Consider the following 144,179-nt stretch of genomic DNA (forward strand, 5'->3'; position numbering starts at 1 on the left):
GGTGAGTGACTTGGAGGGGAACCTCCAGATGGTGGTGTTCCTAGGTATCTACTACCCTTGTCCTTTGAGGTAGAAGTAGTTATCGGTTTGGAACATTCTAGCTATGGACCCTTGGTGAATTCCTGCAGTGCATCTTGTAGATGGTACACTGTTACTATGCCCTGGTTGTGGAGAGAGTGAGTGAATGTTTCTGGGAGGAGTGCCAATCAAATGTTCTGCTTTATCCTTGATGGTGTTGGAGATGCACTCATCCAGACAACTGGAGAGTACTCCATCGCACTCCCGACTTGCGCCTTAGAGATGGTAGAAAGGCTTTGGGGAGTCGGGCGATGAGTTACTCGCTGTAAGAATCTGAGCTTCTGGCCTGCTGCTGCAGCTACAGTTTTTTTATGGCTTGTTTAGTTTCTGGTCAATGGTAACCACAGGATATTGATAATGGGAGTTTCAGTGATGGTAATGACATTGAATGTAAAGGGACAAAGTTTAGACTCTTTCTTATTGGAGATTTTCCTTGCCTGGCACTTCTGTGGCACAAAGTTACTTTCCACTTGTCAGCCAAAGCCTGGATATTGTCCAGGTCTTGCTGCATTTGAACATGGACTGCTTCAGTATCTGAGTAGTCATGACTGGCAATGAACTTTTATCATCAGTCGCAAACATCCCCACTTTTGATCTTACGATGAATGAGCTGAAGATGGTTGGGACTATACTCTGCGGAGTTTAGAAGAATCAGAGATGAACTATTTGAAATGTATATTCTATGATTCTATATGTTCATGAAGGGACTTGACAGGGTACATATGGAAAGCTCAGGAATCTAGAACCAGTGTCCTAATGTCAGGATAAGGGGGTCGATCAATTAGGGCCAAGATGAGGAGAAATTCCTTCAACAATTGTGAATCTTTTGAATGGTCTGCTCCCAGGGGCTGTGGGTGATCCATCATTGAGTATATTTAAGGCCAAGGTAGATCTTTAGTATCTCAGTGAATCAGGAAATATGGAGAGTGGGTGGGAAAGTGAAGTTGAGATAGAAGATCAGCCACAATAGTATTGAATGGTAGAGCGGTCTCAAGGCAGCATATATGATCTACTTCTGTTCTTATAAGGACTGGAAGGGCAGCCAAATGACTAGTCAAGTCTGGAAGCAGCAAAAATCAGGTATCGTGGCTTCAGCTAAAGATGGACTGGAACAAGGGCAAATATGTGATGTTGACAGGGTTGCTAACTCTGCATGGGGAGGCATTCATGGAGGCTTGATCACAGAAACTTCTGCTTGTCTTACAAAATGTTTGGGTTCCCCGTGCCAGAGTGACTTTACACCAGCAACTCTTGCACAATGTATACCAACAACAAGGAAGGCACCAGTGAACAGTGGAAGAGAGGATAATCAAGGACACCCTCCCCTGATTGCTGACTCTCCAGCTTCTCCTGAATGTATTGCACAGAGGCACAGCTCTTGTGAGTGACATCAATGAGGCAGAGGGCTTCTTCTCCAATTGCTGAGAGTGAATTCACTGACCTAGGCCACCACAAAATAAACACTAATTTCCTTGGCCTGCTGAAGGCAGCGCTTGGGTGAGGATCCCCCAATTGCAAGAAATTCACTACCATTTTGGGAAGTTGGGAGAAACATAATTCTCAGTGATATGGTTCAGAAGCTCCTCTCAGGGCCTATAATGTCAAGGTTACAAATTGAGCCTCAGACCGTCAGTCAGTGCACTGTGTTTCCATATCTATTTAATTTCTAACTCCATATCCAATCTAACTTTGAATGTTGTCCGGTTCTACTTCAAATCAAAGAATATATTTTTTTAAATTTGTAGGCCTTTTAACTTGCCCTGTCATGCAATTAGATCAACTTTGAACTTTGATCTTAACCAAACTTTCCGACCTGACCCCCATACCTCTTGATTTTCCTAGAGTCCAAAAGTCTCTTGATCTCAGCCTTAAATCTATCCAATGGCCAAGCAGTCCTCTTGGAAGTAGAGAATTCCAAATATTCACAACTTCACCTATTCACTCAGTTTCTTTCACAGGACTAGAACTCGCTAAAAGAACTAAAAACAAAAAAAAAGCTGGAAATACTCAGGTCAGGCAGCATCCGTGGAGAGAAATGGAGTTAACGTTTCAGCTCAAGATAACCTATCGACAGACGTAAGGTCTGTCGAAAGGTCACCTCAAGCTTCAACGCTAACTTTGCTTTTCTCTACAGAAGGCCTGCTGAATATTTTCAGCATTTTCTTGTTTTCAGTTTTGATTTCCAGCATCCACAGTATTTCGCTTTTGTCTCTAACAGAATTTGCTCACGGCTTTGGTTAAAACATTGAACGTAACTAATCTTGTAGCTATAGCTTATCTTCACATTTGAAATAAAAATTAATTAGCTAAAGTAATCACCCTACCTTGCATCATTTACTCATTCCCTCTTGGCTATTTGTGCACTATTCCCTCACCAGTCAAGCACTGACATGCTCAATGGGCTGCTGCTAATGCTGTTATATACTACCAGATGACCTCAGCTCAGGATGACATGACACCAAAATGTTCACTTCCCCCCCATGGAAAATCACGTCCCTTGAAAACAGTTGAAGGGAAAGGGTTAATGTTTTTTTTACTCAATGTATTTTGTACCTAAAGGATTAAGTACCTAGAATGTATCACAAACATAACCCTTCATTATGGCTAATCTCCCCTTGTTTATACTGCTCCTGGCATCAATATAAGTTATTTATTCATGGTTTACTTTTATTTTTATAAAGACAGACTGTTGTTGTTTGCAGACTTGCAAGTCTTACCTTTTCTACAGACTTGTGTGTTCAATGTAAACTGAAGAAGCAGCTATAGTTGATAGAATGTGATACGGCCGTTTGACAGGAAGACTCCCCACTGGGACAGCTGCAATTGCGCCGGTAACTTCAAAGGGAAAGCCGCGGAAGAGCAGGAAACCAAAGACTACATTGTGACTACAGCTGCCAGAGACTGGTGCTTCGTGACCTGAGAATGCCAGATACACTCTGGTTTATGGTCAGATGCATCATGCTTCATGATCAAGGACTGTCAATTGGACTTTAATTCATGACCAGACCAGTGTTGCGTCATGACTGGTGCTGGGAGCCATAATGTATAAGTGTCCATTCTTCTTGTGTTCAGTGAGAAGTCTGGTGAATCGCTGTTAAGGTTGCCAGATCTCTCCCAAAAGCTTTTGAGAATAAAGCCTTACTGTATTTTGACTCAGACTAGTCTCAGCGGTATTTTTTACCGACAACACAGTTGAGTCTCCGCACTGACTCACCTGCCAGCACTCTCTCTTTGGCAGAAGGTTATGGTTTCAAGTAACACTCCTGGATGTGAGTGTCACAACCTGTGCAGTACTGAAGGAGCGTTGCACCATCAGAGGGATTGCTTTTGTCTGGTCAAGAAAGAGCATGGGAGTTTTGCCCAGTGTCCTCAATATTACTCTCTCAATTATCAGAATAAACAATTATTGGGTCATTTTGGAACACATGAATGGAGTACAGGAGTGGATATACATCGGCACCTGTCTGTAAAATAGCACCTGGCACATCATCGATTCTTGTGCCATTTGTGTTCTTAAGCAAATGAGAATGGCAACAGTGACTACACTTCAAGGAAGTACTTTACTGGCTGTGGACGTAATCTGTAGACATAAAAAGGCATGGTGTAAATGCAAGTCTCTCTTTTTAAAAGAAAACAAATTTCACTTTGGAACCTATGGAGGGAGTACAGGAGTGGATACATGTTCACATCACACCTGTCTTTAAAATGATCCTTGGCACATCATCAATTCCTACACCATTCCTCTTCTTATGCAAGCGAAATATGAATAATCAAATCATTCAACAAATAATGGTTCAAACCCACTAAACAAACTAATCATTCAGATTCCAGTATGAAGCACTTGCTATTTTCATGAGTATTAAAATATTTCCTTGTTTGAGTTCAAAGAACTGTTTTGGTTTTTATTAATTTATGTTCTCAGAAAATAAATATTGCCTGAGAAATTTAGCTGTGACATAGAACATCACATGTATGAAACACAGAAACTATTCAAGCATATGGCTCCACAATCCTCAATATTATGACAGGGAAGAGAGCGGTGGATTTCCCAGCATCTGTCAGCTGCTCAAATGTTTCCAATGGGGTTCTGTAGGGCTTAGTGCTGGGGTCCTTGCTATTTGTGGTGTACATTAATGATTTGGACTTAAATGTGGAGGGTACAACCAAGAGGTTTCCAGTCGACACAAATATTGGTAGGTGGTAAATAGTGAGGAGGATAGCAATGGACTGGTCAGGTGGGTAGAGTGGTAAAAGGAATTCAACCTGGAACAGTGTGAGGTAATGCACTTGGAGAGGGTTAACAAGGCAAAGTATTACACTATGAATGGTAGGACTCCGGGGAAAGTACTGAAGTGCATATCCCCAAATCCCTGAAGGTGGCAGGGCAGATAGCTAAGAAGGCATATGGGATACTTGCCTTTAGTAACCGAAGCATTGAAAACAAGAGCAGGGAGGTCATGCTGGAACTGTATAAAACGCCGGTTATGCCAGAATTGGAGCAAGGAGTTCTGGGCAGCACATTACAGGACGGATGTGATTGCACTGGAGAGGGTGTAGAGGAGACTTACCAGGATGCTGCCTGCACTGTAGGGTCTGAGGTATGAGGAAAGATTGGATAGGCTCGGGCTATTTTCCTTGGAGCAGCGAAGGTTGAGAGGGGACCTGATAGAGGCGTATATGATAAAGATGGGCATATATAGGGTGGATAGAAAGGCACTTTTTCTAGTAGTAGAGGGATAAATAACCAGGAGGCATAGTTTTCTACCTCTAAATCTAAGAAGGGAGTTGAGGAGAAACTTTTTTACCAAGAGGATGGTGGGACAATGAAACTCACTGCCAGAAACGATGGTAGAGTCAAGTCATAAACTCTCGTAACATTTAAGAAGTATTTGGACATTCTTTTGTGTTACCATAACCTCCATGGCAATGGGCCAAGCACTGGAAAAAGGGATTAGTGTAGTCAGATCTTGTTGATTGGCGTGACCACAATGGACTGAATGGCCTCCTACTGTGCTGTAATCATCTATGAATGAATCATCAGGTTTGATGCTTCAATTTGAAAGCTGGAGTTTTCCCCCCACTGGAAGAACATTTTCTCTGCAATGACAATGAAAAACTACTCCAGTGACAACATGAATGAAGGGTGCAGCCCGCCAGCCTCTGACACAAAGGAATACAAACATCACAATGATTGAGAAATAAGTGCTAATCTCTATTTTGGGTCTCTTGGGCAATTCAAATGATTCTATTCCGACAGTATTCCCAACAAATTAACAGTGAATGAGCCAAACCACATTGAGCAGTTCATCTGCCCTGGTTGTGCTGAGTTAGCAGATATTACTCAGTTTGGATGTGGCACTGAGTTAATTGGCCTCAGTGCCCATGCATTGAAGAGAGAAATGCCAAGATTCGCTCTCCTCATTGTTTTCCAGCAATTCATGTGCACATGTAATATCAGACAACGATCATGCTTACTGCGCTGTCTCCCTCAATTAAACAAGACAACCTGCTCATATTTACTTGTCCAGTCTCATATGGATCAATGGTCATTTAGAAAAGATAAGGGAGATCAGTTGGTGCTTCTACAGTTTCAATTCTGCGAGAAATCAAAAACCTGCCTGGGGAGGTAAAGAACCAAAGAAATTGGTAGAAAAATATTCTCATGTAATGTCCCATTAACAGCCACTTGCATTGAAATCAAGATTAAAAGTGTTTCATCGTTATAAAATGTAATTAGCCAATATAGGGCATCACATCATGGACCAATTTTTTTTGTTTGCAAAGCAGCTTTGCAACAATGCCACATAAAAATTAACAGCTTGGATTTCCAATGTTGCACAATTCATAAATTTTAAACAGAAACTTAAATGAGAATAGATAAACAACTCAATTTATAGCCTCAGCCGCTCTGTCTCTGTTGACATGCTAACATAATGGCAATAAAAGTTTGGGGAATAAGATCAATACTAGTAAATACAAAGACAGTAATAACAATTTTAATATGCTCACTCCATTATGGATTTATGGTGTCCATTTATTAGCTTTGGGTAGAATGCTGGCAGAGTGATTATCACTGCTGCCTCACAGCGCCAGGGAGCCAGGTTTGATTCCCGGCTTGGGTCACTGTCTGTGTGGAGTTTGCACATTTTCCCCCGTGTCCGCATGGGTTTCCTCTGGGTCCTCCAGTTTCCTCCCACAGTCCAAAGATGTGCGGGTTAGGTGGATTGGCTATGCTAAATTGCCCCTTAGTGTCAGGGGGACGAGCTAGGGTAAATGCATGGGGACAGGGCCTGGGTGGAATTGTGGTTGGTGCAGATTCGATGGGCCGAATGGTCTCCTTCTGCACTGGAGGATTCTATGAAATCAGAAACCTTGTTTTTCAAATAGCTTGAGAAGCAAAGACTGATTGACAATGGATTAAAATACTCCTACTGTGCAAGGGATTGCCACTCATGAGACGGCCTCTATGGCCACAAGAAATGACGTTCAATCCAAAAGTGACATACACTCCAGGTGCAAGTCCATTGTCCCAAGTGGACAGATGCCTACTATGTTACACATACCTTGAGAAGCCAAGACCTATTAACTCAGGTTTGATAATTCCCTGGGCCTCTACACATCTTGGATCAGTTCTAAATTTGTCATTTTGTCTTCTAACATCATCCTTCCTGCAGTTCCCACACCACCCCCCCCTCCCCATCTCCCACCACCCCCACCCTTGACATCAAACAAATATCAATGCCATTACCTGTTCCCTCAAGCTTCCCGGAGAAGGCACAATTAATGAAACGGTCTTACTCGAAGTCCGATCAAACTAAAATAGAATGCAAAATTAATTTGGGATCTTGCTTTTGTGGCCAACTAGCATTTGCACAGCCTAATGATCACCCCAGTTCTTCCCCTTCTTGAATTTCCCCAAACTTGTGCTCTAGCTGCTCACATGAAGTTAATGCTGTATAAAAAAGTAGACTGCATTGGGATACCTTTGAACTTGTATAATGTTTGAAATGATACGGAAACTTGTACATCTGATGTGCTAAGTGTAATTTGACAAGATGTAAATTTTAAATTTGAAAGCAGTTATTGTGTTGTTCAACCACTTCACTTGCATCAGACCACCATTAATCGACAGCCCTACCTCCTTCTACATAACTTTTCCTATGCCAGCCCTAATGAATCATAGAAATCATAGGAACCCTACAGTGCAGGAAGAGGCCATTCGGCCCATCGAGTCTGCACCGACCACAATCCCACCCAGGCCCTACCCCCATATCCCTACATATTTTACCCACTAATCCCTCGAACTTACACCTCTCAGGACACTAAGGGGCAATTTTAGCATAATCAACCTAACCCGCACATCTTTGGACTGTGGGAGGAAACCGGAGCACCCGGGAGGAAACCCACGCAGACACAAGGAGAATGTGCAAACTCCACACAGACAGTGACCCGAGCCGGGAATCGAACCCAGGTCCCTGGAGCTGTGAAGTAGCAGTGCTAACCACTGTGCTACCGTGCCGCCCAATTTTCTACTGCTATTACATTTCCTCTAACAAGCTTTTTTTTTTGAGACACCTTTTGAAAATAATGGAATTTGAACAGTTCAATACCATTAAGCCATGGTGGTAATCAGAGAAAGCCAAGGACAAACAGCAAAAGCATAGGCACAACATGCCTTCCAGGCAAGTTCTAACATTTGTTTCTGGAACCATGAGATATTTGTGTTCATGCTCAAAGTTGGAGAATTGTTGTGTTTCTCAGTAAGAAAAATACAAGTCAGAAACACACTAAAATCAACTTGTCAACCATCACTATCGATCCCATTCTCATCGCCCTCTGCAATTAAATATCTGGACCTAGTTGCAGGTTTACATTTGCAAATTGGGTAAATAGCTGGCTTTGGAGAACAAATACTGTTCCATCGATTTTTATCAACTTGCAAATATATACCTGCTGAAAGAACACAGCTCCAATACCTGGACAATAAGGGGTTTAATGATAAGCTGAAGGACATGTAAATCAACCCTCTCTCTGATGGTTACATTTTTCATGGCTGAACTTAGTCAGTGGATACAAATTTAATTTTATTTGCAGGCAGCAAATTTTAGATAAACTTCTGAACGTTTATGAATGTGAAAGGTTAAATCAAAGAAGCTCACATTTGTTAAACACAAGTTGGATTTGTCAAATTCATTCCAGTTTTTAAAAAATAAAAGGCAGCTGTCGATACATAAAAGGATTGTTGTGGATGTTGTGTATAGGATTTTCAAAAGGCGTCTCAAAAAAAAAAGCTTGTTAGAAGAAAAAATGTGTTAGAGGAAATGTAATAGCAGTAGAAAATTGGCCAATGGGTTGGAACCAAATATACCAGGGGTCAATATACCAGGTCTACCAAGTAATTTGGACACCGGAAGTGCTCTCTCAAAATTTGCTGACACTCCCAAAATAAACGTTTTGACAAACAGCAGAGAGAACAGAGTAGTCAGAGTTAAAAAAGCAACCATACAAATTGTACAAAACATAGGTTAGGTCACAGGGCTGAGTGTGGAAAAATTTGACAAACATTGTAAGGGATGAGAATGCAGATTCACCAGAATTATGACAGATGTGAAACTATGGGTGTAAGTAGAGTTAAGATCATAAATTATTTGTACTGCAACAGATTACACCAAGAGACGCAGTGGTTAAAATAACATTTTTTCCCCCGCATAGAGGAATGGAGTGACCACAAAGAACAATTCCCTCAGGTTCTGCAAAAGCAGGTGATCAATTTAGGATTGTCATGAAAAAAAAATTCAAACAAATTAGGAAAATTGTTTTCTTGCAGAGGGTTTTGCTTTTGGAAATGTTTATAGAAGATGCAACACTACGGAAAGGGATTAATTTGGCTTTAGGCTGCTCCCACAAGTCTGCGCTAATAATTTAGGCCAAATAGCTTCCTGCTATGTTGTTAATATCAATGGTTTATAGTATAGATGTTTGGGGCCTGGATCAGAATCCCAAATTACATTAGGAAGCCTGACTATTTCTCTAAACATGAGGATAGGATGCTTTACTCCAGGAGTAATTCCATTAACAAATTAAGGATTTTTAATCGCAAAAACAAACTTCATTTTAATAACAGTTTAAAAACAACGAAATGAAACACTTTAATTTCCAACTTATCATTGTTTCAGTTCCAAATTAGCAACCCTCGCTTACAGACTTAAAATTTCACTTCAAATATAGTTAGTGACAAGTATAAGGGTCAATTAGCTAGATGGCTGGTTTGTGATGCAGAACAATGCAAACAGCGTGGGTTAAATTCTTGTACCAGCTGAGGTTGGTCACGAAGGCTTGCCTTCTCAACCTTCCCCCTTGCCCGAGTGGTGATCCTCAGGTCAAATCACCACCAATCAGCTCTCCCCCTCAAAAAAGGGGAGAGCAGCCTTGGGTCATCTGGGACTATGGTGATTTTACCTTGCTTCAAGGGTGTGATCAGTCTTGAACTTTCAGAGGGAGATATTGAGTTTTGGAGCAGCTTGTAGACCTCTTGCTTTTAAACAAACCCAGCCAGGACTGGAAGCTGTTTTTCACTGCTACATACCTAGCTCCACATTATCACATGACCCTGCCAATCAACCTAATCAAATACTCCAGGAGAAATCTTCATCTAAAAACAAAAGAAAATTACGTCCCCTAAGTAAACACTACATGGATAAAATGAATAATTATCCTGTTCTTCCAGCATTTGGGCTGCATTCCTTCTAGAAATAATGGAGGGATATAGTGGGGGGGGGGGGGGGGGGGGGGGGAGAAATCAGGATATTGAATTTGATGATCAGCCATGATCAAAGGGCAGAGTACGCTCGAAGTGCCGAATGGCCTACTCCTGTTTCTAGTTTCATATCGAATGCTTGTAGAAAAACTGAATTTTAAAACATTCCCCCTAAACATAAAAACAATATTTTATATTAAGAGAGCAATAGTACAATACAATTACTTCCTTTAAACAATGGCTCCATTTAAATTAAGACTATAAAGTATTTGATTTGTCACATGTATTACACAGTGAAAAATATTGTTTCTTGCATGCCATACAGATAAGCATACCATTCATAGAGAAAGAAAGGAGTGCAGAATGTAATATTAGTCATAACTAGGGTGTAGAGAAAGATCAACTTAGTGTGAGGTAGGTCCATTCAAAAGTCTGATGGCAGCAGGGAAGAAGCTGTTTTAGAGTTGGTTGGTACATGTCCTCAGCCTTTTGTATCTTTTACCTGCTTCTCAGCCTTTTGACTAAGATCAAGCGTAGTTTTGGCATCCTGCACTTGATTGAAGTCATGAGGTTACACTGAGGTTTCATTTGAAGTATTTTTTTAAAGCCGTATCGAGGCCTTTTGGCCAAGATGCAAATGAGATCAAGCCTTGGAGAAGATGTAATGCCTGCTCCAACCTGCTTGGATCATGTAGGTCAAGCCCAAGACAGGAAGTGGGAAGCCTGTCTTGTCAGCTTGGATCTGGAATGTCTGACTTGCTGAGACTTTGATTGAATTGAATAGGATATAAACAACAAAAAAAATCTTTTACCCAATGGAAGAGAGTATGTCTGGGGTGTGTGGGATCCTTGCATGATGGACTGGGTTTTGTTCATGACCCTTTGTAGTTTTGCGGCCTTGGGCAGAGTGCATTTATGATGGAATCAGCAGCCACCAAACTGTATTTATTAAGTGCCTTTAATGTAGGAAAACATCTTGAAAGTGCTTCACAGGAGCACAAATCAGACAAACAATAGACTCCAAGCTAAAGGAGACAGTAAACACTTGAACAGAGAATAGTCAGGTTAAGCAATACACGATCAGCTTAACACCACAATAAATTTATATCCCAGACAACAATTTCAAAGTCAAACAGCAGATTTTAATCTCCCGTAAGGATTTTTCATACCGCTACATTAGATTAAGAGCTGTTTCCGTATGTAACTGCACCTTGGAATTTTAAAAATATCAACTTTCTGACAAGAGGGACACAAAAACATTAATTCTGAATAGGTTAAGCTTTAAGCAGGCATAGGAAAAATGAGATCAAAACATTTAATCAAAACCATTTCACAAACAGATCCAAGCTATATAACAAAGCAGCAGCATGGAATTTTGAGCTACAACTATTGTTGCCTTTACTGCCAACGGACTCACATTGATAGAATAAATCCCTGAACGTTCTATAGCGTGTATTTTTGGCGGATTTGTTCCCTTTTTAAAAAAAAAAATCACATGCCACAACATCGGACAGGCCATGGACAATGTCCCATGGTGTTATACATAAGATAATGGCCAATTCCATACCTTTCCATTTGGGAGAAAATGGTAAACTATTCAATAAGTGTTATAAAAGCTCTTTATTACAGTCACAGCGGCTGTGCAGCAACCAGATTTCCCCCCCACTCATTTTGCTTGTTAGGCTAATGGAAGGTCCGTGCAGTTCAACGTGAAAGTGTAGCAAGTTGTGTGCTGCCTCTGGTAATGGTGGTGACTGACAGATTGTTATTTTGGCAATCTTTGGTCAATATCTTGCAACCAATGATCAGACAGAAAGCTCGCCGGAAAGAATGGTTGAAGAAAGCGTATAGCAAAGGATTAAAAGCTGAATTAATGTAACCCAGCCACACAAATACTTCAAGAAGAAGATGGTGCATTGGATATCCAAACAAAGGATTAATTATATTCGTAGTGAAGAAGGGCAGCCAACAGATGAGGAAACACCCAATGATGATGCCAAGGGTTTTTGCCGCTTTCCACTCCTTCGTGGAAGATCTTTGGCGTGTCCACACAGAGCTTCCTTCATGGAAACCATTTCCAGTGCTGTATATCTGTCTAGCTTGAATTCTGGCTACCTGGAAAATTTTCCCATATGCCGCCAGCATTACAAACATGGGAAGGTAGAAGCAGACCAGGGAAGCAGAGACAGCATAAGGCACATTGACGATAAACACACAGTCATGTGGGTCATAAATTAAAAGGATGGCTTCCAATCCCTGCAGATGGACATTCAACAGCAAGGGCACAATGGACACCAGAGCGGGCAGAATCCAACAGATCAGGAGGAGGACTGTCACCCTTTTCTGAGACATCCGGAATCGATACTTCAGAGGGTAGCACACGGCATACAATCGATCGAAGGCGATGCAGCTGAGGTTCATGATGGACGATGTGCAGAGCAGCACATCCGTGATGGTGTGGATTTTACAGAAAGTCGCCCCAAAGTGCCACCCAAACAGCACGTTGGCCAAGCTGAAGGGCATGACAGTGATGCCAACCAGGAAATCGGAGGTAGCCAGGGACAGCATGAAGGCGTTGGTTGGAGTCCGCAGTTTGGTGAAGTAAGCGACTGACACAATGATCAAGAGGTTGCCAACGATTGTCCCGACTATGATTATGCCGAGAATACTGAAGACAGTAACCTTCTGTATGACTTGCCATACTGTTGGCGGGGTCTTTCCTGAAAAGTTAGCCTGGGTGCTCCAATTATGAAGAAGTGTGCCGTTCATCTCGTGATGATATGCTAACAGGATAAACTCATGTGGTAACGACTATTTATTCCACACATTACGCCGCACCTCCCCTTCACTTCTTTCAAATACTTTTTCGTGATTTATTCTTCCTTGCTCGTTTTCTGAGCTCTTCTTTATCCGCTCAACACGGCATCTAGGAAACGCCAAAAAGGCAAGCTAGTTTTGAAATAGTCAGCCTTACCCGGAGCACTCTTTTACCAAGGATTGCTGATGTTTTTGCTCCTCTTCTATCATCGCCTATTTAGCAGATGAAGCTAGGTTGTAAATCATTAACCTTAGTGGCAATTAGTTATCTCTCCCAGTCTGCAGCCGTTCTGAAGATAATAAATGACCGGTTGATGTTATCCTCGTGATATAAATGGAACACCTGGAGTTAGCAGTGCCCACCAAACTAATCCGTATTGATCATACAGGTCCCTTGAACAATTCGTACTCGAACAGAACGCAAATCAATGATGTTGGGGAAATACTTAAAACGGAAATTTGAAGTGGCAGCTGGGTGAAATCAGTAGGGAAGCTAAAGTTAATATTTATAAAGTTGTCGTTTATTCAGATGCATACTAAAACGTATGCACAAACTCAAAATCAGCCACATTGCAGTCAATTTAATAAGATTTAAAAGAGAAACATTTTTCAACCACTTTTGAGGGGATTGGCAACCACTGTTCATGGTTTCTAAAGAAAACATGATTGTCCCAGTCTCATCAACTAAATACTAAATACAGAAATGGCCCTCTTTTTAAAGGGACAGTTTGCTTTGTACCTTATTTTGGGTGTCTTTTTCTTGCTCATCGTCTGCCATGTATCTTTCTTTTCCAAAGATCTTAATTACCTGCCTCTTTACACTTCTGGTTAGTTTTACAGACCCCCAGGATGCTGGACAAAATTGCAAATGAGATAGTGCACCAACAGTACAAGTTATTTAAATAGGAGTTAAGTAAGGTACAGGTATATACAAAAACAGAAAATGCTGGAAAATACAAAGTTGTACTGAAGGGGCAGTGCAAAGGTTCAGGCATCATGAATAAACAGAAAGATCAGTCGGAAGGTTAAATCATCTGTCAAAGCCATTCCTAGCCTTTATCATCACTATTTACATTCCCTTTGGGCGGCATGGTGACACAGTGGTTAACACTGCTGCCTCACAGCTCCAGGGACCCGGGTTCAATTCCATCCTTGGGTCCCTGTCTGTGTGGAGTTTGCACATCCTCCTTGTGTCTGTGTGGGTTTCCTCCGGGTGCTCTGGTTTCCTCCCAAGTTCCAAAGATGTGTGGGTTAGGTTGATAGGCCATGCTAAATTGACCCTAGTATCAGAGGATTAGCAGGATAAATATGTGGGGTTACAGGAATAGGGCCTGGGTGGGATTGTGGGTGGTGCAAACTTGATGGGCCGAATGGCCTCCTCCTTCAGTGTAGGGATTCTATGATTCTTTATCTTTTGTCTATGCTATCCCTATCAATTACAGTCCCCTCACCCTCACAGTATAAATCTTTGTTCTATTTTCTTTGTCTTCAGCTCTGACAAAGGTTCATCCTGACTTGAAATGTTGGCTCTGTTCTCTCTCCACAGATGCTGTCAGACCTGCTGAGATTTTCCAGCATTTTTTGTTTTTGTTATCAAGCATAAATGTAGTTGGAATAATACAAAGTAAAAGCATCAAATATGTGAAAACGAATGGAAAACTAAGATTTGATTGAAGTTCGGAAATCAACAAACAGGGAAATTGCAGTTTTTTAAATAAACGCATGAAAATTAAATTGTGTGTGTATAGGAGGGGGCATCTTGAGAATGAGGCAAGTCTGGATATATTTAATTCCTATTATGTCTTATTTTATGAAGGGATGTGATACTGGATGTGATACTGGATACCTGAAGGAGATAAAAAAGAGAAACTATTAAAAAAGTTAATGGATTCAAAATTAAATTCAGGACCAACTGACTAGCATCACAAAATATGAAAGGATGTTGGATAGACAATGCTGGGAATGTAAACTGTAATGGTCCAAAACTTTTGAAAAGGGGAATCATGGAGCTGGGGATTGGAAAATAATCCTTACTTGATCAAGAAAGCAAGTGAGAATTTCTAAGCCAGTTGGTTTTACCCCTGCTGCAGGTAGAAAGAAACCTTGCTAAATCCTGGCTTGTCATTGTCATTCTAAAAGAGTGTCAAACTCAATTTATTTAAATTTTATGACGAAATCATAATGTGTAGAACTGTGGATAATGGAAATGTTGTGGAAGTTGCCAATATAAATTTATTTAAGTGTACTTGATGCAGCACCATATAAAAGAAGAGCTACAGAAATTCAGAACTCATGGTTAATTTCACCGATACTGCCTGCCTGGTAATCTGGTAGAACAGATTACTCAGCCATGTAAAATCTGCCTGATCTTCATCTTACTGGTTTTGCATGAGTCTGATTCTCTGGCCTAATCCCTCTGCTAACACTGCAGCAGGCAGGTGATCCATCTAAACTAACTTGGGAATCTGATTGAATCTGTCCCCTGACCTAGAAGAAAAAGACGGAGAAAGAAAGGATCACCCACATGCCTTCTAATCTCTGACGTGAAAACACCAATCAAGTGTTTTCAACTCATCAGGAACAACACCACAGGATCATATTTGTATATTAGAAACACCTTAGGTGTATCAAACAAATGCACATTTCTATTTTGCAACACTAGATCCATAATATCTGCACCTTCTTAATTGACCTTCCCACACTGTGGTATGGTTCTACTCTGCAGCTGGACCTGCATCTCAGTCAAAGATTTACTTCAAGAATGCCAAGTAAGTGCCTCTATGAAACAGACACAGGGCTTCAGATGTGTTCTGCATCTCAATTGTGATGGTTGCATACATTTGCATGGCCTATTAGAACTCCTGACATAGGCTTACCCTGGTTTAGCTGTGCACCTAAAAATCCCCTCTTATTTTTAAAAGTTTCTTCCCTTCCCTTTATCTTTTTTTTTCTATGCTTAATTTCACATTTAATTAACCTGCCTTTTCAGTCCTGCCTTTCTTTATTTCCCCAATCCTTTAGTCCTAGTGGTTAAAGGATATATTGTTTGTCCCGTTCTTCACCCAGGTCCCCAGTGCTCTCCTGCCTTTGCAGTGTGGTTACACACAGGCAAAATTTTCAAAAACCTAAACATGGATGAATAAGACTAACCAACAGCCCCTGTTCTCCCAGCCTTTGCAGCCATTTGTTTAGGACCAATCCCAATCGCCTTTCTGCTGTTGGCCCGGTCACTTAACTACTATTGCTTGTTGGTTCCCCTGCCCCCATTTCTTAAGCCTGGTTCTAATGCACCTAACCTTTCTATCCTGGTTCCCCAACTAGTCCCCTTGAAGCCTCACCTTGATTTGATTTGATTTATTATTGTCACGTGTATTAGTATACAGTGAAAAGTATTGTTTCTTGCACGCTATACAGACAAATCATACTATTCATGGAGAAGGAAAGGAGAGAGTGCAGAATGTAGTGTTACAGTCATAGCTGTGGTGTAGAGAAAGATCAAATCAGTGCGAGGTAGGTCCATTCAAAAGTCTGATGGCAACAGGGAAGAAGCTGTTCTTGAGTCGGTTGATACGTGACCTCAGACTTTTGTATCTTTTTCCCGACAGAAGAAGGTGGAAGAGAGGATGTCTGGGGTGCGGGAAGTGTAGGCAGAGTCAATGGATGAGAGGCTTGACTATGACCTCTCTAGGTCCTTGATCCATTGTTTTAGACTCAATCTTGATCCTTCTTTGCTCTTTCAACTGTTTATTTATTTAAACCTGTCTCACAATCTTCATCCCACTCAGATTCAAGCCTGCCTCATTGTATCCTCCTTCCAACCATTCCAGTTGCTGCCTGCCCAACTATTGTTCTGGTCCCTGTCTCAATACCATCACCCTATGAGGAAGCTTCGATGATACAAGTTGAGTTACAGCATTTAATGTTACTTGGCAGTGTATCCTCCTGTTATTCAATGAGCAAAGGCATGGAAAATTTCTGCATAATACAATTGGAATAGTACGACTGACAGCATGGCCCATTAGTGATATTTACGCTCATCATTCAACTCACACCATGCTTACAACATCATTTACTGGTTATGATGATGTGATAGTGGGATCATGTGTATCAGGGAGCTTTTTTTCACCATGGAGCCAATGGTTTCAACTGAAGGTTAATCACAGGGCACACAAGCTGGAAGCAGATGCCATAATTCAGAAAGAAGCATTACATAGATGTGTAAATGTGCCACAGCTTCTGAAATTCACTTAAATAACTTCAAAAAGTTACAGTCACAGCTAGGGTGTAGAGAAAGATCAACTTAATGCAAGGCAAGTCCATTCAAAAGTCTGACAGCAGCAGGGAAGAAGCTGTTCTTGAGTCGGTTGGTACATGACCTCAGACTTTTGTATCTTTTTCCTGACGGAAGAAGGTGGAAGAGAGAATGTCCGGGGTGCGTGTGGTCCTTGATTATGCTGGCTGCTTTTCCGAGGCAGTGGGAAGTGTAATCAGTGTAACTGGAGTAAATCACACTTTTTTTCAGCAGGTGTTTAAAAATAAATCTCCCACACTCTGTGCACTGTTGAGTGCACTAGCGTGAATCACAAGAAGCAGTGGGCAGGACCTATTCCTGCTGGAGAGATGAGCAGCCTGGCGCTGAGTGGGCCACTGCGCATGCATTGCTCAGTCAGAGTGGAGATCAGCGCATGCACAGTGGCCCCATCTGCCATCCTCCCGATCGTTGGCCGGCTCAATCACTGGCCAGCCCTGTGACCCTGCAATGCCAGCCTTCTCACCCCCCCACGGCCTGATCGTTGGTCTCCCGGACATGTCCGGGCCAACCTCAACCTCCCCACATCCCGGCCCACCTCAATCTCCCGCCATTCCTCCCCCCACCTCAATCACCCCCTCCCCCTCTCCTCACTGGCAGTCCCAAAACCCTCCCCTGCCCTCAGTGCCAAACCACCCCTACAGCCCTGACCCCCTCTAGCGGGCTGCCCCCACCGCCACCCTGTGACCAGCCCCAATTGCTGGCCTCCCTCCCACCCCACCGATCCCGACTGCAGAGTGGAAATGGGACCCTCCAACCCCACAGATCATCCCCTAGAGGTCCTGCCCCCCCCATCAGGCCCTGGCCCTATTAGGCCCTGCCCCCCTTGGCACTGCCTGATGCCCAGTGGGCAGTGCCAATGTGTCCCCTGGGCATGGGCCCTTTGCCCCTTGGGCAGTTCCAGGAGGCCCAGGCTGACATTGCCAAGGTGCTAATGCCCAGGGGGCACCCTCCGGTGCCTGACCTGTGGGGGGCCTCGATTGCCCCCATTTCACTCCAGTGGCATCCAGCCGCTAGCTCCCTGTCAGTAAGGAGCTACTGTAAACACCGCTGGAGTGAAATACTCCTGGCGGAGGGGGAGAGGCTAGCAGGCCCGGAGGCGTCAGTCCCGGGCCCGCTAATTATATTTAAATTGTATTAAGATCAGTGTCTGCACATATAATGCAGCTCTGCACCGATTTCCGGCCTGGAGTTGATGGAACCGGAAATCCAACGCTGGGAGACGTGTCCAGGGCCGGACGCCCAATACAAATTGTGCAAACCGGCACATTGTGCTAAAAAAAGCAGCACAGTGGGATGGGAGAATCATCCCGTTACCTTTTATTGCCTGTGATTGAATAGATTTGCACATGGATGTGTGCATTTAATTACCCTCTGAGTGATTGGATCAATTTAAATACCACAGCAGCAATTTTTTGTGTTTCAAAAAATTAAAAAGGTTAATTCATTCCTCATACACTTGCACTGGAGGTTAATGAGAGGTCTACCCATCCACACTATCATACACACAAAAACTAGATACAGTTAAAGGTAAAACAATAATTAGAAAAATGGAATTTAATTCAAGTCTCTGATGTTTCGTAGTTGAGTTGTTACTTTAACTGAAGTGATGAATTCAAACATACAGAGATTTCTCAGTGGTTGTACTGGTTCTTAGAGTTGATATGCTCAGAGGTTGTTTTCACAGGTAGGCTTGAAGATGGAACAGGATAGAAGAGAGAAATAAGTTTAATTTCTCTTCAAAATATTGTAGGTATTTGTTTTGCTGCTTCACTGTTTGCAGCAGTCAATGGCTTTGTCTGTCCGATGCTTTCTGCTTTTCTCATTTTAAAACAAAATTTACTCCATTCTTAAAGTTACAAACCAATGTGCAGAGTGGACCAGGGAGCCAGGGTGGACACAGCATCATGTGACCTCACATCAGTGTCAAGTCATGGTCTTAAATAAGGGATTGTGGTTATTTAATTAAAATTCTGAAGTCTTCTTCCACCTGTGGTTTTCTTGAGGTAGCCGAAGTCTTTAGATTTGACAAGACAAATTTCCTTTTTAACAATGAAAGTGTCGATAGAGTTTCATTTAACACCCAGCCAAAATCTCAATGAATCTATATCAGAAAAAGTATCTTTGTCCTCTTTGTCCCCTTCAGAGATAAAATGGTTTAATCCACACAAGGTGCCTGGTAACTCTGAAGAGTCATCTTAAGTTGCAGTTTTATTTATTTCCGCATGGGAGGGGGTACATGCCTATAGCCACCTTGCTCACACTTAATAACTTAATAGGCAGCATAGTGGTTAGCTGGGTTCAATTCCTGGCTTGGGTCACTGTGTGGAGTTTGCACATTCTCCCCGTGTCTGCGTGGCTTTCCTCCGGGTGCACAGTCCAAAGATGTGCAAATTAGATGGATTTGACCATGCTAAATTGCTCCTTAGTGTCAGGGGGACTAGCTAGGGTAAATATATGGGGTTATGGCCTGGGTGAGATTGTGGTCGGTGCAGACTCAATGGGTCGAATGGCCTCCTTCTGCACTGTAGGATTCTATGATTCTAACTCTGCTACTTGCCTACTCCCAGACCCTTCCAGTATTCACAAGATGCTTCTACCTCCCCTCTTGAATGAAGCTGCAGCATCCTCCCTGGGTCCTGTAAGTGGTGGGTCCCATGAACAAAATCAAGCAACTAAGAAATATAAGCGGATAACCAAGGAAGTCCTGGAGCTGAGTGGATTACAAAGAATGTTTAAGACGAGCATAAAAGTATATCACAAAATTAAGGCTAATATATGAGGCTAATCATAGAAATGAAACTGAAACTGGATAAACAACCAATGCAACAAAACAGAATATTACACCAAAAGAAAACAAAGTGATTGCATTAGAAGGTAAGAGAACTAAGTGAATCTTAACAAGTATAAAATGGCTAGAGTGAAAGACCATAACAGTCAGATAATTGAGAATGAATGGACAAGTAGCAAGTGGTGGAAAGAAATTATTTTCAATATAAGATGTATGGTGCTGAATCAATTTGCTCTTTACAAATCCAGGGGATTTGATGCTAGATTTCTCAGAAGACAAAGATTTGTATTGCTAGTTTGTAAAAGAACATGACTATTGATATCAATAACATAACTGCAGAGGTGTCACAGAGGGTGAGGCATATATTGTGAAAGTGATGGAAAGGCTGTTGGTATAAAATTCACAAAGAAGATCAAGTTGGAGAAAGGGCAATAATATCAATCTTCAAAATAAGAGACCCGAGGGAATCCAAGAAGAAGGAATCAGTTCACTTTCGAAAGCAGAAATGTATTTATGAAGATTCTGCTTAGGAGAATGAAAATATGCAGAGAACTGATACTGCCTGAAGATGCTAGTTATATGTTAGGAAAATGTGCATTAAGTTAGGATCAATTTCAGAGAAATTGACAGAACACACCTATTGTTACAGCTGCTTCATAGATTTTAAGCCAAGGAAACACTGGATAAACAATGTCAACAGGTGCCTAGAAAAGGATACAGGTGACTAACGCAGTTAAGCTAGTTCAGAATCACTAATAGTGAAGCGAATTTATTTGGCTCCATTAACACTGCTAAGTTGATGGATCAGAATTTCAGCAATAGCAGCAGTGACACCATTACTGTGTAACTGATCTCATGGCATGCCTAATTGGAACATTGGAGTACCTCAGCTTAAAAGGGATAGATGAGGTTGAAACACAGCAGCTCAGTAACATGAACATGTACCAGACCCTGAGTAGGTACGAACAATAACAAGAGAGATCAACTAGTGTTGAGGAGTATTATAATCATATTTTAAGAAAATCTATTCTTATGACCCAAAAACACTATGATATTATAATTCTTCTCTCCTCCTTATTGGAAGATGGCGATTCATGCTAACTGCCCTTCCACAGTCCTGCAGTACTTAGCTAAGTCAGAATTTTTTATTTGTAAAATTTGATAAAAATTCCAAGAAGCTATTTGACTGCATTGTGCATCACAGCTGAGCCAGATCCTGCCCTCAAATGATTTCCAGATGTGTGCACATTTCAGCAGTAGTCAATGAACATCAATCAGGAACAGGAACTCTGGATTATGTTTTCTGTTTTTCCTAGCTTGTGGGGAGGGAAAGGGTGTGAGGGGCAGTGGAGGAATGCATTCGGGGGTGTATAACGGCAATGAAGTCTTGTGGTGCAGGTTTGAGCCCCATTCCACAGCTTGATGGTCACAGAAGCATTCATGTGGCTGAGGAGGTTGATTGTCAATTTGTAAGTCCTTCCAGTACACCTCCGGCAGGAGGTAAGAGTGGAGGACGCTCCTGGTCAGCCATGTTTGATGAGGAGTGGTGACCCTCATACTCTGGTTTGAGGTCCCTAATTAATGATGACTCCCTCAGATTTGTATTATTCACTAGCTTGCGGTTAATGAGAAACAGTCTGATTTGATGTCCACCTTTGCTCATTTTTATATTGCATGGCAGAAATCTCTTATCATTTAGAAAACCAAATCAATCCACTTGTCATTTAGTGATACAATACAAGGTCTGTCAATAACCTACAATCGCTATTGTACAGGATGAGATTGATTGAGCTTGCCATGGAGAATTTGACATAGGGTCGGATTTGTTTAAACCACACCTATTGTTGAGATTACATTTACCGTGGTCTCGATCCAGTTTATGGTCTAGTCCAACTGAGTAATTGTCTGACTTGCAATATGTCTGCATTGGTTTGTCTCCAATTGTTTCCAGCACATAGTTCAATCTTGAAATCAAGAACAGTTCAAAGTATGCCCTGCACTTGCACTGTTTGTGCTGATTGAGAACACACCAGTACTTCACATTGTCTAAGTTGATTACTCTGTACCACATGCATAGTCTCAACACTGATGTTCAGTGAACTACATTGAAAGATGGAACTAACACTGGTGGTATTGCATGCTTCTGGGGTGACTACGATTACAGAGGTCCAGAAAATGGATGTAGAATATTCCTTCTAAGAAATTGTGTAGGGCATGGTCCTGAGAGTTCCATGACCAAGCATGCTAGTGGGTTGGTGCTGGATTTTGTCATGCAACCCGGCTTTAACAAGGTTTCACAGCTTTTCCATGCATAAGATGCCTGTCTCAAATGAACATATAATAGATGATAATGAGTAATATATCTTATACACCTTGCTTTTCACATTTAATCCCAATGCATGGCTGGATTTTAAGGATGAAATAAAAACAGAACATTCTGGATAAACTCATCAGGTCTGGCAGCATCTGTGGAGAGAAACAGAGTTAACATTTTGAGTCCAAATGACTCTTCTGCAGAACTGAAGTGATGCAGAAATGTAAAGAATTATACAGTTAGAACTGGAGGAGGTGGGGCAGAGTAGAGGACCAGGGATCGGGGCAAAGGGGATGTTGACAAATTTGTCGTGGACATAAGGCAAAAGGGAGTGTTAATGGCATCATTAAGGAATGAAGCATGCTAATAGTGGCATAGGGTGAGGTGGCAGAATTTGTTACTGGGAGCAACAGAACAGCAAGGGACATATGGCCAAGTGCGGAGGGGTGGGGTTCTGCTGGGGCAAGCCAGGGAACTGAAAAACAATTAACAGCAAACTAGTGTGGGAGGGTGGGGCGGGGGGGGGGGGGGGGGGATGTTTACTGTCTAAAGTTGTTGCTGTAGGATGCCTAATCATATGATTAGTGTTGTTCTTCCAGTTTACGTTGAGCATCACTGGAGAATTGCAGCAGGCCCAGAACAGATGGATCTTGGGGATGATTAGGAGGTTCCAGCATTCATGATATCTGTGACCATCCCTCTATCAAAACCTCTGAATTTCAGCAGGCAAAAACTGTTGAGCTGAACACCACCACCAATTCCATCTGTCCCCCTGACTTTCCTGTGCAAATCCCTGACTGTCTGCACTATTTAAAAATCAGCAGCAGAAAACCCATTCACAATCTGTGAAAAACATGAAATATCACATAAGTTCTGATGGCTGTCTTGATGGATATGGTGTCCGAGTGGTTATGTCACTGGCTCAGCAAGGATGAGCTCCATGCCCTTGCCCTGGTAATTTTGTGAGCAAGCAAAAGAAAAGGAACACCACTGGACTGCTGTAAAAACCCAAATGATTCATGACATATTTCATTGCAGGGAACCAGTAAACTTGAACACTGCATTCCAGTGAATCCAGTCCCACACTGCATGGTTGACACAAAAGTAACTTTAACCCCAAGAATGGGGGTAAGAAGTAATTTAAAAATAAAAATCAGACCTGATTCCCCCCAACCCACCTCTGGTTTTAATGGAGATGGAAGAAGGATAGTGTATTGGTTGACCAATCACACTCAGGAGACATGTTAGTTGGTAACAGCTTTTCAGGAGGCTGCATGCCTTCAGTTTTTACAGACCTTTTTTATTTGTTACCTGCATTGCATCCTGGTTTCTCAAGCCTTGAAGAAGAAGGCGAGAAGACTCAGATCCATAAGGTGAGGGGCTTTCCACCTCTGCTCGGTCAGGAGGAGTAGACATGTTTCCCACTAACTCTTTCTGATCTCCCACAACCTCCAAATTCTCCCCCTCCCTTCCATTTCTGCCCCCACTCCCTCCAATCTCACCCCTGCTGCAATTTCTGATGCTCCGACCATAGAGCCTTCCCCAATCCCGTCCTTATTAACCAGGCTGGCAGAAAACAAGCAGAGAAAGAAAATAGAAGGCCTTCTGCAGTTAATAACCATACCTGTTCCCTCCAACCCCACCCCCCTCACTCCAAGCATGCCTCCTTGTGAATATCAGAGCTTCAATGTGCTCAAGGTATCTAGGGATGCACAATCAATACTGCCCTGCATATTCCTTGCTTTATTTTTACCAGTTTATGTTTTCAGTATCAGTAAGGATTGCTTTTTATATTAGTTCAGAACATTAAACAGTTGAATTGCTGAACTTCTATCATTTTTATGACTTTCTAAATTTTCACTTTTATACTTTTAGCAAGTATAAATTGTCTTTATTATCTGCAGTACAAAGAGACCATTAGTGAAATGGTTATGAATTTGTGGAGCTGCTGTTAACATAACAATACTACAAATATGAAATTTTGAGCTATAACCATGTTGTCTGTCGTAATTGTCAGGTTTATTTTCAAATAGAAAGACATTCTTTTATATTGCACTTTCCCCAGTTTCAGCTTGTCTTAAAGTGCTTTATAGTCAATTAAATACCTTTTGAAGTGTAGTCATTGTTCCAATGTTAGAAACATAGCAGCCAATTTGCAAACAGTAAGGGTCCACAAGCTCTTGCATCGTGCTTCTGTGCTGACTTTAAACATCTTCATTTGCGTCATGTAGATAAAGAAAGTTCCAATAGCACTATAGACTCAGGAATGGCAGATAAAGAATTTTATCTTTCAATTAATATTTTTATCTTTCAATTAAAGTTTTCCATATCATTTAGTTTTTAAATATGTTTTTCCTGACCTGAGACTGTAACCGGACTTTAGAACTACAAAAAAATCAGATTCGATGCCATGCAGTCATCTATATTGTTTCATGACTCCATTGACTGCTGGCTTGCATCTTATAGCCCATATATAGCTAATGGCTTCTCGTATCCCTTAACACACTCGATTCTTTTTATTAATTATCCAGCTCGTAAATGTTGCAGCTAAAGTCAGTGTAAAATCATTCAGCCATGCGAAGCTTTTCACACGAGATTAGTCTGGTACTTCAATGCAATTCAGAGATATTTGACTACTATCCAAAACCAGTTCCAGTAACATCCTGTAATTTATCAGTGAAACTATCGCTGGAATTCTACCGCCCCACACGCCACGGAATCGAAGCGAGCAATTTGCGAACAATTGCAATGTCCGTTGACCTCGGGCAGGACTTTCTGGTGTCGCTCGAGCAAGGCCGTGAATGTAAAGCTTTGGGTTCCTTGTCTTCACAAGGACATTGACATATTGAAATCAACCTATTCTGCTGTCAAAAGGTCCTTATTATTGCTCCCAGCCCAACTATTCACTCAAACCAATGTTGGTGGCACGCTGTTCGACCTGAGCTGAAATTCAAATCTTATTCAAAACTTATCCATCACCTTATATACCATTTCCACAGCATTGCCTGCCTTCAGCCACAGTAACCTTCAAAATATATCACCTCCATATACCTATACTGGCCCAAATTTCACACAGATTAATTATAAATCCAAACCCCTGCTGCCTGCATTCTGCATTGCACTAGTCCCATTTCAGCTCATGCTGACCTCTATTAGCTCCCTGTCCCCAACATAATTCATTTAATATCCTTATCCTCTATCACAAATCCCTCCAAAATGTCACCTGCACTGTCCCTGCAATCTTGCACGGATTCTGCTCTTTTGATTCTGGCTTCTTTAGCATTTCTGCTCCTGCCTGTCGCTCACCCCCAACTGTCAGTGGCACAGCTCCCAATTACCTTAGCCCCTACAATGTTCTCCACAGATCTTTTGTCTTACCTCTCGTCTCTCCTCCATTAAAAGTGCTGTTTGAATGCCATTTGTTTCATGCAACGTTATTCAGAGAATAGCTGTATGATGGACGGATCCCAGGGCTCAAGTTACTCATGGATTGTACTTACTGTCAAAGGAAGAAGAAAATTGTGAAGAGATATTATCGGGGTCTTGCAAACTAAAACGCTGTATAAAACATAGATGTAGGTTAGCTGTTTACAAAAGAGAATCCTGGGATTTTACCCCAATCCTGGATGGCAGAATAGGAGGCGGCAGTGCTGTAAAACGTGGGGGCCCTACATATGAAGTGCTCTCCCCAGGCATTCTCTTCACTAGGCCATTTTATCAGCAGTGGGGAAGGGCAGTGCCTCGGCTGCAGATAGTCAATTAAGACAATTCATAGAATCATAGAATCCTTACAGTGCAGAAGGAAGCCATTCAGCCCATCGAGCCTGCACTGACAACAATCCCACACGGTTTTTTCTGTAACCCCAAGTATTTACCCTGCTAGTCCCCCCTGGCACTGAGGGGCAATTTAGCATGGCAAATCAACCTAACCCGCACATCTTTCGACTATGGGAGGAAACCAGAGCACCCGGAGGAAACCCATGCAGACACGGGGAGAATGTGCAGACTCCAAACAGACAGTCACTCGAGGCTGGAATTGAACCCGGATCCCTGGCAGCAGTACTAACCACTGTGCCACCGTGCTGCCCAATTAAAGGCACATTTAAGGGCTACACCAGACCGTAAAATGCTGGCGGCAGAGTGACCCACACTGCATGAGGAGGTCACCAGCTGCAAGGAGGCAGCCTTCCAATTGCTTCCCAGGGAGTGAGGAAAGGTGGAACCTTGTTTCCTGGGAAAGGGCTCTCGGAAGTGGCCCCTGGTTGTAAAGGCTGGCCATGTGGCCTTGATGCCACTGCTGAAGGGATTTCACCTCCAATTTCCAGGCCAGCCTGCCTGGCTGCTCAATATGGGTACACCATTTCTTTCCCCTTGCAGCCTCACTGGTGGCTGCTTCTAATTATGGCACTGTCAAGGCTGCAGAACTGCTGCCTCACTTACTGGGTCAGTAACATGGAGAGTCAGCCCTCCATCCTTAATTAGATGACAGGCCTGGTGACACTTATTTGACATTGGACCTGCATTGGGTTCCAAAGTCGGGATCAATCTCGTGCTGAGAACATCCCAGCCTAGAATTGTAGAAGAGGACAAAAGCAAATCCAAAGTGAATGTCTCAAGTGAAATTGAGATTAAAATTATCATAAAAGTATTAAATATTGGAAATAGTTACAGGGGAGGCAGCCAATGGCAAGTCAGTTAGCTCCTTGATAAAATAACTGGACAAATAAGTAACTCATCTTCTGACTCCCCAAAGCCAGTTCACCATCCACAAAGCCCAAGTTAGGTGTGTAATGGATTACTCTCCACTTACCTGGATGTACACAGCCCCAACAATACTCAAGCAACTCAACACCATCCAGGACAAAACAGTCCCTCTGATCAATGTCCCATCTACCATCTTAAGCATTCATTCCTTTCATTACTGGTGCAGCTTGGCTGGAATGTACTACTTACAAGATGCACTGCAGCAACTCGTCAAGTCTCCTTAGACAGCACCTTTCAAGCACACACCCTCTACCACCTAAAAAGAAAAAGAGCAGCAGGCACATGGAAACACCAGCAGCTGCAAGTTCCACTCCAAACCACACACCATCCCGACTTAGAATTGTATTGCCATTCTTTCATTGTCACTGGGTCAAAATCTTGGAACTACCTTCCTAACAGAACTATGGATGCACTGGAACCAGCTGGATTGCAGTCGACAAAAACAGAAAAATGCTGGAAAATCTCAGCAGGTCTGACAGCATCTGTGGAGAGAGAATAGAGCCAATGTTACGAGTCTGGATGACTTACATCAGAGTTGAGAGGAGAGTCAGCAGAGATTTATACTATGAGGATAGGGATAGGGAATAATCACATTACTACAGAAAATGGTGTGTTGGCGCTAGGAGAATTCATATCAGTTCATGGAAATGGCAGAGAGAGATTGCCACTTTGGACAAAGGGAATGTAAATGAGCATGCGGATTGCAGTAGACTTTCTCATGGGGAACTGGGGATAGGAAACAAACTTTGATCTTGCCAGCATCTTACATCCCATGAAAAAATAATAATTAAAAAAAAAACCATTTTTCCAAATGGTTTACGTTCTTTGGGCTGCTTTCCACAACTAAGAGATCAAAAATCATTGTTAATTTATACATGAAAATACAAATTTCTAGGAAAAGAATGTCATTTGAAGGGTAAAATGGGCTGCTGATTCACTGTTAGCCATTTTGCTCCATTACCAGGACAAAATTTACTCTTTCAGAGTTTGCTGACTGGCTTTCTGTGTGTTTCCAGTGTTTTCTGCTGTTGTCCCTGGCACCCTTCAGTTTAATTAGTAGAAAAATATCCAAAAATAGAAGCCATAAATAAATATTATGCTACCCTATATTTTGACGTAAATAAGGGGATTAATTTAACTGATAATAATGTAAGAAAGGTCTTGATGGCCATGTTTGGCACTTTATAGTTAATGGTCTGGATTTGGTACAATCTCAGTTTAAAAGAAGTAGTGTGGAACAAATGATATGAAAAGCAGAGCCACATGTAACAGTGCACCGTTTATGACTTGATTGACCTTTGAATTCGCTTGCATCTCAGCCGAGAGCATTCGAGTGATTGAGCACACTGTGACTAAGAAGGACATTTTTCATGTAAAACTACTCCCAAATATACTCATACTATATAATAGAGCTACAAATGAAAATCCTTTCGCTTTTGCAAGTTATATCTGGATTTTTCAAACATACTATGAATTATTTTACAAGTTCCTTGTTAATGTATCTCTTTCTCCATTTCTTGTTATCCTGATAACTAGATAGTAACAACTGACAGTGCAAGTCCAATGAAAATAACGTAAATAAGGTGATAAAATCATTTTGGAGGAATAGTACTTTTTGATATGTTTATTCAAAGATTTTCACAGACAAAAAGTGATGCATGATAAGCACAGCTTGCCATATTTTATGATGAACAGCATCCTGTAAAATTAATGGTTAAAAAACTTTATTTGTTATAGTTTTCAGCTTTTAAAACAATTTTGAATCATCCCTCTTTTTGGTTCTCGGCTCCCTGATCCTAAGGATGGGACAGATAATCTGTCTCCTCGCCCGCCTCTGCCATTAACAATCAGTAGCCAACTACTGGGAACTGTTGTTCAAGGTGATCTAATGCCTTTCCATCCTTTCTGCTACAATGCACAACATAGCTGCTTGAGAAATTCAAACTGATTTGCTGAAAGGAAGGATCGTGTAAATGAATCGTTATGGTCCAATACCATCCTGTTGTACAGGAGGATGTTTTTTAAAGTAAACCACTTTTTGGTCATCCTCTCTGGAAAAGTCTTTGTTTCATCCCAATTCTACAAAAGCATTTTTTTTCCTTTATTCAAAAGAAACATGGGTGTTGCTGGCTAGCCAGCGTTTATTGCCCATCCCTAGTTGCCCTTGGAGGGCAGTTGAGGGTCAACCACCTTGCTGTGGCTCTGGAGTCACATGTAGGCCAGACCAGGTAAGGATGGCAGATTTCCTTCCCTAAAGGATATTAGTGAACCAGATGGGTTTTTCTGACAATCGACAATAGTTTCATGGTCATCAGTACATTCTTAATTCCAGATACTTTTTATTGAATTCAAATTCCACCAACTGCTGTGGCAGGATTCAAACCTGGGTCCCCAGAACATTAGCTGAGTTTTTGGATTAATGGTCTGGTGATAATGCCACTAGGCCATTGCCTCCCCTAGGCCAGCTAATCCCAATGGCAAGGTGACACTGTTGTATTTAACAAGGACTGAAACAGTTCTTAATCACTAACCTTTAAATGCAAACAAAATACTTTAGCTGAAATGCAAACATTGTAGGCAGTAAACATCTTCCTGAGGATATGAGGTTTTTCATCGTAACATAATATACATCTGAAACAATAAATTATAACATACAGAAATTAGGGTAAAACATTTATGTAGCAAGTATAATATTACGTGCACTTATACCTTTGTAAACAATATAACATACAGCAACACAGCATTTTCACAACAAGTTGTTACAAATGGAAGTCTTGGTTCCTGTTTAAATATTTGTTTCAGGTACATTCGGGGCGGTTTTACTTGGAACATTCTGCTGAAATTCCCCCAATATTGCTTGATGTTCAAAAGTTGTGGTTCTTTGTGTAAGGATAGTTGAATCAGTACAGGCTCCGCACTCTCCATTGATTGTCTTTCTGGGAAACTTGCATTTTTCTTTTGGTCCATTGGTGGGAAAAGAAGTACGGCGAAAGGAAGGGAACAGCCTCCAGCCCTGAAGGCTGCACATTTCCATGCTCTGCGTCCTGTTCTTGTCACTGAAATAGGGACTGGGGCTCACCGACAATCTCCTGCTGTTGCCATTGAAAATAACAGAGCCACCATCCTCCGAATCTTTTCTCTGTTGATCGAGAGAATTCATCTTCCAGTTGCAATTGTAAACCCGCCAGACTGGTCGTCGTCTGCGATGACACTGGCCTTTCAGGATTCGGATAAAAGCTCGTTTAAATTCTTTACTGGAGCAAGAGTAAATAATGGGGTTCACACAACTGTTAGAGTAACCCAGCCAAAATACTACTTTGAAGACAAGTTCTGTTGGTCTCAAGGAGGGAAAGAGTGAACCTACAAAGAAAAAGAGTTCATAGAAGTTACATTGCCATAATTGTAAATAAACAGATTAATAACAAATGTAATTTATTCAACTTTTAATGTTTGGAATAGAATGCTACAGCTGCTGCTTTACAACCTGAAATCATTACATATTTTTAATATTGCATTCCCTTTGAGCTTAATTTTCTTTTTAAAATGAGGTGCATTTTGTTGGTGAAATTTATTAATTGCATTCACTTTTGGTGCTCATTTGCTGAAAGAGTCAAATATTTTCCACTATTTTTTGTGTTTTCTTGAGGTGGGACTTGTAGATTTCTTTATACATGTATCCCAACTTAAAATGCACTGGCTATTCCTATATCTGACTTTTTTCAAGGTGAGAGCATCATTTTAAAATTGTTAACATGTACCTGCAGCATCTGTATGTGGCATTGCGGTGGGCAGTCACAATGTTAAGTACTCGTCATTGTAATGAACAGGCCGTCACGTTTTGGACCTGAGAATTAATCTTGTAATTACACCTTAGAGCCACTGGATGTCAGCACATAAATATGATTGTGATAATCACAGGCCAGCAACATATGACTGAAAGAATATGCAAAATATGTCCCCTAAATATGTGTTACTGAAACAAGTCTCAATTCTGTTTGAATTAATCACAAACTGATCTATCTATCAATCAGATTAATGAAAAATTCACCCTTATGCCACATTCTCCACAGTCACTTACTATTCCAGTCTCCACGGCCAAATGTGCTTAGCTGGCTGATTAATTTTCCCACAGCCGTTTGCTCTGATCACCCTTAATTGAAGTTCCTTCTTTTGTACCCATTAGAATGTTTTGGGACATGATTTTCCTTCACCATAACAGTTTGGAGTTTCCTTCCCCACCCCCACAAACGCACCAACCTACTCTCCAACCTTGCTTTTGCCCTTTTAGCAGTTGCTATACAATTTGAATTATCCATTTTCAACGTTGCATTCACTGGAAAACGTAACCTTGGAGCCTAAGAATCGCATGCTTCCTGACTATGACCACCACACCTCCTCATGGATTTTGTTTCCATGAACCCCTCCCATCTCCAATATCACACTGCCAACATCTCCCCTCCCCGATCACAATCTTGAAACAAACATTGAGGTCTGTTACCTGAAAGGTAGTTGAAAGGAGATTTCCCAACTGCTAAACAGGGAACACTGTGACACAATGGTATTGTCACTGGACTAGAAATTTTGAGACCCAGGGTAAAGCTCTCATGAGCCAGGTTTGAATCCTATCACGGCAGATGGTGAAATTTGAAAAAAAATCTGGAATTAAGAGTTTAATGATGACTGGGAAAGGATTGTCATAAAAATCCATCTGGTTCACTAATAATGTCTTTTAGAGAAGGAACGGCACGATAGTACAGTGGTTAGCACTGCTGCTTCACAGCTCCAGGGACCTGGGTTCGAATCCTAGCTCGGGTCGCTGTCTGGGTGGGTTCTCCCTGTGTCTGCGTGGGTTTCCTCCGGGTGCTCCGGTTTCCTCCCACAGTCCAAAGATGTGCAGGCTAGGTTGATTGGCCATTCTAAATTGCCCCTTAGTGTCCCGGGATGCATGGGTTAGTGGATAAATATGTAGGGATATGTGGATAGGGCCTGGGTGGGATTGTGGTTGGTGCAGACTCGATGGGCCGAATGGCCTCTTTCTGCACTGTAGGATTCTATGATTCTAAATCTGCCATCTTTATCTGGTCCAGATCCACAGCAATGTGGTTGACTCTTAAATGCCCCCTCAAGGGCAACCAGGGATGGGCAATAAATGCTGGTCCTGCTGTTAATTCTGTCCTGGAAGAAGAAAGGGTTACTTTCCAAAATGTCCATCTCACTCCCCCCATTAACTCACTGACAGGGTTTGTTGACTCCACGTCCACCACTGATGTAGCTTCCTTGCCTTTTATACTCCCATCTTATCCACATTTCTTAAGTGTCCTGCAGCTCTCCTTCCTTATTGTCTCCTAACTCTTTTTCCATTCTGTCTCTCCCTTTTCCTTCTCTGCATCTACTTTCCTTCACTATAACTTCCCTACTCTCCCAATTTTCCCTTTCTCTTCCCCTCCTATCCTTTCCACTCTATCTCTCTCCCATCCCTCCTGCCTCCTTGTCCTCCTTGATCACTTGGTTCCGGTTACATTCTTGATCTCTAACCTTGTCTGACCTGAATATTTCATTCAGTAGATAGTGTTATAACTGTGTTTGTTGTAACAGGTCAAAATCAGATCTTGGTAACCAATGCTAGCATATCACTAGGGCTGGGAAAAATTAAAGGTAAACCCTGCAGAGTTTCCTGTTAAAATTATTTCAGATAGTCTAGGCATTTTCCATATGGCAACACGTGAATATAACCAATAGATAGTCTCAAGCTATTTATATAAATTTATAAAATCTATTATGAACAGTCTATCAGAATACAGGGGGGCAATCTTACCATTGTGCTCCGCTGGCCAATGGACCGGGAGAGCCGGTAAGATCGTGAGAGGGCCGAGAAATCAATTCTTGCCTCTCACAATTTTACTGGCACCGAATATCCAGCGGGATCAGCGTTGCGCCCATTTCCTTGGCACTTTCTGGTGCTCAGTGGACAGTGCCAGGGCAGCATAGGGCACAGCGGTTAGCACTACTGCCTCCCAGCATCAGGGACCTGAGTTTGATTCCCAGCTTGGGTCACTGTCTGTGCGGAGTCTGCATGTTCCCCCTGTGTCTGCATGGGTTCCTCCGGGTGCTCTGGTTTCCTCCCACAGTCCAAAAAGACATGCTACTTAGGTGACTTGGCCGTGCTAAATTAGTGTACCCGAACAGGTGCCGGAGTGTGGCAACTAGAGGATTTTCCAGTAACTTCATTGCATGTTGATGTAAGCACACTTATGATGAATAAATAAACTTTTAAAACTTTAAAATATTTCCAGCGCAAGGCTGAATAAATTATTTTAATTACAGTTTAATATATTGTACATGTGATTCGCGAGCCCGGGACTCAACTGTCTGGGCTCACTTGCCTCTGTGGCCTTGCTGGGTGAGGTTCTCTCTGGTAAAAATCACAATTGGTCCCCACGTGATGGCCTCGCAGGTAGAACTGAAGGCCATTGAGGCACCCCCCCCCCCCCCCCCCCAGGGAGACTGGGGGCAAGGGAGGATGCCCCTTGGGCACTGCCAGCCTGGCACTGCCCACTGGACATCCTGACACTGCCTGCTGGGCACCCTGGCACTGCTCATTGGGCACCAGATAGTGTCAAGGGAGCAGAGTAGAGGGATATGTGCAATAGCGCACTCTCCTGCTCTTAGCCAGCTTTCTGGTGATTTAAGCTCCACCCCCTCTCCTGCAGGCAGGAAATGGATTTTTAGTTTTTTTCTGCTCTGAATGCATAAAATTGTAAATTTGGACTCGCCCAAAAAATGGATCAGAAACTCTCCTGTTTTCACGCTCGTTCTGGACATTGCCCTCCCCCAGATGTCACACACAGCCAAATGCAAATTGCTGTATCACAGTTAATACTTATACCAGAATGCGTACAATTCTTAATTGGTCTCCCATGAGCAGAGTGATGGTTCCAGTTTTCAGACTGATCTGTAATTGGCCTCAGCATTCATCTCAAGATCATAGAGCAATTCTACTTTGTGGATTTAATAAGCCAAGAGTCTACCTATGATCAGCAGAATTATACATTATTGTACATTACGGTTTCCTCGGGTGTAATGTTCCTGCTCTTATGATATATTGCAAATTCTGACTTACCATAAGCAACTTAACGGGATGAATGAACCTTTGACTTAACAGTAGCAGCGCTGCCTCCTGAATCAGGAGTCAAAGAATTTCAGACCGTATTCAGACAACACTCATAACGGGAGACTAGAATATGTTTTCTAAATACTAGGGTGACATCCAGGAGATAATCAGATCTGGTCAGTGGAATCAATGGCTCAGTGTCAAAATCTCTCCTTTGTTTTAGGAGGCTGGGGTTGGACCTTACTGCAGTGAAGTGGATTGGAACATTAGACTGGTGTTCAGCCAAAATACTTGTGTCCACCATTGTCCAGCACCTCAATTAGGCACATGTCTGTTTGTGGGTGGGAGGGGGTGGGGGGGGGGGGGGGGGGTGGTTTCCATTGGGCACGATGTGAAGGAACTCTACAGGGGAGGGGAGGGGCGATTGGGGAGGGAGGGAACTCTGCAAGGGGGGCAACTGGGGAGGGAGGGAACTGTACAGGACGGGCAATCAATGATTGGGGAGGGAAGGAGGCAACTCTGCAGGGGGGTGATCAGCGATCGGAGAGGGAGGTAATTCTGCAGGGGTGGGGAGTGGGGGTGATCAGCAATCGGGGAGGGAGAGAACTCTGCAGGGTGGCAATTGGGAGAAAGGGAGGGTGATCAGTGATGGAGGGGTGGCGATGTCTGTAGGGGGTGTGGTGGGAGATCGGGGTGCATGCGCAATGGTGCCCCTGGAGCTCAGCAGCCGGCTTCCCCGGTGAGCTGAGGCTTCACCCCACCCCCTGCTGATGAGAATCGCATCCTGGCTCTTTTTTTTTGCAATAAGTGCCACAAGATCACATTTTCAAACTCGCCCAAAGATGAGTCTGAAGCTCTCCCATTTTCTCGCTCGTTTTGTTTGTAAAATTCTACCCATTGCATTTCACATCCAGTTACATGCAAAGTAACTTTTAGATCTAGAGCAGAGGTTGCAGCCTAATACTGAAATCAAAGAGTTTCCATTGAGTAATATTGGTGCTTGATATAGGAAGTCATGTGATGGCATCAGTGATAATATAACCCACTGACTTTCATGCTGCACATGCGACACTAAAACAGGATGTAACAAGATATGTAGTGCTTCTCATGACCTGTTCTTCTGCCTTCTGCTTGTGTCTAGAATGGCAAGTAGGTCTGCTTGCTGCTTGTGCGTGCAATGCAGGAAGAGCAAAACACACCACAATTCAAAGCTGACGTTTATCCTGAACATTGATTTTTGAAGAAATATGCTGAGGCATGTTAGCCTTGGTGTGGAGCCCACTGATTTGTCCTTGAGTTTACAGATAAGGGGTTTGTGTTATGCCAGCGGCTGGATGCAGTGTCCTGTTGGAATGTGGAGCAGCTGTTTACAGTAACAACATATCAAAATAATACCATAGACAGCAGTACAAAGACACGTAGACAACCCACCGTCAGTGAACAATGGAAATTGTTGAACAATGCAATGACAATCTCCGCTTCACACCCGATTTTAATGCAGGTAGAACGTCGGATATTGAGGACAATACATCCAAAATTAGAGGGGGGAAAATCTAATCTTCTATAATGATTAATTAGTGGGCAAGCATACTTTGCAGTTCTGCCTCTGCATGGCTTAATACACAAGCACTTCTAATATTGCAGTAATAAATTAATATACGTGATCATCTGTGGATAGACTATATGGTGTCATGTACTCAATTACAGCATTTGTTCAAAGCAAAAATTGATTCAGTCAAGTCACGTATATGTTAAACATATTGATTTCCAGTGGAGGGTGCTGTTGCTTTAAGAGCTACAGCTGCATGAAAACTGCCTACTGCTCTGTACCCTGTGCCACCTTCATCATGATGTGGAGATGCTGGCGTTGGACTGGGGTAAGCACAGTAAGAAGTCTCACAACACAAGGTTAAAGTCCAACAGGTTTATTTGGTAGCACAAGCCACAAGCTTTCGGAGCGCTGCCCCTTCATCAGGTGAGTGGGAGTTCTGTTCACAAACAGGGCATAAAGACACAAACTCAATTTTCAAAATAATGGTTTGGAATGCGAGTCTTTACAGGTAATCAAGTCTTAAAGGTACAGACAATGTGAGTGGAGAGAGGGTTAAGCACAGGTTAAAGAGATGTGTATTGTCTCCAGCCAGGACAGTTAGTGAGATTTTGCAGTCGTCCAGTACTTCCCCGGAGCATAGCAGCTACGACACCTTCTCCGGAGCTTTCAACATGTCATTAATGAAGACGAACAACTCGCCAAGGCCATCTCCACACCCCCACTTCTTGCCTTCAAACAACCGCACAACCTCAAACAGACTATTGTCCGCAGCAAACTACCCAGCCTTCAGGAGAACAGTGACCACGACACCACACAACCCTGCCACAGCAACCTCTGCAAGACGTGCCGGATCATCGACACGGATGCCATCAACTCACGTGAGAACACCATCCACCAAGTACACGGTACATACACTTGCAACTCGGCCAATGTTGTCTACCTGATACGCTGCAGGAAAGGATGTCCCGAGGCATGGGTACATTGGGGAGACCATGCAGACTCTACGACAATGGATGAATGAACACCGCTCGACAATCACCAGGCAAGAGTGTTCTCTTCCTGTTGGGGAACACTTCAGCGGTCACAGGCATTCGGCCTCTGATCTTCAGGTAAGCGTTCTCCAAGGCGGCCTTCACAACACATGACAGCGCAGAGTCGCTGAGCAGAGACTGATAGCCAAGTCCTGCACACATGAGGACGGCCTCAACCGGGATATTGGGTTCATGTCACACTATCTGTAACCCCCACAACTTGCCTGGGCTTGCAAAATCTCACTAACTGTCCTGGCTGGAGACAGTACACATTAACCTGTGCTTAACCCTCTCTCCATTCACATTGCCTGTACCTTTAAGACTTGATTCCCTGTAAAGACTCGCATTCCAACCATTATTTTATAAATTTAGTTTGTGTCTTTATATGCCCTGTTTGTAAACAGAACTCCCACTCACCTGATGAAGGGGCAGTGCTCCGAAAGCTTGTGGCTTGTGCTACCAAATAAACCTGTTGGACTTTAACATGGTGTTGTGAGACTTCTTACCACCTACATCAACATGGCAAAGTAAAGCATTACCATTTAAAGCCATATACAAATGCTATAAATAGAGCCAGAATATATTTTTCAATGAGCATATTTCATACTAAGAGAAGTTAAATTAACATAGATGTCAACATATGAGCTGACCTTTGAAGTCAGAAAAATATTCCCTCCAAAATGGGGGTCGACTTATACACTGAGTATCAAAGTCAGCCGCCAATGTAGGTGTGGGTGGTCATCATCTTTGTCATTTGCCAAGCAGGGTCTGCTCTGTGTTTTAAACTCCTCTGCATCTTTGCAATGCAGCTGTTTCATCCACTTGACACCTTCTACCCAGTTATAGACCGAATGGGCTACTCCAGTTTTCATGCAGCTGCAGCTCTTAAAGCAATAGCACCCTCCACTGGAAATCAATAAGGAACCTGCACATAAAACACCCATTTGTAGTGTGAAAAATTGACTCTTAGGGCCCGATTTTACAATTGCGTCACGCCCGAAATGTGGTAAAGTCAGGCGTGAGGCCATTAACGCGGTCTGAGCCCACGTCTGCATAGATGGCCACTTTACCGAGGCCCGGGAATGTCCGTGATCCAATTCGCGCCCGAAACGGGCGCAACGGCAATTTAAATGCAACTTTATCAGCATTTCCCCCTTTACCATCGCATTCGCCAATCCGGAATCGGGCCGAAATGGACATGCTAAATAAGTCTACTTCGGGCGCTCCTCAGCTGAAGAGGTGAGTTCAGAGCTTCCAACGGCTCTCTGACTCAGATCGGTGGTGGGGGGGCGGGTGGGGGAGGCGGGTCAGATCATTCTCTGGTGAGGGTGGAGGAGGGAGGAGGGAGGCCTGATCATTCTTTGATGAGGGGGTGGGGAGGGTGGAGGAGGTGGGTCAGATGTACCTCGGGGGCAGGGGAGGGGAAGGGAGGCCAGGTCGTTCTCTGTGGGTGGGAGAGGAGGGAGGTGGGTAAGATGTATCTCTGGAGGCGGGGGGGTGGAGGGGAGGCCAGATGGATCTCTGGTGGGGGGGGGACTGGGGGGGTCAGGGAGTCACGATCGGTCTGGGTAGTTGAGGCGGGGGGGGGGGGGGGGTTGGTGGATAAGGGGGACAGTGATGTCTGTGGGGGCCATTGCTCCCGCTTTTCGCTCCCGGGCCGCTTTATCCGCTTTTTGCGGCTCGGGAGCGATCTGACACGGGCGTGCTTTTTCAAACTTTTTTCTAACTGCACATGCACAATTAGGAGCTCGAATCGTTTGGGAGTTGAAAAATGGGTTGTCTTATACACTGGGTTGACTTATATTCCATGATCTACGGTATTTGTAATTTATGCATTTGAAGCTATAAAAAAAAGTTAAAACCATTTATTTTTATAGCTTAATAAATAGGGAATATATGCAACCTTATGGAAGGTAGTAAGTAGAAAGACTCTTTAGGGCAACTATCTCGCTCTGGGGTGGGAGAGGGGAAAGGGAAATACTTCACATTTTCATCAGTGGGGAAAGAAATAGATTCTGATTGGAGCCATATCAATCTTTTCTCTCATACTCTATGTTAGAATTTGTTAAATAATATAGGGAGAATTGGTGGGTATCACAGAACTGGCAAAACAATACACTTCAGACACAAATGGACTGTGTGTGAGATGTGTTGGGAACGCATCTTCATTCAACAAGGGCACACTAAATGTGCTCAGCCATGAAATAATGGGATTGTTTTTCTCCTTTCTGATTTAATTAGTTTAGATATAAAGTTAGCATTGATTTTGCAGTTAAGGTACTTAAAATATGAGACTCTGCTTATTTTAAGTTGCGGTAACCTGTACCATAGGCAGTGTGGAGCTATTTATATTCCTGCCTCATGTACTTACTTAATGTCTTAACAACTTGAGATTCTTCAATAAAACTTAAAAATGCTTGTGTTTGAATTAGGGTTGATCTCAGCTATTGATTTTAAACTTGTTCTATTAGCATGTGCTTTGATGAAAGATTAAAACTGCAGTACCCATTTGCCACAAATTTATGTGGCATTTTCAGGTCTAATTTATTGTCACAACGTGAATCAAACATACGACTATTGGAGGAATAATCATCAACTTATTGAATTATTCAGCACAGAAGGAGATTATTCAGCCCACCATGCTTATCTCTTCACGTTTCTTTCCAGGTCACTGGACAGAATCTTGTTGAGGCATCAGGGTCTTGTCTGCTGGCTGGGGAGCTGGGAGGAGATCCATGCTGCCAGTATTCGGGAATGCCTGCTGAACCATACATCAATCAGGCAGTGGCCTTCCCATTGGGTGCAGGGGAGGGGTTTGGGGGAAAGTCTCACCTACAGAGAGCTGCTGGCCAGCAAGGACAGGAAGAGTGACTCTTGGCAGGCCACCCTCTTCTCGATGTCCAGTCCCTCCATCAGGCACTGAGTGCCATTGGTCAAGGAACCCCATCCCATCCTGGAGGTGGCAAGCTGGCCACACAGTTTTATGCGCATGGCTACAAGTCCACCCTCAAGCTGGGTTAGCACCAAGCAGCGGCAAAATGAGGCCCTTAAGTGGTCATTAATTGGCGACTTAAGTGCCTCAATTGATGGCGAAGCAAGAGGGTTGACCATGGCAGAGAACGGAAACTGGCGTTGTTCTGATACACCACCAACTTGCCGAATTAAATGCTCTTCCTACCTCCAAACTTGCCACCAGCACGAGCACGGGATTCCAGTTACTGTGTCAAAAAGATCACCTCACCTTACCTCTTCTTTTACCAACCATTTTAAATCTGTGTCTTCTAGTTGTTGGCTGGAACTTTCCGGCTGTTTGCCCTGGCAGGATCTGCTGATTCCATTGACATCGCCCCCCCACGATGGAGTTCCCGGGATGTAGTCAATAGGAAATCCCATTGACAGCGGTGGGACCAGAAGATCCAGTTGCCGTTGGTGAACGGTGTGCCACCCCCCACAATGAGAATCACGCTGTGTGAAAGCCAGAAAGTCCTTCCCATTGTTTCTCCTGCCAATGCAAACAGTTCCTCCCTATCTATTCCATCAAAACAATTCATAATTTTATAATGTTGAACACTTCTATTAAATCTCTTCCTAATTCTTTAACTAAGGAGAATAATCCCAGCTCTTCTGGTCTCTCCATATAATTCTAGCATCACTCAGCTTTAGTATCCTCCTAATAAATTTTGGCCCAACCCTCTATAAGGTCTTGATGTTGAACTTTGCAAGATTATTAATAAAAGGAATTCCCAATTTCATTATGAACCAAGTTTCATTATTGTTCACAGAATCACTGAACACAGGATACTACAGTGCAGAAGAGGCCCTTCGGCCCATTGAGTCTGTACTGACGCATGAAATGCCTTGACCTGCTCACCTGATCCCACTTACCAGTACTTTGCCCATAGTCTTGAATGTTATGGCGTGTCAAATACTAGCCCAGGTACTTTTTAAAGGATGTGAGGCATCCCACCTTCATTACCCTCCCAGGCAGTGCATTCCAGACCGTCACCACCCTCTGAATAAAAACATTTTCCCTCAAATCCCTTCTAAACTTCCCACCGCTCACTTTTAACTTGTGTCCCCTCATAACTAACTCTTCAACTAAGGGGAACAGCTGCTTCCTATCCACCCTGTCCATGCCCCTCGTAATCTTGAACACCTCAATCAGGTCACCTCTCAGTCTTCTCTGCACCACCGAAAACAACCCAAGCCTATCCGAACCTCTCTTTATAACTTAAATGTTCCATCCCAGGCAATATCCTGGTGAATCTCCTTTGCACTCCCTCCAGTGCGTTCACGTCCTTCCTATAATGTGGCAACCAGAACTGCACACAGTACTCCAGCTGTGGCCTCACCAAAGTTCTATTCAACTCCATCATGACCTCTCTGCTTTTGTAATCTATACCCTGATTGATAAAGGCGAGTGTGTCATATGTCTTTTTCACCACCCTATTTGCCTCCCTTTCTGCCGTCAGAGATCTATGGACAAACACATCAAGGCCCCTTTGTTCTTCGGAACTTCCCAGTATCAGACCTTTCATAGTATATTTCCCTGTCAAATTACTCCTTGCAAAGTGCATCACCTCACACTTTTGTATGGAGTTTGCACGTTTTCCCCGTGCCTGCGTGGGTTTCCTCCAGGTGCTCTGGTTTCCTCTCACAGTCCAAAGATGTGTGGGTAAGGTGCATTGGCCATGCTAAATTGCCCCTTAGTGTCCCGGGATGTGTAGGTTAGAGGGATTAGTGGGGTAAATATGTAGGGTTATGGGGATAAGGCCTGGATGGGATTGTTGTCGGTGCAGACTCGATGGGCTGAATGGCCTCCCTCTGCACTGAAGGGTTTCTGTGATTCTAAAAACCCAATGGTTTTTCCAATTTGAAAAACTTTTATTTACCCTTATGCTTGGTCTGCATAGGCTGGTTGCATGTGGCTTGAAAGACTGCAATCCAGGGAATTATAGATCATGGGTGTGATAAGAGGTAATAATAATAATTATAATAATAATGAGGTAATCTATCCTCTGCTTGTACACTCTTTGCACAGGGTAAACTCTCCTCCTTTGGCTGCTGTTGGTCTCAGTGTTCTACCCCTTGCATAACACAGGGCTTCTCATGCATCTTCTCACACACCTTCCCCTGGCCATCTCTTCTCCTGAACCACATTCTCCTGATTTGCTCAAGACTGGAGGAGCATCCTCCAGTGCTCCTATTTCCAGCCCCCTGCCCTCTCACTCTCATCTGCATACAGTATAGCCTGTGGCACATCAGAAAAGAATCGCCAAATAACACTCTCGCCTTCAGCAGCAGACTCAGCTGATACATCCACCCTCTGAGATTTGCCCTGTTTTCAGACCTTTTCAACCAGCTTTGTGCCACTCTCACATTGCTGCTGGAAAATGCTACTCCTGCTTGGCCAATGTGCATTCTGTAAAATAGAGCTGGGCCCATTAATCTACAGCGTGACATAGATAGGATGCAACTGGGCGGAGAAGTGGCAGATGGACTTCAACCTGGATAAATGTATAGTGGTCCATTTTGGCAGGTCAAATGGGATGAAGGAGTATAATATCAAGGGTAAGACTCTTAGCAGTGTAGAGGATCAGAAGGACCTTGGGGTCTGGGTCCATAGGACTCTTAAATTGGCCTCGCAGGTAGAGGAGGTGGTTAAGAAGGCGTATGGTGTGCTGGCCTTCATCAATCGAGGGATTGAGTTTCGGAGTCGGGAGATAATGATGCAGCCTTATAAGACCCTCGTCAGACCCCACTTGGAGTACTGTGCTCAGTTCTGGTCGCCTCATTACAGGAGGGATGTGGAAATGATTGAAAGGGTACAGAGGAGATTTACAAGGATGTTGCCTGGATTGGTTGGCATGCCTTATGAGGATAGGTTGAGGGAGCTCGGTCTTTTCTCCTTGGAGAGACGAAGGATGAGAGGTGACCTGATAGAGGTGTACGAGATGTTGAGAGGTATAGATCAGGTAGATTCTCGGAGGCTTTTTCCCAGGGCTGAAATGGCTGCTACGAGAGGACACAGGTTTAAGGTGCTGGGGAGTAGGTACAGAGGAGATGTCAGGAGTAAGTTTTTCACTCAGAGGGTGGTGGGTGAGTGGAATCGGCTGTGGTCAGTGGTGGTGGAGGCAAACTTGATAGGGTCTTTTAAGAAACTTCTGGATGAGTACATGGGACTTAATAGGATTGAGGGTTATAGGTAAGCCTATATATAAGCCTAGGTAGGTAGGCGCAACTTGTGGGCCGAAGGGCCTGTTTGTGCTGTGTTTTTTCTATGTTCTATGTCCTATGTACTGAAAATTGGGTCTTAAATGGCTTTAATGGCAAATTAATTAATTGTTTTCGGAAGGTGGATGGGCTTCTGATTTTAGGTCCGCTCACCCTCTATATTAGCAGGAACTGTCATCGAGCTGCCCACCTAAAATCATGACACTCTCCTGATTTGCCTCCGTTAAGCCCAGTCCACAGAATGGTTGCAACACAGGAGTCCATTCAGCCCATCCACACTGGCTCTCTGTAAAGCTCCTCAGTTGGCCCCCTTTTTCTGATAGAAAGTTACCGACCTGAAATGTTAACACTGTTTCTCATTCCACAAATGCTGCCAGGCCTGCTGAGTATTTTCCAGCATTCTCTGTTTTAATTTCAAATTTCCAGCATCTGTGATGTTCTGCTTTTAAATGAGTTCATTAGAATGCTTTCACGCCACCTTCCTATAAGAATATATTATGGAACAAGCTAGTGACAATGCTATTTTAGATATAGTATTGATACAACATTATAGTAATGAGGTAGGTTTAATTGGTAATTGCAAGTTAGAAGATTCTGTTGGGAAAAAAATCGGTTTGACTTAATATTTTGTCACATGCATTAATATACAGTGAAAAGTATTGTTTCTTGTGTGCTATATGGACAAAGCATATCATACATAGAGAAAGAAAGGAGAGAGTGCAGAATGTAGTGTTAAAGCCATAGCTAGAATGTAGAGAAAGATCAACTTAATGCGAGGTAAGTCCATTCAAAAGTCTGATGGCAGCAGGGAAGAAGCTGTTCTTAAATCAGTTGATATGTGTCCTCAGACTTTTGTATCTTTTCCCCAAGACAGAAAAAGGTGGAAGAGAGTATGTCCGGGGTGCGTGATGTCCTTAATTATGTTGGCTGCTTTTCTGAGGCAGCGGGAAGTCTAGACAGTGTCAATGGGTGGGAGGCTGGTTTGAATGATGGACGGGACTTCGTTCACAACCCTTTGTAGTTTCTTGCGGTCTTGGACAGAGCAGGAGCCATACCAAGCTATGATACAACTAGAAAGAATGTTTTCTATGGTGCATCTGTAAATGTTGGTGAGAGTTGTAGCTGACATGCCAAATTTCCTTAGTCATCTGAGAAAACAGAGCTTTCTTGGTGGGCTTTCTTACTTATAGTGTCAGCATGGGGGGACCAGCACAGGTTGTGGGTGATCTGGACACCTAAAAACTTGAAGCTCTCGACCATTTCTACTTTGCCCCCATTGATGTGGACAGGGGCATGGCCTCCACTATGCTTCCTGAAGTTGATGACTATCTCCTTTGTTTTGTTGACATTGAGGGAGAGATTATTGTTGCCGCACCAGTTCACCAGATTCTCTATGTCTTTCCTGGACTCTGTCTCGTCATTGTTTGAGATCTGACCCACTACGGTGGTGTCATCAGCAAACTTGAAAATCGCATTGGAAGGGAATTTGGCCGCACAGTCATAGGTGTATAAGGAGTATAGTAGGGGGCTGAGGACACAGCCTTGTGGGGCACCGATGTTGAGGAAGATTGTGGAGGAGATGCTGTTGCCCATCCTTACTGATTGCGGTCTGTGAGTTAGGAAGTTCAGGATCCAGTCGCAGAGGAAGGAGACGAGCCCCAGGCCACGGAGTTTGGAGATGAGTTTCGTAGGAATAATGATGTTGAAGGCTGAGCTGTAGTCAATAAATTGGAGTCTGACATAGGTGTCCTTGTATCTAAGTATTCCAGGGTTGAGTGCAGAGCCAACGGGATGGCATCTAGTGTGGACCTGTTGCGGTGGTAGGTGAACTGTAGTGGATCCAGGCAATCTGGGAGGCCGTAATTGATTCATGCCATGACTAACCTTTCGAAGCACTTCATAATGATGGATGTCAGAGCCACTGGACGATAGTCATTAATGTGGAGATGCTGGGTTGGACTGGGGTAAGAAGTCTCACAACACCAAGTTAAAGTCCAACAGGTTTATTTGGCAGCACAAGCTTTCAGAGTCTCGCTCCTTCATCAGACTGTCATGCTGAACAGAACGGATTACTGCAAAGAAGTGTACCGACAACTGAACAACGAGGAACACTACAGACAGTTACCCACAGATCCGACCAAGGAACACAGCCATCAACTCAACAGACTGATCAAAACCTTTGATCCGGACCTTCAGACTACCCTCCGTGTTCTCATCCCACGTACTCCCCGCGTTGGAGATCTCTACTGCCTCCCGAAGATACACCCGACCATCCCATCACATCAGGCAATGGGACCCTGTGTGAGAACCTCAGCCCGCTACGTCGAGGGCATCCTGAAACCCATCGTACAAAGAACCTCCAGCTTCTGTCGCGACAGTACGGACTTCCTACAGAAACTCAGCACACATGGAGCAGTTGAACCAGGAGCACTCCTCGTCACAATGGATATCTCGGCACGCTACATCAGCATCCCCCACGAAGACGGCATTGCTGCAACTGCCTCAGTACTCAACCCCAACAACTGCCAATCTCCAGATGCAATTCTACAACTCATCCGCTTCATCCTGGACCATAACGTCTTCACCTTCAATAAACAGTTCTTCATCCAGACACACGGAACAGCCATGGGGACCAAATTCGCACCTCAATATGCCAACATCTTTATGCACAGGTTCAAACAAGACCTTTTCGCTGCACAGGACCTTCAACCGATGCTATATACTAGATACATCGATGACATTTTCTTCCTGTGGACTCATGGTGAACAATCACTGAAACAACTATATGATGACATCAACAAGTTCCATCCCACCATCAGACTCACCATGGACTACTCACCGGAATCGGTTGCATTCTTGAACACACGCATCTCCATCAAGGATGGTCACCTCAGCACTTCACTGTACCGCAAGCCCACGGATAACCTCCCGATGCTCCACTTCTCCAGTTTCCATCCTAAACACATTAAAGAAGCCATCCCCTACGGACAAGCCCTCCGTATACATAGGATCTGCTCAAATGAGGAGGATCGCAACAGATACCTACAGACGCTGAAAGACGCCCTCAAAAGAACAGGATATAGCGCTTGACTCATCGATCGACAGTTCCGACGCGCCACAGCGAAAAATCGCACTGACCTCCTCAGAAGACAAACATGGGACACGGTGGACAGAGTACCCTTCGTCATCCAGTACTTCCCTGGAGTGGAGAAGCTACGACATATTCTCCAGAGCCTTCAACAGGTCATCGATGAAGACGAACATCTTGCCAAGGCCATCCCCACACCCCCACTTCTTGCCTTCAAACAATCACACAACCTCAAACAGACCATTGTCTGCAGCAAACTACCCAGCCTTCAGGAGAACAGTGACCACGACACCACACAACCCTGCCACAGCAACCTCTGCAAGATGTGCCAGATCATCAACACAGATGCCATCATCTCACATGAGAACACCATCCACCAGGTACACGGTACGTACTTAGAACACAGAACATAGAACAGTACAGTACAGAACAGGCCCTTCGGCCCACAATGTTGTGCCGAGCTTTATCTGAAACCAAGATCAAGCTATCCCACTCCCTATCATCCTGGTGTGCTCCATGTGCCTATCCAATAAGCGCTTAAATGTTCCTAAAGTGTCTGACTCCACTATCACTGCAGGCAGTCCATTCCACACCCCAACCACTCTCTGCGTAAAGAACCTACCTCTGATATCCTTCCTATATCTCCCACCATGAACTCTATAGTTATGCCCCCTTGTAATAGCTCCATCCACTCGAGGAAATAGTCTTTGAACGTTCACTCTACCTATCCCCTTCATCATTTTATAAACCTCTATTAAGTCTCCCCTCAACCTCCTCCGCTCCAGAGAGAACAGCCATAGCTCCCTCAACCTTTCCTCATAAGACCTACCCTCCAAACCAGGCAGCATCCTGGTAAATCTTCTTTGCACTCTTTCCAGCGCTTCCACATCCTTCTTATAGTGAGGTGACCAGAACTGCACACAATATTCCAAATGTAGTCTCACCAAGGTCCTGTACAGTTGCAGCATAACCCCACGGCTCTTAAACTCCAACCCCCTGTTGATAAAAGCTAACACACTATAGGCCTTCTTCACAGCTCTATCCACTTGAGTGGCAACCTTCAGAGATCTTTGGATATGGACCCCAAGATCTCTCTGTTCCTCCACAGTCCTCAGAACCCTACTTTTGACCCTGTAATCCACATTTAAATTTGTCCTACCAAAATGAATCACCTCACATTTATCAGGGTTAAACTCCATCTGCCATTTTTCAGCCCAGCTTTGCATCCTATCTATGTCTCTTTGCAGCCTACAACAGCCCTCCACCTCATCCACTACTCCACCAATCTTGGTGTCATTAGCAAATTTACTGATCCACCCTTCAGCCCCCTCCTCTAGGTCATTAATAAAAATCACAAATAGCAGAGGACCAAGCACTGATCCCTGAGGCACTCCGCTAGCAACCTGCCCCCAGTCCGAAAATTTTCCATCCACCACCACCCTCTGTCTATGATCAGATAGCCAGTTACCTATCCAATCGGCCAACTTTCCCTCTATCCCACACCTCCTTACTTTCATCATAAGTCGACCATGAGGGTCCTTATCAAACGCCTTACTAAAATCCATGTATATGACATCAACTGCCCTACCTTCATCAACACACTTAGTTACCTCCTCAAAAAATTCTATCAAATTTGTGAGGCATGACTTGCCTTTCACGAATCCGTGCTGACTATCCCGGATTAATCCGCATCTTTCTAAATGGTCGTAAATCCCATCCCTAAGGACCTTTTCCATCAACTTACCAACCACCGAAGTAAGACTAACCGGCCTATAATTACCAGGGTCATTTCTATTCCCTTTCTTAAACAGAGGAACAACATTCGCCACTCTCCAGTCCTCTTGCACCATCCCCGTGGACAGTGAGGACCCAAAGATCAAAGCCAAAGGCTCTGCAATCTCATCCCTTGCCTCCCAAAGAATCCTAGGATATATTTTATCAGGCCCAGGGGACTTATCGACCTTCAGTTTCTTCAAAACTGCTAGTACATCCTCCCTCCGAACATCTACTTCCTCCAGCCTATTAGCCTGTAACACCTTCTCTTCCTCAAAAACATGGCCCCTCTCCTTGGTGAACACTGAAGGAAAGGATTCATTCATCACCTCTCCTATCTCTACTGACTCCATACACAAGTTCCCACTACTGTCCTTGACTGGCCCTAACCTCACCCTGGTCATTCTTTTATTCCTCACATAAGAGTAAAAAGCCTTGGGGTTTTCCTTGATCCGACCTGCCAAGGACTTCTCATGCCCCCTCCTAGTTCTCCTAAGCCCCTTTTTCAGCTCATTCCTTGCTAACTTGTAACCTTCAATCGAGCCATCTGAACCTTGTTTCCTCATCCCTACATAAGCTTCCCTCTTCCTTTTTGCAAGACATTCCACCTCTTTTGTGAACCATGGTTCCCTCACTCGGCCATTTCCTCCCTGCCTGACAGGGACATACCTATCAAGGACACACAGTATTTGTTCCTTGAAAAAGTTCCACTTTTCATTAGTGCCTTTCCCAGACAGTTTCTGTTCCCATCTTATGCCCCCTAATTTTTGCCTAATCGCATCATAATTACCTCTCCCCAGAGGTTTTGCAACTCGGCCAACGTTGTCTACCTGATACGCTGCAAGAAAGGATGTCCCGAGGCATGGTACATTGGGGAGACCATGCAGATGCTACGACAACGGATGAATGAACACCGCTCGACAATCACCAGGCAAGGCTGTTCTCTTCCTGTTGGGTAACACTTCAGCAGTCACGGGCCTTCAGCCTCTGATCTTCGGGTAAGCATTCTCCAAGGCGGCCTTCACAACACATGACAACGCAGAATCGCTAAGCAGAAACTGATAGCCAAGTTCCGCACACATGAGGACGGCCTCAACCGGGATCTTGGGTTCATGTCACACTGTCTGTAACCCTCACGACTTGCCTGGGGTTGCAAAATCTCACTAACTATCCTGGCTGGAGACAATACACACCTCTTTAATTTGTGCTTGGCCCTCTCTCCACTCACATTGTCTGTACCTTTAAGACTTGATTACCTGTAAAGACTCACATTCTAACCATTATCTTGTAAATTGAGTCTGTGTCTGTATATGCCCTGTTTGTGAACACAAGTCCTCACTCACCTGATGAAGGAGCGAGACTCCAAAAGCTAGTGCTGCCAAATAAATCTGTTGGACTTTAACCTGGTGTTGTGAGACTTCTTACAATAGTCATTAAGGCATGCTGCCTGGTTTTCCTTTGGTACCAGGATGATGGCCATCTTCTTGAAGCAGATAGGGACCTCAGATTGTTGTAAAGAGAGGTTGGAGACGTTTGCAAATATCCCTGCCAGCTGGTTCGCGTAAGATCTGAGAGCTCATCCGCATACCCCATCCAGGCCAGTTGCTTTCCATGGGTTGACCTTCGAGAAGGCAGCTCTGATGCCTGCAATGGTGACCTTGGATACATTGTTCATTCTAGGCTTCCGGGATGGAGGGCACGCTCTCAGTGACCTCTTGCTCAAAATGGGCATAGAATGCATTGAGCTCATCACGGTGGGGTGTATTGGTGCCAGCGATTTTACATGCCTTATCATTATAAAATAGAACTCTATATTAAGTTTGAAAGCAACATATTCAAGTATACTTAAGACCCTGAGAGATATTGATAGGGTGGATGTGGAGAGTGTGTTTCCTCTTATTGGAGAATCTAGAACTAGGAGACACTGTTGAAAATTAAGGAGTTGTTCATTTAAGATGTGGAGATGCCGGCGTTGGACTGGGGTAAACACAGTAAGAAGTTCATTTAAGACAGAGATGAGGAGAATTTTTTTCTGTCAAGGCTCGTGAGTCTCAGGAACTCTCTTCCTCAAATGGAAGTGCAAGCAGAGTCTTTGAATTTTTTTATGGCAGAACTAGATAGACACAAACTCAATTTACAAGATAATGTTTGGAATGCGAGTCTTTACAGGTAATCAAGTCTTAAAGGTACAGACAATGTGAGTGGAGAGAGGGTTAAGCACAGGTTAAAGAGATGTGTATTGTCTCCAGCCAAGCATAAGGATAAATCATTTCTTCATTTGGCGGTCACTGGATAAATTTGGTTATTTTGGCTTTCAGATGCCTTGGGGATCATGTTGCTACATAGGGGTAAATTATATGGTCCCTATGTGGGCGGGATGGATAATTTGATGAACAATTGAAAGGTCCATTGAACCGGTGGGAATTTCTGGTCATGTGGGTGGGTGGAATTTGATTTGATTTGATTTATTATTGTCACATGTATTCGTATACAGTGAAAAGTATTGTTTCTTGCATACTATATAGACAAGGCATACCGTTCATAGAGAAGGAAAGGAAAGAGTGCAGAATATATTCAGTCATAGCTAAGGTGTAAGGAAAGATCAACTGAGTGCGAGGTACGTCCATTCAAAAGTCTGATGGCAACAGGGAAGAAGCTGTAAATTCCACCCATAGATACAGTTCTTTATATTTTCATTAGAAACTGATGTAACACTACACCATACAAACTAATCTAGCTTCACAGTACCATGCATTCACATATTCAAACTCATGTTTAGTTCTGGAGGACCATACATTCATTCAATGAATGATTTATAATGCCACTATTACATCTATACAACAATTTTGTTTTATTAATTATAGAATCCACACTCATATCAGCACTTCTACTCTGATTAGAAATCCATCTAACTATAATAAATCTTGCTGCTGCTTTTGCTTATTTAAGTAGTGCAACTAAACAATATCACAAGATGCACTGCTTTGTAATATATAACAGTTATGATTTAATGCCAAAAGGAAATGGATTTTGCAAGAGCTACGAAGACAGAATTCTTATAGTTTCTTTTTCTTAATATTTGAGACGTGTTTATGATTTTATATTAGCACACATAACTCTATAACTATAGAGTTCTCTATCACTAAAATAACAGAGAACTCTATCATTATAGTTGCACTATCACTGCTCTATCATAACAATAAGAGTTTTAACAACACCAGGTTAAAGTCCAACAGGTTTATTTGGTAGCAAATGCCATTAGCTTTCGGAGCGCTGCTCCTTCATCAGATGGAGTGGAAATGTGCTCTCAAACAGGGCGCAGAGACACAAAATCAAGTTACAGAATACTGATTAAAATGCGAATCCCTACAGCCAACCAGATCTTAAAGATACAAACAATGTGGGTGGAAGGAGCATTAAGCACAGGTTAAAGAGATGTGTATTGTCTCCAGACAGGACAGCCCGCAAGTCTTGCGGGCTGTCCTGTCTGGAGCACAAGTCTTGCGGGCTGTCCTGTCTGGAGACAATACACATCTCTTTAACCTGTGCTTAATGCTCCCTCCACCCACATTGTCTGTATCTTTAAGATCTGGTTGGTTGTAGGGATTCGCATTCTAATCAGTATTCTGTAACTTGATTTTGTGTCTCTGTGCCCTGTTTGAGAGCACATTTCCACTCCATCTGACAAAGGAGCAGTGCTCCGAAAGCTAATGGTATTTGCTACCAAATAAACCTGTTGGACTTTAACCTGGTGTTGTTAAAACTCTTACTGTGTTCACCCCAGTCCAACGCCGGCCTCTCCACATCATGACTATCATAACAATACATAGTAATAGAAACAACTTTATAGTTACACGTACATTATAACTATAGCAATACATAATCACAGATATATGCTTACATATTTAAAATAACAGACATAATATTTTGCAATACACATACAATTATAGTAATTTATGCTGCATACTGCACTATAATGACAGTATAATATGTTGATAGATACTGCTCTATAGTAACAGCAATGTATATTGACCCACACTGCTCTATAGTTATGGCAAAGTATGCATTGTTCTCATTACCTTATCACATATTTGCAGGCAAAACTCTACAACGACAAATTGCTCTACAGTTATATATTTTCACACATAGTGCAGTAATTTGTTTATGAAAATTTCCTCCCCAGTATTCATAGTAAATATGTTATTTTTAAAACAGGCCAATGACATTGCTCGGGTTACGAAAAGAAAGAAATCTTTGACCCATTAATAATATTTCTATGCAAGCTGGCAGAGAAATTCATACTCTGCTATGATTCAGTGTGGTGATGTGAGCTCTCACACATCTCTTTTTATGACACAATGCATAAGTAATGCCATGTGGTGAACAACCTGTTAACCTGTCATCTGCCTTTCTTCCATTGAATGCATGAAATGATTTATAATTGTTCAGCTTGCATTACAACTGTTGTTGCCACCTAATTCCAAGATACAATTAACTTTCCGATGATGTATATTTAGGTAGGTAAATGTCAGTGTGATTACTAGACTATAGTTCTTGAATACTTATCCTTCTCCACTCTAATCAATCCAATTTCAGATTTTTTTCCAAGAAGAACTTTTCAGTCAGCTCGTATGGCATCTTGTCAATGCAATCATCTTTGCTATTTAAGATAATTTAATTTAAATTATCCACCAACCACAGGTCCAAAGGAAGTAAAACTGGCTACACAAGTCTAGGGAAATAATAAAATAGAAGCCTGACAATTATACAATAAACTTGTTAGGCCATGGTAACATTGCAAACGCATTGCATCTATAGTTGCTATGAAATGGTTTCCAGAAATGACTCACTGCCTAAAATGGTCTTAATGGAGTATTACAGAAAAGAGGGAAAGAGAAAACAGAAATCATACATAGTCCTGACCAAAGGTCCATTGTTACAAAGTAAACTTAAAATTGCATGAAGTGAACATTGCCTCTTTATGTGCAATTTGCTTCCGAATTTTGCAGTTTTGCTTCCGTTTTACTCGTGCTAGTATTCACTTATTAACATAAATTAATAAATGTTTTGAAGCACTTTTCACAATTTGTGCCTAGTTAATTCTGAACAGCACCCTGTTTCTCTTTAACAGCTGCGTGCTATTTCTGTACTGTAACTATACGCATTTCAAGCACTTACTGTCATAATTTAACGGTCATTCAAAACAGACTTTGCTCTGACTTAAATGGATTGCTTATACTAAAACTCGAAGATAAAAGGTAAAGTTCAGTGAATGAATTAATCAATGAATATCTTGCCCATGTGACACCTACTTTCAGAGTGATTATTATAAGGCTTTACTGCTTTTTATTGCTTTTTATTGCTGTTTTGTAAAAGAGGTATTGAGCATACATAAAAAAGAAAATACATTTAACTACTGTATGGAGTGTGGTTTTACAGTGAATCCAACCTTTACAATGTGTATTAACAGTTTACAAATGAAATACAGAAGAAAGCAGGAGTCAGAAAGACCAGGAAACATATCTATTGGAGTTTACCTAACTGCCACTAACTGTTTAAAGTATACTGTGCTCTTTAGTTTATTTATTAGTGTCACAAGTAGGCTTACATTAACACTGCAATGACGTTACTGTGAAAATCCCGTAGTCGCCACACTCTGGCACCTGTTTGGGGACAGTGAGGGAGAATTTAGCATAGCTACTGCACCTAACCAGCACGTCTTTCGGACTGCGGGGGGAAACTGGAGCACCAGGAGGAAACCCACACAGACACAGGGAAAATGTGCAAACTGCACACAGACAGTGACCCAAGCTGGGAATTGAACCTGGGTCCCTGGTGCTGTGAGGCAGCAGTGCTAACCACTGTGCCACCATGTTGCCCAAGTAGATGTCTGTGTGTTAGTATCTTACTCATGGGCTTAGTTTCTTTTAATACGTAGCCTACAACACAGAAGTAGACTAATGGGCCCAACTAGTCTATGTCAGTGTTTACCTAACTTTTCCAGCATAACCTTTTATTCCTTTCTCGCTCATGTATATATCTAGCTTGCTCTTAAATGCATCAAATCCAATTGCTTCAAATGCTCCAGGTGGTAGTGAGTTCCACGACCTGGGCAAAGAAGTTTCTCCTGAATTCTTTATTCCTTATTTTGATTGTAGAATCATTCTGGGATGTTCAAGTTATGTATTCTTGAGCCTTAAATGAACTTTTCCTGCCCAAATAGGCTTTTTTTAAATGTTGGCTCATCGCGATTTGACCTAAAGACTTTGCACATTTAGTGAAAAATAACCACTGAGTGAATATTGCTCAATTAAAATAGCCATGGAAATGTTTTTGGCACGCTTTATAATAATGTGACATGTAACAGCACAAAAAGCGCGGAGCTGAATATTTTTACTTAGTTCATTGGGTTAAAGGTCAGTGAAGATCTGCTCTGCAAAAATGCAGCAATTCGCATTTTCTGCTATAAAAAGTTACGGAAGACCTTGGCTGCTGTCCCTTTGACTGGAGACTACAGTGTCATGAGGATTGGGCAGAGGGTTGGGAGGTTCCTGACAGGCAACATCTGCAAAAAAAATCATTGCCGCAACTGCCAAGATACAGAAATGGTCCTTCACTGGGTGGAATCTTAGTATTGAATTAGCAAATACTATTTTCTTCTTTTGTTGCTGATATTCTATTCCAGCTTCCCAATGTTTAAAGTGACACCAAGGAGCAGTGTTTCTGCTCCCCCCCCCCCCCCCCCCCCCCCCCCCGCCTTTCATTGGAAATTGTCAAATTATAAAACAGCCGAGAATGTATTCATCGTTTTACAAATCACTTTGATTTTTAAAAAAATCTGGAACCTTTTTTGTAAACTTGGGAAACCGTTTTCACTGAAGGATTGAATGCAAGGTTAATGGGAAACTGTTGCTTAAGAAGCTACAGCTGCAGGGACATGAGAGGATAGTTCCCAAGAGCAACAATTATCGCGCAACAGTATGAAGGAAAATATTAACTATTAATGTTTTGATCTCTTGCTTTTCACACAGCCAAAAAGCGCCGCGAAACGTTTTGTCGTCTTGGAGGTCTAAAGTGGGTGGAATGATGTGCTAAAATATTCTGAAGTACCCAATGTGTTAGTGTCCAAATCCTCTTATTTACTCGGTAACAGGCTGTTAACCACAGAGTTAAAGAGAGTTTACGAAATGTCCTGTTTGTATTATAAAGCATGAGCAAGCCATATGTAAACAAAGAAATCGTTGCTGGGAATTGAATAACTTATTATCCCCCCGTGGGAGCTATAAAGTATTCCATTTCTATCGCTAAATGCGCGAGAAAGCCCTGACGATGGGCAACAGATCTCTACACCGGATTAATCTCCGGTGTAGTAGATTCAGAGACCCTTGTGGTGCTTTCTCACTGAACCCATAAAACTGTCCCGCCTAAAAAATTCCTTTCACAGTTCCACCGAAAGACAGCTCGATAATAAACAACCAAAATCCCCACTGTTTATGGAATAATGTTTTGGTTTTCCATGACCTGTGCCGGTCTGGTGTTATCTAACACTGGCTTCTGGTTCTATCTTCCTTCACAAGTTCCAACATTTTGGCATCAGGTCCGAAAGCAATTCAGTCAATTCATTGTCCGTGCCCTCTATACAAAGACATTCGCCCAAAGAATACCAATATTCGATCTTTCTCATTTAACATCGCAAGTACTTCCCTCCTGTGCCATTTTGGTGGGATACGTTAGAGGAATACCATTCTCCTGATAAAACATAAACTTGAAATCGAGGGAAAAACGCAAAGACTTAAAATAATTGATTTCCAGGTATAACATGGGACCAGGAAAAGGGCATTCAAAGGGGTTCTGGAATTTGCTCCCAACCTACCTAATGTTAAGATTGTTCTCTCTTCTGAATTTCCCGAAAATTGCTCCGAAAAAGTGCTCCGAAAGCTTGTGGCTTGTGCTACCAAATAAACCTGTTGGACTTTAACCTGGTGTTGTGAGACTTCTTCCTGAATTTCCCCACCAGAGGAAATAATTTCTCGGCATCTACTCGACGGAATTGTTTTAAACACCTTCTAACTCACCGAGTCAAACGGGACTTTTGACATCCCCACCTTCTAAACTCAGTGGAATACAACGTGCTAAATGAGTAATTCTGTCATTTGAACAATTTATATTTTCTTACAGAATGGTGCAGGACGTGCGAACAGTCACCAGGTGAGAGAATGGGAGTGGGGATGTGGATTCAAACTGGAGAACAACAGCCAAAAAATCAATGAACTGTTGTTGATTTCTGAAGGACACAAATTGAAGATTCGGAGACAGGGAGTTCTGGGGAGAGGGGGATGGCAGGGGCGGGGGGGGGGGGGGGGAGGAGGGGAATACAGTGAGTGAAGAAGAGACTACTCATGGTGGAGCTGGAGACGAAAGCTAGGTTTGTGAAGGAGGAACAGGGTCACCAGCTGGAGAATATTTGGGAGATATGGAGGATGAGATTAGATAAGGATGAAAATCATGAAGATAATCCTCTAAGGCATGAGCTACTAGTGGAGCTTGGTAAGATTGAGTAATGGTGCTGCAGACCTTTAGTGTGGATGCTGTTGTTGGGCAGCTATCCTTAGTTTATGAAGCATGTAAGTGGGGACAGGTGAGAAAAAGCTTTGTTGAATATATATATGTATATATTGAACGGATCATCATTGGTATAATTTACCCTGCTCCATATATGCAAAGGAAAACCACAACAAGTTGTATTCATATAGCTACATTCATGTTGAACATCAATACAAAGTTTTTAGGGAGGGTTTTAAAATAAAATGGAGGAATGGAGAGTTTGGGGAGCTTGTCGCAGTATGAGAGGTAAAAAGGTTACAGATTCTAGAGAGAAGTAAGGCTCTGGAGGAACACAAGAAGGAATATTCTGAGTTTGTATCTCAGGTAAACTGGAGGATGGACAAGTGCGACTTGGTGTTGGATTGCGTACAAATAATAGAGTTTTAGATATACTCAAATTTATGAAGAGTGGAGGAAGGGGCAGCAGCCAGAAGGCTCTGAAGTAATTGAGTCGAAAGGTAATACAGGCATATAGTCCATTGGATTCAACTGCTCATGTAAAAACACAGGAACTTATACACTCTTATCCAACATTTTTATTAGTTAAATGGGATTTTGGCATCCTCACGAAAAATGACATGCACTGCTAATATTGATCAGCAGACAATTAATCAATGCAAAACAAGTCAACAATGTTTTCTTTGGAATTTAGCTCAATATTTGCATTGAAAATAAGACTGAAGCTATACTTTGAAGGTATACATAACTGTAATTTAGCACATTCTAAAAAAGATTAGACGTTAGTCAGTTTCAATAAAGTGACAGCTGTAGCATATGTTTATTAGTTCTATCAGGAATGAACCCATACTATGTGACTAATCAGTTAGACACTGCAATCAGGAGATGCCAAGTGATGAGATTCCGGGTTATGCTATTTAGCTATTTACATATTTCCTCCTCTTTCAGTCATTCACACTTTATCCATGTATTATAAATGCCTTTGAATTATCTCTCCTACCTCTTTGTATTTATATCAGTTCTGCCTTTTCAACATCTCCACTTAAGCCTTTACAGATAATTCCTTAGTTGTTGTTTATGCATTTTCCTCCTATCCCCGACCCTTCCCACCATTTTCCTTTGCTCTGCTCCTGTTTTAACGCTCTTCGAGCCTAATAGAGTTAAGTGACAAGCATTCTTCCCCAAATGTCAATGCCTCTGTTGGTGCAGCGGTAATGTCACTAGACTAGTAATCCAGAGGCACAGGAGAATATCCTGTGAACATGGGCTCAAATCCCATCATGGCAGCTGATCAAAATTAAAGATTAGTTTCAGCTTGACTAGGTCAATACCCATCCTAACAGCATTGTAGTTCCTAGAACACTTGGACAGGGCATGGAGGCGGGGTTATGACCAAAGTAGAGCAAATTACTGAGCAAATCAAATCCCAGAGGGAGATTCAGCCTATGAGAAGCTTTAAACTTTGGGGAGATGGTGGTGTAGTGGTAACATCACTGGACTAATAAACAAAGTCATCTGGGGACATGGGCAGCTGGAGGAATTTAAATTCAATCAATAACTTCTGGAATTGAAAGCTAGCCTCAGTACTATCATCAAATTTCCTGAGAAACAATGTACAGGGGTATGGAAAAGGCAAGGGAATGGCACGAAGCCATGATGCTCCTTTGGAGAGCTGGTGCGTGCATGATGGGCCAAATGGCTGCCTTCTGAGCCATAATAATTCTGTGTTTCTGTGCTGTGTGACCTGCTGATTATTTTTCCTGATTATGTTTCAGATTTCCAACAGGTAAAGTTATTTTTAACCCTACAAATGCACCAATTTCAAGACTCTTATCAGTTTTGATTTTTTTTAGCGTGGTAAACAAAACGCGTGTCACCAAATTCAAGATAATTATTACATCTACACTGACAGAGTAATAGGTGATTAGTTTGATATGTTTCTTATGTTGGCATCATGCAGCTAAACTTGTTCATATTGTGAAACGTTTAAGTTCGCATTGCACAGTGCTGTGATCATAGAATAGAATCCTTATGGTGCTGAATAGGCCATTCAGTTCATCGAGTCTGCACCAACTCTCTGACAGAGTAACTTACCCAGGTCCTCTCCCCACCCCAAACATACCACATCTTGGGACACTAAGGGGCAATTTAGCATGGCCAGTCCACCTAACCTGAACATCTTTGGACTGTGGGAATAAACTGGAACAGCCGGAGGAAACCTATGCAGACACTGGGAGAACGTGCAAACTCCATTCAGTCACCCAAGGCTGGAATTGAACCCGGGTCCCTGGCGCTGTGAGTCAGCAGTGCTAACCACAGTGCCATCCTGTACTCCAATGGTTCATAGTGACGAGGAACAAGGAAAGAAGCCCTTGCAGCAGATGGAGTTTGTCTCTTAATGGGCTCCGACGTCAATCCTGCTTCGGGGCAAAAACTAAATGGGCTAAATATGCAGTCACGCGGTTATCTGAGTCTTGTTGGGAACGTACTTAATATTTGTTAATATGTGGGCAAGTTTCCAGCTTAGGAACATCCATATACCACAAAAGAGTTGGAAACATCCGCGTAGAATTGTATATATTTAAGTTTAGGCTCCAACTGAAGGGAGTGAGTGCCTTCTTGATGACTTCTTGGAAACCAACGGTTAGAACTATCTTACCCACTTTTGTCTTGTTTCATTCTTTTATTTACTTTTTCTGTAATGTTTTCTGTTTAAATAACATCCAAGTGTACCAGCTTCAGGAATTCGTTAAGTCATTATTAGATGAATAACTCACAGCAAACCAGTAATATTGGTCACGATTCCGTATTATCCGTTAATATTAATTCAGCCCTTTCTCACTGTTTCCAAATTAAAACTCCCTCCCCAAAGGCATTAGCAATCACCATATCAAAATATATTTTTGTTGTATTTTAAATAATGGAGAGTTTGGAACGAAATAATATTTAATGCTGATCAAGATTTTTCGAATGGAACTGGAAATGGGTTCTGTTGAAATGGACACCTTCAATGAAAGTTATTTAGAGTATATTACCACCCTGGTTTGATTTAGCCTCCCTACAGAAATAGCTACTGCTATGTTAATGAAAGTGTTAATGAAAGTGTTTCTTCAGTCAAAAGCGGGTTCCCTACTTACACTGAAGGGAGTTCCAGATGCCCAACAACAAGTGGGTCGATATAACAAAGATATGGTGGAAACCTCGGTTAAACGCCCCCTGCTTACGTTCCTACAGTAAAGACTTTTTCCTTTTAAAAAAAAGTTTGTATCTTGATAAAACTGTAACATTTAATGAAACCATTGATTTCATTTATAAGAATGCAAGTGTTCTTTTAAAAAAGCGGAGCTAATTGAGGAATGGGGGAAGAAGTGCAGCACTCCGCAAAACATTTTTTTGTGGCTGAACAAATTTCCAAAAAAAGTGAACTATTTCGATCTTTATAATGATTGCTGCAGTCATTTTGTAATAAATCCCAATACATCGCCCCTGTCCGGTTCACTCAAATGAAACCTTGATTCGCATAGTTAACAAGACATGGGGAAGGCGCAGAATCTGAACTTCGAAATAATAATTCCGAATAGAACATAAATTAGATAAATGTCCAGAAAATCTACTAGATCCGACACTCGGGAAGTTCAGCTGATTCATTCAAGCTCTGAATGGTAGCATTCGGCCTGGCAAAGGTGCCAGGGCTGCGCTAAAACTCAAAAGTTAAAGCCGTCCAATAACTTCTTACCCATAAATCTGGGGGAGCGATAGTAATACAAGTACTGCATATAAATCACCAATGTCCCTCTTAAAGACCCTAAAAGGACTATTTTAAATATTAAGATGTTGCTCCATCAAGCTGAACTTTTGCTACAATGTCCACGTGGCGGTCATGGGATGAAGAACAAGAATGAATCCGTTCTTCAAATGGTGGATCCTGAAGATGATAATCTTTAGGTTAGGGTGGTATGGTGACACAGTGGTCAGCACTGCTGCCTCACAGCGCCAGGGACCCCGGTTTGATTCCCGGCTTGGGTCACTGTCTGTGTGGAGTCTGCACATTCTTCCCATGTCTGCCTGGGTTTCCACCGGGTGCTCCAGTTTCCTCCCACAGTCCAAAGATGAGCTGGTTAGGTGCATTGGCCAAGTTAAATTCTCCCTTAGTGTACCTGAACAGGTGCCAGAGTGTGGCGACTAGGGGATTTTCACAGTAACTTCATTGCAGTGTTAATGTAAGTCTACTTGTGACACTAATGAATAAACTGATGGCTGCATGGTGGCATGGCACAGTGGTTAGAACTGCTACCTCACAGCGCCAGGGACCCAGGTTCGATTCCCGGCTTGGATCACTGTCTGTGTGGATTTTGCACATTCTCCCCGTGTCTGTGTGGGTTTCCTCAGGATGCTCCGTTTTCCTCCCACAGTCTAAAGGATGTGTGGGTTAGGTGGATTGGCCATGCTAAATTGCCCCTTGGTGTGAGGAGGACTAGCTAGAGTAAACGTATGGGGTTGTGGGGATAGGGCCTGGGTGGGATTGTGTTCGGTGCAGATTCGATGGGCCGAATGGCCTCCTTCTGTACTGTAGGGATTCTGAGATTCTATGAAAAGTGAACGTTTACTTACCAATGGGGAGGGCAATGAAGAATGGCAGCCAGCACAAGATGAACATACCCATGACGATGCCCAGGGTCTTCGCTGCCTTCTTCTCTCGGGAGAATTTCAGGAGGCGGACGGAGAGGGAGCTCCTCAGGTGATGCCCCTTGGACCTGGAGACGATGGAGTCGTCCTGGATGTTCCTGCAGTGGATGCGCAGAGTCAGCTCCCTGGAGTCCGAGGTCTCCTTCATCACCCCGGCCTCCAGGTTCTTGGTAGTCCTTTTGGCCACGATGTAGACCCTGCAGTACATCACCAGGATGACGGTGAGGGGGATGTAGAAGGAGCCCAGGGAAGAGAAGAGGGCATAGCCGGCCTCCTCGGTGATCTGGCACTCGCGTTCATCGGGTGGCGCTGGTTGCTTCCAGCCCAGGAGGGGTCCGATGGAGATGACTATGGAAAGCAGCCACACCCCTAGCACCACCAGTACTGCTTTCCTCTCTGTTACAATGGAGGGGTAGCGCAGGGAGTAGCGGACCCCGATGTAGCGGTCTATGGAGATGGCACACAGGCTCATGATGGAGGCAGTGCAACAGAGCACATCCACCGCTGCCCAAACATCACAAAACACCCTCCCGAAGATCCAGTAGCCTGTAATCTCCAGCGTGGCGGAGAAAGGGATAACTGTGGTGCTCAGCAGCAAGTCTGCGATCGCCAGGTTGATGATAAAGTAGTTGGTGGTGGTCTGTAAGTGCCGGTTGAAAGCCACCGAGAGGATAACTAAAATGTTACCGACCAGCGCGAATAGAATGAAGAGGACCAGGACCAGCCCCAGCACTGCCGCTTTGCTCGGGCTCAGGGGGGCTGAGCTGTTGGAGTTCTGGAAGCTCCCGTTGGAAATGTTGGTCCAATTCACCTCCTGGAACAGGGGCTCCGGAGTGGATCGGTTTTCCAGACCCCCGGCAGCCTGCACGGAATTCATGTTAAGGATCATTCTCCATCTCAAGCTCCCGTGTGACAGTCCAGCCGGGCTGTGCCGCCACTCAAAGCCATCCCGAGTCAGCAGGAGCAGGGAAAGTTGTTGGGCAGAGAGAGAGGCGAGACAGTGTTCACCGCCACCAGAGCCGCTGTGGTCGGGGCAGGCTGCAGGAACTGTCCCGGGCTGGGGGACACACCATTCTCCAGCCAGGCGGCAGCATGTGGCTTCACTGTGAGGGACACACTTGTACCTGGGGTAGGGATCCGTGTCCGCTCCGCTCTGTGCCTGCCTCCCTGCCGCTCGCCGCTTTTATACAAACTGCTCCAGGCACAAAACACTGAGATGTCAAAGGTGCTGGAGCAGAGTGACGTCAGGATCCGCCTGAAGGACTTTTCAACGTTTGGAGAAACATCAGCGAGTCTGCATTGGGGAGGGTGAATACTGACAGGACAGTGACTGAGTGCATAACACTGACAGCATAGTGACTGTGTGTGCATGTGTGTGTATAACACTGACAGCATAGTGATTGTGTGTGTGTCTGTGTGCATAACACTGACAGCATAGTGACTGTGTGTGTGTGTATAACACTGACAGCATAGTGACTGTGTGTGTGTGTGTATAACACTGACAGCATAGTGACTGTGTGTGTGTGCATAACACTGACAGCACAGTGACTGTTTGTCTGTGTGTGTGCAAAACACTGACAGCATAGTGACTGTGTGTGTGTGTGTATAACACTGACAGCACAGTGACTGTTTGTCTGTGTGTGTGCAAAACACTGACAGCATAGTGACTGTGTGACTGAGTGCATAACACTGACAGCACAGTGAATGTGTGTGTGTATAACATTGACAGCATAGTGACTGTGTGTGTGTGTATAACACTGACTGCATAGTGACTGTGTGTGTGTGTATATAACACTGACAGCATACTGACTGTGTGTGTGCATAACACTGACAGCACAGTGACTGTTTGTCTGTGTGTGTGTGCAAAACACTGACAGCATAGTGACTGTGTGTGTGTGTATAACACTGATAGCATAGTGACTGTGTGTGTGTGTATAACACTGATAGCATAGTGAATGTGTGTGTGTGTGTATAACACTGACAGCATAGTGACTGTGTGTGTGTGTGTACAACACTGAGAGCACAGTGACTGTTTGTCTGTGTGTGTGTGTATAACACTGAGAGCACAGTGACTGTTTGTCTGTGTGTGTGTATAACACTGACAGCACAGTTACTGTGTGTGTATAACATTGGCAGCATAGTGACTGTGTGTGTGTATAACACTGATAGCATAGTGGCTGTGTGACTGAGTGCATAACACTGACAGCACAGTGAGTGTGTGTGTGTGTGTATGACACTGGCAGCATAGTGACTGTGTGTGTGTATAACACTGACAGCATAGTGACTGTGTGTGTATAACATTGACAGCATAGTGACTGTGTGTGTGCATAACACTGACAGCACGGTGACTGTGTGTGTGTGCATAACACTGACAGCACGGTGACTGTGTGTGTGTGTGTGTGTGTATAACACTGACAGCATAGTGATTGTGTGTGTGTGTGTGTCTGTGTGCATACCACTGACAGCATAGTGACTGAGTGCATAGCACTGACAGCACAGTGACTGAGTGCATAACACTGACAGCATAGTGACTGTGTGTGTGTGTATAACACTGACAGCACAGTGACTGTTTGTCTGTGTGTGTGCGCATAACACTGACAGCACAGTGACTGAGTGCATAACACTGACAGCATGGTGACTGTGTGTGTGTGTGTGTGTGTATAACACTGATAGCATAGTGACTGTGTGTGTGTGCAAAACACTGACAGCATAGTGACTGTGTGTGTGTGTGTGTATAACACTGACAGCATAGTGACTGTGTGTGTGTGCATAACACTGACAGCACAGTGACTGTTTGTCTGTGTGTGTGCAAAACACTGACAGCATAGTGACTGTGTGACTGAGTGCATAACACTGACAGCACAGTGAATGTGTCTGTGTGTGTATAACACTGACAGCACAGTGACTGTGTGTGTGTACAACACTGACAGCATAGTGAATGTGTGTGTGTGTGTATATAACACTGAGAGCACAGTGACTGTCTGTGTGTGTGTGTGCACAACACTGACAGCATAGTGACTGTGTGTGTGTGTATAACACTGACAGCATAGTGACTGTGTGTGTGTGTGTATAACACTGATAGCATAGTGACTGTGTGTGTGTGTATAACACTGACAGCACAGTGAATGTGTGTGTGTGTGCATAACACTGACAGCACAGTGACTGTGTGTGTGTGTGTATAACACTGACAGCATAGTGACTGTGTGTGTGTGTGTGTGTATAACACTGATAGCATAGTGACTGTGTGTGTGTATAACACTGAGAGCACAGTGACTGTTTGTCTGCGTGTGTATGCATAACACTGACAGCATAGTGACTGTGTGTGTGTGTATAACACTGACAGCATAGTGACTGTGTGTGTGCATAACACTGACAGCACAGTGACTGTGTGTGTGCATAACACTGACAGCACAGTGACTGTGTGTGTGCATAACACTGACAGCACAGTGACTGTGTGTGTGCATAACACTGACAGCACAGTGACTGTGTGACTGAGTGCATAACACTGACAGCACAGTGAATGTGTGTGTGTGCATAACACTGACAGCATAGTGACTGTGTGTGTGTGTATAACACTGAGAGCACAGTGACTGTTGTCTGTGTGTGTGTGCATAACACTGACAGCGCAGTGATTGTGTCTGTGTGCGTGCATAACACTGACAGCATAGTGACTGTGTGTGTGTGTATCACACTGACAGCTGTAAGTTTCAGGGCAATCCTCCATATTTTAAAAGGACTCAGGAGAAACCTGACAGTTTAAAAGTGGCCAACTCTGGCTGCTGGCTGATAAAAACCTCCCAGAAGGCTCGGCAGGCCAAACATAACCTGCCTGGACAGTGCTAAGAAAAAGGTGTGAGCCCCCTGAATATGCAAGTGGCCAGAAAGGCAGACACACCAGTGATCTAATCATCAGAAGGACAAAGGGAGATGGAGGCCAATGGACAAACAGTAAACAGACCAGCCGGGCGACAATGGCCACGGAAATCGACCCATCCACGGAAGACAAGAAGACCCATCCCACTAATGGGATACTGTTCAGGAAGCTCTGGAGGAGCATTAAGAAGACATTAAAATGACGACCAACGGGGGTCAAGGTAGTTCCAGCCTTTTGTGTTTGGACTTGACTCAATTAAACCGAGACTGCCGGTGATCGAAAGCCCATTGTCCTTGAAAATCACCTACGGGGGCAGGGAAGTTGGTTGTTAAATTGGGCTGAAGTTAAGATCAAGGGAGACAGACAAGCCAAACCGAGCTCCCTTCCAGAATCGCAAGCTCATGTGCAGAGGTGAAGACCAACAGCAGCCCAGTTTCGATCCTGCACTAAGACATTCGAGCCCACCACAAAGGAACCCCTTTTAGAATTGTGAGTATCCCAGCCAACCTTGTGAAGCTCCCGAGGATAGGATAGAGGTTGAGGCAAGGGGAGGGGCGATGTATTGTAATTTTAAAGTTCAGTAATCCTGTTTTGAACTGTGTAAAGTAAGATTTTACGTTGTACCCGTTAGCATTTCTCCCATAGTGATGGTATAAAGTATAAGTTTTATTCATGTGTGGTGGGGTATTGGAAAGGTTGATTTTATTGTTGAATAAATCACTGTAAGTTTTGAAACTCATTTGGAGTTTGTCTTGCCTCCTGTTCTCTCATCAATGCACTCTGACGAGGTCACAGCTTCAATATCCCTTACCATAAATCCGGAGTCTAGAACCGAGGGTGACCTGAGCGATTCGAACCCACTCACTCAAGGGAGACTGCTGGTCAGGAGAGAAAGAACAGAGTCTCTCTGTTCTCTCTCTTGGAGACCTACTCGAGTGGAGTGGGTGCAGGGTGGCCGTTGTCTCACCAACAAGGGAGAGAACCACTCAGGCCTTGGTGGCGGTTTTGGGATGGCTGTGTGATATAAGTATCAGGTTACCGGTCAGGTATAAACGGTGAGCCTGGTTCAGCGCTCTCTCCTGCGGAGTTGCCCCAGTGCAGCATTCCCCGGCCTTTGAAATTTCAAGGCCTGTAAGAGAGAGACACAGCTATCGGCAGACCCCCAAATACCAGCCTGTAAGTGGAGTAAAGAGAAAGATCCCGCTACACAGCACAGTGATTGTGTGTGTGTGTGTGTGTGCATAACACTGATAGCACAGTGACTGTGTGTGTGTGCATAACACTGACAGCACAGTGACTGTGTGTCTGTGTGTGTGTGTGCATAACACTGATAGCACAGTGACTGTGTGTGTGTATAACACTGACAGCACAGTGACTGTGACTGAGTGCATAACACTGACAGCACAGTGACTAGGTGTGTGTGTATGTGCATAACACTGACAGCAGTGACTGTGTGTCTGTGTGCATAACACTAACAGCATAGTGACTGTGTTTGTGTGTGCATAGCACTGACAGCACAGTGACTGTGTATCTGTGTGCATAACACGGACAGCATAGTGACTGTGTGTGTACAACACTGACAGTGTGAACACTGACAGATAGTGAATGTGTGTGTGTACAACACTGACAGGAGAGTGACCGTGTGTGTGCAACACTGACAGGATAGTCACTGTGTGTGCTTGTGTGTACAACACTGATAGGATACACACTGCATGTGTATAACACTGGCAGGATAGTGATTGTGTGTGTACAACACTGACAGTTTAGTCACTGTATGTACAACACTGACACTGTGAACACTGGCACGATAGTGACAGTGTGTACAACACCGACAGGATAGTGACTGTGTGTGTACAGCTCCAACAAGGTAGTGACTTGTGTGTAGAACACTGACAGGGTGTAGAAGACTGACAGGGTGTACACCACTGACAGGGTGTTAGTGAGAGGGCGATAAACTCTATATAACACTTACAGGTTGCAAAATACTGTTGGGGTGTTAATGAGGGGGGGGGGGTAGACTGTTGGTGTAGAACACTGACAGGACGGATAACACTGAAAGGTTGTATAACACTGACAGGATTTAGAGCACTGAGAGGATGTATAGCACTGACAGGGTGTATAACACTGACAGGGTGTATAACACTGACAGGGTGTATAGCACTGACAGGGTGTACAACACTGACAGGATATATAGCACAGACAGGGTGTATAACACTGACAAGGTGTATAAAACTGACAGGGTGTATATTATTCACAGGGTGTATAACACTGACAAGGTGTATAACACTGACAAGGTGTTTAGCACTGACAGGGTGTATAGCACTGACAGGGTGTAGAACACTGACAATGTGCATAAAACTGACAGGGTGTATAACACTGACAGGATGTATAGCACTGACAGGGTGTATAACACTGACAAGGTGCATAAAACTGACAGGGTGTATAACACTGACAGGATGTACAGCACTGACAGGGTGTATAACACTGACAGGGTGTATAACACTGACAGGATTTAGGACACTGAGAAGGTGTACAGCACTGACAGGGTGTATAACACAGACAGGGTGTGTAGCACTGACAGGGTTTAGAACACTGACAGGATGTATAACACGGACAGGGTTTTGAACACTGACAGGGTTCAGAGCACTGACAGGGTGTATAACACTGACAGGGTGTATAACACCGACAGGGTGTATAGCACTGACAGGGTGTATAACACTGACAGGGTGTATAACACTGACAGGATGTATAGCACTGACAAGGTGTATAACACTGACAGGGTGTATAACACTGACAGGGTGTACAACACTGACAGGGCGTATAACACTGACATGGTGTACAACACTGACAGGATATATAGCACAGACAGGGTGTATAACACTGACAAGGTGTATAAAACTGACAGGGTGTATATTATTCACAGGGTGTATAACACTGACAGGGTGTATAACACTGACATGGTGTATAACACTGACAGGGTGTAGAGCACTGACAGGGTGTATAACACTGACAAGGTGTATAACACTGACAAGGTGCATAAAACTGACAGGGTGTATAACACTGACAGGGTGTAGAGCACTGACAAGGTGTATAACACTGACAAGGTATATAACACTGACAGGATTTCGGACACTGACAGGGTGTACAGCACTGACAAGGTGTATAACACTGACAGGGTGTATGACACTGACAGGGTGTATATCACTGACAGGGTGTATAACACTGACAGGATTTCGGACACTGACAGGGTGTACAGCACTGACAAGGTGTATAACACTGACAGGATGTATAGCACTGACAAGGTGTATAACACTGACAGGGTGTATAACACTGACAGGATGTATGACACTGACAGGGTGTATGACACTGACAAGATGTATAACACTGACAGGGTGTATAACACTGACAGGGTGTATAACACTGACAGGATTCCGGACACTGACAGGGTGTACAGCACTGACAAGGTGTATAACACTGACAGGATGTATAGCACTGACAAGGTGTATAGCACTGACAAGGTGTATAACACTGACAAGGTGTATAACACTGACAAGGTGTATAACACTGACAGGGTGTATAACACTGACAGGGCGTATAACACTGACAAGGTGCATAAAACTGACAGGGTGTATAACACTGACAGGGTGTATAACACTGACAGGATTTAGGACACTGAGAAGGTGTACAGCACTGACAGGGTGTATAACACTGATAGGTGTATAACACAGACAGGGTGTGTAGCACTGACAGGGTTTAGAACACTGACAGGCTGTATAACACCGACAGGGTGTATAGCACTGACAGGGTGCATAGCACTGACAGGGTGTATAACACTGACAGTGTGTATATCATTGACAGGGTGTATAACACTGACAGGGCGTATAACACTGACAGGATGTATAGCACAGACAGGGTGTATAACACTGACAAGGTGTATAACACTGACAGGGTGTATATCATTGACAGGGTGTATAACACTGACAGGGCGTATAACACTGACAGGATGTATAGCACAGACAGGGTGTATAACACTGACAAGGTGTATAACACTGACAGGGTGTAGAGCACTGACAGGGTGTATAACACTGACAGGGTGTATAACACTGACAAGGTGCATAAAACTGACAGGGGGTATGTTATTCACAGGGTGTATAACACTGACAGGGTGTATAACACTGACAAGGTGTATAACACTGACAGGGTGTAGAGCACTGACAGGGTGTATAACACTGACAGGGTGTATAACACTGACAAGGTGCATAAAACTGACAGGGGGTATGTTATTCACAGGGTGTATAACACTGACAGGGTGTATAACACTGACATGGTGTATAACACTGACAGGGTGTAGAGCACTGACAAGGTGTATAACACTGACAGGGTGTATGACACTGACAAGGTGTATAACACTGACAGGGTGTATAACACTGACAGGGTGTATAACACTGACAGCATGTATGACACTGACAGGGTGTATGACACTGACAAGATGTATAACACTGACAGGGTGTATAACACTGACAGGGTGTATAACACTGACAGGGTGTATAACACTGACAGGATTTCGGACACTGACAGGGTGTACAGCACTGACAAGGTGTATAACACTGACAGGATGTATAACACTGACAAGGTGTATAACACTGACAGGGTGTATATTATTCACAGGGTGTATAACACTGACAGGGTGTATATCACTGACAGGGTGTAGAACACTGACAGGGTGTAGAGCACTGACAGGGTGTATAACACTGACTGGGTGTATGACACTGACAAGGTGTATAACACTGACAGGGTGTATATTATTCACAGGGTGTATAACACTGACAGGGTGTATAACACTGACAGGATGTATAGCACTGACAGGGTGTATAACACTGACAGGATGTATAGCACTGACAGGGTGTATAACACTGACAAGTTGTATAAAACTGACAGGGTGTATATTATTCACAGGGTGTATAACACTGACAGGGTGTACAGCACTGACAAGGTTTATAACACTGACAGGGTGTACAGCACTGACAAGGTTTATAACACTGACAGGGTGTATAGCACTGACAGGGTGTATAGCACTGAGAGGGTGTATAACACTGACAGTGTGTATAAAACTGACAGGGTGTATAACACTGACAGGGTTTAGAGCACTGACAGGGTTTTGAGCACTGACAGCGTGTATAACACTGAGGGGGTGTATAACACTGACAGTTAATATTGCACTGACAAGGTGTATATCACTGACAGGGTGTTGAGCACCGAGGGTGTATCGCATTGACAGGTTATATAACACTGACAGGATGTTAGTGAGGGCTGAGGTGGGATGGAGTCTGCAGAAGACAACACAAAACGCAGCACTTGGACCGCTGCTTCATCAATGCTACTTGTCCAGCAGCTAAGCGAAGGGTGGTTATTAAAAGGCAATGGTTAAGGTATTAATACTCTTATAATTTATCTGTGTGGGATAAACCTTTGGGAATTGAGAAATTCGAAATTTGCAAGTGTCCGAAGGAAAGTAAACGGAAGTAACAGCAGAAACAATTTCTCCCCAAGATTCCTTGTTTCTTCAATTCTGACAATGACTGAATATTTGAATTTGCTGAAAAATCTTCGGTTGGCCTGTCCAGGCTGCAATTCAACTTGTTATAATAAACACAAACTTTACATTTAAGTGCATCGTGCACTGATTTAACAGCGTGGCTTTGGATGAGGCCGTTTATATTCCAGATTAACTCTGGAATAGCTCTAGTAATCTTTATCACTTTAACCCGTGCCTTCACACGGCCGCCAATACAGTGGCAGTTGATTCTTGAAATCAATTAGCCACCTCCAATTTGAAAATAATATTTAATACGCCCCCAAACGCCTTTAAACGATTGCATGGGAGGTTGACAATGTTGCTGTAGTTACAGTCTGGCTGTGAGACAGGGCCATTGGCCCAGTGACCGCCGCACCCATGGGCGCTGCTTCCTGCAATTAACAATTTGTGTATATCTCCCCAACCCATTTCATCAAGCCGAACAGTAATTATCACTTAGAATTAAAACCGATATTTGCTAACATTTCGCGTAAATCCTTTAAAACAAACGCTGAACTATGCTGGGAGATTTGCAATGTGATGGGTACGGTATATATAGTGTTCGGTTCAGGCAATAAGCTGGAATTGAAGAATCCTCCACATGTAACAGACGCACAAAGTTAAAGTCCTGGCCCTTCAAGGTGAAATATTTTGTGAACATTATATGGACGATTGGACTTTTGCAACCAATATCGGACATACTAGAAATCTTACACCTGCATGGTCTTCCTGCTGACACATTTTCGACGCACTTTAAAAGGCTCATGTCCTCGGAGCAGGGGAGTGTCGGGGTGTTTAGCATTTGCGGGGAATCTGCGGAAGTCCCGGGGCACAGGAATTTCCGATCGGGCTTTTTAAGCTGCCCGATCCTTTCCGCTCTTCATAACGAAAGTCGTGGGGCGATCAGTGAAAAGTCCATAAAGGAGATGCCTCGTATTAGGAAGATAATGAGAGAGACTTTCTTGAGACGTTTTCAGTCACTATCCAGTACCAGAGGAGAGAGGCAGCAGCGCGGAGGTGGGTGAAAACTGCTTCTTGATGTTTAATGGACTTTCCAATGATCTGTAATTCTGTAGAATGTTTAAAAAAGATAGACATGTGAAGACAACGTTTACTGTGATTTGGGAGTTCAGAATGCCTTTTAAAAGCGTTTTGTTTATGTTGCATGGTATATTAAAATTGATCTTAAAGTTTTAAGTTTATTTATTAGTATCACAAGTAGGCTTACATTAGCACTGCAATTAAGTTACTGTGAGAATGTGATCTGTGTTATAGGAGGTCTGCAGCATGTTAGAACTCACTATTACAAATCTGTTTATGAAATTTGTTTTGTTAGAATGTCTTGTGAAAGAGACAGAGCCAGAGGCAGATAAATACAAATAGAGATAAAGGCAGGTAGGTAGGTTCATTCCTCATTCTAATTTGACTATTTTTTAAATTAAAAAAATGAACATTGAAAGCAGACAATGCTTCTTTGAAAGAGACAATAAAGAAGGGAAGGAGGTGAAATGAAGAACAAAACTGGTTATTGGTGAGAGGGGCTGACCTCTTGCTACCCAGCTTTGAGGGTGGGGGTGGTAGAAGGTTTAGGAATGAAGCTAGGGTTGTGGTTAGGTGACTACTCATAAAGTGGCAAGAGAGAACAGGCATTGAGCATGTAATTTTAAAAAAAGGTAGGGATATCATAGAATCCCTACAGTACAAAAGGAGGTCATTCGGCCCATCGAGTCTGTACTGACCACAATTCCACCCAAGCCCTATTCCCATAACCCCACACATTTACCCCATTAACCCCCCTACCACTAGGAGCAATTTAGCATGGCCAATCAACCTAACCCACACATCTTTGGACTATGGGAGGAAACCGGAGCACCTGGAGGAAACCCACGCAGACACGGGGAGAATGTGCAAACTCTACACAGACAGTGACCCAAGCCAGGAATCGAACCCAGGTCCCTGGAGCTGTGAGGCAGCAGTGCTAACCACTGTGCCATTCTATTAGATTCGATTAGATTTTTGCTGTGAGAGATGGTCAGAAGGGGAATGGCTAGTGGAAAGGTAAAGAGCTGGAGGTGTTAGGAGTGAGGCGATGGGAGAAATGTGAATAATTGCAGGGTTGTATGGGCAGGGAGATATTAAGGGGCACATTGTCCCCTGCTAATCCCATCCTAAATGTATGCATCTCACACAATATTCCATTCAAAAGGAACGAAAAGGAGAAAAAGATAAAGAAATTATAAATGCACAGCAATATGGAGATAATACAGATAGGGGAAAAGTAACTATGCTCTGCAACATATATGTAGTGAGGAGCCAATTATCTTAGTAAGCTAGTCAGTGGTTTAGGATAATGACAACAGCATGCGTTGAATTCCTATTCGAGCTGAGGTAGATTTGTGACTTGTCTACTCATTGTGTTCCTGAAAGTGGAAGACAATGGCAAACAACAATAGACAAAGAAACTACCAAGAAAGCACCGCAATGAGCCTTTGGGCACAGCACATGTAACTATATGCAATGCCATGGGGGATCCATAGTAACACCAAAAAAAGCACCAATATACAGATTCAGACATTACTTCCTGATACTATATTTTTGCATGAAGTTATTGTATTGCAATTTCCTCTATCCATATTTTAAATAGAAACTGCTGATGTAAACTTGTCAGGCTGCTGTTAAACTGTCCTGCTGGTGATCGTAGAGGACACCTTTCTTTTACATCTCTCAATTCTTCAGCGTCTATTGCAGATAAAACATTGTGCTTGAATCAACTCTGCATTTCACCTTATCTGAACTCTAGTGTTTGTTGTCTTTGACCTTTCATACAAGGGACATTAATTCATGGGAATGCAGTAATTGTCAGCTTTGTCAAGGGACTGCTGTCTCTCAGGCAGTAGCCGTCCTGTCTCTGACCCAAAAGGTTGTGGGTTTAGCTCTCACTCCAGGATTTGAACACAGCAATTTAGGCCAACACTGTGCTGACTTCCAAACAAAATATTAAACCAGAGGCCTGTTTGCTGCCTCAGATGTACATACACGTTTATTTGGCAATATTTTGAAGAAGAACAGGAAGTTTACCCCCTGTGACTTGGCCAATATTTATTCTTTAATCAACATCAGCAAAAGCTATTGGAGCAGATCTTGTGATCAGCATCAGCAGAGTCAAAGCTAAGCCATTGTATTTTCTGTTATTCATGTATTTATGTCTTCATTTAAATAATCTTGGTCCACTTCAGATTTGTCTTTTATTTGAATTGTGTGTTATTCATCAATAGTCCTGTTACATTATATTTAAATATTCACTGTTTCCAATGCTCGTATGATACATTGGCAATAGGCTTTGTAAAGTTTTCTGAAGACAATTATTCAGACAAAATAATGGAAAGAAGATAAAACACTTCGAATATTTGAGAACACAACATTTTACATGAAAACCTGAATGTTACCTTCTTCAGCAGTAGCTAGCTCAAAAGTCTTTCAGTGTTTTGTACTAAAATAAAATCATTTATTTAACCATAAAATAACATTTTTTTGTCTTATTTTGGGAGACAGGGAAGATGGGACAGGGATTTTGTAAATTTCAATGTTGAAAAGCAATAGCAACCAGTGATCTCTAGCTGTGCTGGCGGTGGCTGAAGATGGGACCTCCTCATGTGCTCCAGGAGGCATGTCTAGATCTGGATTCACATTATGCTCCTTTAGCTCCTTCACTTCTGGCACCAAATCATCCTCAGAATAAAGGCTATGTCCTTTCTGCAGGGCAAAGTGCATAACATGCTACTACAATCTTAGAAACTTTCAGAGGTGAGTGCTATAAAGTTTCCCCTGACTTGTCCAGACAATGGAAATGTGACTACATTATTCCTATTGTGCTCTCCACCATCTGATGGATTTCTAGATGTGCATGGTTGTATGGTGGTTGCGTCATTGCTGGTCCTTCATTATGGTGTCATCAGCTACATTCTGAATGGCTATCCCTTATCAGTCTGTAGCCAGCCTGTCATTGCCGGTGATGCACTCATGGTCTGCTGCAATCTCGAGTTCACCTGGATGAATGAATGATATGCACTTACATTCAGGATCTTCATTTGGGCAAGATCTACAATCATCTCAATCAAAGAATGGAAGCCCAATCTATTGATGAAGGAAATAGACTCATACTGTGGTGCCCGCAGTAGAATGTGTGTTTCATCAATAGCCCCAATTACTTTCGGGAAACCAGTAATTTTGCAGGATGAGAGGGATTTCTCTCTTTTATCCTCATATCACAATGAATGAAGTCTGAAGCAGTATGATACAGTGCCTCGGGTACCTGGTGAATGAAAGCTCTTGGAGCACTCTGGGAAATGTTGCACATTCACCAGTATCAGGTTGAAATGATGCACATGCAAAAAAACAATCAGTGACATGGTGACTTTCATTGGCACTGTTAAGGCCATGTGGCATTTTTAGGTTGGCTTCAGGTCATCCTTTTAAATTTCACAGAGTTGTCCAGTTATATCCTTGCTGAAGTATAGCCTCCTGACGCACAATTCCTCTGACATCATTCTATAGGACATCCTCTGCCTGTACACTCTCTGTTGACGGTAGTTGATCTTCTTGGTCAGAAAGTGCATATGTTGCCTGACTCTTCTTTAATGGTCTACCTGTGCTGTGTCCTCAACTAAGTAGCACAGTTGCAGTGCACAAAGCATCACTTGTGAAGTGCCAGGAGGCGAACATGTCTCCAGCTCAATGTTTAATTCTGTAAGAAAATTCTGAAACACCTGTTAAGTGATAAGTTACAGTTGGTTTCTATGTCTCATTTATAAAACATTTCACTTTTATAAAAAGCATTCTAAAAAGCCAAATGACATATATACACTTTTAATAGTGAGTGTAATAACACGCTGTGGACTTCTATATCACGTATATCACATTTCACTTTGCAAAAGCTTCTAAAGATCAATGTTGCATTCAAGACACTCTTAAAACTTAAATACACCATGCAGCACAGACCAAAGTCCTTTGAAAAGCAGGTTTGAAGGGCTGAATTTGCCTACTTCTGCTCCTAATTCCTATGAAAAGGCTTTCTAAACTTCCAAGTCACATGAAAAATTGTAAAATAATAAATATTTCTATATTTTTAAACATTCTGCAGAGTTATAAATCATTAGAACATTATTAAGCATCAAACATAGTTTTCACCTACTTTCAGGAGTTCTCCGATACAGCTGCTGCCTCTCCCTGCTGGTGTTAGACTATGAATGAAGAAGTCTGAGCAAATCCCAATAATTATTTTTGTAACATTTGGGCATCTAGCCCAAGCCTCGAATGTACTTTTCACTAATGGCCCCCACGACTGTTGTTTTAAAGATTGGAAGAAATCTGGCAGTTTACAAAACCTGGGCCATTAATTGGCCATTATCACATTGCTGATTGTGGAGGTTTATGCAATATGGCTGCTGTGTTTTCTATGTTATAACAACACGTTTATTTCAAAACTACTTAACTGGCTGTAAAGCACTTTGGAGTGACTAGTCATCTTGAAAGTTGCTATTTAAATGCAAGATTTTTGTTAACCCATCCCGGAAGAGCAAAGCCATGAAAAGGAACTTCCACACACTGATTCAACTTTTTTAGCGTATGTGGTCTTCGACCTACAACATGGCCACAGCTTCCTTTCGGTTGCAGCTATTGATGGAGAATAATATTGGCCCACCTAGATTATTTCATTCTTTGGATAGTAGATCAAAATTAAACAATTGTTCACCATACAAAATCTAGAATACTATAAATATTTTAAAATGGGTTTAACATTTATCTTATTGTTTTTGCTATTAAGTATCATTCTTATTATCTCTCTGAGAATAGTAGTTTATGTCAGATCCAAGTAAATATGCAAAGTTCGACATATCTGATGGAATTATGGGAATGCACAAACTGGGCAATAAAATTCAGGTTCACTATAGCGTAAGTTTAATTATAATGTACTTTATGGTTCTTAACTTGATTCTTTCACATTTATTGTCTCACAGTACAGGGCAATTTCTCTCCAACAAAGAAAGCATGAAAGTTCAAGCCTTGACTTCACATCCACTACCAATACTGTCCTGTCATCATCTATCAGGGATTGGAGGCATTCTTTCTCCAACATTAATTTTTCCGTCAAAGGAACAGAACTCTAACATTAACAAATATACTCAAAATTGCAACAATATTGAAATCTGTAACTATTAGTTTGATACATTTATATCCTATTTCTAGTACCATACTATTGTATTCGCTCAGTTGTGATTGACAATTTAGGACACATTACAATCCTTCTTAGTGACAAAGGCAAATTATTTTCATCAGATCCAAAGACCAAAGAAATATTAAAATGGCTAAGGCTTTATAACCAATGTTATTTTCTCCTGGAATCCTATTGTTGAAACAATTGTAAACATCCACAGAAGGCCATTAATCCATATTTATCACTGCAGATCAAATTCTTATGCCCTTCATATCTTCCTGCCTTCATAACACTTGATATAGTGTATTAAATGTTAATGTGACATGTAAAAGTTAATTAACAAAATAAGGCAGTAAAGTTTGTATGCCAGAGAAAGCATTACTTTCAGCAAAGAATTCAGGCTTTCGTTAAACAAAAACAAGACTTCATTAAAACAGTGAAGGACCATTCCTAATTACAATGAACTGGGTTATGTACAAAAGACTTGTTTTCAATACACTAGATGGACTAAGAGGCATAGTAAGGTAGAAAGTTTTCTTACATCAGTTCCTTCACTAGAATGAAGAATGGCTTACCTACATCTTACATTAATACCCAATTAGCCACTCCCAAGAATTGTTTGGCCGTCATAATTCTAATGAGCATAACATGGCACAGCTGATAAAATGAAACAAATGCAACAACTCGTGGGTCACAAAGCCACAGAGCCATTGCCCCCAAGATTAACTAACTCCCAGAAACTATGGCCAAACAAGCTGCCTTAGCCCTGACCTATTGCTCTCATTACAAACGCACTCGTGCCAAGAAGTCTAAATGCGAAGATACATTTCTCCCACAGGCATCATGCAGTCAGGATGTGCCATGACTTCATGAACTAGAGTTAGGAATGTGCATAACTTCTAAAATATATGTGTGCGTGTGTACAACTGAATGCACAATGACCTCGGAAATATCTATGCGAATGTACCCTAGATCACACAGTGCCTTGATAGAATATGTGTGCGAAGGTGTAACAGTAACATAATATTTGAATAAATATTCTTGAGGACCCTGTAGATAAGTGAAGGAAAATAAAATTACAGTGAGCAATTAACAAAGGACAACATAAAAATAATCATTAGCTGTAAACATGGATGTCCAATGTGCAAATTCAGACTGCAGTCAAGTCAGTGGGATCATGAGTATCAGTGAAATAATCTGGTTCCTTTATTGCATTGTCCACTGGGCGTTTTTAATAAAATACATGCTGGCATAAAAATATAATCATGGGGCATTAGGATAACTTCTGGGACAGGAGGGACCTGTACAATCCAGAGGGGCTGGAAACAATACCTTCATCAGAGATTAACTAGTGCTGTGTGGGAATGTCTTCACTGAATTGGCAACAAGGATGGCCACAATGATGTTAGAAATCATAGAAACCCTACAGTGCAGAAGGAGGCCATTTGGCCCATCGAGTCTGCACCGACCACAATCCCACCCATAATCCCAACAATCCCAACATAAAAATAATCATTAGCTGTAAACATGGATGTCCAATGTGCAAATTCAGACTGCAGTCAAGTCAGTGGGATCATGAGTATCAGTGAAATAATCTGGTTCATTTATTGCATTGTCCACTGGGCGTTTTTAATAAAATACATGCTGGCATAAAAATATAATCATGGGGCATTAGGATAACTTCTGGGACAGGGGGGACCTGTACAATCCAGAGGGGCTGGAAACAATACCTTCATCAGAGATTAACTAGTGCTGTGTGGGAATGTCTTCACTGAATTGGCAACAAGGATGGCCACAATGATGTTAGAAATCATAGAAACCCTACAGTGCAGAAGGAGGCCATTTGGCCCATCGAGTCTGCACCGACCACAATCCCACCCAGGCCCTACCCCCACATATTTACCCGCTAATCCCTCTAACCTATGCATCCCAAGACTCTAAGGGGCAATTTTTTTTTAACCTGGCCAATCAACCTAACCCGCATATCTTTGGACTGTGGGAGGAAACCGGAGCACCCGGAGGAAACCCACGCAGACACGAGGAGAATGTGCAAACTCCACACAGACAGTGACCCGAGCCGGGAATCGAACCCGGGACCCTGGAGCTATGAAGCAGCAGTGCTAACCACTGTGCTACCGTGCCGCCCAATGTTACAGCAGAAAGGAGAAACAAGGTGTATCGAAATCAAGGAGGGGCAGGCAGAAACAGAATAAAGAATAGTGTAGAAAGAGCTGAAAGTGTATAAAGGAAATATGCAAAACTAATGAACATGGTGTTGGAAAGCATACATGTTGATGCAAAAAAATTATAAATAAGATTGATGAGTCACTGGTGCCGGTTTCTACATCAGGTTTTGATATAATGACTATAACAGGCATATAACCAGACTATAAAAGGCTTAAATATGGATAGAAATGCGAACTAAACATTCCTGACTACAATGTGCAGTATTCTGGAATGATAGGGAAGTAAAAATGACTGCAGAAGGTTGGCAGTATTGATAAATGATAATATTATAGTTCTATAGGAGGGCAATATACTGCAGAGTTTAAAGACATGAATCTATTTGCTTAGTGCTAAGAAACTGAAAAGAAGCTGTTACATTATTGGGTATTTACTATAGGCCCTTAAATGGAGAGATGGAAATAGAAGAGCAAATCTGTAGGTAAACGTCAAAGAACTATAAAAATAGAATAATAGTAGGATACTTCAATTACCCTAATGTAGGCTGGGAAGAAAACAGAGTAAAGGGCAAAGAAGGTGAAGAACTCCTAAAAGTGGGTAAAATAGTACTTCTTTATGCCTAACAAGGAACTAAGCACTGCTGGATCTAGTTCTGGGGTTATAGTACAAAAAGGGGAGAGTGTTGTAATGGGAAGAAAAAACATCTGGGTAACATTGATAATGTTACAATTAAGTTCAAAACAGTTATACAGAGACTCAAAGAAAAGTTAACAGTTGAAAAGGGTCAATTTCAGTGATTTGAGATGGATTCTACAAGAGATAAACTGAAAACAAAGAATGGCCAGGAAACATAGGGGCGGCATGGTGGCACAGTGGTTAGCACTGCTGCATCACAGCACCAGGGACCCAGGTTCGATTCCTGGCTTGAGTCTCTGTCTGTGTGGAGTCTGCATGTTCTCCCCCTAGAACTGAATAATCTCATTAGAACTGAATAATCTCATTAGCGATAGACAACATGGTTTTGTATGAGGGAGGTCATGCCTCACAAATGTGGTTGAGTTTTTTGAGAAGGTGACGAAAGTGATTGACGAGGGAAGGGCCGTGGATGTCGTCTACATGGATTTTAGCAAAGCATTTGACAAGGTCCCTCATGGTAGGCTGGTGCAAAAGGTTAAATCTCACGGGATCAAAGGTGAACTAGCTAGATGGGTACAGAACTGGCTTGGCCATAGAAGACAGAGGGGTCTTTTTCTGATTGGAGGTCTGTGGCTAGTGGTGTTCCGCAGGGCTCTGTACTGGGACCTCTGCTGTTTGTGATATATATAAATGATTTGGAAGAAGATGTAGCTGGTCTGATTAGTGTGGACGACACAAAGATTGCTGGAGTTGCGGATAGTGATGAACATTGTCAGAGAATATAGCAGGATATAGATAGGCTGGAAAATTTTCGGAGAAATGGCAGATGGAATTTAATCCAGATAAATGCGAAGTGATGCATTTTGGTAGATCTAATGCAGGGTGGAGCTATACAATAAATGGCAGAACCATCAGGAGTATAGACACACAGAGGGGTCTGGGTGTGCAAGTCCACAGATCCTTAAAGGTGGCAGCACAGGTGGAAAAGGTGGTGAAAAAGGCATATGGCATGCTTGCCTTTATTGGACGGGGCATAGAGTATAAAAGTTGGCATGTGATGTTGCAGTTATATAGAACGTTGGTTAGGCCACATTTGGAATACTGCGTCCAGTTCTGGTCGCCACACTACCAGAAGGGCGTGGAGGCTTTGGAGAGAGTGCAGAAAAGGTTTACCAGGATGTTGCCTGGTATGGAGAGTATTAGCTGAGGAGAGATTGAGTAAACTAGTGTTGTTCTCCCTGGAAAGATGGAGGTTGAGGGGCGACCTAAAAGAAGTTTATAAAATTATGAAGGGCATAGATAGGGTGAACAGTTGGAAGCTTTTTCCCAGGTCAGAAATGACAAACACAAGGGGTCACAAGTTCAAGGTAAGGGGGGGGCAAGGTTCAATACAGATATGCGGGGGACGTATTTTACACAGAGGGTGGTGGGGGCCTGGAATGCACTACCAAGCAAGCTGGTTGAGGCAGACACACTAGGATCATTTAAGACTTATCTAGATAGCCACATGAACAGACTGGGAATAGAGGGATACAAACGGATGGTCTAGTTAGGAACACATGATCGGTGCAGGCTTGGAGGGCCGAAGGGCCTGTTCCTGTGCCGTATTGTTCTTTGTTCTTTGTTTTATCTGCGTGGGTTTCCTCCGGGTACTCTGATTTTCTCCCACTGTCCGAAAGATGTGCTGGTTAGGTGCATTTGTCATGTTAAATCCTCCCTCAATGTACCTGAACAGATGCCGGAGTGTGGCGACTCGGGGATTTTCCCAGTAACTTCATTGCAGTGTTAACGGGAGCCTACTAGTGATTAATAAATAAATTTTAAACAATTAAAGAGCGATAACCCAGCTTCAGGGCAGAGATATTTTAGATTCAAACCAACCATAAGTAGGCAATACAAGGCATCCAATGTCAGAACTTGCTGAATGATGAAGGGGTTAAAATAAAACAAAAAAAGCTTTCTGACAAATGGTAGGGGCAGAATACAATAGAAAGCTAGGCAGCAAAAAGGATGTGGGGGAAGCTGAAAAAACAGATATAACAGAAGTAAGAGAGAGTATGAGAATAATATTCGTTATGAAAGGAAACCCAAAAATCTCTATGAAATATAAAATGTGAAAGGATAGCTAAAGGAATGGTAGAGCAAATTAGGTGAAAATAAATGAATTAAAGGGGCAGAGGACATAATTGAGGTACTGAATGTGTACTTTAAGTTACACAATAGATGAGGATGAAGTTGATCTTACAATAGAGGAGGGAGTAGAGATATTGGATTGGACCTAAATAGATGGAAGAGAAGTGCATTTGATGCCACTCAAAATTAATAAGTTACCCACGTCCAAATGGGGTGCATCTAGGTTGCTGTGGGAAGCCAGGGTGGAGATAGAAGAAGCTCTGATCATAATCTTCCAATCCTCTTTGGAGATAGGAGTTGTACCAGAGATTGGAGGTTTCCAAGTGTTACATCCCTGTTCTAGAGATGGATACAGTAAGAAGTTTAACAACACCAGGTTCAAGTCCAACAGGTTTATTTGGTAGCAAAAGCCACACAAGCTTTCGGAGCTCCAAGCCCCTTCTTCAGGTGAGTGGGAATTCTGTTCACAAACAGAGCATAAACAGAGCATATATGCTCTGTTTGTGAACAAAATTCCCACTCACCTGAAGAAGGGGCTTGGAGCTCCGAAAGCTTGTGTGGCTTTTGCTACCAAATAAACCTGTTGGACTTTAACCTGGTGTTGTTAAACTTCTTACTGTGTTTACCCCAGTCCAACACCGGCATCTCCAAATCATGACTACCAAGAGATGGATAAACATGGCAACTACAGGCAGTGATGGAAAAACTACAGGAGATTGTTGATTGAAGCTAATTCCCAATTGAAGAAGCATAGTTAACAAAGAATAGCCGGTATGGATTTGTTAAAGGTTAATCATGTCTGATTAATCTGACTGTGCTCTTTAAAGCAACAGAGATTTGATGATGTTGTGCATGTGGACTTTCAAAGGCATTTGATAAAGTATCACATAATATAGTTATTTGCAAAATAGATGCACAAGTTACTGAAGAAATGCTCCAGCCTTGAAGGAACAGGATGTGAAGGGTAACTCCAGAGCAGCCCTGGTCGTTGGAGCACTGCCCAATGATTGGCTCAATGACATTTTGTGTGGCAGGTTGGCTCTAGTTATATACACATTGCCTTTGTCACCTAGTAGCAAGCCTTTGGTTTCCCGTGATGGCTCAGCTGTTGATAGTATAGCAGGATGGTGGGTATTTTATCTGCATGATAGGCTGAGTATGGTTGCAAAGCAGATTCACATTGAAGGAATTGAATCTACTGTGGTTGCAGTACATTCCTGAATTAAATGTGATATCTATAAAATCACATATCTACTAAACCATGTCCATTCTGACTGTTGTGTTTTTTCTGCTGATAATAATTGAATTGAAGTTTAATATTCTGGATATATCTCACATTAATTGAAGCTAATTCCCAATTGAAGAAGCATAGTTAACAAAGAATAGCCGGTATGGATTTGTTAAAGGTTAATCATGTCTGATTAATCTGACTGTGCTCTTTAAAGCAACAGAGATTTGATGATGTTGTGCATGTGGACTTTCAAAGGCATTTGATAAAGTATCACATAATATAGTTATTTGCAAAATAGATGCACAAGTTACTGGGAAATCTCACTATTCAGGGGAGAAATTGTGTGCAGCCTCCACCTGCTTCTCTCTGGAAATACAGAATGCAATCGTGCCCTCTCTCTTTGCATCTAGAGTATCAGTGATCTTGCTTGTACAGCAATAGATGGCCAACCTGAGAGATGTAGGAAATATCACTTGCTCCAGCCTTGAAGGAACAGGACCTGAAGGAGTTTAAGACTCAATCTCCTTTACAACTACTTGCAATGCTATCCTCACCCTGTTCTGAGGATGCAGTTCTGCCAGATACAGGTGGCAGATTTGGCACCCCCTGAGTGAAAAGGAAGTTGGTTCTTGCTGAGGTTGGGATGGGAGAATTGGTCCCCAAAGACCCTGGGTACATGTGAACTAGGACTGAAAAACTTTCTCTTTCTCTTTTTCCTTCCTTTTCAAGCAGCTTGCCCTCCTCTGTGTCACCTCAGCTCATTTTCTCTGCCATGCTACAGGTAAAGGGGAATAGAAACTACAACACAGATGTCTGGAAGTATGTGCTCTGAGCAGAACACTTAAAGTGAGAACTAAGATCTCTCTGTAGACTTCATGACATTCAAACAGCAGTACAAACTTCTAAACACTTCTACTTACTCAACAACAGCCTGGAGAAATGCATGAGCAACAATCAGTAAATGCTAGATGATCCCTTTAAATAACACTGTTGGTGGATGTTTTGCCTGCTGTTGAATGCATGTTCAGCTGTGGGAGATCAAGCGGGGGTGTGAACTGGATCACTGAGCTTGAAAATTGCACCACTAGAGTCATGTCAACATGTCATGACCTGCTTATACTCTGTATACCTGTGGTGTAGGCTCCCAGTGCCGACTCTAAGGATCTCACCAAATGATGTCTGGTGCAGCTGACACCAGAAGCATGCATGCAAAAGCAGCTACTGTTTTTATTGCTGAAACTGCATCTATACTGCTAATAATATGGCCACTACTCAACAAAAGTTTGCAGCCCTGTCAGTGCTTGCTGAGTTGTTTATGGGGAAATGTTCAAAATTGGTAGACCCTGATGCCAATTAGAAGCTATTTCTATTGCTCTTCTCCAAGGGAATGGCTAAGTTATCGCTGTAATCAGAAATTGACAGGAAATTACTCTTTTGTATTTTAATTTAAAATAAAACTTTCCAGTGTGATGAGTTTCCGTTCTCGATATTGAGCGAATCAGGTCTCTAAGTGTGATGAAAATGCTTTGCATGTGTGATATTCTTAATTTTTAAAATATGGAAATTTGTTGAATGAAAGATGAGGGAATTGAAGGTAAAGTTATAAAGATTTGCAAAAACCATTTATAAATATTCAAACCGTGAGCATGCAAATAAATGACAATGATTTCTATCTTAAGTAAATGTGGTTTATTAATGTTTAAATCCGGTCATAAATTCTGAGCAAAGAATTTTATTTTAATTAAGCCATCAATGTGGAAGGTAGCAGGTAACTAATGAAAGAATTATGTTGCGACTTAACAAAGCTGACATTTCAAAAGAACCATTGCATCAGTTCAGATTGGAGTCTGACTGCTGAATATGATGTAAGAAAATGTTATTAAGTTTCTCAGAATTTATTTCCCCTTAATTTCTATTCTTGAAAGTCTGAGGGGTGGGGGGCAGATTTTGCTGGAGCAGTGCATCTCACAATGAGCCTGTTCATTGGACTTGTTTATGCATCCTTCAATTTAAAAGTTTTTGTCTGCAAAGTTGCTGGACGTGTGAACTGATAATGGCACAGTGAGGACCACAGGGCATCTGGGACCTTGGTGAACAATGGGACAAACAGTGTATAGAACCAGAAAAAAGTTTCAGCACAGAAGGAGGCCATTCTGCTCAACTTGTTCATGCCAACCCTAGGATCACCAGGTGCCCTTTCTAATCCCACCTTCCTGCTCCCTGCCCATAGCCCTGTAGCTTACAACACTTAAGGTGCAGATCCAGGTACTTTTTAAAAGAGTTTAGGGTCTCTGCCTCCACCACCAACTTGGGCATGAATTCCAGGCACCCTTTACATTAAAAAGTTCTTCCTTGTGTCCCCTCTACACCTACTGCCACTTTTCTTGAATCTATGTCCCCTGCTTCTAAAATTCTCCACCAAGGGAAATAATGTTGTCCTGTTCACTCTATCTCTTTCCCTCAAAATGTTGTACACCTCTATTTCCTTAAGAAATGGGATTTAGGGATTGGGAAGTTGGGAAGTAAACAGAGGAAATGCTGAGAAGAAAGGTGAATCTGGGTTGGGGGGGGCGGGGTTAAATGTTAAATGAGGTACAGAAGGAGAATTAAGGTCAGGAATAGAAGGTTGGATTAAGAGAGAGAAAGCAAGAGGTAACAGAAGGGGAAAATGTAAAAAAATAAAACTTGAGATTTGTTAAATATTCCTAAACAATTCACAATATGAACTAATGAGACTCTATCCGTGTAATTGTTTCTTTCCAGGCTAGAGATGTTGATTGTCAATTATTAATTGTCATTAACAATTATCATACTGTTATAAGGATACTCATGCTGTCAATTACTAGATTTAACTCGATGTTAAGCTTAATGAGCAATTCATTTGTAAATTCAATGAAAACCTCATGAAAAGCACAGGACAGTGACAGATGCTGTAACTTTGTGAAGTTAATGGCAGAGCATTGCAAAGCAGCTAACAACTTGTGTGATGGTGCACAATTTATGGGGTATCTCTTCCTTGCTACCAGTTCTTGGCTGAGTTGTGTTATTCAGACATTTCTTTCAGCCTGATTTCCACAACAAGGCCAGAAAAGTCAATTCTGAATCTTCATTTAGTTGGACAAATTTCTTGCTGAAACATCATGAAACTAATTTTATGCATTTTTCCCAGCTCTGATGTAAGGTAAGAGACTTGAAGCATTAACGCTCTTTCTTTCTCCACGATTGTTGTCAGACCTGCTGAGTATTTCCAGCACTTTCAGTCTTTATCTCATGCATTTATTTTCTGTAATTACTGTTGTGATATGATTCCACAGGAACTGCAGCCCTACAGATCAACAATTATCTTGGACAGTGAGTACTACTACGTTATTGCGTTATGGGAATTATAATCAACCCAGGCCCAAGTCATACCTGACATTCTTTAAATGGTTATGTTTATTTTATTGGTGTCACAAGTAGACTTACATTAATGCTGCAATGAAGTTACTGTGAAAATCCCCTAATCGCCACACTCCGGTGCTTGTTCGGGTACACTGAAGGAGAATTTAGCTTGACCAACGGACCTAAACAGCACGTCTTTCGGACTGTGGGAGGAAACCGGAGCACTCGGAGGAAACCCACGCAGGCGCGGGGAGAATGTGTAAACTCCGTGCAGATTCCACCCAGAAAGTGACCCAAGCTGGGAATTGAACCTCGATCCCTGCTGTGAGGCAGCAACGCTAACCATTGTGCCACCGTACCATTCATACACATACACTTCTGAGCAAGAGCCATAAGAACCTGTAAAAAGAGAAAACGCCCAAACAGATCAATCTCCTACCGACTCTGTTACCAGATCCCTCAATCTCTTCTGTTAGAAACTTTGATTTGAACACATTTAAATTATTTGCTTTAGTGACCATCCCTGGTAACTTAGTCCACATTTCTTTTACTTGTTGATTGAAAACTTCATGCTTGACATTCTACCCTGCTTCTAGGGCTAAAGGGTTGTGGCCCATTTTTCAACTTGGTGATCATGGTTTATGACTATTGCTATTGAGGCAAGCAGCAAGCAAACTTGCTTCTGCTTCTACCTGATTGTAGCGTTTCTCTGAGCAGAGTCCATGCTGCTAGTTGCCTGAATGCTCTGAAAGGGGCCAAGAAGTTGATTGTGTGTGGTGCAGTCAGCTGCCTCCACTTAAAGGCAGTCTGTCCTTCCTAAAGGGGAGCTGCACTCAGTGGAAGACTGCTAATGTTGGCTGCCTGTACTGACACAGGCTTCAAATAGGAGCAGTGCAAGTGAAGTAGAGTTCCTAGGATCATTGATGTGGGACAGTAGAACTTAGTGGTAGAGGTGTATCCTCTGAAGGGAATAGGAACAGGTGTCCAGGGGGGTCAGTGCAAAGAGTGTGCCACTGAGGACCTGATAGCAGGGCCACAGGAATGTCCTCTCACGGACGATCAAGATCAGTTTATGCATCTTTACATGATAGTTCTTATCCATCTCTCCACCAACCTCTCATGTTGCTCAATGCACCATTCCACTATCACTCACCCACCAGCAGTCACTGCAAATCAGGACTCAATCCTAAACATCCAGATACTCCATTTCACACACATTCCAAATGCCAGTCTCACATCCAACTCCCTCTGCTTTCACATCTCTCCAGCCATCCATAGCCACATCATCCAAATGCAGTGCAAAACAATCCGCCCGCTCTTCTGAAAGTCAAATGGCACACAGTATAAAGGAGCAAAGCAAAACTGTGGGGACAAGGACTCCTGAGCCCTATGGAAGAGATGGTTCTCTGCATCCTGGGTCCAACTGTGACAAGGTCCATGGTTGTTAAAAAGGTTAACAATAACAATATGTTCCCACCTTGTACTCCTTCTCAATTTAGAACTCCCCATTCTGCTACCTAATGGCAATCCTGCCCAATCTTTTGTACTATCTCTGCTTCTTGTATAATTCCTGACTATTGTGTTCACTACCTCACTGCGGAACATTTCAGGTCTTTATTACTCCGTGTTGTGATGTGATTTTGACATCAGTCTTGAATTTGCCTTTTACTACTGTTAGGAACTAGAAATAGTTTTAAGTAAATTATATGTATATTTGCGGTTGTTAGGATTAAGTTTAATTTATATTTTTATTTGTGGGTTAAAAAGGCAAAGCCTGGGTCTAGTTTCATTTTAGAGTGGAGGCAGCAGAACTGGAGCTATTTGTATACCTGCATTTTTAATGAGGTTTTATGATCCTTGAAGTAGTTGAAGGAAGTTAAAATAATATCAAGTGGAGAGAAAAGTGTTTTGTTGCCTAGTGACGGGGCTCCAGAGAGGGGAACCGACAGAGACAGAACAGTAATGTTTAGTTCAGTTGGTGATGATGCTCTGAGGTAAAGGAAGCAGTTTAATTCTCTCTAGTGGGTCAAATTAGCAGATTGCTGAGGAAAAAAAGCCAAGAATATTAGATGAGTTGTTCTAAAGTTATTATAACAGTTAATGTTGAGTGCGTTCTGGATCTTAAGGGAGATGCTGCATTGTCATCAGTCTGCTGGGAAAATAAATCTGCAGGGAACTGGTCCTAAAGGAAAATGGTCCCAATAAGACCTTTATGGTAAGTCAAGGGAAAAGAATAGGAGCCTGGAAAAGGTGCTGTTAAGTGAAGTCAAGGGTGAGGGGCAGAGGAAGGCTCCAAGTTTAAAGTGACAAAGCTACAGGAAGCAGATTTAAAGCAAAATATGTCTGTGGAAAGCCAGAGATCCAAGGTGGCAGCCGAAGACTTCTAACTCCTCACTGTTCCCTATGAGGCGGTGCTGTTTTGTTGGTATGGCCGAATAAGAGAGAGTGTGTGGAAGGTGATGCTTGAATGCATGTGGCGATCCTGGGAAGAGGATCACTGGGGAGAGATTGAAACCCTAGATGTGGACCTTTGTGGAAGAAGTCCAAAAGAAAGTGTTATTTGGGGGAAGATTCCAAAGGGAGTACTTTGAGCATTGAGATTGTAAATCCAAGTTGAAAGAAAGACCAGTTGGCTCACAGTGTGGCATGTGTCTGTGTAAAGTTGATGAGAGATCCATAGCAGCTGGTTGTGGTGGCATCTGTCACTTGGTTTCAGAATGCGGTGTGTCTGACCTCGGGTTGCCTATTGGTTTACTGGACTCTATACGTACGGTGAACATTAGAGTATAAGATAGGCTTTGTAATTTGTATTATCCTTACAAATCTGTATGTATCTGTAAAAGTATTGTTGTGGGTGAAGGAGTAATATAATATAGTTCATCTTTTCCTGTTTAATAAATGCTTTATTCTTTTGTTAGAAGTTCATAAGTAGACTTTGTGACTCTATTCAATAACCACTCAGCACTGTGTGGCACGGTAGCACAGTGGTTAGCACTGCTGCCTCACAGCGCCAGGGATCTGGGTTCGATTCCCAGCTTTGGTCATTGTTTGTGCGGAGTCTGCATGTTCTCCCTGTGTCTGAGTGGGTTTCCTCCGCGTGCTCCGGTTTCCTCTCTCAATCTGATTAGCTGCATTGGCCATGCTAAATTCTCCCTCCGTGTACCCGAACAGACGCTGGAGTGTGGCGACTAGGGAATTTTCACTAGCTTCATTGCAGTGTTAATGTAAGCCTACTTGTGACTCTAATAAATAAACTTGGAAGAAGATTTCAAAAAAAAATGTTAAGATTTATAAAGTCTGGTGCCACCCTAGGATCTGTCTTGTCCAGTAGGAACCCTAGCAAGGATCATAACTACTCTGTGCCTATGTTTCTACGTTCTACAATTTTGGCTTAACTTGAAATATTTCTATGTTACATTATATCTCTTATGTATCTTCGATGGCTCCATTAAGTCCCCTTTCAATTATCTCCTTTAAAGGCTGAAGAATTTGAGATTTTCTAACCTTTCCTTGTACCTCCTCCAACAATAGGGATCAAGTAAGATTCCTGATATCGTCAGTGACGTGATGGTATAAGTCTGTTTATTGGTGTCTCTCAATATTCATTGTTAAGATAGTCGAACTGACTCTTGCTCTTGAGATTTGTTTTCAAAGATTGAGTATTCATGACACATTTCAATAAACACACCATTAATCAAGGAGTTTTATTTTGTAATTTCTAAATTTGTTGATTGTGTAGGAGTTAGGTTAAAGCAAATCAATATATTATTCAAAAGACCTGAATTGAAATGCCTAATTTGGAAGTGGCAAAGGTAAGCTGAACACAATGAACATTTTTGTACAACTGATCAAAGTACATCACAATAAATAGCTCACAATTAAATCTGCAAGTGTTCAAATGCATATTTGGAATCTCACTTTGCACTGAGAGAAAAGCTGGGGTTATGATCTTTCTGGGCTGTAGACCAGATAAATAAATCTTGTGGTTAGCCTCCTCAATACTGATGTTGACAATCTGGCCAGCTCTGAGAAGTCAGAGCCATTTGAGTGCTATTCCAGGAGTCTTTCTGGATGATTAAAAAATTGGAAAGCATTTTGTCTAAACCAATGGCTGAGAATTCAGGTTATTAACTTCTAAAGTGGAACGTTATTGAATCATTTACTTTTAATTTGAAGGAATAAAAGAAAGACTTGCATTTTTGTAGCGTCTTTCACATTCTCAATGCATGGTAAAATGCTTCACAGCCAATGAATCCCTTTTTTCTTTGAGGCTTAGTCAATTGCAAACATGACAGCTAATTTACACTTAACAAAGTCTCACTAACAATGAGATAAAAGGTTTGGCTGGCTAGATTGACTGCTAAGTTTTCATCAGCATGCTTGGCGAACTCCACTGTCTTCTTCAAATGGTGCCATGAGATTGTAACTCAGTTTAACATCTCATCCATAAGATGTGGGAGATACCTCCAACAATGCAACACTCACTCAGTTCTGCACTGAAGCGTCAGTGTAGAATGAGTGCTCGCATCTTTCGTGACTTGAATACATGTTTTTTGATCTCAGAAATGAGAGAGCCAATATCTAGCTAATGCTAGAGGGATTTATTATGCCGCAGAACAATACCATTGGAACAGTATAAATCTCAAGATATTTAACTCAAAAATAGGAGCTGAAATAATCAGGCATGCTTTGTTAGTTAACATTAACAGGTAGTTTCCCCATGCTTGTTTAAATTTAAGCTTTTAGCTTATAAAGAAAAAGATATTCATTGTGAATGTACAGAACAGCTAAACATGTTGCACATTAAAAAAAAAATGTCTTTATATTATTTAGGAGAATGTTAATCCTTTGCTAGAATATAGACTAAAGAGCTCTTCAAAAGAGAAGTATTGTGAAATACTATAGCTAAATATTATTGGGTGAGACAGGGAATCAAAATGTTTAAGTTTTAAAAAACAGTGAAATACCCAAACTAATATTTTTACGTTTTGAATATGGAACATTTTTCCAATGGAAATGACCATTTCTGGTCAGTCTATCATAGAAACCCTACAGTGCAGAAGGAGGCCATTCGGCCCATCGAGTCTGCACCGACCACAATCCCACCCAGGCCCTACCCCCCCATATTTTTACCCACTAATCCCTCTAACCTACGCATTTTTTTTTAGGATTCTAAGGGGCAATTTTTAACCTGGCCAATCAACCTAACCTGCACATCTTTGGACTGTGGGAGGAAACAGGAGCACCCGGAGGAAACCCACGCAGACACGAGGAGAACGTGCAAACTCCACACAGACAGTGACCCGAGCCGGGAATCGAACCCGGGACCCTGGAGCTGTGAAGCAGCAGTGCTAACCACTGTGCTACCGTGCCGCCCAGAGAATTGTTCATACTGATGTAACGTTGGAATTATAGACCATCATGATAGATTAGAAATATAGGCCGTGATTCTCCCATCACAACCCGAAACTTTTCTGGCGGGTCGGGCCGGGAGGTGCGCGTGTCGGCCATTTTGCGGGTTCCCCACCAGCTTTTATGAAGCGCGCGCATCTCCCAGCCAGAGAAAAATGGCGCCGCCGGGAACCCGCTGAAAACCGGCGGGTCGCTGATTAGCATGAGTTTACATACCCTTACATGCCATTATCATAGAACATTACAGCGCAGTACAGGCCCTTCGGCCCTCGATGTTGCGCTGACCAGTGAAACCAATCTAAAGCCCCTCTAACCTACACTATTCCAATATCATCCATATGTTTATCCAATGACCATTTAAATGCCCTTATCGGGATCCACACGGCAATCTTTGCCCATGTCTGCCTCTCCCTCCTCTTTGGCGTGATGTAACTTTGGCGCGAATCAGAGTAGGTATTTAAAAGTCTCAATCTGGCGTGGCAGCCTTGAACTGGTGTGAGGAGGTAAGTGCTGCTAGCGGAGAGCGGGGGATGTTGCAGGCAGGCCATGGAGATGCCTGGTGGCCTTCCTTCTGCTGTCTTCATGTGTTGGCCCATGGACCAGTGATATCTGGGGTTGGGGGGAGGTGGTGTGGGGTTCGGGCGGCTTCTATTTCCTCACAGCTTTCTGGGTGAGGTTCTGTTAAGAAGTCCTGTTCATCACCATCCCCCCCCCCTACCCCGGATAGCGCTGTCACGCACTGTGGGAGGCAGCCTCGAGGGCTCCCACTTCCCCCCCTCCCCCCCCACCTCTTGGGCAGCGCTGTCACGCACTGTGGGAAGCAGCCTCGAGGGCTCCTGCTCAACCTTCCCCTCCACACCACTTTGCAGTGGCATTGTCTTTCTGTGGGGTGTGGTCAGGGACTCTACTAAGTGCTGGTGTTCTGGGGTGGGGGAGGAGTGTACCATGTGCTGACTGAGGCCTAACCAGATGAAGCAGCTGCTGCTCCAGGCCGGGGTGCAGAGGTTCAGACATGGACTGCATGGAATCTGCTGTCACTGGGCACACATCTGATGCTGATTTGTAGTCTGTCCCTGCCCTGTGACACGGACCAGCAACACATCCCTGTAACGGATGCTGCAGTTGCGCACACAGCAATGGCTCAAGGGTGCGCATTGCCCACGGCTGCACACCGACCTGCATAATCTGTGCCAGCATTTGTCATGATGGGAATCTCAAACAACCTGAATCGGGTCAGCATGGCACCATGGATTGTGTGGGGTTGCCAGCACCCACAAGTGGGGGTTCTGGCCCAAGTGAGGGAATGGGGTGGTGCTGGGTCTATGCAGCCAATGAGAATAATCCGTCATTCTATGCTCTTCCCAAACCCCACTGTGCAGATGGATCTCGGTTTACTCGATCTGGAGCTGGCCATGGTGGTGGCAGCAGGGGCAGAGGAGGAGGCAGCAGCTCAGGAAGTGACGGGCATGGAGAGACCACCACAGGAGCGGCCACCACCTCAGGCAGGAGGGCAGGGGCTGCCGCTGAGGGCCAGGAGGTGGGTGAGCAGGCTCCCGAGAGGGTGCACAGAAGGCAGAGGGTGCCGAGGGCAAGGAGATACAGGCCCCGCAATTCCTTCGAGGCCCTCTTGGAGGAGATGTGCCATCGCCGGTTGCCTCTGTCCAAGATCACAATGCGACACGTTTGTGAGGTGCTCTCAGAGCTAGCACCTCAGGGGAGGGGCGGCCACCCACTCCCTGTGGACGTGAAGGCGACGGCTGCCCTCAATTTCGATGCCTCCAGATCTTTCCAGGCAACCAGTGATGACCTAGTTGATATCTCCGAGGCCTCCATGCACAGATGTGTGCGGCAGGTCACAGATGCCCTGTATGTCTGGGCAGGGCACTACATAAATTTCGATGTGGGTCGTGCACAGCAGGAGGCCCAGGCTCTCAGCTTTGCTTTCTTTGCTGGGATTCCCAATGTGCAGGGCACAGTGGATGGGACACACATCGCCTTATGGACCCCCCCATGCAGGGGGGTCCAATTTTTGAACAGGAAGGGATTCCACTCCCTGATCATCCAAATTGTCTGTGACCATCAAATGAAAATCATGCAGATCGATGCATGCCACCCAGGGAGTGTCCATGACAGCTTTATGCTCCGGCAGTCGGACACGCCTGGTCTCTTTGAAGACCAGCCCAGGTTCCCGGGATGGCTTCTGGGTGACGAGGGTTACCCACTAAGGTCATGGCTGATGACGCCTATGCGGAGACCCGAGTCCGAGGCGGAGACCCACTACAATGAGGCCCATGCAGCCACCCAGTCCGTCGTTGAGCGGTGCATCGGCCTGCTGAAGATGCGGTTCCACTGCTTGGACCGCAGTGTGGGGGCCCTCCAATATGACCCTGTGTAGGCTTCATGCATCATTATCGTTTGCTGCGCTCTTCACAACATCACCCAGCAGCAGGGAGACCAGCTGGAGGAGGAGGAGGAGCGGCGAAGGGGCGAGGTGGGTGCCCCACCATGTGAAGAGCTGGAGGAAAGAGGGCGGGCAGCCCCAGGTGTCCGGCAAGGAAGAGCGGTGAAGGACGCCTTGATTGCAGCCCACTTTGCCTAGTTGGTGCTGCGCAGCGAGGGGGATGCAACCACCACACATACACCACACCCAGGAACAAGTGCAGCCACTATTCTCCCTCTAAACCGACCTGGACCCTCAAACCACCACGAAGACAACTCGCTGTTGTGCACACTGGGATCCTGCCCCCGGTGCAACTCAAGTCTGACTCCGACCTGTACTTCGAATGCACGCTGCCACCCTGACCAATGTACCTGTAAGGGTTGGGGACACATGTTTTTTGGCCAAGAGAAGGGGGTGGGGGAGGGGCGCTTGCTACAAGGATCTGGTGGATGTTGGAGCAGGCACTCTGAAACATGTGGCTGAGTCTGCAAGGCTCAACAGACAGCACCTCGATGCTTGGGAGTCGGGAACACTGAGCTGGGGAGGGGGGGGGGGGGAGGGGGGCAGGGGGTGGGGCGGGAGGGGGTGGGGGAAGAGAATCAGAGACATATTCGTCACAGCGTGATGTGCAATTAACAGTTTATTGTATTCTGAACATAAATGATTACCAAACCCTGACTAATGCTGACCTTCATCCGTGCCCTCCAGTGAACTACAACTTTCTAACTTTGTGCTGTCTATTACTGCTTCTAGGTGCTACCCCAGGATGCACATTGGAGGTGTCCAGCTGTGATGCACGTCCTGTTGCCTGTGATGCTCTTGGCGGATGCCTCCCAGGTGACTGGGACTGGAGGGCCCCGGCTGACTTGCGGATGGCACTGTTTCGGTGCCACCCTGTTCATCTCGCTGGTCCTGAGATGCCCCAGTGTGAGGAATGGGGGAATCGGAAGGTCTCTGGACATCTGGGATCTCCTGGGTAGAAGACTCCAGCATAGGCTCAAGCCCTTCCTCCTTCCTTGGGATGCCCAGATGCCCCGGGGGCACTCGATGGAATGCCAGGGTAGCTGGACTGAGCTCCAGAAGCTCTGGCATCACCTGGCTCTGCCAGTCCTGGAGGCCTAGATGTGTCTACCCCATGATGTGTGACCCCTCAGCCCTGTCCCTCTGAGACTCGGCCAAGCTCTGAAGTTCCTCCGCTACAGCATTCTGTGAGAAAGCCAGGCTCTGGAGCTCCTCAGCAGTAGCCCTCAGAGCCTGGGCTATGTTGTTGAGGCTCACAGCCATGGCCTGCTAAGTCTCCAGAGTGTCAGCGAGAGTCCCAGCCATGGCCAGCAGTGTTTCCGACATGCCCCTGACACCCATGGCCATTGAACGCTGTGCCTCCTGGATGCCGGAAACACACTCACCCATGGCCCGTTGTGTCTCCAGGATGGCCTGGACCCTGTCACCCATGAGGACAGACCCCTGAGCCAGATTTTCCATTGCGGTCACCACCCTTGCAGTGTTGGCCTGGGTCTCATGCTGTGTCGGCACCACCTCCTGCAACAGCACTCTGTTTGACTCCCCTAAACAGCCTTGCAGTCGCAGCCTGGTTGCTGACAGCCCTTCCACAATTCCCCGGGTTTCCTGATGCATCTCCACCAGCCTTATGAAGAATAAACCCAGAGGCCCAGCAGCTGGCTTGGGGACAGCTGAATCCTGGCCTCTGGCAGACTGAGCCCTTGGATGTGCCTGCCTCCACCCGATGTGCTCACCAGTTCATGACCCAGAAGTCTCAACGCTAAAGGTACCCACGGTGGTGATAGTCTCAGTGGGCGAGGCCTAGAGGTCAAGGGTGGGGGTCCCGCTGCCACTCTGCATTGGGATCGGTCTGGGATGGAGGGAGGGCAGCAATTGAGGCAGGCTGGGTGGGGGTCCCTGCCTCTTGAGGGGGGTGGGGGGGGGGGGGATCAGGGTTGGCCTGGGAATTGTTGCGGGGTCTGCGATTGGGCTGTGGGGGAGGGCTGGTGGGGCAGCACTGCGGGGGTCCTGGGCTGGCCAGCGATCGAGCTGACCAGCAAACGGGCAGTCTGACAGATCGGGGCCACTGCACATACGCAAAGTTCCAGAACTGTCAGAGTCCGGCGCGAATAGACCCCGCCCCCTGGGTTTTTAATGATCTTCACGATTGTGACCTCAGCATTGCACAGAGTGCGGAGATTCGGGTGAGAAGTTGAACTGAAAAAACAGTTGTGATCTAGAACAGTTTTCCCGCCAATTCAGAGCTTTTGGGCGAATTGCCCCCATATTCTCACTCTGAAGCAAGACAACTTTCTAGAAAACTGATTTAAATGCAGGAAAATATTGCTGGAGAAATGCAGCACAGAAGGGTGGACATCCTGTTTATTCCAAGGAAGATCTGCACTTTGATTTCTTGCACAGATAGTTTTAATTGCATTATCTTTAAAACAAAACACAACATTTTGGAACAGAATGCTGCATCTGTTGTTATTGGGCTAGATTCTGCTGAAGAAATAACAGTGAGGCTATCAGCATTCATTAAAGTGTAAATCAGACAGCAATGTCCAGTGGTTGTACATGTCACAGAAACTAGAAAGTTGCTGTCCAAATTGTCTTGTTCCTTCAGAAGCTGCAATATACTGATATCCTGCCAAGAGGATTCAGCATAAAACCTATGGAACTGTGTGTGGTTGCTGTAATTACATCATAGAAACTCATCAAACTTGTGAGAAAAGGTTAGGTTTTCTCCATTTCAATGCAAGTAAACTTTTAACAGCATTGTTCTTAATTACTGCCAAATAAACTCTCAAGTGAAATTTTACAAGTGTGTAGTCTCATTTATTTTGACTTTAATTGTTGGAGATTTAAATAAATAAAGTACATTAAAAACTTTTCAGCTTCTATTATTTTTCTTTTAATTCTACCTTTCTTTCCTCTCTTTTGCTTTTTGTGCCTGATTTGTCTGAGTTAACTGTTCTCACTGACAATTGCTGGTTCAGACTCTGTGCACTTCATTGATAATTCTTTAATTTGACTGGTTAAGGAGATGCTGGGATTATTAGATCAAAAGCTGGAAACAGGTGCAATGTGCCATGCTAATAAGATATGCCCATGTGAAAATCTTGTTCAAGCCAATTATTGGACTTAATTTGCAATTACTATAATTTGAATTTGCCTGGAGGCATGAAAGCAGATGCCTGCAGGTTTGGCACTCAAGCACTGAGTAGGAGTTGTTTCCACGGAGCCACATATGTGAGCTCCACACACCCATCTCCAATCAAGGTTTGTTGTGTGCGAGCTAACATACAACAGAACATTTGCTGATAGTTCAAGGACCAAATGAAAGGGCATGGGGTCAGAGTTCAAAACTACAGCAGCAAGTGAAATGTGAAAGCTGAATATGCTTATAGTAAAGTTTATTTATTAGTGTCACAAGTAGGCTTACATTCACACTGCAATGAAGTTACTGTGAAAATCCCCGAGTCGCCACACTCCGGCACCGGTGGGAGAATTTAGTACAGCCAGTTCATCCAAACTGTACATCTTTGGACTGTGGGAGGAAACTGGAGCACTCAGAGGAAACCCACGCAGACACAGGGAGAATGTGCAAACTCCACATAGACAGTGACCTAAGCCAGGAATTGAACCCAGGTCCCTGGCACTGAGGCAGCAGTGCTGTACTCAAAATCCTCAGCAAGAACAGGTTTATTCAAAATTAGCCGGTCACTGTTAGGTCAAGAACTATCCACCAAAATGCTGTGCAGCCTCTGCAATGAGTGTGAACGGGCATTTTAAATGTCAGTCAGCTCGTTAATAATCCTTAGAGTTGCCATTCCCAGATCCATAGGTTGTTAGATGTGGACTGGATATCCTGGTGGAGAGGCCCAGAGGCAGAAGGATGTCCTAAACCTGCAGACAGGAAAGATTCCAGCTTGCTATCTGGCCCTTCCTTCCCTGATGCAACACCTTATCTCTTCAGGCTACCCATGACCTTCCTCCAGCTGGCTCCAACGTGGTCCAATAAGACAGAGTTGCACAGCACTTATTTTATTTTGATGACTCCCTCAGAACATTTCTAGTTTTGGTGAGGTCTTGGCAAGGTGTCCCAGGAAATTTCCAGGTGTGTTTCAAAAGTCCTCTTCACACCTCCAGCAACAAGTGAACTGTGAAAGCTGAATATGCTTTTAACTAGCACTCAAAATCCTCAACAAGAACTAGTTTACTCCCAATTAGCTGGTCACTGTTAGGTCAAGAACTATCCACCAAAATGCCATGCAGCCTCTACAATATGTACTAACAGTCAAGTTAAGTGTCAGTCTGCCCCTTAACAATCCTCGTGAGTTTCCAATTCGAGAGCGCACTTCAACTCATTTACTAAAATGACACCTTGTGGTAAACATGGGTTAAATCACCGTTGTAGTTCAAGACTCCACCTTGGCTATAGAGAATTATAGAATCCCTACAGTTCAAAAGTAGGCCATTTGGCACTGACTCTCCGACAGAACATGCCATCCAAGCCCTAAACCCCTAACCAACACACCTGGGGCAATTTAGCATAGCCAATCCACTTAACCTACACATTGTGAACTGTGGGAGGAAACCAGAGCACCCTGAGGAAGCCCACGCAGACTTAGGAAGAAGTGCAAACTCCACACAGACAGTCACCCGAGGCCAGAATTGAACCCGGGTCCCTGGTGCTACGAGGCAGCAGTGCTAACCACTGTGCCTTCGATATTGGAGGTTCGTTAGTGTCTAAATATTCAGGGACAATTGGCCTCACATCGTTGCTTTCCTCATTCATGCATTTCCCAGACTCTCTTCTGAAGACCTTGTGCTGAATTGGCTTTCTAATCCCAGCAAGTTCCAGTGCAAAGCCCTACAGAAAGTCTGGGCCAGTCTGTGCACTCTTGTGATGAATGGATGTTATATTACACAGCACGAGTTAGTGTTCTTGTTCAGTGGAATCTTTTCCTTTGAGTTTAATACAGCGGAAGACAATCGTATGAATCAGTCTGCTAATGAAAAACAAATGACATTCTCTTCAGCGGTTATTCACTCAGTCAGTGCTACAATGTATGGCACAGGCACTCATTCAAAATCTCAGGGCTGCCAATGACACACTGAGTACATTGCATGATCTCCTGGGCTTCTGTACATTCTGTTACGATTACGCCATCCTTACTTCCAAGAAATTAATATAGAAATCCAGTTTCTTCCATCTGTTTGTCTCCCAGGATTTGTATGAGGCCAAGACCCCATTTCTCTGAAGTATTCATGAGAATGACGTTACTAGTACCAATTTCTCATCAAATTGCATATTTATGTTCCAATAATAAACAGCAAACCATTTGCTGAGGATGTATATGAGGAAATAGCACATATACAATGGACAATCCTGTTGGTGCTTCTACCCCAGAAATGGATGTGTGAAATTGTGTTGGAGTAAAATCAAAATTAAAGGACACAAAATGGCCTTTAAATTAATTAATTAAAAATTAATTAAAAATAACAATTCCATTTCTACAAAGTCTCATCAAAAATGAAATCCATACATTTGGGTCCACGATGAATGCAGTTTTTATATGCTCTGCTCAGCATGATGTTGCTGTATACATTTCCGTGGCACACATTTTCTGAAATCTAATATTAGGAGTCATTAGGGAGTCCAAAGAGTTTAACTGTTCCAGCTTCCTGACTGCTATCATACTTGCCATCCTTATCATCACAAGCAAAAGCTAAGAGTGGTCGGTTTGGATGCCACGCGACAGTAAAAGTAGGCGAGTCACATTGCACCTCCCATAGCTGGCACAAAATGGACCCTGGGAAAAGACATTAAGATGTGCTGACTTGGGCACAGACATTGCACAGCAAGTTAAAACCTGTCAGTGTTTGAATTGCTACAGGAAACAGATCAGACCTGGAGGCACCTTAGCTTTAGATAAAAGCAGGACCCAAAACAAAGAGTTTTGATAACGAGATCAGTCATTGATGGGGGACATAAATGCATAAATGTATCTACTCTATGTACAGCAATGTGTTAACTGCCGATGTCCATCCTTGTCTATGTATAACGATGTGCTAACGGCTAATGCCCGTACTTGTCTATTATTTGAAAATGTACAAAGATGCTCAACTGCCATTGTAAAGTTGAGAAGGTAACTGCACGCACTGCGGAGAGCCCAGCGCTTCTCCCAAAGCTTTGTCCGATAAAACTGCGTGTTGAATCTTTAAGTCTGACTCCGAGTGGTAATTTTCCCACAACAATTGAAACATCAGGACTGGAGAATGGACTGGAGACTGGAGACTGGAGAATGGCGAATGTTGTTCCTCTGTTTAAGAAAGGGAATAGAAATGACCCTGGTAATTATAGACCGGTTAGTCTTACTTCGGTGGTTGGTAAATTGATGGAAAAGGTCCTTAGGGATGGGATTTACAACCATTTAGAAAGATGCAGATTAATCCGAGATAGTTAGCACGGATTCATGAAGGGCAAGTCGTGCCTCACAAATTTGATAGAATTTTTTGAGGAGGTAACTAAGTGTGTTGATGAAGGTAGGGCAGTTGATGTCATATACATGGATTTTAGTAAGGCGTCTGATAAGGTCCCCCATGGTCGGCTTATGATGAAAGTGAGGAGGTGTGGGATAGAGGGAAAGTTGGCCGATTGGATAGGTAACTGGCTGTCAGATCGAAGACAGAGGGTGGTGGTGGATGGAAAATTTTTGGATTGGAGGCAGGTTGCAAGCAGAGTGCCACAGGGATCAGTGCTTGGTCCTCTGCTCTTTGTGATTTTTATTAATGACTTAGAGGAGGGGGCTGAAGGGTGGATCAGTAAATTTGCTGATGACACCAAGATTGGTGGAGTAGTGGATGAGGTGGAGGGCTGTTGTAGGCTGCAAAGAGACATAGATAGGATGCAAAGCTGGGCTGAAAAATGGCAAATGGAGTTTAACCCTGATAAATGTGAGGTGATTCATTTTGGTAGGACTAATTTAAATGTGGATTACAGGGTCAAAGGTAGGGTTCTGAAGACTGTGGAGGAACAGAGAGATCTTGGGGTTCATATCCACAAATCTCTAAAGGTTGCCACTCAAGTGGATAGAACTGTGAAGACGGCCTATAGTGTGTTAGCTTTTATTAACAGGGGGTTGGAGTTTAAGAGCCGTGGGGTTATGCTGCAACTGTACAGGACCTTGGTGAGACCACATTTGGAATATTGTGTGCAGTTCTGGTCACCTCACTATAAGAAGGATGTGGAAGCGCTGGAAAGAGTGCAGAGGAGATTTACCAGGATGCTGCCTGGTTTGGAGGGTAGGTCTTATGAGGAAAGGTTGAGGGAGCTAGGGCTGTTCTCTCTGGAGCAGAGGAGGCTGAGGGGAGACTTAATAGAGGTTAAAATGATGAAGGGGATAGATAGAGTGAACGTTCAAAGACTATTTCCTCGAGTGGATGGAGCTATTACAAGGGGGCATAACTATAGGGTTCGTGGTGGGAGATATAGGAAGGATATCAGAGGTAGGTTCTTTACGCAGAGAGTGGTTGGGGTGTGGAATGGACTGCCTGCAGTGATAGTGGAGTCAGACACTTTAGGAACATTTAAGCGGTTATTGGATAGGCACATGGAGCACACCAGGATGATAGGGAGTGGGATAGCTTGATCTTGGTTTCAGATAAAGATCGGCGCAACATCGTGGGCCGAAGGGCCTGTTCTGTGCTGTACTGTTCTATGTTCTATCATTAGTGGGTGGTTTGCTAAATTCTTAGAAAAGCTACATAGGAGGTTTATCATGATATTGCCAAGAAAATTCAGTCATGAGGAGATGTTGACATGAAGACTCTTAGGAACAGGGAAGATTAAAAGGTGACTTTTTTAAATTTGTTCATGGGATGTGGGCATCACTGGTGAGACCAGCATTTGTTGCTCATCCCTAATTACTCTCAAGAATCAACCACATTGCTGTGGGTCTGGTTCCAGACCCGGGTAAGGATGGCAGATTGTTTTCCCTGAAAGGCATTAGTGAACCAGCTGAGTTTTACTGTATGATAGTTTCTGACACTAGTTTTCAATTAAAGATTTATTTATTGAATTTAAATTCCATCAGATGCTGAGGTGGGATTTGGACCTGTACCCCAACGTATTAACTACAATGCTCTGAGGAACTAGTCCAGTGACATTACCATCATACCGCTGTCTCCCCTAACCTATTCAATATTTTCACCACGTTGAGAGGTCTTGATAGAATAGGTGGAGAAAATCTATTTCCTTTGGACCTTAGGTCAATAATTAAAGGTCATAGTTAAAAATCATTAACGAAAGGGAGACCAGGAGAATTTTTTTCAGTCAGAGAGTTGTCAGGAAGTGGAATATTTTACCTAGAAAGGTGGCGGCAGTTGATTCCAATAGTAATTTTCGAAAGGGAGTTGGACCAAGACTTACAGATGAGGAATTTATAGGCTTATTGACAAAAAGATGGGGCTGAGCATCCAGGCATTGTGTCATGTTGCTTTGTTATTAAGGAAACATGCACTAGGTACATTGGTGTTGGAATATCTTTACATCTGGCAGTTTTCAGCTAGCTTACAGCTGGAAAATTATGTCCTTCCTCAAGAGTAGACTGACTGGCAGGCAGGGGAGGACGTAAAATCAAGAGCAATAATGGGGGATCCTGTGCCCATCACCTACCTGCCTCTGCTATATTAGACCAGCTCTCCCATACTTAGGCCAATTGAAGCCTGAATATGGCAAATCAATGGTCACGTAAGTGCCTTCTCCTGCCACTCCAGGTAGTGGTGAGGAGTGGCGAGGAGTGCCCATGCCATGTGGTGAAGTTGTCAGACATACTCTGGTGGCCTGGCTGCAGGTTTGGGGCTGAGGCACCACCTGTTCTTTCACCCTGTGGCCTCCACCATGGCCACCAGCATGGCCTCCAGCAACAATTCTGCAGCTGATTGCTCCCAGTGTAACTGCCAGAACTGGAAAGCAGTCAGCCATTTGATTTTCCGGAAACTCTTAGAGGTGGGACATTCCCCCTCATTGGTGGTGGGGCGGTGGGGAGATTGGGGTGGGGGGATGAGCGGGGGGGGGGGGGGGGGGGGGTGGTAAGGGGGATGGGGATGGGGGCTGCCATGACCTCAGGCATAACTGCCTGAGCTGGGTAAAATTGCATCGTTGTTTCCCAGGCTGGCTGAGGCTGGCTCAGCCCCAACTTTGCAGTGGTTGGCAGGGCCACCAACTCCATGTACACACTGACTTCTTCAGTTTGGATCTAACTAGTTGTTTAACTGACGCTCAAGTGAACATCTCTGTATATCCACAAAGAAACTGAAATATTGCCGGCAGTTTGGGGATACTGGGTCTTCATAGTGTCCGGTCTTCCATCCATTCTCACTCCGAGCATTGGCCTCACTATGTACAATCTTTCTACACTGATTTATTTGTTGCCATCACTGCCAGTCCCATAGAGAGGCCAGTCCACATCCTGATAGTATCTATCCACGTCATCTTGTGCACATTTTCAGGTCTCATGCCCTGCATTGTCTTGGTGAAAGCTCCGAATGCCTCCTTCCAATTTGCATCACGTGTTTGAAACACATGAACTTCCTTGATATCACTGCATTAAACAAATTCCTCTTAGAATCAATTTTCTCGAGTGTCCACTTGTTGGTCTGCTTGGCCATCCATGACATACGGACCATCTGCCTTAGTCCTTTCAGTTCAAATACTCTAATAAGAGCCTTGTGATTCTTCTCGATGATCCAGCTTTCGCAGGCACACATTGTCACCGGCCACACAAGAGCTTTCCAAAGATGAGTTTTCACTGTAGTTGAGATGCTGTGACTGCTCCATGCTCTTTTAAGTGAGTTCTCAATGCCATGGTCCTTGTTAAGTCTAGCCTGATTTTCTTTGGTAGATTCTGCATCTTCCGTGATGAGTGACCCAAGATAGCAGAAGGTATCAACCTGTTCAAACTGAACCCCATCAATCAGAATCTTGCAGGTCTTTCCACCCACCGCATCACTTTGGTCTTGTTGATATTGATCCTGTTAACTTGATACCTTCATAATGGCTAGACTTCTCAGTGTCTAATGTTCCCCTGCTTACCACAGGTAATTTTGCTTTAGAATACATAGATACTTTAGCTATTGGTGTGAAACAATTTCTCTTCACGTCTTATACAACAGATCCTTCCAGATTATTCACCCCTGATCTGCCTTGTGTAAATCACTCTTTATTGAATCACACTGAAACATATCTTCAACTGAAGGAACCTCCTGAAGGAAACTCACTCTGACTGTATCTCAGGAAGCTGTCTTTGGGTGGAAAAGAATGAGTTTTATACCACCAGGGACAGACATAATAGGCTAATGATCTTATTGCATCTGAGTCTTGTGTTTTATTGCAGTTGAAGGAGCAAGAGCAAAGGAATGAGAGAAGGGAGCAAACATACAATATAAACTATGTATCACCATGACTCTGGAAACCAAATAGTAGGTGTCTCAGTTACCGTTTTTCAAATATCTGGGGGTCGGGGCAGTTTTTCCTCGGCTAGTGGAGGCAGGCTTGGAGGTGGAGGAGGGAAATTTCAAAAAAGTGCCATTGAGTCGGTATCCCAATGCTCTCCTGTCTCCTTCTATCTTTCCAAATTTGGCTAAGATAGGAAGCCAGTTAAAGCTGTTAAGCAGGCAATTAGAGGGAGTCTGTGCATGGAGTCCCCCTTTCCCAAAAGGGTATCAGTTCTATACTGTCTCCAACTCAGCCGTGAGGAGAAGATGAGAGCACAGTGGTGTAACTGACAAGCTCTGAAGGCTTTGAGTTACACTGAAGAGCTGTAGACATGGTCAGGTGAGAGGCTGCTTTGCAAAGACTCATGTCAGCGAGTGCAATTACTGTCTGAAAAGTGATTGCCAGTTCATTCGAAGGAAATCCAGCACTTCACCCACTTTCAGCTGCACTTTATGCAGCCAGCATTCAGAATGGCATGGGGGCAGCTTCATCAGTCACACCTTCTGATGGTGGAGCATAGGGGCCTCAGGTTCATTACTGCCAATTCTCCAGTGCATTAGGGGCCACAACAGCAGCAGCATCAGCTGCCTTCTCCTCAGCTACATGCCCACAGAGAAGAAGGAATGACCACCAAGATCCAGCTGTAATGTGGCAAGAACTTTAATAGAACATAGGGACAAAGGAGCAAGAGTAGGCCATTCAGCTCATCAAGCCTGCTCCACCATCAGGCAGATCATGGCTGATCATCTACCTCTATGCCATTTTTTCGTACTATCCTCATACTGCTTTTTGTCATTAGTATCTAGGAATCTCTTGAATTTTGTCTGGAACGTACTCAATGATTGAGTTTCCACAGCACTTGACAGCCAACTCTACAGAAACCTGTCAGCAAACTGAGATCTTGTAACAATGTAACATCTTTTACACCTGACCACATCCAGAAAAAGAGCAAACCCAAATCAGCTACAGTGTTTACATATCTACCCCTCAAGGACAATCAAATGACACTTAACTGTCTGTTCTTTTACTTTTTGCTTTGGACCTCTAACTTATGTGGTGCATGTGGTGTGTGTGCGTGTGTGCATGTGGTCTGTGTGTGTGCTTCTGTATTTGATCTGGGTGTAAGTGGTGTTTGTGTGGTATGTGATAACAGCGGAACCATAAGATCCTGCCACCAGCTAGTGGTGTGCTGCCTCCTGCTGCTGCGAAACATGCCATGGAAAATCCTGCCCTTTATCTGCTTTTCCCTTGAATTCTCTTGAACAGTATCTCATTCAAATTTTTGGTTTCTATTCCCTCAGCTTCAGTCTTCCTAAGATATTCTTTCTGTCCCAATTCCCTGTGGTCTGTGTATGGTGTGTGCATATTGTCTCTGTGTGTGTGTGGTGTGGGCATGTGTGTGTATGTGTTTGTGGTGTTTGTAGGTAGTGTGTGCATGTATGTCGTGTGTGTGTGTGTGTGTGTGTGTATGTGATATTATGTTGCGATGTTAGTGTACCTTTAAGAGTTTTTTTCATGTTTAATAAATGTTTTGTTTTCTTGTTGTTTATATTAATTAGAGGTTCTGTGAATCTGTTCCTTCATGTTTTCTAAAAAAAGTTATGATCTTTTGAACCAGGGTCCCATTCTGGGATCTTCCCATCAGTTATAACATCAACTGGGATTGTAACAACACACACGCCTTATCCACACTGTTATGGTTCAGGTTAGAAACTCCAAAGTGTTTTATGAAGCCCGCCTGACCACCACAGATTTCCCCCCCACCACAGATTTCCCAGAGGCGAGGGGTTCATTCAATGGGAAAAGCCATTGACAACAGCGGAACCATAAGATTCTGCCACCATCTAGTGGTGTGCTGATTTCTGCCACTGTGAAACATGCTGTGGAAAATCCTGCCCTTTATCTGCTTTTCTCTTGAGTTCTCCTGAACAGTATCTCGTTCAACTTTTTGGTTTTCGTTCCCTTAGCTTCAGTCTTTCTAAGATATTTTTTCTGTCCCAATTGCCTGGTCGTTTGGAGTTTATCTGGTTCTTTGGGAAGTCTGCCATTTTGTCCTTGTCCTGTCCAGCCTGTCTTATAGCAGAGCTGAGATGTTCACTCTTCAGTTTCCTATCTTCAACTGCAAATGAATTCAGCTAAAACTACGCTCAAAAAGCCTTCCTACACTAAAGATGCCTCTGGTTGCTAAGCAATGACTTCTACTTCTCCGATATTTTGTTTACCTTTCACGCCGTAACCCTCTCTAAGCACAGTAGAAGTGCACTTTTATCTGAAACCAAGAACCCCAGATGCAACCACCATTGTCTAAAATGAATCCTTACACAATAGCATTAAATTTACAATTATACCTTATTTCTAATATTCAACAACACAAATATAAATCCTTTTGTTTTCCTGACAGTGTGAATGTTGTGTATTTGTGTGTATGTGTGTGTGTGTGTTGGTTGTGTGTGGGTGCGTAGGTGGTGTGTGTGGCGTGAGTACACATGCATGCTTCATATCACATGTCTACTATTTCCTTGGGTTTCGGGGTTAACAACTTTGCTCCTTCTTTGTTTGATTGGCTCCTTATTGTTTAAAGCTGGGCAAGACAGAGTGTGGGGCTTGGCAGCTGAAAGTGCTACTTATCTTTCGTGCCCTCCTGAGTTTCTAGTTCCTCTTGGTCAATGGTCTCCAGCTTGTAGGGAGCACACAGCTGGTTTTCATTTCCTTGGCCACTGTTTGGTTGGAGACACTATTCTCTTATTCCTGATTGTGGGAGATCTCACCATACTGCAGCCCCTCCGATTCCTCAGCTGGATCTTATGGTAAGAATGGAAGCTCCAGGGTGCTGCTGCAGCCTGAAAATATGCCACGGTCCCTTTAAGCAGATATCATTACTCCGGCGGAATGGTCACATCATCCCAGCTGCCCTCCCTAATTGATCATGGAGTCTGAGGCGGGTTCTTAGTTGATTGCCTTCCAGAAATAGCAACCAGAGGGACCGTTGTGCCTATTTTCCAGTTCCCAACCCAAAAATAGCCCTGTTTGCTCCCCCAAGTGGAGCTAAAGTGGTAGGATTCTGTGCCAGGTCTCTACTTGTTAATAATGAGTTATTGAACATTTTTGTCACATCCATCTTCTGCCCATTAGCTTCATTAAGGATCAGTTGCAAAGATTATTTACTCTCAATGTCCTTCTGTTTTAATATCAATTTTCCTTGAAGACTGACTTGGCATCCAAATGCCTTATTTATTAGACAGATACAATTTTCTACATTATTGAGCCCATGCTGGTACCAATATTACACACTGTTGTGTTACCACAGCTAATTAAAAAAAAAATCCATACGGGATGTATGTGTTGCTGTCTCAGCCAGCATTTATTGCCCATCCCGATTTGCCCTTGAGGAGGTGGTGGTGAGCTGCCTTCATGAACCATGGTAATCCATTTTTTGTAAATACACTGACAATGTTTGTGGGAAGGAGTTCTAGGATTTTGATCCAGCAGCAGTGAAGGAACGGTGATATTTTTTCAAGTTAGGATGGTGTGTGGCTTAGAGGGGAACTTGCAGGTGGTGGTGTTCCCATGTGTCTGCTGCCCTTGTCCTTCTGGTAGAGCACAGTAAGAAGTCTCACAACACCAGGTTAAAGTCTAATGGGTTTATTTGGTATTATGAGCTTTTGGAGCGCTGCTCCTTCATTGCCTGATAAATAAATAAATAAACCTGTTGGACTTTAACCTGGTGCGTGAGACTTCTTACTATGCCCACCCCAGTCCAATACTGGCATCTCCACTTCTGGTAGAGGTCAGGGGATTGGAAGTTTCTGCTGGAGGAACCTTGGTGAGTTCCTGCAGTGTATCTTATAGATGATACACATTGCTGCCACTGTATGGCAGTGGTGGAGGGAATGATGGTGTGCCAATCAAGTGGACTGTTTTGTCCTGGATGGTGTTAAGTTTCTTTACTGTAGTTGGAGGTACACTCATCCAAGCAAGTGGAGAGAATTCCATCAGACTCCTGACTTGTGCCTTGTAGATAGTGGACAGGCTTTGAGGAGTCAGGAGGTGAATTACCCTCCACAGAATTCCTAACCACTGACATGCTCTTGTAGCCACAGTACTTATATGGCTGGTCCAGTTCAGTTTCTGGTCAATGGTAACCCCCAGGACATTGATAGTGAGGGATTCAGCAATGGTAATACCATTGAATGTCAAGCGGAGATAGTTAGATCCTTTATTGCTGGAGATGGTTATTTCCTTGCACTTTTGTGGTGTGAATGTTACTGGCCACTTATCAGCTTTGTTGCTGCCAAGGGCAGTCACTCGCACCTCACCTCTTGAGTTCAGCTCTTTTGTCCATGTTTGGACCAAGGCTATGGCAAGGTCAGAAGCTAAGTGGCTCTGGTGCAGCAGGTTATTTGATATTGTGTTGGAGAGTAAGCAAAGTGTTTTAACAACGAATCCCAGTGAAATAAGAAAAAGATGGAGAATATGAAAAAATGAAAAATCTGAAACAATTGAGCTTGAAGAAGAGAAGAATGTTGACATTCATTTCATTGCCCCAGGAGAGTGAGGTAAGAGCAACAATAAATGAGATAAAAACTGCAAAGTTCCCGCAGAGTCGATTAAAAAGATGGGAAGAACACAACATTAATGTTTACTAAGCTGTTAGAAAGATATTTACCTTGAAGGAGAATGGCCAAAAGGCTTCATGCTGACTCCATTCATCCGCTTAAAAAAGAAACGAAAAATGTCCTGACTTTCTTACAATTTGACTCATTGCCCATTGAAGGTTTTTTTTATCAGGATTGTAACAAAGAATGAATGGGAAGGCATACTGTATCAGAAATGACCAGTTTGGATTCCAGGGAGGAAGAGGGATGAGAGAAGCAATTGGCTTTCTGATGAATGAAAGTAGTTTAGAGTTTGGACAGGAAGCATATGTTTTGTAAATTTTGAAAAGAACATTTGATTGGGTTTACTGGATTAAGGTTTTGACAGTGCTGAAAGACAACGGAGTAGACTGGAGAAATAGGCAACTCATTAGAAATCTGTACATGGGATGAGCAGCGACAGTAAAAGTAAAATGGCCACCAGGTGGCCGGATTTTCTGGTCCCACTGAAATCAATGGCCTTTTGAATGATTTGCCACATTTGATGTTACAGCCGCTGTGACAGGGCTGTAAAATTCCACCCCCATGTGTAATTGGAAGAGGAGTTCGACAAGGCCGTTTTTTTACCACCAGTCTTCTTCATTGTCCATGTGGAAGCAATAGTCAAAGAAACTTCCAAGAATTGGAAAATGTGATCAGTGTAGTCAGATCAGTGTAGGCTGGCATGGATATGATAGGCCGAATAGCCTCCTTGTGCAGTAGACATCTTTGAATCCAAACCACAGAATCTGTCGCTAATATTTAGAAAATGATAACTTCAGTTAGATTTACTGTAGCAAGCACAGAAGAAGGATTACAAGATCTAGTAAATGGAAAAGTAACAGCAGGAATGAACTTCAGAATTAAAGTGAACATTGCCAAACCAAAGTGATGCATATGCCAACATTACCAAGAAATATTCATATATTCATAGAAGGAAAAGAATTAAATCAAGTGCAAGAATTCAAGTGTTTAGGAAGCATACAATATCGGCAGCTGAATGGTGCAACCAAGAAATAAAAACAAGGATAGCAATGGGATAGGTACTATTTAGTAAGAAGCAACAGTAGCAGACCAGAAGGCTGAGTATATAACTTAAGAAGTGATTTGCAAAGAGCTTGATTTGGAGTGTTGTTTTATGTGGATGTGAGACTTGGACTTGAATGAAAAGGGAAGTCCTACTTGCTAAATATCTTTGAAATGTGGGTTTGGAGGAGAATGGAAAGGATCAGCTGGGCAGAAGAAAGTAACAAATGACAAAGTGCTGAGGAGAGTCGGCAAAGACATTTGTTAAATATATAGGAAAAGGCCAAGACTGGGCTGGTACATCTTCAGAGGAAATGGACTTGTGAGAGTTTATTGATGGCAGGTTTCAAGGAAAAAAATGGAAGAGGAAAGAGGAGAATATCAACACTGGATGGCTTGAAAATTGAAGGAAGTTAGTGGAAAATGAAAGACTGGTGCAGGACTGGGAGACATGGAGAGGGCTGTGAGCCAAGGATCTGTAATTGGGTAGTGCACAAATGATGATAATGATGTTGTAACATAAACAGCTCCTTCAGTAATTAGTTCTTATTGGACAGAGCTGCAACTGATTTCCAGGCAAACTAGGAGAAAAATGAAATATTTTCCTATAGTAGATCACCAGAAAGTAAAATTGACTATGAGCTGGGGGAATTGGATGGCTCCAGCACAATATATTTATTAGTATGGATGGTAAATATTACAGAATCATCAGCTACATTTTACTTTCTATGCAGCGTGAATTGCAATTTGTCATCCATCTATTTCATGTTGTACACATGCTGCTAAATTAAGTAAGTTTGGATCTTTCACAAAAAATACAATCAGTTTCAAATAAAATAAAATTCCTGAACAGCAGTTATTGTGGTGTCAAAAATGCTTCTCAAAAATTAACAGATTTGAGCATCATTGCCAAGCTATTATTTACAGTGATGTGTACAGCACTATTCACCTTATCTTTATGTATGTTACATTCTGAACATTGCTTTCTTTGAAAACTTTGCTTTGCTTAATAGTTTTTTATGTAAAAATGAAAGCAGACAATAACAAGCATTTCAAATGTTCAAGTGCATTTCTTCCATTTACATAGCCTAATAAATGTCAATTTAAATTTGGCTACGTCAAGCTGCAAGCCAGACTTTCTGGTCTGAACTCAATCAAATTAATTTAGAAAGTAAGTCAACAAGAAAGGGGTCTGAAGAAGAGTCATATTCAATTCAAAACACCACATCCATTTCCCTCGCCACAGATGCTGCCAGACCTACATTTTTTGTTTTTATTTCAATGAGAAAGAGAATTGCCGTGGTAAGAAATTTTCATAGGCTGGAATTTTTGCCAACAATGTTCCTGAAGTTCCAAGCGGAACTGTGTGCCACTTACACACTTTCTTTTCCCAATTTCTCACACAATTACAACTAAAATTAAAAGTGCAAGTGGCTTGTATGCCTGTGATTCAGTGGTGGGTGAAGCTGTTCAGTGGGGAGTCCTGCCATTACTGACAATGCAGCAACTATGGATGGGCTGTTAAAGAGCCTCCTGGTCAGCCAATAGTGTCTACAAATATCCCCAATAGTATCTACAAATACCCCCCAATAAAGTCTACAAATACCCCCCAGTAGAGCCCACAAATACCCTCCAATAGAGTCTACAAATATTCACCAATAGAGTTTACCAGTACCCCCCAACAGAGTCTACGAATGCCCCCTAATAGTATCTACAAATACCCACAATAGAGTCTACAAATACCCACAATAGAGTCTACAAATACCCACAATAGTGTCTACAAACACCCCCTAATAGAGTCTACAAATATCTTCCAATAGAGTCTACAAATATTCCCCAATAGAGTTCACAAATACCCTGCGTTAAAGTAAAAGTTTATTTATTAGTCACAAGTAAGGCTTACATTAACACTGCAATGAATTTACTGTGAAATTCCCCTAGCCGCCTCAGGCCAGTGTCCGTTTGGGTCAATGCACCTAATCAGCACGGCTTTCAGTCTGTGAGAGGAAACCGGAGTACCCGGAGGAAACCCATGCAGACACAGGGAGAACATGCAAACTCCACACAGACAGTGACCCAAGCCAGGAATTGAACCTGGGTCCCTGGTGCTGTGAAGCAGCAGCGCTAAGCACTGTGCTACCGTGCCACCCCATTACATTCTGCAAATATTCCCACGAGACAAGTTGATGAACATTTGGACATCTGTGATGAAATATCTTGCTGACCACATGACCAAAATTTTACTTTACATTTGAAAATTGAATTGTCTTGTTAAGCCAAATCAAACAGAAATTTAATCATTTTTTACCGAGAAAACCGATTCAAGGGACGATGAGCAAATTTCAGAAAGGTACAGAATTTTTAAAAAAAGTTGAGTATTAAGAAAAGAAACAATTTGTTGAGCAGAAAAAACAATGTCAAAGCAATAAATTGATGGTGCACACACATTCACTCTCGCACACACATGGGCCGGAATTCTCCCAAAAAATTCTAGGTGTCGAAAAACTGGAGTAATTCGCGCTGGTCTTTTATTGGGAGTTCAGAGAAGAATCTCCCACACTCTGTGCACTGCAGAGGTCACTAGCATGAATATCATTAAATTTGATGGGATGGGACCTTTCCCTGCTGGAGAGACTGAAATCAGTGCGCTGAGTGGGCCACTGCGCATGCGCCGATCTAGGAAGACCAGCGATGGGAGTGGGCTGGCGGGGGGGGGGGGGGGGGGGGAGGGGGGTTGTCAGCCTGCTGGGGGGGGGTCGGGACTGCAGGGGGGTTACTGTCGGGGGGGGGTGGGATTGGTGGGAGAGGGCTGGAGATCACGGTGGGCCAGGGATGGGGAGGGTTGGGGCTGGGTCCATTAATGGTCAGGGGGCCAGTGATCGCGTCGTAGGGATCAGAGGGCCGGTGTTATGGGGGTCACGGGGCAGCCAGCGATCGAGCTGGCCAGCAATTAAGAGGCCATTAGTGCAGGGCCACTGATGCTGACGGAAATCTGATGCTGGGAGACGTTATCGCAGCAGAAACACATGTGCGAACCCCGCGCATCGCCCACCGCGAGATTCTCCTGGCCCACCGCGCTAAGTAATTAGTAAGAAGTCTCACAACACCAGGTTAAAGTCCAACAGGTTTACTGTTGGACTTTAACCTGGTGTTATGAGACTTCTTACTGTGTTCACCCCAGTCCAACGCCGGCATCTCCACATCCTAAGTAATTAGCGCAGCGGGATGGCAGAATCACCCTCATTTCTCACACACACTCATTTTCTCACACACGTTCCCTCTCACACAACTCTCGCACACACAGTCACTCTTGAGACACACAGACACTCTCTCTCACACAATCACTCTCTCACACACACTCTTTCACACTCACTTTCTCTCTCACATGCACACAGAAACTCTCACATATGCACACTTACACTTGCCAGCCTCTTCTAAAACCCCTCAACCCCAGGCTCCGTCGCATCTCTCTGTCAAGGCCCCTGCATTCTCCCTTCCCAAGGCCCCAGCAGATTCTCTAACTATCCTCATGGCTTCAGAAGGGTCCCCTTCCCTGGTTAGCCTATCAGCAGCAAATGTGGGAGAAGAGTAGCCTATGATTGGAGGGGCAGCCCCTTGCCGAATCTTGAGCTAAACGTCCATGTTTTACAGGTGTTTTGATCAGTTGCCCTGGGGGCTACGGAGAATGGCTTTGTGGGTCACAATCCAACTGTGGGATGGAGAAGTCTGCTCCACATTGCGTACGAGCTTCCTCAAATTTGTTTTTTTTTCAATGCAATTGCCCAAAATTGACCAAACCCCTGCAAAGGTTAATGAATTTCTAATGCAAATCATATCCAGAGCAAATTAAGTTTTTGAGATCTTTGACAGTAATTTACAAAATGCACATCAGAAGCCAAAATGACTCTGTCCTCAAAAGTAGCCACATGCCCAAATCAAGCAATCACCCTGGTGAGATTCCACTAACTGCACTGGTTTGTTAGCCTTCAAGGAGCCTCTTCAAATTAAACTCCTTTTCAATGCAAGGATACAAATAGGCACATTTCTAAAGCTTTTAACACTTATTTCAATTTAGAACTTAAGAGCATAAGAACTAGGAGCTGGAGTAGGCCATCTGGCCCCTCGAGCCTGCTCCGCCATTCAATAAGATCATGGCTGATCTTTCCACTTACCCGCCCGCTCACCATAACCCTTAATTCCTTTACTGTTCAAAAATGTATCTATCCTTGCCTTAAATAACATTCAGTGAGGTAGTCTCAACTGCTTCACTGGGTAGGGAATTTACTAAGGAGCTACACCAATGAAAATAATAAATGGTTCTGTTTAGCTTTTTAAAGTCATTTTCAGTTCTGTGAGATTGGGTTAAGCATAGGCAGGTGGTCCAATTAAAAACGCTCATTTTTGAAATATTTGTGTTAATAAAACTGCATCAGGTTAAGGAATATTTTTGAATGCAGAAGTTGAAAATAATAATATTCTAAATTAAACATTGTCCAATTCTGCTGCTTCAATGGACAATTTCAAGTGTGGTGACATGGAAATAAGTTTTACTGAAACTGAGCAAAAATTCCTTCTTAAAATGAGTACAATTTTTGAAGGAAATTTGCAGCCAGATCAGTGATTGTAACCAGAGCAGAAGCTCTTGGCTCTCAGAGGGGTTGCTCCGTGGTCGCACTCATGTCTCTGATTCAAAAGGTTAAGAGTTCAACCCATACTCCTTTCTTTCATGGGATGGGGGTGTCACTGGCTCGGGCAGAATTTAATAGCTATTCCTATTTGTCCTGGAAAAGGTGGTGGTGAGCTATCTACTTGAGCTGCAGCACTTCCTGTAGTGAAGGCACACTCATTGTGCTGTTGGGAAGGGATTCTCAGGATTTTGATCCTGTGACAGTGGAGGTATTGCCCATTCCTAATTGACCTTGAGAAGATGGTGGTGAGTTGCCCTCTTGATCCGCTGCAGTCCACGTGTTGTAGGAGCACCGACAGTGCTGTTGGGGAGGGAGTAGTGATACAGTTCCAAATCAGGATGGACTGTGAATGGAAGAAGAACTTGGAAGTGGTTTTGTTCCATCTGCTGCCTCTAGATGCTAGAGGCCACAGATGTGGAAGGTGCTGTCGAAGGAACCTTGGTGAGGTGCAGCGCTGTACCTTCTACGTACACACAGCAGTCATGTAGCAGGTGGTGGAGGGAGTGCATGTTTTTTATTGTGGTGGATGGGGTGCGATGAAATGATGTGCTTTGTTCTGGACGATGTAGAATTTCTTGAGTGTTGTCGGAGCTATCCAGGCAAGTGACGTGTATTCCATGACCCTGACTTGTGTCTTACAGGTGTTTGAAAGGCTTTGGAAGGCAGGAAGTGAGTTACTTTCCACAGAATTCCCAGCCTCTTGACCTGCTCTTGCAATCACTGTATTTTTAATTTGACTTTGATTTGATTTATTATTGTCACTTGTATTGGGATGCATTGAAAAGTATTGTTCTTGCACACTATACAGACAAAGCATACCGTACATAGAGAAGGAAAGGAGAGGGTGCAGAATGTAGTGTTACAGTAGAACAAGAATAAAAGATAGAATTAGAGAGTATGCTGGGCACAGCTTGCAAGAAATCGCCACGCTCCAGTGCCATCTTAGATCAGCTATTTATGAGGCTGATTCAGTTATTTTTCTGGTGAACTGCAGGTCAAGTGAGGAATTCCATGAGAGTAATGCCCCTAAATGTCGAGGGATAGTCACTGTTTGGCTTTTGCAAACATTGTGCAAATCTTTCTCTACGGGATCACAGAATGCATCATTATGTGAATGATGCTGAACATCGCAGTCATCAGCAAGAATGCCCACTTCTGACCTTTTGATGAAACAAAGGTCATTGATGAAGCAGCTGAAGAATGTTGGGCCTAGACACTGTTGAGAAATTCCTCCTTGAGCTGAGCACAGACTGGCACTTCAGTACAGTACAGAAGGACAATCCTGTCAATTCTGATAACACAACTCAATGCAAATCTATAGAAATTAAAACTGGGAGAGATGTAACATGGGCACAAAGTCAAAATCATCCAGCCTGATTGAGAAATGACTGCAAACTCTCCATCCCCTTTCATTTCATCTCCCAGACATTTTATTTGGGTTAGTTGAAATCCCCCGTGACTTTAATAGTTATATTTTTAGTTGGACCATTAAAATATTATTCCTGTGAATAAACTCTAAGGTTTCACATACATTGCAGAAAGCTATTCAGAGATCAAATGAACTGATACTTTGGGAGTCACCGTTTGGATGTAACTGATGCTCATCTGTACTGAATTAATGTTTTGATCTGATAATCACTAGGGATGAATTTGGTTTCTTTCATTTCGTGCAGAGTAAGATTTCCAAATAGGTAGGAAAGGCTTACAAGGAGCTTCCTTGTCAGCAATACTTGTTTTTGTGTGTCCAAATAGCGCAGAAAACACTTCTAATTGAAAAAAACCCATCAGCGGTAAAGACAAACATTTCTACATAAATACTGTGACTCCAAGAGCAGGTCAAGAGGCGGGGAATTCTGTGGTAAGCAACTCACTCCCTGACTCCCTGTGGGAAAAACAATGCTCCCTCGGGATATTGGGCTGCTATATTCCCCTGCCCTCACTGACTGAAAAGTTGTCCGTCCTCCCAACCAAACCCATTGTTATGCTTGAGCAACTTTAACTGTTTCCATCTGGGAAGAAGTCCCACTGTAGACAGTGACTGGCCAATCTGATAGGCTGCCAGCTCTGTATTCCAGTAGTGCCAGGATTGAGCAGTAGCCACCACTGGGACACTGATGGAGCCCAGTATTAAAAGGTAAATCTGAGATTTTGGGAGGGCTCAGCTGGCAGACTCCAGGGAGGTTGGGTTGGATGGAACGAGGCGGGGAGCAGTGTGGAATTGGGTGGTGGGCTAGGTTTGAAAGGTTGGGGTTGGAGGGTTAAAGAGGGGTTATGTTCTTGGGGAAGGTGCCTCCCATGAGCTCAAGCGTCTCCCTCTAACGAGTATCGCCTTCCTGCCTGACAGCAGCCCAGGGAGCAAAAGTTGCTGCACTACCTGGCTTGCCTCTACCTTCCCTTGCACACATAAAATAATAGTCACTGAAGGGCCAGAGGAGGTCTAAGGATGAGCAGTCGAGCTGGATGATGCCATCCCCAGCTATCGTAATATGGGAGGCATGTTGGAGGTGGGTGGGAAGACATTGAGAAGGCCATTTAGTTTAAAAGCCTTCCCTCCCTCAAATACACTAGATGGCTGCCGTAAATACCTACCCATTGTAGCAACTTCTGTGTAAACGTTTTACTGTACAGTCATTACTTAAAAACTCTTAAAACACTCAAGAGTTTAGTCCCAGTAGAGTATAGAGGCTCCTTTGTGTGTAATATACAAGGCCATGGTTTCATAATTTTCACAGAGAAAATGGCAGAATTGAAGAGTATGATACCCTCAGTAACAGTAGAAAGCTTGGAATCTCACATATATTTGATTCATTCAGTCACAATATGCCAGCGGCCCTGCCATTTTTCTTTAACTACCAAGTTGTATGGAGATACATAAACAACATAATGGAGGAGATTCTCTGGGCCTGCTCGCCCCAATCATGACTTGCGATAGCCCGGAGAGTCGGGAGTTGGTGGGAAAGCAAGTTTTGCACTGGTCGCCAAACCCGCTGCGACCCTCCCATACTGCACTGTGGCACCGGGCAGGTTCAAACAACAAATAACAAAGACCAGTACAGCACAGGAACAGGCTCTTTGGGCCACCAAGTCTGTGCCGACACAGATGCCTCTCTAATCTAATATTTTCTTGCCTCTACATGGTTCATATCCCTCTATTCCCTGCCTATTCATGTATCTATCCAGATGCCTCTTGAACGTTGTGATAGAATCTGCTTCCACCACCTCCTCCGGCAGCGCGTTCCAGGCATCCACCACCCTCTGTGTGAAAAACGTGCCCCTTACATCTCATTTAAACTTTCCCCCTCTCACTTTCAACCTATGCCCCCAAGTAATTGACCCTTCAACCCTGGGAAAAAGACTGACTATCCACTCTATCCAAGCCTGTCATAATCTTGCAAATCTCTATTAGATCCCCCCTCATCCTCCAACGCTCTAATGAAAACAATCCAGGTTTGTTCATCCTTTCTTCATAGTCCATATCCTCCAAACCAGACAACATCCTGGTAAATCTCATCTGCACCCTTTCCAATGCATCAACATCCTCCGGTAGTGTGGCAACCAGAATTGTGCACAATACTCCAAATGCAGCCCAAAGTCTTATACAGCTGCAACATGATTTTCCAATTCCTATACTGAATGCCCCGACCGAGGAAGGCCAGCAAGCCATATGCCTTCTTGACCACGTTGTCCATCTGAGTTGCCACCTTCAGGGAACTGTGGATCTGCATGCCTAGATCCTTCTGTATGCTAATATTTCTAAGGGCTCTACTATTTACTATATACTTTCCTTCTGCAGCAGACCTTCCATATTGCATCACCTCTCATTTGTCCGGGTTAAATTCCATCTGCCATCTTTTGGCCCAGGTCTCCAGCCAATTTATATCCTGCTGTATCTTACATAGAACATAGAACATAGAACATTACAGCACAGAACAGGCCCTTCGGCCCACAATGTTGTGCCGACCTTCATCTGAAACCAAGATCAAGCTATCCCACTCCCTACCATCCTGGTGTGCTCCATGTGCCTATCCAATAACCGCTTAAATGTTCCTAAAGTGTCTGACTCCACTATCACTGCAGGCAGTCCATTCCACACCCCAACCACTCTCTGCGTGAAGAACCTACCTCTGATATCCTTCCTATATCTCCCACCATGAACCCTAGAGTTATGCCCCCTCGTAATAGCTCCATCCACCCGAGGAAATAGTCTTTGAACGTTCACTCGATCTATCCCCTTCATCATTTTATAAACCTCTATTAAGTCTCCCCTCAATCTCCTCCGCTCCAGAGAGAACAGCCCCAGCTCCCTCAACCTTTCCTCATAAGACCGACACTCCAAACTAGGCAGCATCCTGGTAAATCTCCTCTGCACTCTTTCCAGCGCTTCCACATCCTTCTTATAGTGAGGTGACCAGAACTGCACGCAATATTCCAAATGCGGTCTCACCAAGGTCCTGTACAGTTGCAGCATAACCCCACGGCTCTTAAACTCCAACCCCCTGTTAATAAAAGCTAACACACTATATGCCTTCTTCACAGCTCTATCCACTTGAGTGGCAACCTTTAGAGATCTGTGGATATGGACCCCAAGATCTCTCTGTTCCTCCACAGTCTTCAGAACCCTACCTTTGACCCTGTAATCCACATTTAAATTAGTCCTACCAAAATGAATCAGCTCACATTTATCAGGGTTAAACTCCATTTGCCATTTTTCAGCCCAGCTTTGCATCCTATCTATGTCTCTTTGCAGCCTACAACAGCCCTCCACCTCATCCACTACTCCACCAATCTTGGTGTCATCAGCAAATTTACTGATCCACCCTTCAGCCCCCTCCTCTAAGTCATTAATAAAAATCACAAAGAGCAGAGGACCAAGCACCGATCCCTGCGGCACTCCGCTAGCAACCTGCCTCCAGTCCGAAAATTTTCCATCCACCACCACCCTCTGTCTTCGATCAGATAGCCAGTTACCTATCCAATCGGCCAACTTTCCCTCTATCCCACACCTCCTTACTTTCATCTTAAGCCGACCATGGGGGACCTTATCAGACGCCTTACTAAAATCCATGTATATGACATCAACCGCCCTACCTTCATCAACACACCTAGTTACCTCCTCAAAAAATTCTATCAAATTTGTGAGGCACGATTTGCCCTTCACAAATCCATGCTGACTATCCCGGATTAATCCGCATCTTTCTAAATGGTCGTAAATCCCATCCCTAAGGACCTTTTCCATCAATTTACCAACCACCGAAGTCAGACTAACCGGTCTATAATTACCAGGGTCATTTCTATTCCCTTTCTTAAACAGAGGAACAACATTTGCCACTCTCCAGTCCTCTGGCACCATCCCCGTGGACAGCGAGGACCCAAAGATCAAAGCCAAAGGCTCTGCAATCTCATCCCTCGCCTCCCAAAGAATCCTAGGATACATTTCATCAGGCCCAGGGGACTTATCGACCTTCAGTTTATTCAAAACTGCCAAGACATCCTCCCTCCGAACATCTATTTCCTCCAGCCTATTAGCCTGTTACACCTTCTCTTCCTGAAAAACATGGCCCCTCTCCTTGGTGAACACTGAAGAAAAGTATTCATTCATCACCTCGCCTATCTCTACTGATTCCATACACAAGTTCCCACCACTGTCCTTGACCGGCCCTAACCTCACCCTGGTCATTCTTTTATTCCTCACATAAGAGTAAAAAGCCTTGGGGTTTTCCTTGATCCGACCCGCCAAGGACTTCTCATGTCCCCTCCTAGCTCTCCTCAGCCCCTTTTTCAGCTCATTCCTTGCTAACTTGTAACCCTCAATCGAGCCATCTGAACCTTGTTTCCTCATCCCTACATAAGCTTCCCTCTTCCTTTTCACAAGACATTCCACCTCTTTTGTGAACCACGGTTCCCTCACTCGGCCATTTCCTCCCTGCCTGACAGGGACATACCTATCAAGGACACCCAGTATTTGTTCCTTGAAAAAGTTCCACTTTTCATCAGTGCCTTTCCCTGACAGTTTCTGTTCCCATCTTATGCCCCCTAATTCTTGCCTAATCGCATCATAATTACCTCTCCCCCAATTGTAAGCCTTGCCCTGCCGTCCGGCCCTATCCCTCTCCATTGCAATAACAAAAGACACCGAATTGTGGTCACTATCTCCAAAGTTCTCTCCCACAACCAAATCTAACATTTGGCCCGGTTCATTTCCCAGTACCAAATCCAATGTGGCCTCACCCCTTGTCGGCCTATCCACATATTGTGTCAGGAAACCCTCCTGCACACACTGCACAAAAAGTACCCCATCCAAACTATTCGACCTACAAAGGTTCCAATCAATATTTGGAAAGTTAAAGTCCCCCATGACAACTACCCTGTGACCCCCACACATATCCATAATCTGCTTAGCAATTTCTTCCTCCACATCTCTATTACTATTTGGGGGCCTATAGTAAACTCAATCTTCTGACAATCTTCCTCACTATTCCCCCAATTTTTATATCATCTGCAAATTTACTAATCAGACAACCTACCATTTTCCTCCAAATCATTTATATATATCTTGCAAAAATCAGAGGCCCCAGCACTGATCCTTGTGGAACACCATTTCTCACAGCCCTCCAGTTAGAAAAGTACCCTCCCACTGCTACTCTCTGCTTTCTATGCCCAAGCCAGTTTTGTATCCAGCTTACCAGCTCATCTCGGATCTCATATGACTTCACCTTCTGTATCAGCCTGCCATGAGGAACCTTATCGAAGGCTTTACTAAAGTCCATGTATACAACATCAACTGACCTGCCCTGGTCAATTCTTTTTGTCACTTCCTCAAAGAACTTAATCAAGTTTGTGAGACATGGCCTCCCCTTCACGAAACCGTGCTGCCTATCGCTAATAAGCCTATTCTCTTCCAGATGTAAGTACACCCTGTCCCTAAGAATCTTCTTCAATAATTTCCCCACCACTGATATAAGCCTCGCAGGCCTGTAATTTCCTGGATTGTCTCTTCTGCCCTTCTTAAACAGAGGAACAATGTTCGCTATTCTCCAATCTTTTTATCTCAACATGTCCCAGAATGTCAACATCCTCCTTTCTACACTCACCATCCACCACATCCTTTTCTTTTGTGAATACTGATGCAAAGTACTCATTAAGCACCCCACCTGCCTCATCTGGTTCCACACACAAATTCCCTCCACTGTCCTTGAGTGGACTCACCCTTTCCTTAGCTACCCTCTTCCTCCTTACATATGCATAAAAAGCCTTGAAATTTTCCTTAATCCTGCCTGCCATGGAAATTTCATGGCCCCTTTTAGCCCTCCTAGGTCCCTGTTAAAGCTCTTTCCTGCTACCTTTGAACTCCTCAAGAGCTTTATCCATTTTCAATTTCCTGAAATTTATGAATGCCTCCTTCGTCTTTTTCACTAAGCTCACAATCTCTCGTCATCCAGGGTTTCCGAATCTTGCCATCTTTATCCTTCATTTTTACAGGGACATACTTGTCCCGAATTGTTAACAACAAGGTTCCTGGCCAGAGCGGGTGGGAAGCCAAGAAGTATTTAAATAAACATATTTACATGTCATTAGTGGGTTTGCAGCCTGAGTCAAATGGCCCTCACTGTTCACTCATCTCCCCAGAAGGATCAGCATCGGGTGGCCTTAGGTACAGGTCCTCACAAATGAGGACCTGACATGTTGAACTCCAGTGTGTCCAGCCCATCTGAGTCCCCACCTCCTGTGAGCGACACACCTTCAGCCCCATACAACCGATGAGGGCAGCACCGCAATACACGTGCTTCCTGAAAGCAGGCCAGCGCCCGCAAGGTCCAGGCCCTTCAGGGGACACCCACCATGGTAATCTCAGACAACAGGGCTTGGAAGTCAGCAAGCCGCTTCAACCTTATCTGCAGATCTTGGGGAAGCATCAAGATGTAGTAAGAGGCCCACCAGGGTAAACCTGGTGCCCTTTCCATGTGGTATGGGCTTCCCCCACCGCTGGCAGAATACCAGTGACAGAATGATGAAGCCCTTAAGTGTCACCTAATCAGTACTTAAGGGATTTAATTGATCTGAGTCAGGAAGACCATTCTCAACCTTCCTTGCCCTCGACTTAATTACAGTGTTGGGAATGCAACACCACGCTCTCCCTCCTGATTAAACCAAATTCCCACATCCCAACTTTCTGAAATCTTCAAGCCCACTCCAGGTTGGTCTTGGGTTGGTGGTGGAAGGGGAGAAAAGACATTAAATTCTGTCCATTGACTCTATCTTGGTTTTGTGCCAGACGCAGACTTTGAAATCTAAATCCTGAATTTTTCACGCTTGTATGAAGACTCCTCCAGGCACAAAGCATTTTTGATGTGTATACATATCTGGATAATATGTAAAGCAATTTGGTTGCAATTGGTCAAATCTCACCAGCTAGTTTGATTTAAATTATTCAGCTAAATGTAACCTACACAGAGTTTGATAGTTATGGTTTGTTTCATTATTTAAAATATCTCCAATCATCTCTTTCATCCATACTCAGTAATCTTCTTGTCATTTATGTGCAGGGTCCAATTGTTAACTTGCCCTTTTTATGTAAAATAAATTATTTTGAATTATGAAAGATACATTGCTGGGCCCTGAGTTCCATTTGAAAATTCCGATTAAAATCCAACTCTGTCTGCAGCAAATGTGTTTATATTTACTTGCAAAGAATTCTTCGTAATATTGCTTTGAATTATTCAGCTAATTCAGTCACAATTGCAGCAATGTATAAACACATGCATTGAGTCATATTGACATAGCACTTTCATTTTGTTATGCAGTTTAAAGCCTGTACTTTAACCTGCCATCTAATATAATTTATCAATGAGATTATAAATCAGAGCGAGCAAGCGAGTATTGCATAATGGAGATTCTCAGATTTCATAGTATTAACAGCATGATGAATTTGGAAATTGGTGTTGGAATTAAGTCCGTCAAACTGCATTTGTACAAAAGGATTTCTCATTTTTGAGAATGCGAAACATTTTTTGATACCAATATAAGTTTTTGAACTAACCAGTCTTTAGGATGGGACATTAAACCGAGGCCCCTTCTGTTGGTTGAGGTGGAAATATATGATCCTATGGGATGATGGAGAAAATAACTGGGTGTTCTTCTGGCATTCTGGTCAACATTGCTCCCTCAATTAACAGCATGCCACCATTTATTTATATAGCACCTTTAATACAGTAAAACTTCCCAAGGCACTGCACAGAAGCACGGTGAGGCAAAATTGGACACCAAACCACATGAGGAGATATAAACTCAGATGGCCAAAAGCGCAATCAAAGAAGTAGATGTTAAAGATGGTCTTAGGAAGAGATGGAAGACGCTTAGGGAGAATTCCAGGTTATAAGGCCTCATTAGCTTAAGGCACAGCTAAAGGTCAGAATGAGAGACATACAGATATTTTGGGGGAGATTACAGAGATAGGGAGGTTTGAGGCCATGGATAAATTTGACAAGAATGAGAATTTTAAAATCAAGGCACTGTTTAACTGGGAGTCAGTGTAGATCAGTGAACATGGGAATGAAAGTTGAATGTGACCTTGTGCAAGTTAGGACATGGGAATGATCTCAAATTTACCAAAGGTGGAATGAAGGAGGCCAGCCAGAGTAGAATGAGGTAGCCAAGTCTAGCAGTAACAAAGGGATAGATGAGAATTTGTAGCAGCAGATGAGCTGAAGCAGAGATGGAGTAGGGCGATGTTAAGGAATTGGAAATAGCCATAGAAGTGGCATGAATACGATGTTGATAGTTCATCTCAGGGTCAAATGTGACATCTAGATTGTGAACAATTTGATGCTGTCTGCTCAGCAAGTTGCCAGGGAGAGAGGCAGAGGCCTGGAACCAGTGAACGCAGTCTCACCCAGATAGACAACAGTGGAGAGGTACAGGAGGGGAATCATCAGTGTCAAAGGCTGCAGTCAGATTGAGAAGGAGGAGGAGGAATAAGTAGCCTTTTTCACAGTCACATAGGGAGTCATTTGTCCAACATGAGATCCAAAACCATATTTTTTTCTTATTTATCTTGTTTGCTGTTTGTGGGACTTGACATTGGGAGAGGGTGGAGGGGGTGGTGTTGAGAGGGGACCATTGAAAACCACCTCTGCTGCCCTTGCTATCCCCTATCACACTTGTCCACAGCAAACCCACCCCATAATGCCTTTCTGCCATCACTCACCTGAACTTCAATCCTGCTCAAGCTGAGGATGTGGATGAGTGTAGTAATCTGAGCAATTATCCGATCTCAGCTAGTGAATTTGGATAATAAAATGGCTTTAATGATCCTAGGTTAGGGATGGGAAAAATAGCCAGAATTGCTGCACTTTTCTATTCATTTGGTGGAAATGCAATTGGGATATTGGGCGAGGGTAGGATAATGGTTGGTTCTGTTGATACACATTTCAGGAAATTGCCACCATTCACCATTTAGGTGCATTATGATTAATTGTCATCTAGACAAACGTCAAAGGGGGACTGGTGTCTAAAACACACCTCAGAGAAGAGTCAATTCCATCGGGAGTACAGGAGAGAAAGAAAGAAAACTGGTGGCAGTGTGTAACTGCTATGCGAGTGCTAGTTAGGTGAACACAGAATGCGATTGTCAGACATGAACAAGCAAGAATGGGAATCCTGCCCAGAGTTTGCTATGAACGTTTAATGATCCTGAACCAGGAAAATGGGCTGGCGTCAAGATATTGGGCAGAAGTCCCAACCTGACATGTAGCAGCGAATAAAATGTAATCCGAGCTATAATGCTGAATTGAACAATTACCCAGAAAGCACCGATTAGAAAGATATCTTGCCATGTCCCTTACCTCTTGTGCAACGCTTCATCAGGATGTTGCCAATATTCATTAAGCAATTCCAGGATTGTGAACTCTTAAATTGTTCATATTTACAAATATTATTAACAGGACAAACTGTCTTTTTTCAGTCAGAGGGTAACAGCTGCTTGAAGTAAACATTGTTCAGCACCAGCATGTGATGAGTTCAATCCCGTGTAGAGACAATGAGAACCAGAACAGGCTGCTTTATGTGACTGCCACAAGCAGCATTCCGTCCATTGCTCCGAACACACTACAAACAATGATTGGAGTCTGACTTCTGGCTGGTTGACTGGTGGAGCTTTCCAACCAGGCCGACTGTACTGGCGGTGAGGTGACAGGTGCAATTCTGAGGCATTGCCCCCATTTTAATTTGACAGGTAAGCTGCAGATGCCAAATGGATACTCGGATGCAGCGCGCCAGCTTGGAGAATGTCGGTTGGCTGGAGTGCCAGCAGAGGCCTGCAGCTTGGCTCTCTGGCTGGGGCGGAGGTGGTGGAGGCGCTTCTGAGGTGGGACAAACCTGGGTAGACAGCCACCTTCAGTATTATTGTGAAGTAGGAGGTACTCTCCTGCTTCTTCCAGCTCTGCAACGGAAAACAATTTCTTCAAATTTTGCCTCTCCGTTTCCTGATGTGAACATCAGTGCGCAGTGACAAAGTGAGCTTGTCGCAAGTTCCAGCCAAGTGTCCCTTAAATTTGCAACGACAATTAGGAAAGAGGCCGACCACTTGTTCTAAGCCAATGTGGAGCTTGCCAGTGGTTGGCATATAAAAGTCTGGTAAAAGGCCACCACCGTGATTTCTAAGTCCTCACCGCTCTGTTAATACCAATAACTTTATGGCGTGAAAATCAGCCCCAGTGATTTTATTAACTGATCATGTGATGATCAACACACTGGGGGGAGAAATTTGGTGACATAACACTGCTTCGACTATGCAGATTTATGTCAATGGCACAGCATGACTGTGCAGGTAACCACCCACGGTCCTGTCTGCCTGCCCTTGGGGAATTGAGGTAAATCTATATGGCACTGCCCTAGAATTGATGCTACACAAACTTCTAAGAGCTCAAAACTTTGATGTCTATTTACTGAAGAAGAATGGAATAAACTTCTAGTGAGTTTGGACAGAAGAAGAGCTGATATCTTCCAGTTTATTTGTCTCGGCGTGCCAATGTATTAGCTTGCAGCAGTAAGCTTCAATAGCACCTTCGCACCCAGAACCTTATGTTACTGTTTAACTTTGATGTGGTGCAGAGTGACGCAAAATCCACATTCTATATTTCACCCAGAAATGGAAAGCTTGAGGACAGATGCCCTAAATGCTGTTATGTGTGTGAGTACAGTGGCCATGACCTGAATTGCCTTGATGTATTAGTACATTTGAATATCTTCAAACATATTCTTTTCAGACAGCCTCTGCTTTATACATGTTGACATATCGTTTCTTTGCACTTGGATTCAAATATGACCATAACAGCTGAGACAATAGTGGCATTAAAATGCTTTGAGTCTAACCATCAAAGTCATTTTTAAAAGCACAGAACTGTTAAACATTTCAAGAATTTCCCACATGGATTTCCTCCGGGTGCTCCAGTTTCTTCCCACAGTGCAAATATGTGTGGGTTAAATGGATTGGCCATGCTAAATTTCCCCTTAGTGTTAGGGGGACTAGCTAGGGTAAATGCATGGGGTAATGGGGATAGGACCTGGGTGGGATTGTAGTTGGTGCAGACTCAATGGGCCAAATGGCCTCCTCCTGCACTTTAGGATTCTATGATTCTATAATATAATATGGGCATGATAGTCCATGGTAAGTTATGAAAGCGTACTCATCAAATTTCAGATTTAATATTATCAATAGATCTTGCACCAATTGTTGTTCGCAGAAGATTCCAAACTTCTGTCATGTTTTGTATGTGGGACTGTTTTCTATTTCACCCCTGAAAGGTCTGGTTCTAATTTTTAAACTATGCCACCACAAAATCACAGAATTGTTATGACACAAAATGAGGCTATTCGGCCCATCACGTCTGCACCAGCTCTCCAAATGAGCATCATGACTTAGTGGCATTCCCCCGCCTTTTCCCCATACCCACCTTGCACATAGTTTCACTTCATCATCTAATGTCTTCTTGAATGTCTCAATTGAACCTGTCTCTACCACACTTCCTGGCAGAGCATTCCAAACCTGAACAACTCATTGTGTCAAAAAGATTTTTCTCACATCAGATTGGCTTCTTTTGCAAATCACTTTAAATCTATGCCCTCTCGTTGTTGATCCTTTTACGAATGGGAACAGTTTCTCCCTATCTACTCTGTCCAGACCCCTCATGATTTCAAATATCTCTAGCAAATCTACTCTAAGCTCGCTTCTCTACAAGAAGAACAGTCCCACCCTCTCCAATCTATCCTCATAACTGAAGTCTCTTATCCCTCGAACCATTCTTCTAAATCTCTTCTATACTCTCTCTAATGTGTTCATATCCTTCCCATAGTGTGGCACCCAGAACTGTACACAATATTCTAGCTGAGGTCTATCATCTTATACAAATTCAGAATAACTTGATTGCTCTTGTACACTATGCCACTACTAAAACAACTCAGAATCCTATATGCTTTGTTAACTGCTCTTTCTGTCTTTTTTAAATTCAATTCGTGGGACATGGGTGTCGCTGGCTGGCCAGCATTTATTGCCCATCTCCAGTTGCCCTTGAGAAGGTGTTGGTGAGCTGCCTTCTTGAATTGCTGCAGTCCATGTGCTGTGGGTTGACTCACAATGCTGTTAGGGAGGAAATCCCAGGATTTTGACTCAGCAACTGTGAAGGAACAGCGATATATTTCCAAGTCAGGATGATGAGTGGCTTGGAGGGGAACTTGCAGGTGGTGGTGTTCCCATTTATCTGCTGCCCCTGTCCTTCTAAATGAAAGTGGTTGTGGGTTTGGAAGGTGCTGTCTAAGGATCTTTGGTGAATTGCTGCAGTGCATCTTGTAGATAGTACACACTGCTGCTACCGAGCGTTGGTGGTGGAGGGATTGAATGTTTGTAGATGTGGTGCCAATCAAGTGGGCTGCTTTGTCCTGGATGGTGTCAAGCTTCTTGAGTGTTGTTGGAGCTGCACCCATCCAGGTATGTGGGGAGTATTCCATCACACTCCTGACTTGTGCCTTGTACGTGGTGGATAGGCTTTGGGGCGTCAGGAGGTGAGTTACTTGCCTCAGTATTCCTAGCCTCTGACTGCTCTTGTATCCACAGTGTTTATATGGTGAGTCCAATTGGGTTTCTTGTCAATGGTAATCCAGGGATGTTGACAGTGGGGGATTCAGTGATGGCCACACCACTGAATGCCAAGGGGCGGTGGTTACAATATCTCTTATTGCTGATGGTCATTGCCTGGCACTTGTGTGGCGCGAATGTTACTTGCCACTCGTCTGTCCTGTCATATTCAATAATCTATGATGTGGAGATGCCGACGTTGGACTGGGTTGGGCACAGTAAGAAGTCTCACAACACCAGGTTATAGTCCAACAGGTTTATTTGGTATCACGAGCTTTCGGAGCGCTGCTCTGGTGAGTGATGAAGGAGCCTGATGAAGGAGCAGCGCTCCGAAATCTCGTGATACCAAATAAACCTGTTAGACTTTAACCTGGTGTTGTGAGACTTCTTACTGCTTCAATAATCTATGTACATATACACCCAGGTCCCCCTGCTCCTGCACCCTTTAAGAGTTTTACCCCTTATTTTACATTGTGTCTCCATGTTCTTCCTACTAAAATGCTTCTCTGCATTGAACTTCATCTGCCACCTATCTGCCCACTCCACCAACTTGCCTATGTCCTTTTGAAGTTCTACACTGTCCTCTTCACAGTTTACAATCCCTCCAAATTTTGTATCATCTGCAAACTTTGAAATTGTCCCCTGCACAACAAGATTTAGATCATTAATATATATCAGGAAAAGCAAAGATACCAATACCAATCCCTAAACAAGTTCACTACAAACCTTCCTCTATCCTGAAAAATATCCATTACTCTCTGCTTCCTATTCAGCCAGTTTTGCATCCATGTTGCTCCTGTCCTTTTTATTCCATGAGCTATAACTTTTCTCTGTTGTGTGGCACTGTGTTGAATGACTCCCAGCAAGTGGAAACGGTTTCTCTCTATCCTATCTGTCCCCCTTAATATCTTGGGAACTTAGAACAAATCACCTCTTAACGTTCTAAATTCTAGGCAATACAACCCTATTTTGTGTAATCTCTGCTCTCAATTTAACCCTTGGAATGTGGGCATCACTGGCATTTGTTGTCCATCCCTAATTGCCATTGAGAAGGTGGTGGTGAGCTGTCTTTGTGAACTGCTGCAGTCCCTGTGGTGTGGGTACACCCGCAGTGATGTTAGAGAGGAATTTATAAGACTTTGATCCAATGACAGTGAAGGAATGGAGAAATAGTTCCAAGCCAGGATAGTGAGTGACTTGGGAGGGGAATTTCCAGGTGGTGGTGTTTCCATGTATCTGCTGCCCTTTAACTCCTAGATGGTAGAGATCGTGGGTTTGTTGCCCAAGAAGTCTCAGTAAGGTCCTGCAGTGCGTTTTGTAAATGGTACTGCCACTGTTAGTCGGGTGGTGGAGGAAGTGAATGTTTGTGGAAGGGGTGTCAGTCAAGCAGGCTACTTTGTCCAGCTCAAATTTTGATAAATCTATGCTGTGCCTATCTCTCCAGGCACAATATATCCTTCCTAAACTGTGATGCCTAGAACACCAACAACCTGTCCTGGTCCCCCCATGCCGACACTATAGTTAAGAAAGCCCACCAATGCCTCTTCCTTAGTCAGAAGATTAAGGAAATTTGGCATGTCAGCTCCAACTCTCACCAACTTTTACAGATGCACCACAGAAAGCATTCTTTCTGGTTGTATCACAGCTCGGTATGGCTCCTGCTCAGCCCAAGACCGCAAGAAACTACAAAAGGTCGTGAGTGCAGCCCAATCCATTACACAAGCCAGCCTCTCATCCATTGATTCTGTCTACAATTCCTGCTACCTCGGCAAAGCAGCCAGCATAATTATGGACCCCACGCACCCCGGACATTCTCTCTTCCACTTTCTTCCGTCGGGAAAAAGATACAAAAGTCTGAGGTCACGTACCAACCAACTCAAGAACAGCTTCTTCCCTGATGCCGTCAGACGTTTGAATGGACCAACCTTGCATTAAATTGATCTTTCTCTACACCCTAGCTATGACTGTAACACTACATTCTGCACTCTTTTGTTTCCTTCTTGATGAACGGTATGCTTTGTCTGTATAGCGCACAAGAAATAATAGTTTTCACTGTATGCTAATACATGTGACAATAATAAATCAAATTAAATCAAAATGTTCATAAAACTCCAGGCATTGCGTAACAAAGGTTTTTCAATAATTGAAGCATGACTTCTAACCCCTCGTACTGTACTATGGTCTCTTGATCATAAGGGACAGCATTCCACTAGTCTTTTTAATTGTTTTCTGTACCTGCTTATGACCCTTTATTGATGCATGTACCTGGATCCCCAAGTCTCCAAGGACTTTTACTACTAGTTTTGAACCATTTAGAAAGTATTGTGTTCTTTGCATTTTATGTCCAAAATGGATGATCTCACATCCACTTGCTTGGAAATCTATTCATCAAAGTTTCACCCATTCATGTAATCTAACAATAACATCTCTTTGTAATTGTATACTTCCATTTATACTGCGTACAATGCTATTCTTTGTGTTATTGATAAATTTGGGTGTGTGGCTTTCTATCCCATTATTTAAGCTGTGAATAGCTTAGGTGCCAATGCTAATCCTGCAGAACACCAGAACACATCCTGCCAATTTGAGTACCTGTTCATTACCCCTGCACTCTGTCCCCTATTGCTGAACTAATTACCTAACCAGGTCAATAACTTGCTTCAATTTCACTGTTTCTTGCACTGCTTACAGATGCCACAGGTTTCTCGTAGAGGGAATGTTTGGTGACAAGTCCACAAATAGTTTGTGGGCTGCTGTCAGTGAGGTGAATGATGAGTGCCATCCTTTTGCTGTTGAACACACAATCCAAGCTATTTATAGAAACCAGCAGATAGACCCTGTAGCTACACAGAACAGCTCAGTACAGCGCAGAGTAGCAAACAACTGTCATAGCTAAAAACATTTTCTAAATCTGTTTTCATGTAAAATAATTGTGGAGGGAGAGATACTGCGAGATTGTAATACTGTGTTCAGAGTTATTACCTTGGTGCTTTTTGGAGTTCAGAAAGTAGGAAAATGATACTCCTTATTGAACCAGATGACAGAATTATAGGGTGTGATCTTACCGGCCGTTCGCGCCAAATCTCCGTTCACTGCAGTGGGATGGGACAATCCCACCATTCCGGCCATAGACTTGTTTTTGAATTGTGAGCAAACAGCTGCAAGCCAGTTTGTAGATGCAACTAAGAAAATTCAGATTTAACCCGACCAATATTAAAATGACAATAAACTTTTTGGACTCTCTCTGACCATCATTATGACAATTCTCTGGCCTAATTGCAATTTAAAACACAAACTTTAATTGTTGCAATGTATTATATTGCTGTCTTACTGTTATAAATTATCCAACATGATTTTTATTGTGGTACACCTTTAAAGATATGAATATGTATCTGTATGCATCAATGCAAGGGAAATTATGCAATGTATAATGCAGAAAGATGAATCAATGCAAGTATGCCTTGATCAGAGACATTTGAACACAGCTTTGTAGTGTTGTCCACAAAAAACACTTATTTTGGAAGAGTTAATTCCTAAATTCCCAGGGGCAAAGTTTTTTTCAAAACTTGATGCCAAACATGGTTATTTTTCATTACATCTAGTGGAGAGGTCCCAGGAACAGGCGACATTTTGTACTTCATTTGGATGATATTGCTTCCAATGACTTCCTTTCGGGTTATCAGTTAGCCAAGATCTCTTTCAAGTGCATATGGATCATATTACACGTACCATTCCTCTTGGTATAAGTGGCACATGAGGTAGGGCTGGTGTTCAACAGTTTTAAGTGTGACATGCAACAAATCAAATTCTTTGGCTATATTTATTCAAGTGTTGTTATGTATCCTGGCCCAAGTAAAGTAGAAGATATTCATAAATAAAACCAGAAATTGCTGGATAAACTCAGCAGATCTGGCAGCATATGTGGAGAGAGGAAGAGAGTTAATGTTTCAAGTCTGTATGACTCTTCTTCAGAGTTAAAGAGAGGGAGAAATGTGATGGATTTTACACTTTTTAAAAGGGGATGGAGCAGTTGGAACAAAATAGAAGGTTAGGGATAGGTGGGAACCAGGAAAGATTTGTAAAATATATCATGGGCTCAAGACAAAGGGAGTGTTAATGGTAGCGTTAAAGACTAAATAAAGTGTTGATACTGGCATAAAGGTAAAATTGCAGAATGTGTTAATAGCAGATCAGAGGTCAGTGCTCAGTGAAAGCAAAACCTAAGAACAAGTGACAGATAGCCTGTGGGGGAGGTGGGGGGGGGGGGGTGGTGGGGTGGATGCTGGGGAAAAAAAACCACAGGATTAAAAAAGAGGGTAAAGATGGAGGAGAAAATACATAGTCTGAAGTTGTTGAACTCAGTGTTAACCCTAGAAAGCTGTTGAATGCCTAAAGGGTATTCATGCCACATGATCACTCCAAGATAAGGAAGGTCACCGAAGATGCTTAGGTCTCTTTTAATTTCTTGTCTCCTTACATTTCCAATTTCACACTGAAATCATCACCGTTAAGGGAATTGCTGAAAATGGAGGTGCCTTTTCTGTGGCACAAAGATCACATCTCTTTGAAACACTGAAACAGTCATTAGCAGAAGCATTGGTATTGCGATTTGATGATCCTAGGGAGATAACCACCCCAGAGATAGATGAATCGCAAAAAGGTTTAGGAGCACACACAATACAGAAAGATAAACACATTGCACTTGCTTCAAAGTCCTTATCTGTGGCGCAGTCCAATTACTCTAATGTGGAATGGGAAATATTAACTTGGATATTTGGAATTTAAGCATTTTCACGCCTACTTATTCAGTAAGAGATTTGGAAATGATTTGGGGGAAATCATTGCATCACTGAGATTGTAACATCAACATCCAAAGTTACAACTACAAAATTAGGTACAACATGATGGTCACATTGGTGCACTTAACAGATTGCTTAGTCCAGCAACCACAGCAGATATGTTCTTAGATCTACAAGTTGAATTGATTGATGTTGAACTTGAAGATCTTCACAAATTTTGCACAATGCAAATGTCAGCAACTACAGGGGGAAACAGCAAAACGTTCTATGCTACAGGAACTCTGGAAAGCCCGCTTCATTCCATGTCCATAAATACGGTCTTATTGGGATGAGCTCGTCCTCTCCTGGGTTGTCCTTTTTAAAGAAAAGAAGGTCGCTGTACCAGAGTCTTTGTAATGTGAATACTCTTTCATCATTCACACATGGGCAAAGATTACTCGAGAAAACTCGCAAGAGAGACAATCTATTGACTAGCTATGAGCAATGACAGCGAAGGCTTTGTTAAGAAGTGTGAGGCATGTCAAGATGATATGCCAAGTCAGTACAAGGAACCGCTTCTACCACATGCAGTTCCTACTCATCCTCGGTCCAAGCTTTCTTCCAACCTTTTCCATGGCACTTAGTCATCGCTTACTTATTTTCCAAATACATTAATTACATGATACATCAAGCACAACTGTAACACACATTCTAAGTGCTATTTTCAATTTATTTGATGCACCCAGAGTGATTATTTTGGATAATGGTCCTCAATTTACTAGTAAATACACAATTAATTTCAGGATGTGTGTGAGAAGTGGAATATCGATCATACTGCTTCTTCTCTTCACTACCTTAGATCTAACGGCCTGGCCAAAATAATGATTCACAGTAAAATCCCCAATTCTCAAATTCAGGCAGACCAAACAAGATCTTCACATTGCACTGTTACACGAGAGAGCAACACCTCTAAGTGCCACCATTCCATCACCAGGGGAACTCACATTTGGCAGACCAGTGTGAACTAATCTGCCTACTCCCTAGGCCACTCTACTCTCTCAGAAGCTAGAGAGCAACTTTTAAAAAACAGTGAGGATGACCGAAATGCACAATACAAACGCAGGTGCAGAGTAGCCAAGCTTACAGCTGGACAACAAGTTCAAAGCCAAGATCCCACCGAAGATATGTGGCAACCAACAGAAGTGACAACAATCTGTTCAGGACTGAGGGTCTCTGAAGTCAATACACACAAAGGTGAAGCAGTGAGGTGTAACTGAGGACAAATCAGAAACATACTAACACCTCACTCACCATGCAATCCTATTGCATTCAGAACAAGTTCTGAAACACAACCAGGAATGATATCGAAAAATGACACTCCCATAGACCAGTGTGAGAAGATAAAGACATTTCCAGACAATGTTACAATGACTAAATCAAACAGACCACATTTATATTTCAGAGACTTATAATTATGTCTTTCCGATCACAAATTTGTAACATGCAAGTGAGCATACACATGTATTGTAAATAGTTACGGTTATTTGGAAGGGGGGATACATTTAAAAAAAACAAAACAAGGTGGGGGGAATATTGTAGTCTACCTTTAAGAATAAGAATAAGCAGGGATGTCCTATTGCAGGTGTAAATGGCCTTGGTGAGACCACACCTGGAGTATTCTGTGCCATTTTGGTCTCCTTACTAAGAAAATATATATTTGCCATGGAGGGAGTGTAGTGAATGTTCACCAGATTGATTCTTGGGTTGGCAGGGTTGTTGTTTGAGGAGAGATTGGGTTGACTAGGCCTGTATTCACTGAAGTTTAGAAGAATGAGAGGGGATCTAATTGAAACATATGAAATTGTGACAGGACTGGACAGGCTGGATGCAGAGGTGATGTTTCCCCTGACTGGAGGTTCTAGGACAAGTGCTCACAGTCTCAGGATATGGAGTAGACCATTTAGGACTGATGAGAGGAGAAATTTCTTCATTCTGAGGGTGATGAACCTGTGGAATTCTCTACCACAGAAGGCTGTGAAGGCCAAGTCACCGAATCTATTTAAGAAAGAAATAGATGGATTTCTAGACTCTAAAAGTGCCAAGGGGTATAGGGAGAGCGTGGGAGTACGGTGTTGAGATAAAGGATCAGCTATGATCACTGGAATGGCAGAGCAGGCACGATGGGCTGACTGGTTTACTCCTGCTCCTTTCTCTGTTTCTTTGTGTCTAGCTGTATACATCACTGGGAAGGAAATGACAGATTGTATCATCTGATTCAGTCTCAGTCCCACTCTTTGTGTGTTATGAACAAAGAACAAAGAACAATACAGCACAGGAACAGGCCCTTCGGCCCTCCAAGCCCGCGCCGCTCCCCGGTCCAGGATTGAATCCTGAATCCAGGATCCCCGCCCAATTTTCCAGCCTATCTACATACCAATATCCTATCCACCGAGCTGTCCCCCACAGCTACGATGCTTTGTTCATTACAACCTATTAACTCACCCCCACCCCCCCATTCCAGACCATGTGATCTCCAGGGAGAGGCGAAAACCCAGAGTGAAAAACCCCAGGGCCAATATGGGGAAAAAAAAAAATCTGGGAAATTCCTCTCCGACCCCCTGAGGCGATCGAAACGATGAGCAGACAACCACAGACGTATTTCCAAGCTGTGCAACAATGATAAAGTATAGTCCGCCTGACTCTTAATAAACGAACCGATGGATAATGTGTTAAGCAATCCTTTATGCATGGTTGATGCCTTGATGTTTATACAGCAAATAAGCTCAAGGACTTATTTTATAAGAACATGGCAATTATAATTACTGGAATTATTACCTTGGGATTATAATTATATCTTAGCAATTGAGCTGACATTAAGCTATTACATTTCAAAGATTTAAGGCTCCATTTTTACTTGATAGCTACAGACACCAAGTGGAGTGAGAATCTCACTGATCTCAGATTTGTCCGTCAGAGACAGCGTCATTACGTCTGAGCTGGCTCTCTGAAGTCCCATTCCTTGCTGTTACTTATAAAAAAACTTTCCTTACTCCTCATATTTATGTGCATTATTTTAAGACATTTAATTCCACTTCTTGACACAGTAGCTGTGTCTCATCTGAAGAACTACATGGAAGATACATCAACGTGATTACATTTCCAACGCACGCTACGGAAAATGGCATCTTGATTTTCCAATAACATGTTAATCAGCACAAAGGTTAATAAATTCACCATCTATGTGCCAGGAGCACAATGGCAGTATTAAACGTCAATGATAAGATTTGCTTCTGCTTCTTCAAGTGCAACCCATTTCCTGTAGCAGGCTGGCTTACCATTTTAAAGGTTAGATTTGACAGAAATGTCACAGTAGTATTGAAACGCTATGTTACTTGAATTACCTCACAAAAGCTCGTCGAAAAGAAAAGAAAATCATCAACATGGATCAGAGCACAAATTCATTCAAAAGTTCATCTCTGTTGGTCACACCAAATTGTTTTCGAAAAAAGACTATTTTCTGGTGTCAATAATTGTTTCATGTGAGGAAAGTGCATTTGAACTGTCTACTTCCTGACATTTGTCAACCTACTGGGATAATTTAGGCAAGTTAACAACAAACTAATTCAATTTGTGAATCATTGTCCTTACCCTGTGCACTCTACTTTTGGGGGCAGAGGTTATTTTCTGCTCTCTGAAGCCCCATTCCTTGCTGTTACTTATAAAAAACCAATCTCCTTACTCCTCACAATTATGTGCATTATTTTAAAATACTTAATTCCACTCCTTGACACAGTAGTTGTGCCTCATATGAAGAACTACATGGAAGATACATCAGATATTAGATACCGATATTGCCTTTGTTAGATTAAGCATCCCAATGATGATACATCAGCAATGAAACAACTTCAAAATCTGGTTTTCAAAGTGTTGTTGTTCATGGCAAAGTGTTGCTACCTCACCATGCAGGTTCCTCCAATGGAGAGAGAGTGGGCGGGTGGAGCATGGGTAGCACAGTTGAGAATTATGGTCACGGTTTGCCCACAGGTGATACAGCGTTAGTGAATTAGATTTCTGCTCGGAACTGCTGATGGTGCATTTCACCAAGATGGTGTAGTTCACACAGTTAAAGTCCAGGGTGAATCAATTCCCCCTTCTCAGCTATCTTTTCCCATATTGCATGGGGTTCTCACATGCTGGTAAATCACATTCCATATCAATCATCACATTGCCCTTCCTGCTGCTAACGCTCCTCATTCATCTGGGCTGGAGACTGGTACCTGTACACAATGGCGTGCCTGCACCAGTGATTAGGATTCCCTGTGGCCAACATGTTCTGGTTTGGGATTTGAACGTTCTGCCTCAGATGCAGGAGTGCTACTGACTGCTGAACTCAGGCTCCCACCCTCTCAGATATATTAACAGATTAAATTAATGAACATTTCAGGGACAATCTTTGAGATCATCATTCTGATGGCCGGCCAGGCAACATGTATCCCTCAATCACCAATAGATGATCAGGTCATCAATTTAATTGCTGTTTGTGGGACCATGTATTGCCTACCATAGCAAATATACTGCTGAAGTCCATAATTGGTTAAAGCACTTTGGAACGTGCTGAGATTGTCAATTCAAATTCAAAATTCAAGTGATTTCTTTAACCATTTGATTCACAATCTCTGTGACTTTTGGTTTCTATTCAAAAATATGTAACTATTTTTATATACACTAAAATTTAATTTTGTTTAGCAACTGATTTTAAAAAAAGTAAAATATGTATCTGGACACTCAAGGTAATATTTTAAGCATTCTAATTACAAAGAAAATGATTTTCAGTTCATTACTGTTGTGTCTTTCTTTCTCATCGGCAATAGGTGTTTGTGTGTTAATCATATGCAATATCGGAATAGCATTCGCTTTGGCACCAGCTGACATTTATTTTGCCAGCAATTACAGTTTGTTTTAGTCAGCCAGCCTTTAAAGCCTCCCATCCTCTGACATTCTTTGAATGCTTTATAATATTGGATAATGATTTCAAGACTGGGTTCAAGCATTTCTGCTAATACTTTGTTTTCCTCACATAATCCCAAGCCTGCTACTAACTTATTTTTCATTTCCATGAGGTTACTCTTTAGTTTTACTCCTTGGTAACTTTAGAAGAATACTTATCAATACATTTACTGCTTGTAAGTATAGTAGGAACTTAATTTATAGCAGCAAACTCAATTATGGTCCCATCTTTCCCCAGATGTGACAAAATATGAACTGATTAAAATCTACTTAGAGTCATAGCTTTGCCCATATTTAGGGAACTTGGGTCAGCATGGGCATTCTTCCAGTCTAAGGGAATTGCTTATTTTCTTCTGATAGCATGACATGTTCAGTTTTGATTTCCTTGACTTTGGAAGTAAGTCCAAGCATTTTTCTGTTCATGGTATAGTTGAGGGATCATTTGTATACCTTAAAGAGGCTTGGCAACTTGACCATTCTGGGTGCATTATAGTGTAGTGCTCAGAGGAACCTTCTGATCTTCATAACTTTCCATGTGCTCCACACATCACTATCCCATTGCGGTATCCTAATAGCAATTGCCGAGGAGATACCAGAATTTATTGTCAGTGGACAATGCAATTTGACTTATTAAATAAAATGCTTCGAAGCAGAGTCATACAGACTCTAAACTTTCGCCGGAATTCTACCACTCTGCCTGCCACAGAATTGGAGCTGGCGAGGGACGGACAATGGGAATGTCCATTGACGTTGGGCGGGATTTTCCAATCTCGGGTCGAGCAAGGCTGTAAAATCCCGCCCCTTAACTCTGTTTCTCTCTTCACAGATTCTGCCAAACTGGCTGAGATTTTCCAGAATTTTCTGTTTTTAGTTCGACTTTGGCAGTGTTCAGGAAGGACAGGATGAAATAAAAACTATTTTGATTAAGTACAGCATCAAAATGCTGCTTTTGTAGCTTAATCTTCACACCGGAATGTTAAATTTTTTTTGTTAAGAAAGCAAACCATTTTTAATGAACGGACTAATCACAGAACATGTTCTGTTTGCAACTTTCTTTAAACTAGCGCAGACTGACATTTATACTCAATGCCTCTGCTGGATAAAAGTTGTGCTTAACATTCCTCGATGTATTGCCCTGGTTTGGGAATTTCAGATGAACTTTACGAAAAAAAAAGCAACTCAACTAAATGGAAACTCCTACCTAAAGTTTAGTTTTCAGTCTATGTGGAGAAGCATAACACTCAGACTTCAAATTCATCATTACAATCTGATAAATGCCCCAAGCCATATACATTTGTTTAAGTTTTTTACACAGAGGATGCTGGGTGCCTGGAACTTGCTGCCGGGGGAGGTAGTGGAAGCAGATACGATAGTGACTTAGAAGGGGTGTCTGGACAAATACATGAATAGGATGGGAATAGAGGTGTCCAGAAGTGGAAGGGGATTTTAATTCACACGGGTAGCATGGCCGGTGCAGACTTGGAGGGTTGAAGGGCCTGTTTCTGTGCTGTAATTTTCTTTGTTCTTTGTTCCATTATTTCACCTTCTGCACTGCGGTTTCAGAATATTTAATAACGCATTTGAAGAAATATCTAGTTCAAAAACAGAGTTAGTCTCCCTCTTTTTCTTTCTTATTCTCCTTTTCCTCTATGTCTCTTTATTTTCCATTACTTCTTTTATTCCAGTTTGTCTTCACATTTTAAAGTTACTTCATCTACTTTCTCTGTAAACCCATTTTCAGAAGCGGTCATGTTGGTTAAAGCTTGTACTGGAAATTTGGGCCTGAATCTTGCCACCATTCACACCGGCGGGATTTTCCCATCCCGCTGCAGTGGATGGAGATTTGGCTGGCCACCAAATTCTCCGACTTCGTTGCAGTGGGAGTGTGGCGTGAATGACAGGTAAGATCACACCTTTAATTTCTTTACAGCCAATCATAAAACAGATTATTAAATTTGTCCCTTTTTGATTCTGGGAAATATCAAATAGAATGTCCACTTAGCAGGTCAAATGCCTGCTTCATTATCTTACTGATAGTGTTTAAGGAATTAAGAGATACAGGATACAATTTAAAACTTTATTTTAGTTTGGGTTTGGCAAATGTTTTGTATTCTACGAGTTCCATTATCATTTTAATGTGATGTATCAGTCTGGGATCTTAAGCACAGATTTGAATCAAAACTCATCATAAGAGAATAAAGCATGGTTTGGGAAGCAGCTAACAAAATGTAATTAATAACTTTTTGAAATGAAGGACTAAATGAACTTCAGAGACTAACATTCTAATGATTCATTTCCTAAAGTGTACAACATTTTCCTCGATTAAATAGCTCCAGATTACTTCCTGACACAGCCCATTGTTCTTATCCCACCTTTGGGACTGTTAGAGGTTCCTTAATAGCATTCCTTCATGAAGCTGTCTACTTGCACAGTTCACTGTGGTCAACATGCTAAATGTTTTCTTATTATTTTGTTCCATTTTAGGTAATCTTAAAATGAAGTTAATCTATCAAGTCATGTAACACAATCCAGGCATAATTGCTAAATGTAGTCACAATTACAGTTTGCAATGAGACGTTTCTGACCTTCAGAGCCCAGAGATGATATTTTGTCATGAGATGCTATTTGGGATAGACATTAGAAAAGAACTGTTTACACACATCAACAAGATATACTGATATTATAACCAATTGGTTTCTGTTTCATTTTGTTATACAGTTACACCCTTAACTTGAGCCTCAGAAATGAATGTTTCCTGTTCACTCGATCCACTTGGAGGGGAAGTCCCTGTACTAAATTAAGAAGAAGACCTAAAAGCAGAATGGAGAATGTCCTATCATCTGAGATGTACTTTCGACCTTCAGTCTGTAAAATAGTTCAAGGGTCGAATATCACCATGAACATAGAAAGGTAACATTTTATTGAAGGAGCAAAATGCTGTCAGTTATGCCTGTGTTTCATAACTAGAGAGAGATGAACTTTATGCTGAAATTAATTTCATGGATATCTGAGAAATAAACAGAAAATTCTGGAAATCCTCAGCAGGTCAGGTGGCATTAGTGGAGAGAGAAATGATGGGCAGAAGCGGGGAGGAGGGGTGGGGGCACAGCCATCTGCTAGGACAGCCAACAAGACACCCCTGTCACCTCTTTTCCGGAAGACCTGCTACATCTTGCTCCACTCAGGCACTTGACAAGCCAGCAATAAGCATATTCCCAGGTTTAAGGACCCCTGGGGCAGAAGACCCATCTGCAAGAGCTGCAGGCCAACCAGAGGCTAGAAGTTCTCTTAAATGGCAGTGCCACTCGGCAGCTGGTGGCTGCTGCCAATCTGACAGCCACCCAAGGCCTATGGTTTCAGGGATGACCAATGCGGGAGTGGTAAATGGGGTGGGTGTTGCATAGCTGTAAGGCTGGGGAATGTTGGGGTGCATGAATTCCATTTAATTGAAGCAAAGCCTCACAATATATTCTTCCTTGCTCTGCGTAGTTGGAAGGGGTGGATTCTCTGGGCACACTGTAGACACGATCCCACAAAGAGAAAGGGTTCTATTGCCAAATCTAGAGAGCCTTGGTTATCTAAGTGTTGTTCACAATATAATCTTCCTTGCTCTGCGTAGTTGGAAGGGGTGGATTCTCTGGGCACAGTGTAGACATGACCCCACAAAGAGAAAGGGTTCTACTGCCAAATCTAGAGAGCCTTGATTATCTAAGTGTTGTCACAGGTGGGAAAAATTGAGGGCAGCTGCTATCTGCCTTGCTGGGTTTTCCTGCCATTTTTTTAAACACTTAGAAACCCTTCCATTTTGTTTCTAAGTGTTTATAAAGTGAGGAATATTCAGCAGCACATTTTCCAGGTGGGCACGAGCCGATTGGGATAAGAGCTTCATTTTGTTGCACATTTCAATACCTAAACTTACCGTCGGACATGAAGATATACACAAACGCTCTGCTTTATGAGGATTTATCCCATATCTGTTGGATTTATCATGCTAGTTTGATGATTTGGAGGAACTGTAGAATGCTGTCAGGATTATTTCAGAAATTTTATGTCAACTCAGCATCTCTTCGACTCCCTCCTCATAATTGATGGTGAATTATTATCCAATTTGATAATCCACAACTTCTAATCCGAGCTAAGCGTTTGTCAATAGATTCTGTTCTTTGGTTTGCAAATGGTATTGATTCAATTATTAGTTTTACTCTAGGCAGTATGGTCTGTTTTCCACGCAGGTTTTCTTGCTAATTCTTAGGCATAGTTCCATGGGTATCAATACTACACTCAAATGACTTTTACTCATGTGTGACCAAGTGTATCTGCAGTTTATTTAACCACAGCAGCCTCATTTCTGTGCTATCACTCAAGGTCCAAATCACATTTAAACATCTCTGTATCCTCCTCACAGATCACCCTCCCACCCAATTTAGTGTCATCTTCAAATTTGGAGATAATAAATTCAGTTTCCTCTTCCAAATCATTAATATATAATGCGAACAGTTGTGGTCCCAGCACAGATCCCTGCAGTGCCTCACTAGTCACTGTCTGCCAATCAGAAGACCCATTTATTCCAATTCTTTGCTTCCTATCTGCTCACCAGCTTTCTATCCATCTCAAGACCTTACCCACAATTCCATGTGCTTTAACTTTACATAGTAGTCTGCTATGTGAGACCTTGGTGAAAGCCTTCTGAAAGTCTAAATAAACCACATCCACCATTCTCCCTAGTCAACTCTACTAGTTACATCCTCAAAAAATTACAATAGATTTGTCAAGCATGATTTCCCTTTCGTAAATCCATGCTGACTTTATCTAATGTGATTATGTCACCACTTTCCAAATGCTCTGCTATGAAATCCTTGATAATAGATTCTAGCAACTTCCCTACTACCGAAATACACATATTCATATACCTGAATATACATTCTATGGTGATACTCAGTAACAGAGGGAATGTAAAGTGTTTGACTGTTTGGAAATGGTGAATTGAGGTTCCATTTACCAGTAAAAAGCAAATTACTGTGAATGCTGGAATCTGAAACCAAAAGAGAAAATGCTGGAAAATCTCAGCAGGTCTGGCAGCATCTATAAGGAGAGAAAAGAGCTGATGTTTCGAGTCTGGATGACCCTTTGTCAAAGCTTGACAAAGGGTCACCTGGACTCGAAACATCAGCTCTTTTCTCTCCTTACAGATGCTGCCAGGCTTGCTGAGGTTTTCCAGCATTTTCTCTTTTGGTTTCTATTTACCGGTACCACATTGAAATTAACTCTTCATCAATACCCTGGGCAGCAAGGGGCAGTCTGGGTTGCCTTCCGCCTTCTCCTCCTCAGATGATGGCCATATGGCCACCCCATTCAGTAACAACAATGCTGCCTGCCCTTATTGATCCCCCCGGCACATCCATTGATGTGCCCGTATCCTCCAGGTGCAGTTCCAGAAGTGAGTACCACTTCTGTTGATACTGCTGAG

At 43.1% G+C, this 144,179-nt stretch overlaps 2 protein-coding genes across 2 annotated transcripts; both read right to left on the reverse strand.

Annotated features, from left to right (window-relative positions):
* Window positions 1–11,539: 11,539 nt before the first annotated feature.
* LOC144505349 (trace amine-associated receptor 1-like) lies at window positions 11,540–12,604 on the reverse strand. Its single transcript, XM_078231471.1, has one exon. It carries the CDS (start codon window positions 12,602–12,604, stop codon window positions 11,540–11,542), a length of 1,065 nt encoding a protein of 354 aa, XP_078087597.1.
* Window positions 12,605–28,429: 15,825 nt separating this feature from the next.
* Window positions 28,430–65,473, reverse strand: LOC144505199 (alpha-1A adrenergic receptor-like). Its single transcript, XM_078231171.1, has 2 exons — window positions 60,793–65,473; window positions 28,430–30,190 (listed from the first exon to the last, which is right to left on the reverse strand). Exons 1-2 carry the CDS (start codon window positions 61,754–61,756, stop codon window positions 29,616–29,618), a joined length of 1,539 nt encoding a protein of 512 aa, XP_078087297.1. The 5' UTR covers window positions 61,757–65,473; the 3' UTR covers window positions 28,430–29,615.
* Window positions 65,474–144,179: the final 78,706 nt, after the last annotated feature.

This window comes from Mustelus asterias, chromosome 16 (genome assembly GCF_964213995.1).
Source record: "Mustelus asterias chromosome 16, sMusAst1.hap1.1, whole genome shotgun sequence".
NCBI classification, from domain to species: Eukaryota; Metazoa; Chordata; class Chondrichthyes; order Carcharhiniformes; family Triakidae; genus Mustelus; species Mustelus asterias.

Coding starts and splice junctions, on each gene's coding strand:
- LOC144505199 (XM_078231171.1), bottom strand. CDS start 61,756: ATGATCCTTAACATGAATTCCGTGCAGGCTGCCGGGGGTCTGGAAAAC. Junction 30,191..60,792: donor CTTCATTGCCCTCCCCATTG/GTAAGTAAACGT, acceptor TTTTCTTTGTAG/GTTCACTCTTTCCCTCCTTG.
- LOC144505349 (XM_078231471.1), bottom strand. CDS start 12,604: ATGAACGGCACACTTCTTCATAATTGGAGCACCCAGGCTAACTTTTCA.